The sequence below is a fragment of the Colias eurytheme genome, chromosome 25 (assembly GCF_061535395.1).
Source record: "Colias eurytheme isolate Ceu_HAF_F1 chromosome 25, ilColEury1 Martin Lab GWU primary, whole genome shotgun sequence".
Lineage (NCBI taxonomy): Eukaryota > Metazoa > Arthropoda > Insecta > Lepidoptera > Pieridae > Colias > Colias eurytheme.
Window position 1 is genome coordinate 5950927 of NC_143004.1, and position 144179 is coordinate 6095105.

Sequence of the window (144179 nt, forward strand, 5' to 3'; positions counted from 1 at the left end):
TATGGCTTCTTTGGGGTTATTTTGAATGTAATGTTAATACAATATCAAAGGTGTTGTAAATGAAAGTGAACCTATATTTGGAATATTTAAGGGCAAGTGCGAAATATCTATGTACTTAAATAAAAATGTAGGGGGAATCCGGGAGACTTGCCCAGGTGGGAGAGTTGAACCACTTTCAATAACTTTTTAAATTAGGTGCCAAATTACGCCAAGTGGCAAACAAATGAACGCGCGTAACCCGCCAATCACAAGCAACTCACAATTTTGAGTGATAACAGACGCGTTCGACCGTGAGTTACGAAAAAGTGGTTTCATCGTCGCGGAGTGAATTTTTTTGGCTTTGTTGTTTTAATTGCTATGCACGCATTTATGAAGGTATATATCAAACACCTACGTTATTGCATTACTAGATTATCATATTTTGTCGTACGTTCAGTGTTGTTCTCCAGTTGATAGTGGATTTGTTGGAAAAAATCAAGATATGGCCTTGGGTCGGGTGCGGGAGAGTTGAACCAGTCTGCAGTCGGGAGACTTGAACAATGGTTTAACTCTCCCTTTGCAGTTTGTTTACTATTTAAGTTAGCTTTTGTTTTGTTTAAGAAAGAAAATGCCATTTCAGAATAAGCCTAAGGAAGGTAGTCGTCGCAGGAAACCGTTTAGGTACTAAGTCTAAGATTGAAAGCGCAGTCAGAGAAAAAAGTAAAGAGTGGCAAATCTATTCGTCAAATTGCAATCATGTATGGGATAGGCAAAACCACTTTACGCTATTACCTGTTAGGTGAACAAAAGTTAACACCTTTGCAAGACAAGGGGGGCCAATACAAATGCTCCTGAATTTTCAATGTAAATAAAGAGAAATTGCTCGTTCGTTACTTATTGACCTGCAGTAAAATGCACTATGGTTTAACCATAAAACAAGAAATGCAACTAGCATTCGACTACGCCAAATTCCTCCAAAGTGAATATCCAAGAGGCAAATATTGAAGAAATAGGCAAATAGGCACATATTAATTAATAGTAAGAAATGTCTTTAAATTAGTTTTGTAGATTTATTTAGCAGTAGATACCTCAAATCGAGTATTTAATTAATAAAAAGAAGCGAATGTTATGTTTAGGAGTTGCTCTGAAAACATTTTTCACTAAATTGTTTAGAAGATGATTATGAATAATCTAGTTATTGTTGAATGTGTCTAAATAATACATAACTAATGAATAATATGCTTTATTTGCGTCATTTCCCCTCTCTAAAAAGGTATGGGCAAGTGTCCCGCACCTGATGGGCAAGTGTCCCGCCGGTTGGGGAGACTTGAATCAAAACTCATTTTTCATTACAACTTCGTTTACTATCTTCTCCTTGCAACTTTTATTTTCAGAATAGTATAAAATCTTAGCCAGATAATAAGGCTTCCATATGGTGTAGATCTTAAAGCTCTCCAGGTCACTGATCAGATTTTATAGAGTTTTTAGTAAAAAGCGGTTCAAGTCTCCCGGACTCCCCCTACCTATAGCAACACAAGCAGTGTTGCTAAGATCAAAACTCTAGAAAAGCTGAACCGATTTCGCAATTATTGTTTTTTCCGTTTGTTCTTGTCAGGAAAAGGTTTTTATGAAAGAAAAGTATAAGAAATTTGCAAGCAAAATTACGTGGGTGAAGCCGCGCTGGACAGCTAGTTTCAAATAAAAATGTATTGCGCAAAATGAGTAATTAGCTGTGTATATATGTCGCAGGCAAATTGTATTATTTCGCCGTTTACAAATGCACGGCATTTTGTAAAATGCTGAGGATTTACTTTTTCCAAAATTCTATAAAAAGACGGTCGCGAGCCGACGGAGCCCCAAAAATTGTCATGCACCTACTCAAATATTTTAAAAGTTTCTTCTATCACTTATTGCCACTACTCAGTTACGGGAGCTAACAATTATAGACCAGTGCCAATCCCTTCCAAAATGATAAAAACCTAAAAAAAATCACAGTAGGATGAAACCCGTTAGAAAAGGAGGGGAATATGATAAAAATTAAAGGAAAAATATTTTTCCTCCTTACATTAGTAGGGTAACTAATTCATTCAAAAATTCAAAACACCTTTTCAACCTGGGTTTCATCCTACTGTGATTTTTTTTTTGTTTCAAAAATTATCGGCACTGGTATATTAGGCGTACTCAAAAATAAGGTTTGAAATGTATAGAGTCCTACATGATCCTACATCCCATCATACTAAAATGTTTGAAAACATGTTGAAAGTTGGCGATTTGTAAATATTTTCAGAGTAAGATAAGTAAATAAACATTTAGTAAATAACTACTGTAAAGAACTAAAGATTACTAAAATAAATATCTTTGAATACGTCCACATTCAATGGTTGAAGAGAAATAATTGTATATAAACCATAAATAAATTCCTTTGATCGCTTATCTCGTCTCCACAATAGCGGGGACAGGTGTGAGCTCTATTGTATGCTGATATTTATGTTCTGTATAAATATATAAAGGGTTCGATTGAAAACGCATGAATACTGAAAAATATACTAATCCCGTTTGTTGTGGAATTGTTGCATCTTTATAACATTTCTATGCTTACAAGAAGCAAGCAGCTTACGAATTATTCACTAAGTAACACCTCTTCTTATCTATAGAATAAAAAAATAAAATAAAAATATATTTTTATTATTTTTTTTTTACTTAGCTTAAATATTGTGGCGCTAAGAAAACTCTTTTTTTTGTCCATGTGTAGTTCGAGTTTACGTTACTTTATCAAGTAAGTAACTAAATATTACGGTAGAGATTGTCTAATCTAAAAATGAACGCCCCTCCACTAAACTTAATTGTTTCAATGTGTGAGGACAAATAATTATTGAACCACTTTATATGTGTGCGCGCGTCGATTCTACTGCAAACTTTGACACTCGCGCACTGATTTGTCAACTAATCGGGCGATCAGTTCAGGTGCCTAGCATTGTATGGCGGGGAGAGCGCGCTATGTACGGAATGACACGTCCGTTCTGTCGTGCATCGCGTCATTTATGCACTAGTTGGCCAACTAGTCCTGTCGTTCGGGCATGGACGGGACTGGAGGACTGAACGACCAATGAGGCAGACCAATTTGTGTGTATTGCGTCTATACACGTACTTTGAATGTCAGCGTAAACACAGTGGAGGGGCGTTCATTTTTAGATTAGACAATCTATAATTCACTTTTTACATTCCTTTGTAAAATGACGAAACTTCGTGCTTCGCTTAGCCGAAGCTACATTTAGGTACCTACTGATAGATTCATGGATTGTGAGTAAGCAGTAGGTAGTTTTAATTAATGTGGAACCTTTGTTTTCAGAAACTAGTTAAGATCAAGTTAGTTCGATCAATCAAATTTAAAAATAAAAAATCGACGCAGTTAAATTTTGCTCTACCATCAATTATGTAGGCAATCACTGATGGATTCAGTCTACTTGTAGAGATGCTAAATTAAATAGAGTCTAGATTCAAGCATGTGGGGGACCTAGACCACAGAGATAGAGCAAAATTGTACTCCATATTCCATTATTATCATATTACTATAAGAAGGAAAACAAATACGACAGGAGAGATCCGACCATAAAAAACAAGAGACACACATACATAGTTTGAGTACACAGTTACACACATAATGCGTAGAATCCACATAACAACAGTTTTTATAGGCTAAAGAGATATTTCTCTAGTCATGCGTTGATTCAAAACACGATGTTGAATCGAAAACAATAATAATTTTTATCTTAAAAAAAATAGCGATAAAATGGGTGTGTCAAGTTTAAACGCGTATTATTTTTAAACAAATGATAAGGCACTGTTGTGATTTCACCTAAATAAATTCGTAATCAACACATTTATATTTGCCTAAAATCGTTGTATAGTTAGGTAACTAATATACTGAAATTATTAAATCATTTCATTAATAAGGTAGAGCCTATTGAGGTTAGACATCTATATGGAGAAACGTCAATAATTAAAAAAAAAATGTTTTTTTTTTTAATTATTTTCTTTTTATTTTTTTATATTAAGCGGTTTCTCGTTCTGCATGCTTGTCAATGATAGGTGTTGCAATTTATAATCTAGGTAATGTCCTCGTTTAAAGAAATATCTGCCAATCGTATAAAATTTTCTCTTGGATAATTTCCACTTATGGCCTTCATCCTAAGCACATCTCATTGCTCTACAATCTCTACCGTCTACAAATAGGTATATTTTAATTTTTAAAATAAATGCCAGGACATATTCAAATATAGGTACTACATATATTTTAATATTTTTTCTGTGCGATTTTGAAATAAATCGTGGAAAATACCAAAAAAATATAGAAATAGGTCGCTCCTAAAATAGAACAATATATAGGATTAGTCAGCATTGATCGATATCACAAACAATGCCAAAGAAAAGTGACAGTTTATCAATTATCGTCACTATGTAGCAATCGTCGACCGCATCTCTGAGAACCAGCCAGTATGCTACCGGCTAGTTACCAAAGAACACGTGAATAACATAAAATAAGCAGAGCGTGCCTGATTTCACTGTACGATTGCCAATCTGTGAGTACGACTTTTCATTTGACAATTACTTTTTAACATGGCGTTTGTTTATGTCAAAGTGACATTTGGCGCGAATGTCAAAGGTCACTGGTTATTTTTGTTTTAATTTAACGGTTGTTTATTCGATACTTTAATAAATAAATAATAATGTTGTGGTATCTTCTAAACTTCCTGCTCTATTTTATATGAGTAATAAATAATATCATATTTTATGGGTCCCTCAACTGTATTTTATCAATATGTAAACATCAATAATTTCTGGAATTTTTTAATGGAATTTAGATATATTTTTTCGTAAATAATATACTTAGTTTAACAATTTTTCCATAACCCACATAAAAACTTAAAACATACCTACCAGCAATGCAGTGTTTTTCCCCTCTTATTATTATTCAGAATAAAAAACTTTAAAATAAATCGCTACAATTAATTTTCTATTGATATCAACGCAGACTCTACTTCCTAATGAATATAATCGTATAAATTGGAATTTTACCAATTGCATCACAATTTTCTCAACTGATTGTCTTTTAACGATTTAATAACAATATTTCTAGTATTATTAAATAATTGGTATTTTATAAGAAATCACCACATTGCTTTTAGTAGGTTAATTTAAAGGTAAATGCAATTTGGGGAAAGGAGGTGCACAAAACTCGTTTGTAGGTAAGGGCATTTACGCAAGACCAGCATAAGTAACTTAATTTCAAATATTTGCAACGTAAATTGAAGCTTAAATTGAACCAAATAATTTAAAATCGATAGTATCAATAAATTGAATAGTTTTTGTACAACTAGTATGTAGTACCTAGTACCTACTAATTACTATCTCTGTCATACTATTTCAATACTGCTTTTATAATCCATTATTCCGCAACGCCGTACAAAAATCATGGAGACAAGGGGAAAAAATCTCTACCTTTACTTTCAAATTCTCATCTGCCCTCAGTTGAACAGCTTACAAGTGACGGCATAGTGCTGAATCTTATTATTTTATGCTCTTATATCGTTCTAGATAGGTCACCTGGTTATTCAAATGACCCATAACTTTTTCAACATGGGCCTGAAGTCTAAACTAATTATGTCACTTGACCAGATTTAAATAAAACCAAATTATTTACCTTGTGATTTACCTAGATTCGATTGACCAATTAGGTAGGTACATGTTTAACATTAATAAGATACTTATATAGTTTTAGTAAAGTCTATAACAACAAATTTAAGTCAATCAACGAGACTAAATTCCTGAATTGAGCATTTTAAAAGGTTAATAGTATGTAAATAATTATAATAATCAAAGAAGTTTTACCAGTTCCGTCACTAAATGTCACGTTTGTTATAAAAAATTGTCCATATTAATTCATATTAAACAAATTATTTATACTGGACGCCTTTCACAACTTTGTGATTAACTCTTAGTCAAGTTATATGACATTACTGCAACATTCATCAGCTGTTGTCCTAAATACTGATGTAGTACTATTATTATACTATCTGTGCGATATTATAACTCGTAATCTATCACTACATAGTATAAAACAAAGTCGCTTTCTCTGTCCCTATGTCCCTTTGTATGTAAATATTTAAAACTACGCAACGGATTTTTAAAATAGATAGAGTGATTCAAGAGGAAGAATTAAGTATATTATAGGTTTTAGACACAACGAGCAAAGCCACGGGCGGTTAGCTAGTGTACAATATAATGAATTGAAAGCGTATTTGCATTCAAGTCCTTGGTTCTATCCTTTATATAAATTAGGTCCGTTAATGTACAAGAAAATCATCGAAAAAATCATGCGAATGTTGATAAAAAATGCCTTAGTGATGAACCTTCTCCTTTTTTTGAAGTTGAAACTGGTCATGAGTTTATCATACCATATTTTTGTATCCATCTATGATCAATGCTTCTTAAAAACCACGACGTGTTTATTTGCTCTATTTTAACTAAAAGGCGTGAAAACTTGAAATAAAATTACCTAATCCTACTGCTAACGTATCACGTAACCGTAAAGCATGCTTTTTAAATTCGTCCAGTACATAGTTTCTTTATATAGAGACGAACAGACGTACGAAATAAGTTTGAAATGCAGTTTTTCAATCGAGGTAAATAATAGTGTCAATCAATGTGCAGAATCAATGTGCACAATTATCTAACTACCTACTACATTTTTAGTAGTTATTTTATTACACTCTAAGATTATTTGTAGATATTGATAAAAAACATGGTTTAAATTTAAATTCAGTTCTCGTTCCTCCTCTCATCTTGAATCCTTGATCGAGAGAATTCGATTTTTCGTATAGAATATAAAATACATATAAATAATTATTAGATACCTATAGAAAGTCTAAATATTATTAAAATAAAAAAAATAAAAACACTTTACTGTACACACAGATGAAGTTGACAGAAAGACAATAAAAATCAGCACAAGAGGTTTAGCTACAGTAGGCGTTCTTATCGCTCATGAGCGATTTCTTCCAGACAACCAAGCAAAGGAGAGCTGGGAAGTAGGAGAGTTGGCGTGGTACAATAGTAACAGTTACAGTAAGACGTAACATGTACAAATATTGCACAAAGATAATATAAAATTGTAAAAAGATATTGTAAGTCGTTGGCACTTAGCTCTAATAATAAACAAATGTATTGCAATATGGTCTTTAAGTGAAGCAAAATACATATTATGTTTGACTTAGTTATCTTCCCAAGGACTCAAATCAAACCATATTTCATAAAAACACTAGCCTGTTTACGTTAAACATACGCTAATTAAGACTATTATCAATTATATATTCTGTGCTATTATTAACTTATCAAATTTAATCACTTCCAATACTGACTAATAACGATAGTAAACATGCATCATTCGTATTTTTCCCTTCAATATAATTACCGTTATCCGATAGTTAGATCTAATATACCGCCTTTTGTAAGTATTTATCAAGTTTATTTTGCATAACTTAAATATTCGATAGAATCAGCTGATTAAGTATAGCATATTATTTAAAGATACCTTTTTTTTTATAGTGGGGAAATCTTCCAAAGATACCCACGGCCCCCGGGGAAGGAGCCGTGGGTTATGTCGGATTCTTACCGACTAAAACCCCACTGTGTTCCGTCGAGCCGCTTTAATGATGGGGCCGCGGGTATTTGTTGGAATTCTTCCGCGACATATTATTTAAAGATACCTAACTACCAGGTACATGAATCTGGATTATGTCCTATCTTCTCGTTATTAAATTTCTAGTAGGTATATAGTTAAGCTGCAGTAGGCAATGTTGATGGTATAATATTTTTCAAATTACTCATGTACGAAGAAATCGTATTAGTGACCTGACATTATAAATATACTATGACATTATATATAAGTTATTATGTATTATTACTTATATATTTATTACTAGCTTTCTGCCCGCGGCTTCGCCCGCGTTTTCAAAGAAAAACCCGTTCCCGTAGGATTTCCGGGATAAAACCTATCCTATGTCCTTTCTCGGGTATCAAAATATCTCTATACCGAATTTCATGCAAATTGGTTCAGTAGTTAAGGCGTGATTGAGTAACAGACAGACAGACAGACAGAGTTACTTTCGCATTTATAATAGATATTATTAGTATATTAGTATGGATTTACGACATAATTATTTATAGATTTTATTCAATTTTAAAGCAAAATATACCTACCCAAATGTAATGCATCATCACCATAAAATATGTAAGTAGGTAATCCTCATGGTTTTGCGGGTTGTCTCATGTCTGGCAAAAATCACTTACAGCGATAAGACCGCCCTCTGCACATATTTTAACTTGTATATCGCTCTTCTATACTAATTTTATAAAGAGGAAAACTTTGTTTGATTGTAATGAATAGGCTCATAAACTACTGGACCGATTTAAAAAATTCTTTCACCATTCGAAAGCTACATTATCCACGAGTAATACCTATAGGATGGGTTTTATCCCGGAACTATGCGAGTTTTTCTTTGAAACCGCGGGCGGAGCCGCCGGCGGAAAGCTAGTATTTTATAATCCTGTATTTTTGTGTGCAATAAAGAATTTTTCATGCTTTAACACGTTCAGTGCCACCGACTCGCCCGGAGAGTCCACGTAAATTTTATTCCAGCGCCGTAGACTCGCCCGTCGAGTTCAATGTTTTTGCTATTTTTTTCCAAAATGCATGTGTATTTTCTGGTTAAAATGATACTGAAGACTAAATATACCCTAATCTAAAGAATTACGTGGTGGGCCGGGTGTGCAGACCCAGTTTATAATCGAAAGAAAATAAACTATTCTGCAATGCCTTGAACTCGCTAGACGAGTTCACTGACATAGATTCTCAAACTTTTATTAATGAAATATCTATATGTACGGTTGATACTTTTATTTTCATTTTACCAAAAGTCACATTCACTCGTAAAACAACGGCGGATTGTGTTCTACACCTTTCAGGGGCTCGAATTTGGTGTTATTATATAGGCAAAGGTTACCTTACACGCTACTTTATCACGCAATTGCCGACATTTTAAAACTGTTTTTTAAAATATATTCTTAAAAAGCCCGTATCAAAATGTTTCCGGGTAAAATTGTTTTTTTATTTATTCGAATTGTAAACCTCCTGTTTATAAAAACAATATTAGATATTTAAAATATAACCTCAACAATAACCACTATTTATAAGATTGAGAGCCACTGCATAAATTACGAAACAAACTTACCTTTTCTTTTATCTATAGTGTTTCTTGCCATTTTTATATGTTAAATTACACCGTATGTTAGTTAAACTCTTTTTTATTGCGTTAAACACGTAACATATACTGTCACGGCCACAAAAATAACAAAACATTGTTTTTACCCTAACGCAATGCCACTGAACTCGCCTGGCGAGTGATTCAATTCGTGCTGCAGCGCCGGGGACTCGCCTAGCGAGTCCAACGTAAAATGTAGGCGGCATCCGAGAAAACATCGTGAAAATCGTAGTGGTAATGAAAGTGTTAATTCATTCATTCATATACATACCAAAATCTAAACATCATTTATCGAATTGATTTTTATTCAAGAATATTCTGTGAAATCAAGTCGGAAATGGATTTCAAATACATACATATTAAACATAATGTATAGAGAAAATAAATAGGAAATAATACTTAATTAATAAATGAATGCATAATATTATGAGCAAATACGTGACTAAACAAATTTGTTGTTTATGCAATTACGATAATATCGATAGTAACTCATGTGTCATCAGATTATAAAATAATAATCACGGAAAAATACCAAATGTCATACGACGTAAGGACTCTTTTCTTGTGTGGTGTTTCTCGATGTTAGCCAGAAGGGCTGCTACATCTTAACGCGAACACGTGGGTGAACAGAAGGTTCAACCTGCCACAGAATAATAAAAAACTATAGTAGCTAGCCCTGCCACAGAATAATAAATAGTAGCTAGCCCTGCCACAGAATAATAACTAGAAGCTATACCCTGGTATAAACATGCGCAAGTGCGCCCCCTCTTGACGGTGATCATGAACCTCGGCTGTCGCTTGAGTGAGATCTCTTAAGTTGGCGGGGGGAAATTAATTTTTAGCACTTTTTTTGGCTCTTTAACTGTTCTTCATTGTTCTATCAAAAATTTTTTTGGTAGAACATTTATTACTAGCATTCCACCCGCGGCTTCGCCCCCTTTTAAAGAAAAACCCGCATAGTTCCCGTTCCCGTGGGATTTCCGGGATAAAACCTATCCTAAGTAATCCAAGTAACCTTCTATACGTGTGCTAAATTTCATTGTAATCGGTTCAGTAGTATTTGCGTGAAAGAGTAACAAACATACATCCATCCTCACAATCTTTCGCATTTATTTAGGTACCTATTTATAGGTACCTATTATTATAGGTACCTATTAATTTAGAGATAGGTAATATTATACAAGAAAAGACCGGTAAAGGGTTATAATATATTATCTGTACGTGGTAAAGGCATGTAGCGTAGGCCGTAGCAACCATTACTAGAACCAAAGCATCAAATATTAGGTATGTACTTATGTTTGTTTTTGTATTATTAGTATTATTCTGACCCATTATTTATTTGAGATAATAACAGCGATACGAGCAGCTGTTATTAATTTCTTTAGTGACGTCATTTGATAATAGAACCGCATAATGATCGCATTTTACTTATATTTATATATGTTGTATTCATGTAATGAAATAAGTTCTATAGCAGATAATAATAAATACAGATAAAAAATCTGTTTGACGTCTCAAGGTTTAAAAAATAAAAATACAGGGTGATGAGATGATAATATGTATTAGATACATATTATATTTCGAGCTAAATAAAATATATAAGGAAAAAGAGATCGTGTGTGCTGAGCACACGTGTCAGAAGTGAAACTTCTTTGGCAAGATTTTAAGATACCAAAATCGTCGCCTTACTCCATGATGTGGTATTGCCATGACCTTGAAATTTTACAATTTTTCTCTCAACGCGCAAAAAAACAGATAAACCATTATTTTGTATAGAGAATCTCTTAATTAAATGATGACCTATCAAATAGATTGAATACAATCAATCTTAATACAAGTATTGCGAAAGTAAAACGTCAGAGAGAATGAGATCAAAATAGTTCAGGGTTACATTCGCTCTACAGTACTGCGTAATATAAATCTTGTTGGGTTTCTGTGCCATATATAGGTCGTACAGTTGCTAATATAGGTACAAGATAGGTGTATACTATAGGCACAGCTATAGGTACAGTTATTAGCTGTGCCGCGCGGTTTCAACTTTCACCCTTTGGTGTCTCGCGGACGAACCCGTAGGCAAAAGCCCGTATTGCTTATGTGTTATTCTGGTATATAATCTACATCACTACCAAGTTATATCAAAATCAATTCAATAGTTTTTTTTTCCGTGAAACAGGAATAAACATTAATATATCCTTACAAAATACAAACTTTCATATCCATACTAATATTATAAATGCGAAAGTAACTCTGTCTGTCTGTTACTCAATCACGCCTAAACTACTGAACCAATTTGCATGAAATTTGGTATGGAGATATTTTGATACCCGAGAAAGGACATAGGCTACCTTTTATTGCGAAATAGGTATGTAGTATGTACCACGGTCCACGGGCGAAGCCGGGGCGGACCACTAGTTTACAATAAGAGAGAGATTATACTATAAATTTTGTAGTAGGTATTAGCTGCCCCAGACTACTTCGTCTATTTTACTCTCAAAAGGAAATTTTTTACAACATTTTTCATTGATGCTCCGCTCCTGTTGGTTTTAGGCACTGTAGGCTAATGAAATGTAGATAAAAATATTATTAAAAAATAAGCAGATTTTTTTCAATTCAAACTCAAACTCAAACATTTATTTATTTAATTAGACTTCTTATAGAAGCACTTTTGAAACGTCATTACATATTTTAAAATTTACCACCGATTCGGAAAGCAGTATCTACGGAGAAGAACCGGCAAGAAACTCCACAGTTGCTCTTTTAAATCATGTCAGTTTTACAATTTTACAAAATACATATGTAACATCATATATTATAATAACATGCCAAAGAACTGTCCTGTGGTTTTTACGCGACAACCCTCCATGGGTTTTTATCGTCCATATATTCCTGAATACTGTAGTACGCTCTCTGAACTAGTACATTTTTTATATAAGTTTTAAATTTAGAACTACTAAACTCTTTAATATTAATAACTCTTTAATATTAATAACTTCTTTAATATTCAAACCAGTAGTTCCTGAGATAAGCAGGTACGATGACAAAGCAGATTTAAAAACATAATACATAATAAGAGCAAAGCAGTATCGTGATTCAAAATTGATATAATATTTTTATCTCACATAGTAACGAGAATACCAAACATAATAATATATAGGTAATACATTCAAAATACCTACAATCTACAAAAAAAAATTAAAATATCACATATCTATACTAATATTATAAAGAGGAAAGGTTTCTAATTACCTATGTATGTATGGTTTTCACGCATAAACTATACTAGACCGATTTCAAAAATTCTTTCACCATTAGAAAGCAGCATCTTCACTGAGCAACATATGCTAGGTTTTATCCCGGAAATCCCACGGGAACGGGAACTATGCGGGTTTTTCTTGGAAAACGCGGGCGAGGCCGCAGGCGGAAAGCTAGTACATAATATGAAGTCTTTCCTTGCCTTTCCCATACTTATTCCTAAGTATGTGAATATTAAACATTGAACGGTGAAAGATTTTTAAAATCTGCCTAGTGGTTCCTGAGATTAGCCTGCTCAAACAAACTAGTGACTAGAGAGACTCGCTGTGAGAGCTCTAGCTGTAGAGACTAGAGTAGTCTGTATGTTATTAGTATAGTATATTATACTCATGCCACCTCATGTAGTGTCACAGTTGGTATAGTATATTTTTAAAGTGAGAGAATCCACACAATCTATTCTGCTGAAATAGTTCGTAATCACTGCACCATTTGGCTAAAGCAAAAGTTCTATTAGACCGGGCTCCAAGGAGATGTTCGTTTGCATAAATAGCGGACCTAAATCTGACTTCTGATATATATTGTATAGATCCCAGACATCCTATAGACAGATGTTGCCAACCAGTTTTGTGGTCCCCTTCCCCGCACCCCGGTAATTAAATATGGCATACAAAGAAAAAAATAAACATTTCCAAAACATGCCGTGTGGGGTATCAAATGAAAGAGCTTATTGAGTAGATCACGAATATATAGCATACTATAACATTTCTTACACTTTCTCTAAGATTTTTTAGAAAATTTACGAAAATGGTCCATTTTTGAGTTAACTTTAAACCACTATAGATTGAAAACTCATGAATATATTTTTTAAATTATTATTTTAAATAATTAACAATAGTCCATTGTTTACGATTCAATAGTTCGTACAGTGAAATAGTTGCATGGGGGAGTGGGGGGAGCATTCAAAGATGGCGAGTATATTTTCAAGTTTATGCCAGAAATAAAGGCCTAATACAAAAATATCGGTGTCAGGGCTTAGAATAATTATCTCTGCACTGTCTTTGTGTTTGACTGAATGAAAAATATGGCAGAAAATTCTTGAATCAGCCTCTGTGTGATTAGATTTGGCATAAACTTGAAAATATACTCGCCATCTTTGGATGCTCCCCCCTCTTCCCCATGCAACTATTTCACTGTACGAACTATTGAATCGTAAACAATGGACTATTGTTAATTATTTAAAATAATAATTTAAAAAATATATTCATGAGTTTTCAATCTATAGTGGTTTAAAGTTAACTCAAAAATGGACCATTTTCGTAAATTTTCTAAAAAATCTTAGAGAAAGTGTAAGAAATGTTATAGTATGCTATATATTCGTGATCTACTCAATAAGCTCTTTCATTTGATACCCCACGCGGCATGTTTTGGAAATGTTTATTTTTTTCTTTGTATGCCATATTTAATTACCGGGGTGCGGGGAAGGGGACCACAAAACTGGTTGGCAACATCTGTCTATAGGATGTCTGGGATCTATACAATATATATCAGAAGTCAGATTTAGGTCCGCGATTTATGCAAACGAACATCTCCTTGGAGCCTGCTCTATATAGGTTGATTAAACAATTCGCGATAAAAATATTCAAATTATGAGAAATATTTATTTGACATTACAAATACGATCTCTATTCGCGATTTTTTCATTTATATTGACAAACATTGCTACTAGGTAGTTACGCATCCACCCCCAACCCTCTGTATTAGGTTGAGCAATAGCCTTCCGCTGGCCTCAGCAAGACCACCGGAGAGTTCTTGCAATTTAGCATAAGCATTGCAGTTATTGAAAAACATTTGTTTCGCAATATTGTATCGATGGTACCATGTATGTAATTCTGAGCATTAACATTTGTGACTCCAAATCGTCCACTTGTTATAGTTAAGTAATTAAATAAGTTTAATTTTAATTGTATTTTTATTTCTTTTTAAAAAAGTCAAATCGCTCCCGCAAAGTTTAACTAGGTATACAGTTGTTTATAGTTTATACCTGTTGTTTATACGTATATATTTTGAATAATAATCGACAATTAACTTAAGGTCAAGATATTTTTTATCAATTGTATTTAAGACTTGTTTATTTTGCGGCAAATTTAATTTTAAAGCAATTCAAAAGATAACCGTCGTTAAACGATATATTACATAGAGTTATTGTATTTTTTTTATAAATATCTCATCTTATTAGGTTTGGGTACCTAATAGATATTTACTCATTAATAAATTGTTAAACAAAAATAATAAAAAGTATTTTTAAGTCTGTAATTCGCTCTACAATTTAACTGTATGGACTGGAGCTCACATAAAGTCTCAAAACATAAAACGAAATATATTTCTATCTGTATCAAAAAATATATTGAATACTTAGTTTGAATGTTTAAGAAAAATAATAATCTACTTAAACTTTAAATATAAATAATACTTAAACTTGAAAGCCACACGAGTTTTATTGAAATAAATCAACCAATGTAGACGCCTTTAAAATTAGAGGTATCGAAAAAATTAACTTTATACTTAAAATAACAAATAAAAAACTAAGTAGGTAGGTATATAAAATATAATTTTGTGAAACAAAATTATATTCTAATCTTAGACGTTATTGTTATAAAGATTTAATTATATTATTCAGGTAAATAATATTTAATTTACGTACTTAGGACTGTCACTGTACTCTTCAAATAAGCAAAGAAACAAAACCTTTTTAATCCTTTTTGTTCTTTACTAACAAATGTTGAAATAATCCTGAAAATATATTAATAATTAAACGTTCCCTAATTAAACTTAAATTGTTTCTTTTGTAAAATATATTAATGAAATGAATAATAATATACCTACTTACATAAAATCTATATTCGGATAGGGCTGTCAGATGTGTATTGTGTAAGAGTAATTTTTTACTCATTTTAAAATCATAATATTATTCTCACGAGGACTCACAATTCATACGGTCATTTAACTAGTAATATAGATTTTGGTCAATTTATCTTACATCGGCTGTTTATTCTAATTACATTAGACGCAAATTTTCATGGACATTTAGTCACAGAAAATTTTGTTTCAGCGTCCTAAGTCCTTTAAAAATAAAAAGAATTAAGTATAAATCATAGTTACTTAATAACGTCTTCTTTTTGACAAGACTTTCTAACTAAATTATTATTTTTTCACAGGAAACCATTGAAGGCCAACAACGATCAAGATGGTGTACTTCATTACAAGGATATCGAAAAAGTACGTAAAAATTGTTAAGTAGGGGAGACCGAGGGGTTTTGAAACAAAGGTGAGTTGAAACAGCCCCGATTTCTCGGAACCTAAAACTATTAGCGATCTGGCAACGTCTTTTTTAACCAACTCCCTCCACCAGCTATCGCGTCAGTTCACGCCGGTGGCGTCATTTGTGCAGTTGTGTAGTTCTGAATGACATGTGCCGAAAATCGCAAAAAGTAAGTATTTCATGATTTTTTACGATGCTCGTACTTTAATATTGGTTTTGTTTTTTGGGTTGAGTTATATATGTTTTAAAAACTTATTATCTATAGATTCTTGAAATATACTTGGTAAATTTGATTTCTGTGTATTTACTGCTTGATCGTGATTTGAATAAAAATTGGGAGGTTTTTTCTCACCGAGGTGATTTGAAACAGACTGTTTCAACTCTCCTTGTTTTCAATTTAATATCTGATTATAACAAAAAAGTACGAAGATTATAGGATTTTATTGTTGATTTAATGTGTTTATTTGTTAAAGTATGCCTACTGGAGGAACTAAAACTAAAAAAAGATCAAAACCAGGCTGTGAAACTAAAAAGGTTAAGGTTGTCAAGAAACGAAGATAGAGATGAAGAAGAAGAGGAACCCTGCTGCATTTGCTGTATGGAATCATATTCAAATAATAGATCCAAATAAAAGTGGGCTCAATGTCTGAAATGCCAATTGTGGGTTCATGAAGCTTGTGCTGGTGGAGAACTTTGTCTTTGACATTTTTTAGATTATTGTTCCTTAAATAGTTTATAGGGACCAAGTCCGGAACGAAGTAATTCGCCAGAGAACGAAAGTTACCGACATAGCTCAACGGATTAGCGTGCTGAAGTGGCAGTGGGCCGGTCATATGTGCCGCAGAACGGACAACCGCTGGGGCACACATGTACTAGAGTGGAGACCGCGGCTCGGCAAACGTAGTTTAGCACGCCCTGCTACAAGGTGGAGTGACGACATGATAAGGTGGAGTTGCTGGGCATAACTGGCGTCAACGAGCGAATGACCGGGCTCAATGGCGTGCCATGACTGAGGCCTATGTCCAGCAGTGGACAAACATGGGCTGTTAATGATGATGATGATGATGAAATAGTTTATAGTAGGTACTGATTGTAATACTTTAAAAACGACTGATTATTAACTATTTTATGTCAAAGATTTAGTTTTATAAAAATGTAAAACATTTTGTTGATTCGACTGATTATAATTGATGTTACGCATGTTATTTTTTTTTTAATTTAGGTGTTTATTATTTGTATTAGACCTACTTGACTGATATGTCATTAAAATATTACTTATAAAGGTCGTTGATTACTTGAAAATATAAGTTTTAATTAAAACCTTTGAATTAAATCATCATTTTTATTTTTCAGCTCCTATTACTCCCCAGAATCATAATGTTTCAACTCTCCTCGACCTCTGTTTCATCTTACCTCGGTATGAGGGGAATTGAAACAAGGTGACTTGTTACGATTAAGTCAATTTTTCACCACCATGTATAACGCTAACCGTTTATTTATGCTAACCCTTCGCAAGTGTATAGAATACCCTATCGATTGATACCAGTACCATAAGATTTCTGATAATAGCATGAGTTATATCAAACAAAACGTGAAAATTGTTTCAACTCCCCTCGGTCTCCCCTACCATTTTTAAAATAACGGACAATAATTTATGCTAGAACTCTACCACAATAACGATAAAATACATAGTTATTTTAATGCCACAGTAGAGGTCCGCGCCACGCCGGCGTGCCGCCGCCGAGAGACCCCGGCGCGCCGCCGCCGCCGCCGGGTCACAGTAAAATTGGCGCCGAGTTCAAATTTTGCGCGCGAACCATGTGTCACGCACGCGTTGTTGTCTACAACACGGCAACGTCGCATCGATATAGTAGACAATGTCTACTATATCGATGTACTATATCGATATATCGATTATCCCACCTCAAAGGAAAGCCTCAATGAGAGTCGAAACAAACTTGTGTCTGAGGTCGAGTCTTCTTTCCAAGAAGTCTCGGATTGGGGCGAACCTAATCTTGTCGAGTTCAATCCCCTAAAGACACAGGTTTGCGCGTTCACCGCTAAAAAGACCCCATTTGTCGTAGAACATCGGTTTAAAAGTAATCCCCTTAGTATATCGGAATCCTCGAAGTTGAAATCTCGAGTGACGTTCAATTCCGCAGTCATTTGGAAGCGAAGGCTAAATTAGCCTCGAAAAAACTTGGTGTGCTCAGTAGATCGAGACAGTACTTCAAGCCGGCCCACCGACTTCAGCTGTACAAGGCTCATCTCTGGGCTGGAGCCCCACAGTATCAACTCCTTCCTCTTGACCGCATCCAACGCCGAGCAGCTCGAATTGTCGATGACCGTAGGCTTTCCGATAGGCTCGATCCACTGTCAGTGCGAAGAGACGTTGCGTCTCTCTGTATACTGTACAGAATCTACTATCGGGAGGTGCTCTGAGGAATTGTTCCACCTTTTACCAGCCGCACAGTTCCACCACTGCCTCCACTGGACCACACGCCGTAAAAACCAGTTCCATCCGCACCATCTGGATGGTTGGCGCTCCACCACTGTCCGCTTCACCCGCAACTTCCTTCCGCGTACGGTGAAACTATGGAACGATTTGCCACCTGCGGTGTTCCCGAACAACTACGACATTGGGGCCTTCAAGAAAAGAGCTTATTTGTCCATAAAAGGCCGGCAAAGCACCTGTAACACTTCTAGTGTTACAAGTGTTTATGGGCAGTGGTGACTAGGTACTTAACATCAGGTGGCCCACCTGCTCCTTTGCTTGCTCTGACATAACATTGCCAATAAAATTATTGGCAATGTTTATATAATTATCATGTTCATCACTAAATAGTTAAGCTACTTGATTTTAATAAAAATATTTTTTTTATAAAACTTAAAGAGAGATTTTTCTACTGCCCGCCCACCCCCTAATAACTTTAAAAATAACTAGCCCACGCCGGCGACGCCGCGCCACGCCGGGTGCCGCACCCGGCGCGCCGCCGCTGGGCTTTTGGACTGCGGCGCGGACCTCTATGCCACAGTTTGATCATATTTTCTGAGATTGAAATATTTTTCAAGCCCAGTACTTCTCATAAACATAATTTTAAGAAAGTCTTATTTACAAAACCAAACCTATCAATAACATAATATCTATAAAACAATGGAAACATACATAAAGTCAACGTACACAAAACGTGCAACGTATTATTGTAAACATAATTATATTTATAACGTATGGGTTCAAAGGTCGAGATAGCGCGGAGGCACGGCCGCGAGCCCCTCTTGCATCATTGAGTTATCAGCTGATGCCTGATACTAGTATATAAATATTTTATAACAATATTTGTATACCTAAAACGAATGGATTTTATTGGGTTATGTTTACCAAAGACATATAATATATTAAAGCCTAACGCGCCACAGATAACACAAAACTAGGCAAAAGCTTTCCTAAGCAATGAGGTTAGGGTTTAAAACCGTAATTCTTAGGTAAATTCGAAAAACACTCCTATTTATAGCTGTTAGCTATACAAGTACATACTTACCAACATAATATAATATGTGTACAGTTTTGAATAAAATAACGCTAGTTTTATTTTAATAAAAGGTGTACCTACAGTAATAAAAAGAAGCATTCATGTTTAAATAATAATAGGTAGGTAGGTACTTATAGATTACATATATTTTTGACAAGATGGAAGACTGCAAAAATATTTTGCTTTTAATAAAATTTGCTCGATATCTATTTGTTTAAAAATGATTAAGTATTTGTTTATGAAACCGATAGAAGTAATTTTATTGCCATCAGACCAAAAACACGACCCAAGTTATCAAATATAAACTTACTCCAATTGCTAAATATTGTTTAAATTTGGTAGATATGAATTTTACTGCTAACTAATTTGGTAATAATCCTTGCACCAATCAAATGCTTACAATTTTTGTAAATGCTGTTATTGATATTTCTGCATATTATGTAGATATACCAATTGATTTATTCATTGATTAACGTACTAATTAACGCAATATACGGACAGTATAACCTACTTTACTATATCATTTTCTGATTTTCATGTTATTAGGCCTAAGTGTTTGATATTTTTAATAGGATATTTTTCGTTGCTACGTAATTTTATTTGAATAACAATATTATCAGAATACTGTATCACACCTACCTACTAACTTTTTGTGTACTTAATTTTCCTTTATTTTCTTGTGAATTTTCTCCACATTCCTAATGGGAAAGATATTCTATGTTATAATAGACAAGCAAAAACTCATAACACATAATTTGTTTTACTATAGATATCTGAAATATTAATTCGTTATCACGGATCTTTGACCCCTGTGTCTGGGCATACCCTCTGGTTATTTTCCTCCATCTTTCTCGGTATTGCACGCCTCATAAGCGAAGCGTTGAGGTGGGTACTACTGTCGCTTCGCGCAAAACATCTGATTTTTCAAACTTAAAATGTCTTTATGTATCATACATTGCACTTGTAAGATAATACATACACACACATATTAAGAAAAAACACTATTTTTAACGTTCATGATATTTTTTATGTCATTTTTGTTATTTAAACTAGTTAAAAAACAGTTTAAAAAAGTTCTGTCTTGGACGTCCGTGTGTCTGTATGTGCGGATCCTTTTTCTTGTTAACACGATAGCGACCGAAATACTTTACTAATCGAGTCTTTTTTTTTCTCTTACGCTTGAGTATGCTCAGGAATAGAACCCTTTCATTTTTCAGGGTCTGATTCGATGTGGTTTAATTGTTATTAAATAAACAAAAAAAAACTCGGATGTTTTTTTTTTTTTTTTGAAGTGAATTTTTATATTTTTATTGAAATTGATTCCAGAAGATTACTGGGAACTTTAAAAATTCATTTTGTTACTTTTATTAGTAGGTACGATCCTTATAAGTATTTTAGTGTATTCAACCAACTTAAAAAAGTGTGACTATTTTACAACAATTTGAATATGAATTGTATTATTGTATACCACAATATCGAAGCTTTTTAAGAAATGTATAAAATACTTTTTTAAGAATTATTATCATACATAATATTATGTTACCGGCAATATATTAAAACCGGCATTGTATGCAATTCTTAGTAAATGTATGTTATTCCGAGAAACAGTCGGAATGAAATAAATTAAATTCGTCACATTACCTACTTATATCTTTAAATCTGAACTTTTCCTAAGTAGCAAACACATTTGCAAATGTGGGTGGTTTTGGGGGTAGCTATTAACCAATATGAGGTCAAAACTAAAATCCAAGATGGCGCCGACGAAAATTTGAAATCTTTTCGTCATGGGTGTCATTTTCATGGTTTTTGGGGTAGCTATTAACGAATATGAGGTCAAAACTATAATCCAAGATGGCGCTGATGAAAATTTGACTTTTTTTCGTGATGGGTGTCATTTTCATGGTTTTTGGGGTAGCTATTAACGAATATGAGGTCAAAACTAAAATCCAAGATGGCGCCGACAAAAAATTTACATCTTTTCGTCATGGGTGTCATTTTCATGGTTTTTGGGGTAGCTATTAAACAATATGAGGTCAAAATTAAAATTCAAGATGGCGCCGACGAAAATTTTACATATTTTCGTCATGGGTGTCATTTTCATGGTTATTTTGTTCTCTTACGCTTGAGTATGCTCAGGAATAGAACCCTTTCATTTTTCAGGGTCTGATTCGATGTGGTTTAATTGTTATTAAATAAACAAAAATAATAATTAATAAATAATTATTAAAAAAAAATTATGAGGCGTGCACTTTTGGATTTTCCAAACTATTGTTAATTTATTAACATTTGGATAAACTTGACTCGATATTCTAACAACAGTAACAAAGCATTTTATCTATTTCTATCTTATATTTTGTACACTATTCTCAAAACTAGGTTATGTTATGTACAAGTAATCGAAAAACGATACAATTTTAAATGACGAAACAGGAAAAGAATATACATTTGTATGTTTATCTTAAACGTTTGTTATTTTTTTACAATACAATCTCAGTTTTTCTCCGAATATTCATTTTGCAAATCATTCAACAATTAGAGATAAAGACAATTATTTCTCAAAGCTTTTCAAACCTGTATATATTTGAGATCTAGGATTATTTTGCTTTTCACAATCTTATTGCACGTAATTGTAAATTATATATTGGTAATTATATTGTAAACTAGCTTTCCGCCTGCAGCTTCGCCCGCTTTGTCTAAAACATAATAAATTATATACTAAAACCTTCCTCTTGAATCACACTATCTATTAAAAAAAAACCGCATCAAAATCCGTTACGTAGTTTTAAAGATATAAGCGTACATAGGGACATAGGGACAGAGAAAGCGACTTTGTTTTATACTATGTAGTGATTATTATACTTACGTTTTGTATAGGTAGGTAGGCTTAGTAGTTAGGTATTATTTTATAATAATTATATCTATTAATTTAGCATGTTAAAGAATATTTATCTAAATTTTTTTCTTCATCTTGTTTTCCGAACCTAAATCTAATCTAATATATTTCACAGGAGATATCCTGTGAACTATTGTATCTATTTATATAAGTTTGAACGTAACTACTTATATTGTATACAAATATGAACATGTACTTCTATGAGCATTACTACAAGACAAATCATGCTTTAAAAATGCACAAAGGAACAAAGCTTCCAATAGACTTCTATACAAAATAGGTGAACGTAATCTGACGTGGTCCAAGCCTTCCTGCTCCAGACCAGTTACCCGACCTTGTGTCAACGTGTCAACACAAAGAAATGGTCATAACATTTACGTTAACAAGCTGAAATCTAGAATTATTCATCTGATTAAACACGCTTATATTAGCTTCACCCGTATATCTTTGAATGTAACCGATTTCTTTTGACTCGATTTTGACCGTTTTTAAACGGACAGATCTAATTCAAACTTAATACACTTGTCAAGGATTGAGGGGTTTATTTATAAAGCGTGTTTTTTAGTTTTTAAAGTATATTTATTTTATATTAGAGCGGGCAGCCGAGGTGGTGGCTCGCCTGATGGTTTTAGGGACCACCATGCGTTACCCGCTTAAGGGATATGGGATAAAAGGATAGACATAAAAGGAAAGAAGAAGAAAGGTGGTAGATTCAGGAAAGCGGGCTCCGGTTTGCTTTGATCTCTAATCTTTTTATTGTCAGTAGTAAAATACGTTGAAGAAAAAGGTACCACAATATCAATACCGTTAACCGTACCCAATAGAGGTATCTAATACCTATGCTTTTAATACAAAATAGAGAAATAATAAGGCCAATAGAACTACCTTTCATAATAATGGTCAAACATAATTAAATTAGCGAACGCACTTTAAAAAACTAATTACATACCTCTTTTAACAACAGGTTTCTCTTTTTTTCCGATAAATTGTATGTTATTTAAATATGTATCTTCTGAGATATTCTTTGTTTACAAGAACCCTGTTCCTTTGTTTTAACTCATCCAATATTGTTGGCCTAATGTATTTTTGTTATTTAGATTGCTATAATTTAAGGAATTTTGGAGAAAAGACATATTATCCTTGAAAGGAAGGAGATTTTGTACGAAAATTTATATCGAATTAATTTTATATTATGTTATTTTGCCTTAAGAAAACAATCTCTACAGAGTAACAGTCTTTGTTATTATCCTAGGCTACTGTTATAGGTATTAGGTAAACCACAGACTAATAATAATATACTGTAAACCTAAGCTAGAGCTACCATTGCTGATTTCTATTGATATAGATTGTTACATTTTAACACCAAAATAAACAAAATATAATGAAGCGACATCCGCATCGAAAACTGGTATGTAAATAAGACCTTTATTTAACGATTTATTTATTATTACATTATTGGTATGTAATAACTTGTTTTATAAAAATATTTTGCTGCCCCGCCCCAACCGGTTATTTTAAAAATATGTAGTTGATTACTAAGGCCATTCTCCCATTGTGATACGCACAGGCGATTCAAGTATCCTGCAAGTCTCGGAGACTAGTCTCGCCGCGGAATATCTCACATACATTGTACAGGTAGGGTAGTGTGCGAGCCTACATACAAATGTATGTGAGATACTCCGCGGCGACTAGTCTCCGAGATTTGCAGGATACTTGAATCACCTGTGCGTATCGTAATGGGAGAATGGCCTAATGGTGTCGTGAAAAAGTATCTGAGATACGTAGAGCAATATATAGAGTCAATGTTAAAGTCAACATTGTAGAGAGTAGAACCAATGATAAAAACAAATGAATTTGCGTCAATAGTTATCACTTTTGATCTCCCTGGCTTTTCTAATTATATTAATGTGACACTAGCTGATCCACCAAACTGCGTCTGCTTTTAAAGAGTAAAATTTACTCATATTTTTAAACAGGTAATACTTTTGGCCATCGCGATCGCCATATAAATTATTAGATAATTAAGTGTTCTGTGGTTGTTTTGTAATGTTATATCTAGCAATTAGTCAGTATTCTCTGCCTATTATATATTCGATAATGAATAATCTTGCTCTACAAATGAATCACCTCACACAATAATACCTACTATTTGAATTCGCACTACTTTTTCCTAAGCTAAAACTTAAAAGATTGGCACGCTTACTGATATTGAACAAAAACTCTATTCTTTATAAATATGCGAACTTAAATCGTCTAAAAGATAATACCTATATAAGAAAAGGATTGTTTAGTATCTTAACAAGTCAATAACTGCGTTAAAAACAACCGACTTCAAACTTGCACTTGCAACATTTACAAATACAGACAAAAATGCTCATAAAATAAAAACTATCCGAATAAAATTTTTATGGGACCAATTCGACACCATCCCGCGTCGAACAAAAAAAGAATCACGTAAATCGGTTCAGAAACCACGGAGTAATCGGTGTACATACATAAAAAAAAAACATACCGGCCGAATTGATAACCTCCTCCTTTTTTTTGAAGTCGGTTAATAAATCGGGGTTACTTCACACACAATATACCTAGAAGGAAAGTTCCACCTACGTCCATCATAATCTCTTTGTTGTTTTGAGTTAGAAAATAAAATTTTCCATACAAATTAATATTGATTTGAATACATAATATATTGTAGTAAAATGATAACCCTGATAATTAATAAAATTATTTATTTAAATGTGATGTAGGTAAATCGTAGTAATAACTCGTAGTAGGTAAATTCTACTATAAAATAATAACTTAAGGCATAGTGTGTCCATTTTTAAAATAGTAAAAAATTTCGAATTGTACTATACTATATACCTAGATATTTAAGTAGGTATAGGTATACCTACTTAAATATTTTTTACCTACTTAAACTTAAAATCAAGTTTTATGTTAGAAAATATGTAGAAAATCATCTTCCCAGCTTTATTAAAAACTAGCGGTCCGCCCCGGCTTCGCCCGTGGTACATATTTAAGTTTTCTCTACATAAAAACCATCCTCGTACGTCAAGGAATATAATAAAAAAAGAATTATCGAAATCGGTTCAGCCGTTCACGAGTTATGCGCTTACCAACACATTTTGCGATTCATTTTTATAAATAAGACTAGCGGTCCGCCCCGGCTTCGCCCGTGGTAGGTACATATTTACGTTTTCTCTACATAAAAACCATCCTCGTACTTCAAGGAATATAATAAAAAAAAATATCGAAATCGGTTCAGCCGTTCCCGAGTTATGCGCTTACCAACACATTTTGCGATTCATTTTTATATTATAAGATTTTGAATAAAATAATCATTTGTTTACATTTATTTGAAGGTTTCACATCAACCTTTGGATGCAATAAATACATGACCCTTTGAAGTTTGAACATTCACGTTGTATGACGCAATACAGCCTCCAAAACAAAATGGCTGACGAAATAATCCGCCCTATTTCACTGTCTCAAGTTTTATCATTATAATGCAGTTCATGACTTATGCTGTAATATTTATTAGATTAAAAATGTATAGGTATACTAGCTTTCCGCCCGCGGCTTCGCCCGCGTTTTCAAAGAAAAACCTGTTCCCGTAAGATTTCCGGGATAAAACCTATCGTATGTCCTTTCTCGGGTATCAAAATATCTCTATACCAAACATGCAAATTGGTTCAGTAGTTAAAGGCGTGATTGAGTAACAGACAGACAGAGTTACTTTCGCATTTATAATATTAGTATGAATAGGTATATACCTCATTTTTCGTAATTTATCACGAACTAGCTTACCACCCGCGGCTTCGCCCGCTTTGTCTAAAACCTAATAAATTAGGTAACCTAAAAACTTCCTCTGATCACTCTATTTATTAAAAAACCGCATCAAAATCCGTTGCGTACCATAAAGATAAGGGACATAGGGATTAGGGACAGAGAAAGCGAATTTTGTTTTATACTATGTACCTAATGTATCTAATAATAAATATGTACTACCTATTGGATTTGTTTTAATTCTTTAAACATATGTACGTAAACGTACGAAGAACGTATTAAATAATTGTAGCCACCGTTATCCGAGTCTATTTGTAATGCCTTTTGATTTCGAGGTTATCTATTTTCTTTGACCATAGATTATTTTACTAGTTTCTACTAGAACGATTGAAAGTTATTTACAAATAACGATCATGCATATAAAAATACTAGCTGCTCCGCGCGGTTTCACCCCCGTGGCTCCACTCCTGTTGCCCGTAGCATGATGAAATATAGCCTATTATAACCTTCCTCGATAAATGGGCTATCTAACACCGAAAGAATTTTTCAAATCGAACCAGTAGTTCCCGAGATTAGTGCGTTCAAACAAACAAACAAACAAACAAACAAACTCTTCAGCTTTATAATATTAGTATAGATTAAATAAAGTCTATAAGAAAACAATTAGGGACACTAACTGTAAAACTGACCAAATTAATGCTTTAGTATCCATTATAATATAACAATTTACTCCCTTCTAATGACGTTCTACATTGTCTTGGTTATTATTCTAAAAAACATTTGCGTTACAATCTTATCTTTTTGTTTTTCCTGTAATTGTGAATGCGCATAGTCCATAGAAAACAAAACTGTTAGCGCCTAAACGACAGTCCCGCAATGACGCGATGATGTGACGTCAGCGACACGCCCGCGATTGCAGCCAATCAGAGAGCGCATAGCGCACACTCCTTCGTATAAAGCGCGCGCAAACGTAATTCAATACCATTTAACGTTTGAAAACCTATAATATTAAATGGGTGATAGAATAAAATTCTATAAGTGGTTAATATTTCTATTCAGCTTCAGTAATTTGGATAAAATTTAGTGCTATTTTATTATTTAGATTCGAGTATTACTAGTCAATTTTTTTAATTTTTAATTTATTTTGCGTCCATCTATGAAGATTTTCAAAATGTTGCATTTTAAAACAGTCCCAGAAGACTATATAAGGAAAACAGCAGAGTAAGTAATCTTTTTTTAACACTGTATTTAAATTTAAATAATATTTTTTACTTATACTTACGTCAAATTAAAAATTTAAAATAACCTTTTGAAATCATGTTTAAATTATAACAATAATTTATATTTTATATGTTGTATAGTATAAAAACAAGTGGACAACTGAAATTTACTGAATGCTTATAAAAACTATAACTGTATATACCTACTATAACTGTAAATTTTTCAATACTATTATTTTGTCAATCAAGTATTATTAATTTTCTCTCGTCTACTTCAAGAGTAATTTAAACTTCAATATGTTTTGTAATGTTCAAGTTTTGTTTAGTGCACCATTAATTAATGAAAACACCTTCATAGAGCTGACAAAGGACAATAGCACAATTTCCTTGTATTATTTTATTGATACAAAATGTGTTCCTTTCGGAAACGGGATTTAAACAAATAAATGTACAACGAACTATTTTCTTTCATCATTCGATATCGACATCGACATTCGACTATCTTGTCATACTAGATCCAGCCAGCCAAAATAAATACTTATTTGTTTTTTTTTTTTCAAAGTATACTTAGGGCCGATTTTTCAATGCTTGGATAAAACTTATTCGTCGAATAATGTATAAAACTTATTCGTCGAATAATGTATAAAACTACCATTTTAAAATCGTATTCTAATTGCCCGTATTTGACAGTTTACGTGACATTTTAATATTATCGTGTAATACTTTATTGGACGGATAAGTTTTATCCAAGCATTGAAAAATCGGCCCTTAAGCTTCAAATTACAATTTCATTCCTATCAAATTACGTCATAATTATTGTGTGCAGCTTTGTCATTAAATCGGTTATGATTTCAAGTTCAAAGTCCATCGATAGGTTGTGGAATTATTTAATTAAATTACGACATTGATAAGTATCCGGATTGCAACATGCTCTATTTACCAGTCTAGTCTAGTGTTCCAATTAATTTTATCTGTACCAAGGGTCCAAAGAACATAACATAGATAATAAATAATAATGTCATTGAATTTTAAACTATTGCTCAATAAAAAATAGTAAAATTTTACAGAAATTGCGTTATACCAAAAAATAATTTTATAAAAGTTTGAACAGCATCGAGTAACTACTTTTTACTCTTTTCAAATTAAAAAATACTTAACTAGTTATTACTTAACTATATTTTTTTTATTGGAACATTTTGTTGTGAATATTTTAATTGCTTTAAGTTTAAATTACTTATTTGAGAAAACAATTATCGGATCCGCACTTATTTAAATAAAAAACATCGTTACAGAAATAATTAAAAAAAGATAATTTCTAAAATCGATTTTTACCTTGTTGTGTTTCATTATGGGACTCATTTACACGTGTACCTACTACATTTTTTAAATACCTACCTTAATGTTCATTATTTTATCAGTAATTTTGTTTTTAAATTTAATGTTCATTTGCTTCATAGTAACAAAGACTACAGTACGTAATAATAATTTCATAATACTACTACACGGCAAACAATATAAGGCAAACTTACCAATATCTTTCGGTGACTTATCCTGTTGGACATTCTGTCAGTTCGTTTGCTCACTGCAAGCCAATTAATTTATTCTGCCAGACATTTTGTCAGTTCGTTTGCAGGCTACAACGCCATAATATGACTTATTCTATCAGACATTTTGTCAGCTCGTTTACTTGCAACAGGTGACTTGACTGAAACTGTCAGACATTTTATAAGTTCGTTTGTTTGCTACAGGTTCGCTCAGGTAGCGCTGAATTGCAGTCGCGCTGCACACCAGACCGCTCTACGTGGTAACAAGCTAAGCCCGCAAATCGCAGCTCTTACACCGAAGGTGAGAATATCAATTAATAACCAATTCCAACATAATGTCACGTGAAATTATAGTGAATCTAATAAATAATTACGGATAACTCGGGATAAATAAAAAAACTACTGTTAAAAATTAGTAATTAAATTAATTGGCTAGCATGCTAAAGCAAGATATATAATTTAACTACTTATACAACAGTAGAAAGGAAAAATTGAACATTGGTTTATTTCTGAAAATGCTTTTACCAACTGCTAACTAGTAACTGTATCTTTATAAACCAAGTACATAATTCCTTCTTATGACGGGTCAATCTTAGTAAAGTAAGCTCAAGCCAACTAACCCTAAAATGAAACATTATTAACGAACTCCCATACCCAGGTCCGTGCGTTCATTGAGCGCAGTGCAGCGCTCTGCGAGCCGGAGCACGTGCACGTGTGCGATGGGTCTGAAGCGGAAGCATCAGCATTGCTGCAACTCATGCAAAACCAGGGCACGTTGAAACCGCTGCCCAAGTATGATAACTGGTGAGTGTGGTTACTGGTTGTGACATTAATTTGTTGGAAATATTGTGTATTGACGCTGTACAGTGTACTAATTGTAAAAAGGGACTTATAGTTGGTACCTACGTCGACGATCACGAATATCTTTTTGGGTGTATCTATTTGATTCACATAATTGTGTAAATTGCCTTACAAATTATTATTTTGGCTCAATAATAGGTACTTTTTCCTCTTGAGATACCTAAACTTGGCTTATGCACACGTCATACCTTCTTGTTAAAATAAACTGCCATTTGACTTACGCTGTTAAATATTTTGTTGGCTTTGATACACTCCAGTTACGTTATATTTATTCAACAGACCTTACCCTCTTGTCTAGTTTATTCTTTATCCAAAACATTTATCTAACCCATATTAAACAACATATCTAACAATTACCACCCATTCCAGCTGGCTAGCCCGCACCGACCCAGCGGACGTGGCCCGCGTAGAATCCCGCACGTTCATATGTTCGGAGCGAGAACGTGACGTAGTACCCGCGGCTCGCGCTGGTCAGAAGAGCGCACTTGGCAACTATATAGCGCCAAATGACTATGATAAAGCTGTCACTGAACGGTTCCCGGGATGTATGCGCGGTAAGTTGTATGATATTTCTTTTCTTGTATATACTAACTCCCACGTGACGCTGGCGTGGCTCTGCAGGTCAGCGGAGCGCACTTGGTTACTATATAGCACCTAGTGACTATAAAGTTCCCGGACTGTATGCGCGGTGAGTTATATTTTCTGGCTAGCCCACGTGTGGTGCTGACAGGGCTCTGGTCAGCGGAGCGCGCTTGGTAACTATATAGCGCCAAATGACTATGATAAAGCTGTCACTGAACGGTTCCCGGGATGTATGCGCGGTGAGTTATGTCTTCTGTCTCTCTCTGACTAGCCCACACGTCGCGTCGTGTGGCAACAAAATAGCACCTTATGTCTATGCGGTTCCCGGGCTGTATGCGAGGTGAGTTTTATCTTCTCCTGTATAACTACATGGCTAGTTCACTCGTTGAGTACAGCGGTACGCATTTAGCAACTACATAGCACCTAATGACTATGATAAAGCTGTCACTGAACGGTTCCCGGGATGTATGCGGGGTAAGTTCTATTTTTTTTACTGATATTGTTAAATCTAGCTTTTCAAGCAGGATTCTTTGAAAGAAATGACATTGCGTTTATCCTTTGCTACGGGCTCGGGAACATATAATATGTATAGCGTCTAAGAGCACTAAGTCTGTCTTGTTATAACGATTAGGTACAAGTTTGATTACCTATATCGATAAAACACATAAAATAGATTAGTTACACGGGTTACTAAAAGCGTAGTTAATAAAACGTAAAATAATCTATTAACTATTTTATACTTTCAAGGACCGTGATAACCAACACTTCCTACATTCACGGCTTCCTTCTACGTATTTGTTTACTATTTAAAAATACCAATTACCAATCAATTACATATATATTATTACGTTGTATTAAGATGCTTTTCCTGAAAAACTAATTTACAATTTTTCACTTGAAAAAACATCCTTTTTTTGTTATGAGAATGAGATACTAATACGCATTTCCCCAATTTTTTATCATCATCATCTGCATCTAAGTATGCAATTATTTAGGTAATTTAATAATAATTTTTTTACCAACAGGTCGCACCATGTACGTGATCCCTTTCTCTATGGGTCCGGTTGGGTCTCCTCTATCCAAGATTGGGGTTGAAATAACCGACTCGCCCTATGTCGTGTATTCTATGAGAGTTATGACGAGAATTGGTATGTATATAAAGCACTAATTTAAATTATTGGAATGATTAATTTTGTAGATTTTTGAACAAAATAATTATGAACACCCTGTAGCCTTATATTTGAATTATGTACTTGGAGGCGCATATTATATTGCTCAAGTTATTGAGTTTTAAAGAGCATTTATTAAAAATCTATATAAAAGTTGCATTTTTAACCAACTTCAAAAATTGCAATTCTCAATTCAACTATATTTTTTTTAATTTATACGAAAAAAATTTACACTACTAAAATAAGCTTGTAAGCATAATAAATACTCAAATTAATATACATACAATAATTTATATTTTATACTTACTAAAAATCCTAATTTATCTACAGGTGCGTCAGTACTAGAAGCGCTCCGTAAAGACGAACACTTCGTCCGTTGCCTACACTCCGTGGGACGGTCCCAAACCCCCGGGACCGCCGGCTGGCCCTGCGACCCCGCACGCACTATCATACTGCACCGACCGGCTGACAGTGAAATTGTTAGCTATGGTAGGTTTAAAAAAATTACTGGCTGGGTGTAAAATTTGAATTTAGAATGTTAGGAAATGTAAAAAGATGTTTTTTTTTTAAATAATCGTATCAAATAACAATGACACACTGGCATGTAACAATTATGAATACTAAAGTTAAGAAAAAAAATGTGCAATTTGCAATCGATTTTTGAATTTTGAATCAATGGCGGTAAAATTTTTGTTTCAATATAACTAGGTATGTATTAGTATGAAAAAGTAATACAAATAAACTTTTAGCAAAAGTAGACTTAATTGACAATGTATCAAAGTAAATAATTACTTACAGGTAGTGGCTATGGAGGAAACAGTCTTTTGGGAAAGAAATGTTTCGCTCTTCGTCTGGGATCCGTTCTTGCTAGACGCGAAGGTTGGCTGGCGGAGCACATGCTTGTAAGTTTACAGTCAATATGTTCAAATGACGAACATTTTAAATTTTGAACTCTGTACATTTAAGACATCTATTGAAAAAGGTTATTAATTTCACGTTTAAATGTATAGAAAAACGTATTTAACGGTTTTCTATCAGGTGTTTAATTTTTCAAAACATCTAAGTATTTACTATCATGAGTTGCCAACCTAAAAATATTTTAAATGAACGAGGGAAAATTTAATCACATATTACTACTTCCACGACAAATATTACCGTACAACCAATCTTATGAAAATATTATTCGCAATAAATAATGCTCAGTGATATATTAATAATTATTGTCCTCGGTCAATAATAAATAACTGTGTCATGCCATAAAAATGGCAATTCTACGCCTTTAAATATGTATTTACTTACAGATCGTAGGCATAACCGACCCCCGCGGTCGAAAACGCTACATAGCAGCCGCTTTTCCCTCAGCTTGTGGTAAAACCAACCTCGCGATGATGACCCCAAGCCTCCCCGGTTATAAGGTGGAGTGTGTTGGTGATGATATCGCGTGGATGAAGTTCGATGGTGATGGGGTTTTGAGAGCTATTAACCCGGAGAATGGATTCTTTGGTGTTGCACCTGGTGAGTGTCTATGGTGTAGTGTGTCTATGGTAGTGTCTATGATAGTGTCTATGGTTGTGTCTATGGTGAAGTGTGGATATAGTTTTTGCCGCCGTAAGATTGTACAAACCGTTAGGTTTAAATACAAATCGCAAGATTGCAAGCTGTCGAAAAATTGAGATCCGTATTTTGCTTGCAATTAAACACAATATTTTTCGTAACCATAATGCAAATATTTCTCAGTTACTTATTATGCCGAGAATTATTTGTTTTTTCCAAACATTTGTTAGATTCATCGGCTTTATTTTTCAAACAAAATATATGAACTAGCATTTGTAAATAAAACGTGTCAAAAGTGAAACTTATTTGGCAAGATTCAAAGATACAAAACCGTCGCCTTACTTCATGACGTGACAGTATTGCCATGATGTTGAAATTTTTCTCTAAACGCGCCTAAAGAAGTTTCACTTCAATTGTGATGATGAGAATTATAACAAATATATAATGATGTCTCCAGGCACATCAAGCTCAACCAACCCGATCGCAATGGCATCAGTATTCAAAAACACAGTATTTACGAACGTCGCGGAAACTAAAGATGGCGGCGTGTGGTGGGAAGGCATGGGAACAGCGCCCGAAGGACTTACTGATTGGAAGGGAAAACAATGGGAGAGGAAAGCTCCCGCTGCTCATCCTAATTCTAGGTATAAATACTTGGAAAAAGTCGAAGATACATATTATAAATCGGAAATTTTTTATTGAAGTCGAGATTATCAGGAATTGAAATAACTCCAGAATTCAGTTTAGAATAGTTCAGAATTAGGTTTGAAATACTTCAACTTTTAGCAAACGGTAGCATTGCTTTGCTGTGTAATTCATAATCCTGCTTTTACCCAATTGAGTCAGTATTTTTTAACATTTTTCTGAAGATAGTAAAATATTATAATCAATTCACAATTCGGCCACAATCGTTCTGATTCTTAGCTCTACCTATAAACAGTCCTTGTATATTCCACTCTTTTGCCACTTTTTCTTTAGATTTCCCATATTACATTTCATAAATTATAAATAGCACTGATTATAACTTTTCATCACCAGATTCTGCACACCAGCAGAGAACTGTCCCATAATAGATAGCGAATGGGAAAGCGCGGCTGGTGTTCCGATATCCGCCATTTTGTTGGGAGGGCGAAGGCCTGAAGGAGTCCCCTTGGTAGTAGAAGCTAGAGATTGGGCTCATGGCGTGTTCATGGGTGCTTCTATGAGATCTGAGGCTACTGCTGCTGCTGAACATGCTGTAAGTAGACTTTTTGGGTACATTTAGTACTTACTAGCTTTCCACCCGCGGCTTCGCCCGTGCAGTCAAACAAAAAACCCGCATAGTTCCCGTTCCCGTGGGATTTCCGGAATAAAACCTATCCTATGTCCCAGGGTAAAAAGTAGCCTATGTCCTTTCTCGGGTATCAAAATATATCTATGCCAAATTTCATGCAAATTGGTTCAGTAGTTAAGGCGTGATTGAGTAACAGACAGACAGACATAGTTACTTTCGCATTTATAATATTAGTATGGATTTAGGGCAATTTACTAAGAATGTATTTTGGGTAATGTTGAATGAAACATAAATGAAGAAAAATGTAAACTTTACGATATAAGATCGATAGTACGAAATTCTTTTTTCCATAGCGAAGGGTAAAAATGGTGTTCGATTAAATTTTGCGCATAGGTCAATAGGTCAATCACAAGCTCATGCTACAAGTTTCGATCAAGAAATAAGGTTTTTTACTTACGTGAAAAATGCGTCGTTGTCAAAAGAAAATATAGCTAAGATCCTTGCACTTATAAAACATCTATCATAATTTCATCTCATTAATTTCTTTTTACAAGCTTTCTTAAATAGAGATTAGTTACATGCTCCAAATTTTCGCCATCAATATTTTAATTCCCAATATTTATTCCAGGGTAAAGTAGTAATGCATGATCCTTTCGCAATGCGTCCATTCTTCGGCTACAACTTCGGGGAGTACCTCCGCCATTGGCTATCCATGCCTCAAGCTGGAAGACAGATGCCCAAGATATTCCATGTCAATTGGTTCAGGAAGGATAGCGAGGTAAATATGAAGAATTTATTAATAATGTTGATTGGATCATTATATGAAGTTATCAACATACAGAATGTTCATTGATATTTTTTGTTGTGACCCGATTTTATAAAGTTTTTGCAATTTGTGTTCCCTTTTCTGGTTGTCAGATTAGTGAAAATATGGAGTGATAATTGGTTTGGTACCTTTTCTTTGCTCGACACTATGTAATAATTGTTAACCTAAAAACTATAAAGTAGATATAATATACAGTACCTGCTTATAAATTAATAATGAATGCCAGGCATTTCACATAAGTGCGATTATGATCATTTAACTTAGCTAGACAACACAAAATAAATATAACGAAAAAATTAGTACACACACACAAATACTAATTGTCTTCTACTTTTAAAGCATTTCCCAACAGCATATCACTTCTAATATTTGTATAGCTGTTCCAACCTTTTCTTACAAAATCTCCCAATTTTCAGGGTAAATTCCTCTGGCCAGGATTTGGGGAGAACTCCCGAGTACTCGACTGGGTGTTACGTCGATGTGAAGAAGAAGATTGTCATGTAGAAACACCTCTTGGTTATATTCCTAAAGAAAATGCTTTGAACACTAAGGATTTGGGCAACATTAACATGAAGGAACTGTTCAGTATACCGAAGGAATTTTGGTTGCAAGAGGTTAGTTGCAATATATGAAACATTTATTTTAGAAAGAAAATTGGTAGAATGTAGGTAGGTTCAAGTGAATAAACTAAAAATTAAGCCGATTTTGAAACTTATTTCAATGTTAGAAAGTACAAATTCAATACGGGTCAAGAGGCTTGTCATAAGTCTTAGACTGGTAGAGCATTGTCCAACTAATTAGCTATTCATAATTGTACGAAAACCCAATCCATTTCATAAGAAATAAAATATAGATCAAAAACTAAGAATTTTTTTGCACAATGAACATACTATCGTTTATTAATGTAACGATGTATTAATTGTGTTTCCTTTACATTTCTATTTCTCTCTTATCTATGATTATAGTCATAAAAAACAAAATTGATTAATTTCAGGCTGACGCGATAGGAAAATACTTCAAAGAGGAAGTCGGTGAAGATCTACCAAACGAAATGTGGGACCAACTGATGACTCTAAAGAAAAACATTCAGAATTCATAGATAAATTCAATATACCAAAGACTTGATAAACCATAGTTATTATTAATAAATAATATGCTATGTTAAGACTATTAAATAAACCAGATGCTTCGTATTTTTTTAATAAAATATTGCTATGTTAACGAAATATATTTTTGGACGGATTTTTGAGCTCTGGCAACATCGTGTGTGGATAAACATGGCTGTGTTAATTATTTTTAAGTAAATGTTTAGTTTTTAAGGATTATTTTGTAAGGAATAAAATAAATATTTTTTATTTATGCCTCTCTTTTCTTCATCCTTTTTCCCTTTGTAAAATATCTATTTTTTTCGAGTCCAATACTATTACTAAGTAAACAAAAAATGTAAAAAAAAAATATTTATTTACACTAGTTATTTAAAAATTAAAACAACATTATACTTATTTCATATGCTTAGCAGAGAACACTCGAACACCGTTTTGAGTCGACGCCCGAGCATATTTTGTTAAAAGTGCATTGACATTTAATTTTTCCGTTGCATATGACCTGAAATTAGAAAAAGTAAAATATATATTAGATAAAGTATAAAGAAATATACCTACTGAATTATAATACACTAGCGATCCGCCCCGGCTTCGCCCGTGGTTTAAACTATCGCTACATGTTTAAACTATCATATCTCTCAAGTTGGATCGAACTGCACATGGTGTGCGAATTTTATTATAATCGGCTAAGTGGTTTAGGAGTCCATTGAGGACAAAGTACATTGTGACACGAGATTTATATATATATATATATATATATATATATATTAAGATTGCATAGAAAGACATAGATAAATTTAACAGCATGTTTGGTAACTAATTCTTCCTTTAATATTAACTTACTCTAAGCAACTAAATAGTACGTAATAAATAGTATTATGAGACTTTTTCCTCTTCTCTTGTTCAAAAGAAATAACTTTATATTCAATAAAAATTACAAATAATTTGGAAAATCCAAAAGTGCACGCCTCATAATTTTTTTTTAATAAATATTTATTAATTATTATTTTTGTTTATTTAATAACAATTAAACCACATCGAATCAGACCCTGAAAAATGAAAGGGTTCTATTCCTGAGCATACTCAAGCGTAAGAGAGAAAAGAAAGACTCGATTAGTAAAGTATTTCGGTCGCTATCGTGTTAACAAGAAAAAGGATCCGCACATACAGACACACGGACGTCCAAGACAGAACTTTTTTAAACTGTTTTTTAACTAGTTTAAATAACAAAAATGACATCAAAAATATCATGAACGTTAAAAATAGTGTTTTTTCTTAATATGTGTGTGTATGTATTATCTTACAAGTGCAATGTATGATACATAAAGACATTTTAAGTTTGAAAAATCAGATGTTTTGCGCGAAGTGACAGTAACGCTTCGCTTATGAGGCGTGCAATTAACATCATTTTTCTTGAATTAATAAAACGAACCAAAACCATAAAACATTTAAAAAAAAGAACCCTTTTTTGAAGTCAGTTAAAAATTACGTTACTTACTGAATATACGGAGATATTTCATCAACAGTCCACTTCGCCTTGCTCTGGAACAATATTTTGAATCTCTCGTTGATATCCTCCGGTAGATCACTCTCTACGAACCCCCATATAACTTGGGGAGTACTGCTTCTATCGACTATGGCTATACCAGACAGTAAGGCTTCCTGAAATTATTATTTTTAGTTTTTATTATCAAATTAATGCAAGTTATTACAATATATGAATGAAAATTAATTACAATAGAAGGCGGGATTTGAGCCCGTGTTGTTCGCTTTACCGTGGCAAAGCCAATAATTTCTCGAAGGTATCGGTCAGAATTATATTATGAAACGTTAACTGATTGCGAAAGTTTAAACGGTCAATCCAGACGAAGCCGGGAGGTGCGGCAAGTTTACAAAAGAATATTAATATAGAGCAGTAGGTATCATTATTTAATAATATACAACATTATAAAAGAGAAAGAAAGAAGCTTATTATTAGATCATTTTGAATTTGAAGAGAAATAGATGTTATAGCACCGAATACGTACATTCGTGATCATCCCTTCCGGTACAGAATCCCGCCAAGCTTGCAGAAATTCATGCAAATTGAATTTACCCGCGCTTTTTAACAGAACCCTAGCCAAAAACTGACAGACTTTATCGTCCTTGTATCTGTAATATTGTGTTCCTTCTTCTTCTACAGTTTTATTCGTATAAAAATCGAACATTGCTTCCAGTATAGACTTAGGCACAAGATCCTTCAAACTGTCTAGTGTCCATTCCCTTGATATTTTATCTAAAGGCCACGAATTCTCTTCAATAAGATCTAGCATATAGGATAAAACTCGAAATTCGTAATCAAAATCCAATAATCGATAATAACCATCGATGTTAATAGCTTGTATTCTGATTAATTCCTCTTTTAATTCCGCTCGCGACGCTTGCACTTTATCAAAAATACCCTCAAAGTTTAGCAATTTCGATTTATCCATCGTATATTCAAGTTCCGCACCAGAATACTTCGTAGCTTCTAGAAGTTTCTGTAATTTCAAAAGACGCGGTTTGCAAGGCTTTACTTCGTAATATGTGAAGAAAGTATTAACTATATCCTTCGTAACCAGTTTCCTAGGCGGTCTGCCATCGTCGGAATCTGTTGACTTATTCAAACTTGTGTTGGATCTTTCGAAAGATGAATCTGAATCACCTTCGATGGAATTATTTGCGAGTGTTTCATCTAAACCACTAGCTGCTGCAAATAATAAATCTGGAACTAATAGAAGGCTATTGGACGTTTCTGCTTCCTTAACATCGTATGTTTTGTTATCTGTGCATAGCACTACATTTTCTTCTTCATCACCTATAATTCAACGGAAACGAAATATACTTTATAATCATTGAGATATACATATAGGAGACGACACCGCCTACATCACTTATGTTCCGCTCAACATACGCCACATGACGTATGTTGAGCGGTTTTTTTAATGGTTTTAAAGTGAAACGCATCAAATATGCCTTCGTGTGTGTTACGATATTGCACAAATAATACAAATAATACGGAAATGTGCAAAGGAATAACTTTCATCGGTAAGAACCTAACTAGATAATAATTTTTAAAACTTAGTTAGAGCAAAAAAATGGCGCACAGATTTTGTTCGTGGTGTCTCCTCCATACGTATAGTAATATTATCTCAATGTTTATAATGCATTATTAAAGTCAATTAAGATTTGGGACGAGTAAAAATTAGACAATGTTTACCTTTGAATATTAACTGATTTCCCGCTTCAATTTGTTTCAGTAAATTATCATCTAGAAGCATAAGTCTTAAGTTATCATTTTGTGAACTGGGGTCCGGAAACCTTAGAACTTGAGTTATTTCTGTCAATTCCGATTCATGTAGTTTGGCCGTTTTTATTACTTTACGCACATCTTCTGGCGTTCTTATCTCGCTGTAAAGTGTAACACAAACCATACAATAATCCTTATTACAATAAATAAATTTTCATGGATAACTTGAAATTCAAGTACATATTATATTCAAGTCCTTAGGTTGAAGCAATAGATTTTATTTTATTGCAACACTGGCTGTTTTCCAATTACAGAGCATAATGCGACTCAGTGCCGCACAATGCCGAATTATGCTGATGCTTAATTGGAACGTGAAACGCACCAGCAGGTTGCGCTAAGTTCAGTGTTGAAAAAAAAAATATTCATAGAGTTAGCAATAACCTCATTAATGTGTAAATAAAGTGGTATACATAATAATTGGTTGAAAAATATTTACGGTTATTTTAAGTAATTTGGATTTTGATTATTTCATTAACATTTTTTCAATGTTTGTACCTTCATCCATACTTATATTTATTTTTTTAACACAATTTGAATTAACTTTGATTATTTCGGAAAAAACTACAATGAAACGAAAGCTTTAAAATGTTTTCCAACAATTAATAATTACTAACGATAAATCGATTGCACGCATCAATTCACGCGCATTACTTTTTCTAGTGCTCGATTGTGCGAAGCGTTGCTGTAGTTGGAACATTCAACGTTTAGCATTATGCCGCATAATGCGCTCTAGTGCTGTAATTGGAAAACGGGGACTGATACATTTGCCAAATAAAGATAAAATCTGTCAAAAATGTCATTCGAATTATTCGAATGTCATTTTGACATTACCCTATCCTGATAAATTTCTGCGTGATTCTAAATCACGAACGAACATATTATTTTACCTCGTATAGTGAAAAACTGCGAAAATGTCGTTATTCGGTGATATACTGCCAATAAACAAAAATGAGAACAAGAATAATCAAGCTAGTGCAAATCTCTCCCCATATTTGAACTTCGATCCTAACTATATCCCGAAAATGCAACCAGAGTTCCTTTACCCTGATGAAAGTCATATGGCTTCGACTGCGAGACGATCGAATGTAGCTTTACCAATAATAGGAATGTCCTTCATGTCCGGTTCAGGTATGTACAAATAAGAAGAATTCCTATTACTAATATAACCTCAAAACTTGGAATTTACATAATGTATTTCTTCTATCGATTGTCACTTTATTTTGAATGAATAGAATTGTTTAGAAGTTTGAAATCGATAGTTTATTGATACGTTAATGTTAACAAATAGCAATCATTGAATATTACAAAAGAAGTTATTTAATTTAAAGGATTTTCCTGTCAATAATTAAAAAAAAATATTGTGATATTGTAAACAAAAAAATCTTTGTCTTTATTGATGAAATTAATATTTTTGCTGTTAAAATATAATTCAAAGTTATACATATATTTTTATTATCCATAATTAATTATTATATTTCAGGTTTAGGAGGCATGGTTGGACTTTACAAAGGATTAAGAGCAACAACATTAGCAGGTCAAACAGGCAAAGTGAGAAGAACACAATTAATTAATTATGTTATGAAACAAGGTTTGTACAACTAGAAATTTATAATTTTTTACTTTGTGTAGACTATAGATCATTACATATTAATAATTATGAGATATATGCAATAAGTTTTGACTGAAGAAATACCCTACATTGTTAATTTATTCTTCAAATACACTTCAAAAAGCTTCTTAATTATAAATACTAATATAATCTTTCTCTATCTTTCAGGCACAACAACAGGCTGTACATTAGGTATTTTGGCGTCATTTTACTCGACAATGGCCCTAGGCGTGACATGGATAAGAGACCAAGAGGACACTGCAAACACCTTCATTGCGGCAACTGCAACTGGCGTTCTATACAAGAGCACAGCTGGCCTCCGCTCAATGGGTCTCGGTGCGGCAGCAGGTCTTACGTTAGCAGGGCTTTACACCCTTCTTACAGACAACGACAATATATGGAGTAAAGCAAGATATATAAGAATGTGATTACAGTACTGTAACATGTTATTAATTCTGTAAATAGACTGTTATTTTAAGTTATGTTAATTACACCAAAGGGTCTGGCACGCCATTGGAATCTTATTTGCTCCATGTTACAATGGCTTGTTTAGATTTAGCGTGTTGTTATCCTGTTGCCGGTCATATGTTCCATATCGGAACGGGAAGCACAATTAGTTAATAAAAGAATTTGTTTGGAAAATTGTCTTTATTTTTTTTATTTTACACGGTTACAGTTAGTGATGATGACAATTAATGTTTTGGTTGTTAGTGGTCATGTGTACTGTGTATGCGTGATCTAATTTTGGCACAAGATCAAAATAATTTAATGCAACTGGAATGAAGGAATTTTTTGTCAAACAAAATATTGCACACAAATACACTTCAAAACATGAATTAACCACCAAAATAAAGAGAAATGTGTTATTAATAAAATTGACATTCATTGGGATTCATGTAGTCTTAACTGGTTAAAATTGAAATATACAGTACAAACATTCATTCATTACAACTCTTCTGAAACAATAATATAGATATGTTTAAAGTACAAATTACTTGCAAAAATTGAGCAAGATCACAAAATAAGAAACTATTTACAAATATGTTCTCACATACAAGACTTCACATCATTTTACATTAGTATGTGATGTGAAATTAATAAACTGCATATTCAGTCAAACCTTTGTACTAAAAGTCAAATAAAATTTAGAATGATACAAGTAAACTTAGCATAAGAGAACGATTCAAACTTAATGGCGGCTCAGAACATCGTACGATCTGATGCGCAGAAAACAATTTTAGGTATTAGCAGGAAGTTAAGGGACCTGTGCGCACCCGCACTCGCACCTGCACCTAACTTCCGAACCGCCATTAAGTTTGAATCGAACTATAATAATCATTAAAAATAATTCATAAGCAAGAGGCTGATATTGTCCACAGAATAGTAAATAGTTATATAAAATTTACGCATATATGTATTTACGAGAGTACTTTGTAACTCAAACATAACTTGAACATTGGTTACGTAATTGCAATAGATAACATTATCTAGAAGTGGTTTTCAGTGGAGATGAGACTCCATTTTAATTCAATTGAAAATAAACTCTTAACTTGTAACTCTATCTTAAAGTAGATTTTTGCACATTCAATCATAGCAGTATTTTTTCAATCTAAATGAAAATAATTATGTACTGTGATTTACAAATTATTTTTCAAACTTAGGTTTAAATCAAAATACTTCTCCTAATTTCAAAGCTGTTAACATAAAATTATTAAAAATATCATATTATTATGAACAAATAAAAAAATTATAGAACTACAGCATTACCCAGCAAGCACAAAACACCATTATAACAAACTTATGATAGCACGAGTTCATGTACAAAGCATTATAACCAAATCGTATATCGGCTGTATTTCTTTTATACGACTCTTATAAGTAAAATTTGGGCCCCCCCTTTAGACAGCGTTGAGCTATATAAAGGCAATTTAATAGCATTATAATTATCGTATTAAATCATTAATTAAGTCAGTTATGAGCACATGAATAAACAAATGACATTTTTTGCGACTTCATTACAGTCAATATATAGCTTTTAAAATTACAATCTGTTATTAAAATTTCATAACAATGCTAACTGTTGTAATTCCTTTGTAAAAAAGAAAATCTTATTGATTTTAAAAATATATTGATCTGTTTTTGATCGTGCAACGTTATGTGGACTTGAAATATTTAAATGTGAAAATTAATATTGAATGATGGGTAAGTACCGCCTGTATTTCTGAATGTTTTGAGTGAAATTAGCTGCGCGCATCAGTTTGTCGGGTGAAATATACATGTTATTGAGAAAGAATACACGCGCCCTCGCTAATATACTTTATTAGTATATTTTTTTTTATAAAACATAACCTATTTTTAACAAATATCACAAAATTTAGATTATAGTAATAGTTTTAACAATTAAAGGACCTTATAAAGATATTGGTACAAAATACAAATGATTTCATTCCCTTTCTAGTCAGATCTTAGTAACTTGTATTATTTTTGTAAGATAGGAAAAGGAAAGCAAATGGCGACAAATGAAATTAAAGCTTTAGGCATTTCACGATAGCATAATAGTGCTGTTAATTTTAATATGGTTTGTCACAAAAATTAGAGCTCGTATATAGTGTAATACAAGACACTTATTATGTTCAGCCATATAACAGCACTTGGGAAATATGTTATGATGCTTAAACTCATTATACGTATTAGTGACTGATTTTTATCGAGCTTATCAGGGAACCGTAATTAGTTAGGTACTTGGTATAAAATAAATAAGCCAAGATTTTTAATTAAGCCATTTAAAAAACAAACTTGCTTGTTCTTTTCAGAACCAACATGCCCTGCAAAGTAAAGCGTTTCCCAACATAATATGAAGATGCCGATGAAGAATCTTTTTTTGTTTACTACAATTATTAATAAAATCAGTATACTCGTTTTTAAGTTTTCATTTGAATCCGCCTGTTTTTTAGTTTTATTGAAAGCCTTTTTATCCATTAACGAAATTCAAATTACGATGTTATTATTACTCATAGTTCTAACAATACTTTTATTTCGATCAATATATAGCTATATACTGTAGAGATGAATAGATTTGAAAGAAAACGGAGCAAAAGCAATAATTGTTATAAATTCAATGTTAATATAGGATTAGTATTAAATTAACACAATAATGGACTATTATAAAGCTTTTATTCTTTAAAAAACCAACATACGTTCAAAGGCACTATAAAATAATTTATTTATGCTTATTTAGAGCGTAACGTTATTAAAATTACCAATATAAGATAATAGTATTACTATAAGTTTGAAAGCTGTTTTAGAAGCTGTAATTTAGAATTATCCTACGTTTATTTAAGATTTTTGACATTGTAACAATTTTTTGGTAACCATAATATAACAGTTAGCATTATTTGATGAAGCAAATGCCTTTATAAAGTACTTATATTTGGATAGTGACGATTTAAATAATTAATATAACTTCAAGTCATAATTCTGTATATCTTTTTGGTTAATATACAATTTATGTGCTTGCTGGGTATGAGCATATTTTTATGATTATTACTGACCTTTTGAAGATGATAACAGTACAATTAAAATTTTTATTTCATGGGCAAAAGGTGAAAATTAACTAACTAAAAATAGGTTCCTAGGTGTTCTTGATTCAAATTTAATTATGCATTTACAGAAGTGGACAGACTTATTTATAAAATGAGGATTTATTCACAATATTTTATTATTATTTATTAAAATAGAAAATGCAATGTGTTCTGCAAACAAAAATATACAGGAAATATTATGATACAATTATTTTTGCATTATTAATTATAACTCACACTGGTCAGTAATAAATATATTGTTTCAATTATGTAGGAATTTAAGTACAAATAAACAACATGTGATTAATTTATATTTTATGATAGTTTAAACACTTTATCTATCCACTCCTACAACTGACATACATTTATTCTAAATACATACAGAAGTATAATAGTTGTCTACATATTTTAGACATAGGATTATCCATCATAACTCAAATAAACATTATTTTATTATGTTAAAAAAATAAAGGTTACTTATGGTGCATATTTATATCATTTAAAATGGAATAGCAAAATATTGTATATTGTAGCTTTCATTTATTAAGGAGTTTTATAAGATTATTCTCATTATATACAGTTAATATGTATTATGTATTGTTACTGTGTTCTAAATATTATAAGCAGTGCAATCATATAATAAACTACAGGAAGTTATAATTTCACATATAAATATATATTTGAGGAAGAAGTTGTTTATTTACATATCCTACACATAAAAACAGTTATAATTAAAGAATAATGTATAGATATATTTTATTCTAAAAACCATAGCTTCATATATTTAACTCTACTTCAATTATGTTAATAATTCTTAATTTCAACCTAATAAATATGTTTGAAACAGATCCTCATCTTTTCAATATTGTTTTGATATTTCGTTTCTGTATCTAGCCTCGAGATCATTAATTAGTACTAAATTCTACAATTGATCGTATTTTAAATATATTTTCCAGATTTATAAAATATTCAACAGTTTTTTACAAAATAACCATTAAGGCCAAGTATAACATAATCTTCTTATATATAAAAATGAATCGCAAAATGTGTTGGTAAGCGCATAACTCGAGAACGGCTGAACCGATTTCGATAATTCTTTTTTTATTATATTCCTTGAAGAACGAGGATGGTTCTTATGTAGAGAAAACGTAAACATGTACCACGGGCGAAGCCGGGGCGGACCTCTAGTAATATGTATTTTACTAACAATACATACTTAGTCATTAATATTAGTGGTTCGAAAGAAAAATTTAAATCTTCAGGTCTATGTTACATAATGGGATGACAGTAGGAAGGTATTCACTTACATTAAAAGCAACAATTAGAACTAAAATTTAGATGCTTATGTACATACATCGATAAAACTATATGAGTATCTTAAATATATTTATCTAAATTCAAAATTGCACTGTCCTAACTCTGGCTGGACACAATTATACTCTCAATTATGCACAAGGGACAAATTTCAGGTATGTAAGTTTGAAGTAAAATTTACAGTTGTTGCTGCAACCTCTTAGTTCATGGGTGCAGCAAGTTGTGTGTCACGTTGCTGCATTCAATATAGCTTTCATATCGTCTTCGAGTACACAATTCAAGTCGTCCAACTGCCGCGAAAGCAACATCCTTGTGTTGTCACCCACGGGGGGATTATTTTTTAAAACCTCTCGCAATTTGAGGACCATGTCAACTATTTCCACCTCTTTCTTCCCAATTGACCATTTTTTTAAATCACTACTAGCTAGAGCTTCCAACTGTAAGGCATGTAATTTATTTGTCAAGTCACTATGCCTTTCATGAAACCATGTACTGAAATTTGGTGTCCGGAAAAAGTGCCGATAGAGGCCTATCCAGTCGCCTTTGATACCTGAAGTTAGTTGAGGCCCTGCTTGTTGCAATGAAGCAAAGAAATCTTCAGGATTAAATGGATTTGGCACAGGTGGTGACCTGAATGGAGATATATTCTTCTGCAAGGGCATCAAAGAAGCCATATACCTCTCTAATGGTATCATGAAGCTTTGAGTTAATTCCAATAAATGTCTCTTTACCATCGCTGTTTGAACTTCTGAAGGACGGTCAGTTCTCATTCCATTGTGTAACTTTTTTATTATAGACTTATCCTTCTCCAAAAATGTTTTATATTGAGTGTACACTCCTGGTGCAGTGTCTAAATGTTTAATACTGCCAACTTTCCGTAATTTTGTTTTGATTGATGTTGAGTCACCCAACTTGATGGTATGAGGCCAATGTTGTAATGTCTTTGTAAAGAATGGGTTGGTCACGCCTAATATTACGCAAGGTGGATTAAATTGTTTCCTTGTAAATTCTTTGAATTCACTGTCATGTATTGTGAAATATGGTCTATACTCTGCCGAGTATGGCAATGGTCGAATTAAGTGTGTTAGAGCTTGAACTAAAGCAGAACATTCTGTTGGTGAACTGGCCATAACAACTATTGGTTCTGCTGTAAGAACCAACTCCCAAAGTAGATGTAGATGTGATATAAGACTTGCTAATGCATCAAATACATTAACATCCTGTATGCAGACCATAACATGTGGTATGTTTGAGGAATGAACCTGCTTCACTATATCTGACCTTGTAACTTTACCAGTTTGCTGATTGGGAATGTAAGATTGAAAAACTGTCCCTAAAACTGGCAGAACTATATTTTGACCAGCGTTTAACAAGGGCCATCTATTTATATCATGACATGCTGCTTCCAGACTACTCTCACCATCCTCAAAATGTCTTGGAGCTATCAACTGTATTACTTTATAAAACAAGTTGATAAAAGGCAAGCGCGTAAGTAAAATAATGCTTTTCTGGAAGTAGCCGCGCGGCAAGGTCGGATCTTTAACTTGACGAAAATAAACGAAGCCCCAATAATGCGTCGGATCCGCTCTAAGTGTAGACACACTGTCCTCGTTATATATCAACTGTTGTGAAGTTAATGGAGCACGTGTACGCAATCGAACGTGAAATTGAGTGTCGCCCATGCAGCCCGAGTTGGAATCTGGGAACGCCAAGTAACAAATGTTGCTTTTCTCTTGATCTGACAATTTCACACTCGGCGGGTACACACGTTCCATCGCCTGTCCCAACTCCAAATCAAACGTAACCACACATATACAGTGCAGCCAGTCGGAAAATCTACCCCATTTTGCTTCATATTCTTCATCAGACACTGAAACATCACTGTCGCACCTTTGTATTCCACAAGCCATTGCTAACACTTTCAATGTATGAACATTTTGGACATCACTAACTTAATTAAAACTTTCCACACTTTAATTACACTTTATCGATACTGTTTGTTGAAACAAACATTGTTTTTTCTTCGATATTACGCTAAAAATAGACGAGGTGAATATCTGTCCGCTACACGCTTAACAGCTGTTCCGTCAACATGGCTGCGCGCGCGAAAACAAAAATGAATGCCACTATGAGGAACGTTTGAATGATTTTTCTGAAGAAAATAATCAAAAAATTTAACGAAATTCTTACCCGATATCCATATTTCTTAAAGATGTTATTTACTATAATATTTTGAAGAAGTTATTTCACTTTTTCATCGAAATTCACATTTAAAAAAAACTATCACAATATTTGACTTTGTCAAACAAGGTAACCAAAGAGTATAATTTAAGAAAGGTAAACATTGTCCAAAAAGTTTCATTATCTTTTCAAACAATGCTAGACCTAGATACGGGTCTTTTAATCCGTTTATTGCAAAAAAATTATAATACGAGAGCGATCACGTAATTAATAATTATAATAATATTATATTATGACGATTCACAAGCTATTTACGCCTATTAAATCTTAAATGTATTTTTCTATCTTCGACAAATGATCCTAATCATTACCGCAATTTTAATATACATAATACCTATATTATGTACTAGCGGTCCGCCCCGGCTTCGCCCGTGGTACATATTTACGTTTTCTCTACATAAAAACCATCCTCGTACTTCAAGGAATATAATAAAAAAAGAATTATCGAAATCGGTTCAGCCGTTCTCGAGTTATGCGCTTACCAACACATTTTGCGATTCATTTTTATATATAAGAAGATATTAAAATTGCGGTTTGTTTTCGCAAGTTAATGAAATTTAAAACGTGATATACCTGTCGCAATCAAATTGTATTATTTCGAACGCTCGGTATTTTGTAAAAGGTGTGTATGTTTTGTAAAATTGTAATGTCGAGAATTTGTAATCAGAAATTTTTGGTTTGGTTAGGAGGGTAGTAAGGTGGATTAGGTTAGGTTCGTTGTATTTTTATCTGCACAGAATTAAGAGCCCCGCGAAGCGAGTCTCCGTCGTCTCACAATCGTCTTTTTGTGGACGTTTGGACAAAAGTAAATCCTTGTTTGTAAAGTGACGGACGCCATTTGTAAACGGAAGAAATTGTTTATTGTACAATTTGTCTGCGATGGTCTGCGACATACCTACCGAGTGGTCATTGGTCGAAATGGATATGGCGCGTAAATTAGGAAATCAAAAATGTCATTTGTCAAGAGTCAAGACCGGAGACTGTGACCGGAGATGACCGCATTTGAAACAAATCGTCGTTTTTCCACTGTCTGCTACGGATTTGTGCGAATTTTAAAATCCACATGAGCTAAAGATGGACAGGTTGGTAATCTTAATTGACTCATACTTAAAGAACTAGTAATACGCAGCCTATAGAATTATAATTTCTGAGCTATGTAAGGTCCATGCTGACCAATAATGTGTACTCAGGCCAATAATATGTGTACTCAGAAAAATCACTACTTTATTATTTTTTATTGCGAGGCTGATTGATAATTTAATGATAAATCCTGTTTTAGTTTATGTCAATCTATTATTTACGGCATTATTGCACTATTTTCGGCACATTATTGCACTCTTAACTGGGGCTGGATCTATATAACATAGTGAATACTTACTCATAATCTTTAAATAAAAACAAAATTGTGAGGACATTAGGTATATATTTATTTATAAACGAAAAATAATGTTTGCACATATGCAAATCATGCCAATATGACTGATTGCTTTCTTACTCAATCATTTTAATATTTATACAAAGAATCATAATGGAATGAGTTATTTTCGAATTTATAGCAATAATCTTTATTCATCAGTCACACATCAATATCTATTTATGTTTGAAAAAACAAAATAGAAGACAGGAAATATTTGTTACTTATTTAATTTTGAATAACATATTTGTTTGTTACATAAAAGGACTGGATAACATTGAGGCTTTCTAGACATCATGTAAACAATTGCCAATTTCAATTAAAATTATTTAAGCAATAGGGATCTCATTTATGCGGTCTACAGACTAGAGGTCCTTCTCCTATTATGATTTTATCAAGTCCAGGATCAAATAGCACATACAATTATATAAAAAATACAATCATACTATGTATATCTGAGAACATGTGAAAGATCTTTACATTCTTCATTCATAACTCAATCAATGTACAATAAAATGAAATTAGAAAGGCAAGGCATATTATGAAACAGAGGTGCAAGTGAGATAGTGTGTAGATTTTTTAATCATAAATAATACAGTATCGCTTCATGCAATGGATTTTCTTAAAACATGTGTTAATATTTTATAGTTTCTAATAAAATTAAATGCAAAAATATTAATAAGTACGTAAGAGGAATAAGTTTCCAATTGTATTAGTAATATTGTGAATAAATGAAAAAAATGTTTTGCAATATCGAATTTTATAGTAAAGAAATAATGTATAATGATATTAGTCCGGGATACATCGCCCATTTTTGCAAGTGATTACTATCAAGCTAATTTTTCGTGAGTAGCTTTATTTTGATGAGATGCCCAATAATTTCATGTACGAAACTCTCGATTGTGGTAGCTTACAGAGGTAACAAGGATAAAAATTTTTGATTTGACGGTTCTCAAATATTTATTACGCAATTTGTAGGACAATATGTCTGTTGAATTATATAAGTATTAAATAAGTGAAAATAAAAAAATCAGCTGGTTAGTAATCATTTATGATGACTTCGTTATCGATACACATTGGAAAGGGGGACTCTTTAATCAAACCATAGATTTTGTAGGACAAATATTTTTTCGAATAATTTAGATAATTATCTTGAGATTGAACAAAAAAAAACAATCAGTTAGTAATAAATATTTGAGAACCATCAAATCAAAATATTTTATCCTTGTTTCCTCTGGTAGCTACCACAATCGAGAGTTTTGTGCATGAAATTATTGGGCATCTCATCAAAATAAAGCTACTCACGAAAAATTAGCTTGATAGTAATCACTTGCAAAAATGGGCGATGTATCCCGGACTATATAAGACACTGAACCATCCCACTGAATTTATAAATAATAATAACGACTTATTAGCAACAATATTGACATTAAAATTAAAAATGCATTCACGTAAGCTATATAATTTACTCATTACATAATTTTAAGTATGTTATTTGCACCACAATAAGAAAATAATAATAAATCAGTGCTTGACAAATCACTATTACAACTATACAAAACATATGTAAACACCACGCGGAAATAAGAATGTGTAAATAATGATTTTTAAATAAATGTGCTTTAAAAAAATAAATTTTCTACTTAAAAATACAATTTCAAAATAGCTACAAAGTATAGTCAAAGCATCACACTAGCCTTCAGTACACTAAAACAAGATACATAAGCATTATGCATCTTGCTCACACCAGACATTCTGGTATTTTCGTTTCTCTTTAACGCACTTGAAGATTCAAAAATAGAACCACTTTTTTTTTCTCAAATATGGCAAAGAGTGAAGACTTTGCCAGTATAAAGATAACGATCTCATTATTTAGTGTACTACAATCATTCCTCTATAGTCTATACTTATAATGCTGTGAAATTTCAGTCACACACCACTTTCTGACTTATTTAACGCCAAATATTAAAATTCTATATAGATTTTTTTAAGTATCGAGAAGCATTGGAGCACATATTTAATTAAATATAATACTTTGAAATACATGCACATAAAAGAAAAAAAATAAATGATCATAGTGATGTTTTTTAGATATTCCAACTTTGACTAATGAAATTCATTACAAACTTACATTAATAATTTTATTATAGAACAAAAAAACGTATAAAGAAATTTCTTTAGCGTAATGTACGTAATCAGCATGTAATTAATCTATTCGGACATTAAATTAATGCTTTCCTAACAAAATAATACAGCATAAAGAAAAAATACAGCGAAACTTATTTGATATTCAAAGACACCGAAATCGTCGCCTTACTCCATGACGCGACCTTGAAATTTTACTCTCAACGCGCCTAAAGAAGTTTCACTTCAAAAATAACAAATAATGAAAACCTAATTGGCATACCAATAAAATAATATATATTTTATCCTCATTTCACTGTAAAATAATATGTATGTGACAAGAGGCAATTTTTAATAGATTTTGATGCACTGCCTGACTATGAAAGATTATTTCATTTCAGAGTTTACATTTTGTAAAGCATGTGATAAATATCAATAATTTATATAATAATCACATAATTAAGTGTGGTAGAAATTTTCTGCATAAAACATTTTCAAGTAAGTAGTTGTTTATTCTCTCTGTTCACAGATAATTTATTAGCACTCAAAATTGAAAATACAATATGTAATATCCAGTATGTATTCAAAGACACATTAGATTACATGAAAATCGCAACTAATTAACAGTCCGCGAACAAAATTCGCAAACTACCCTCATTTATATAGCAAATAAAAGTTAGTGCAAACTTGTAAAATAAACACGAAATTAAGTTATTTGCCAGACAGCGAACCTAGATCTCTATAGCTATTGTAAGGTGAAATTATTGTCAACGGTACAGACATGACGCCATAGACAACATCACACCACAAATAATAAACACTGCCACAATCTTGTCTATTGCCAAGTGGAATTGCTAGCTATATTGCTGTTGGGCGGGAACGCGTTTGGAAAACCTTGTCCTAGATTAAGATTGCCGAATTGTTGAGATAACTGTTGCGGTTGATTGAAGAACTGATTTAGAGGCGGGTTTGGTGGAAACACTTGTTGCATTTGCGGTATTTGTTGCGGTATCTGTTGTCCTATTTGTTGTGGTATTTGTTGCGGTATCTGTTGTCCTATTTGCTGTCCCATTTGCTGGGGAATTTGTTGTGGTATTTGTTGACCCATTTGCTGGGGTATTTGTTGACCCATTTGTTGGGGAATTTGTTGTGGTATTTGCTGACCCATTTGTTGAGAAATTTGTTGTGGATACTGCGCGTATTGCCCGCTTAGCGGTTGGAATTGATTCATTTGGTTCCCCTGCATACCGTTCGGCATTTGCATATTATTATACACGGGCGCTTGATACCCGAAGGGATATTGTTGCACAGGTTGCACCGGATTGAACTGGTTAACTAACGGTGTTTGACTATATAACGCTAATATGCTGTCCTTGGTCAATTTGCTCTTTTCTTTCTCCGTGGGCGCGGGTTGTTTAAAGAAATTTTCTTCCTCCGTTTTTAAATCGGGTTTCGTTTCTTGGCTCGCTTGCGGCGGTTTCTCTTGAGGCGCTGAAAAGAAACTTGAGAAGATATCGTCGTTGTTTGTTTGTTTCTGTTCTGGTTTGCTTGTGTCGAGGCCGAGGAGATCTGCTGAACCGTTTGAGGGTTTGCTTGCCTCTGCTTGTATGGTTGGTGTGCTGCGGCCTAGTTTCGGACTGACAGACGATTTTGGTTTAGGTATGCTGGGAATGACGTCCGATTTCTGAAAGGGCAGGATTAACTTTATTGAATTATAGACATTACAAATTACAATATTTTTGAGAGGATATGTTTGAATAAATGTTGTGTTAAAACATAAAATAAGATTAGTTTGAAATTCATTACTTCCATTTCACTCTAATTCGTTCTAGTAGTGAGATAGTTACTTTGGTTTCATTGTTACTTGCTTAGCATGTGGACATGAGTCTTTAAACATAGATAAATTATAAAAGGAAAATAAGTATGTACACTGCTTACATTATATTTTTTGTCGCTGCTAGGTGCTGGCAATGGTCCCAGAGTTGATGTTGCAGCTTTCTTTTTCCTCTTTTGCCTTTCTATTTCTTCATCTATTTCTTTATCCCTGTGAAAATATTAAAAATCGATTACTTACATATTTTATAACAAAATTAAACCACATTTTTACTATTTTGCTAAATTATGATTCATAATTTTTTTTTTGCATGTGTATTTAATCTATGTTTAGTTCATATAATGTCTTTTAACTTCATTACAAGGAATCTTAAATTTAGAAAATTTAGAAAAAAAAAGCTCTATGGCAGCATAATGAACAGTGGGGACGAATTTTAAAATAAATCACTTGGTGCCTAACGAAACGGGGGGATATAACACAGGCTAAAGACGAAAGCAGTTCTATGACCATGCACCTTTTCTTTAAAGTAAGATTACTATAATAATGTTAAATTAAGAAGGTTTGTTGACGCAACCAGCAAGTTGCCTAGAAAATGTATATCCTATTCTAAACACATTTCTTTTTGGCTTATCAAGACGGAATAGAATCAAAATAGAGTTTATATCATATTTATACAGGGTGTCACATATGTAGAGTATTGTAATCAATTAAACAAATAGTTTATCATTCTGCAAAATTATGAAATGAATGAAATTACGTCTCTGCAATTATTCCTAAAACCGTTTACTCACCTACCTGCAGCAGGGGCAATATTGGAATTGGACCCTAAAATGGCTCCTTAATTGTGATGTGTATAGACAGGGGCAATTTAGAGAACATCTGAAATTGCCCCGACCGCCGTGCATCCGAGAATGTTCCAATATTGCCCCTGAGGCAGGTACGTGAGTGAGGCTTTATTTGTGAGAAACAAAACATATTATATACAACAAGAATAATACTTATTATTGATAAAATAAAACACATCATTATAATCTCAAATCATTTATTTACACGTAATTTTACAATATTTTTTAATTCTATGTATTAATACTAGTCAGTACAATTAAAAAGTAGTAGAGAAAATAATGAAAACAAACATTGACACAAAATAAAACATAACTTAAATCCTTTTATATGGAATAACTATGAAAATACTAAAAATGTTTAGATTTTCGAAACAAAATAAAACTAATAACTCAAATTGTCATAATTCGTTTAAATATGAATCAATAATAAAATAACGAAAAAAAAATACGTGTGGCACTCGAGGACTGCCGCGGTAAAGCTATTGCATAGCATCGCATCGCTGTGCCGGTTGGAGTGGGGGGTGTTAAGGATTTTTCGTTACGGAATTTTTACATCCGGTCGCCGCGCTCAAGTCTGAGATAAAAGCTATGCAATAGCTTAAAAACACTGAAAATGTTTTGCTTATCTATAAACAACTTATCACAACTATTAACTATAAAACTAATATCATTATTTACATTAGCATTCCTATTCAACTATTTATCAATTAATTTGTGACTTATTATTATTATATTGTTTCCTTTCTATCTGGAAAGGAAAGAAGAACCATAATGATAACTAAAATTAAATGCTTTAAGAAGGACTGTTTCCTTTAATAAGTAACATAATGGCAGAATACTAAAATCCACCACCCAACACACCAAAGGGTCACCATACTAACAATATATTGCGTGTATTAGAAATATTATTGAGATTTAAATAGCTTTTTTTTTCTTCTTAATAGCATATTAAAAAAAATTCTTCCAAGCAACTGATTGCAATGAAGATACCGATACTTTTAAAAGTATTAAAAAACATTGTACACAATAAAAAACATAATATTATGGCGTGATGGCAAATTCTTGTGTTATATTGCACAATATTTGTAATAAAGCAAATAGCCCTATGCCAAAATTAAATGAAAAGGAAGTGAACCCAGGCACTCTAATATAGCTTAGTTTTGCTTGAGTGAGTGAGATGTCACACACAGAGGCGGCTCGCCCTAAGGAGCGCTGGTGCAGTGAACTCCCATAAATAATTATAATAAAATCATACTCCTTAATTTAATTATTAACATTAATTATTATCTACTATTTAAAATCAATCGTCATCTTTAAAACTACTGTTAATACCAATGAATATATCCATCATTCCATCATCCCATACACCTGTAAATACCTACTGTATTATGCAACGCGCGAAGCGGTGCGCTCACGATTGCGCTCCAATGAAAAAAGATTTAGTACATTTCCTAATACGAAATCCAATAGGAGTGAAAGAGAGGGTTTTGCCAGAGCCCTGCGCGTGAAACAAAAGATTTTCTATGGAAAAGTAGCAAAATTCGGAGCGCCGCACCCGCAAACGTTGCCGGTTCGTTTTTACCGCCCGGCAGGACAGCGATTGCGCGCGAGGTTGCCAGTTACCACTTCTATAATATAAACAAAACACTCGAGTCAACTTCAATGCACGCGCGCGATTCATGCAATTTTCTAATTAAAATTATAAAATACGTGTTGAAATAGCCTGTAGTTATCAGTATTACTTGTGAGTGTTAAAATGAACAATAATTATAATGTGGCGTTCATTAAAAAGTGTGTTAAAACGTTACAAATTCGGCTTGAATGTAAAGCTAATAAGGGACCGCCACGGCCTGAACTTGATCTTACGCAAAAATGTAAGTACGACAAAAACGAAAACATATACGCGTGTGTTTAAATCTGAACAATATGTGAAAACACCGTGGTTGTGTGTTTGTGATGAAAGCAACAAACTATTTTGTTTTCCGTGTCTTTTATTTAAAGCGGGCGCGGCCGGCGGAGGTGAGAGTGCTTGGACTGAAACGGGCGTTGACGACTTAGCTCATCTTTCAATCAAGATGAAAAAACATTCACAATCTCGGTACCATTTGTTGAATGAACTGCAATTGGCGTCTATCGGACGACAAGACATTCGTAAAGCACTAGATTCCGCGTAGGTACCGAAAGTCAATACGCGAGTTCAATGACCGTGTCGATGAAAACAGACATATTTTACGAAGGTTAATAGATTGTGTCGTATTTTGTGGTGCATTTCAAATTGCTTTATGGGGGCATGATGAGTCTTCGGAATCCCTGAATCCCGGAATCTATATAATATATATTTTTTTTAATAAATTGTACTGATTTACACCATGTATTTTCAGTATTTAATTTCAAGTGAACACCCATAAAATTTTGTCACGAGCCGCCTCTGGTCACACACCAACCATCTTGCTTTGAATTAATCAGGTCTGGGACCGCCATGTTGCATAGCCATGTAACTGTAAATAAAATAAGATAATTTTGAGCATTTTTTATGTTTATGTTAGTATTTTTTTGAAAGAATTTATTTACAAAAAAAGTTTTTTAGCTTTAAATATATAAAATAAACTTTTCGCCCCCGGCTTCGCAGAAGTAGCGAAGTCGAAGAAAATTCAAATCAGTATTAAACGTTTCAGCTTAACTTAACCTATCTCTAGACAAAAAAATCATATCATTTATTAGCTCTATTGCGATGTGAAAGAGAGACCAATAAACACAAATTTCACAATTAATCTTGAAAAAAAATGTATGCGTGTACTAGAGTACACACGTAAGAAGTGAAACTTCTTTATGACCTTAAAAATCGAGTATAGCGTAACACAAAAATGTCACGCGTACGGCGTAACGCAAAAATGTCACGCGTACGGCGTAACGCAAAAATGTTACACTAAATTTTTGTCCAACCCCGATAAAGAAGTTTCACTTCAAAAATTACTCTTTACTATGAGAGTAATAAATTACACAAAATATTACCTTTCTATCCGTCCAAGCGAGCTTCTAATATATCGCATCTGCCGACTCACATCCCCAATACTCCTACCAATAACTTCCAACGCCCTACTGCTTCTCAACGCCGCGCTTGCTCTAATTCTAGCCGATTGTACCAGAGCCCTTCTGGCCGATACCCTTGTCATTTCCCTATACCGTTTTGGTGAAGGTGTAGGTTCCGGCGAAGGTTCCGGCGAAGGTTCCGAAGGTTCCAAAGCCCTTCTGGCAGATGCTCTTGTCATTTCCCTATACCGTTTTGGTGAAGGTGTAGGTTCCGGCGAAGGTTCCGAAGGTTCGGGCGAAGTTGGCCTAGGTTCCAGTTTAGGAACTGATTGTAGTGCTGCTAAAAGATACGGGTCCGGTTCGATCGTTTGTACTGTCTCATATACCGGAGTACGTAAAGGTAATAGAGTCAATGTAGGGGTATTCCCTTGCTGTCTAGGGTGTATATGAATCGATACCGAAGATGAATCTTGCATACTGATCGTTGTTGTACTGTCCGAAGGCTGTGAACAAATAAATTTATTAAGAATCTTCTTATAGTATATAAAAATGAATCGCAAAATGTGTTGGTAAGCGCATAACTCGAGAACGGCTGAACCGATTTCGATAATTCTTTTTTTATTATATTCCTTGACTAGCGACCCGCCCCGGCTGCGCACGGGTGCAATGGTGGTCAGCCGGTACCGCCGCAAACGCTACGTCCCGCAATTTTTAAATCTGTAATATCTTCGAAAATATTCACTTAAATCATACGGTTTAGGGCCATATAGATCTATATTAAATGAACAATGTATTCAAGGTATTTAATTGGTTAAGGATTAATGCTGTATTCGTTAAAATCGCTTCGAAAATTAACCATTATTTGTCGTAAAAAGTAAATGACAAAAAAAAGTTATTGTGGGTTATCCATAAGAGATAGACATATACCATCGCGGACTTTTCTGTAGACCTTTTCAAAGTGTACAATACTTAGTACATTATTTTGATAAAACTCGTAGGGTTCAGCCTGCGTTTGCAATGTAAGCGGAAAAAATGTAATTTTTTACAACATCACATTAGAAACCTCAAAAATAACAGTACTTCTCCACTATTTAATGGATGTTATTATACATATAAACCTTCCTCTTGAATCACTCTATCTATTAAAAAAAACCGCATCAAAATCCGTTGCGTAGTTTCAAAGATAAGCGTACAAAGGGACATAAGGACAGGGAAAGCGACTTTGTTTTATACTATGTAGTGAAGTACGAGGATGGTTCTTATGTAGAGAAAACGTAAATATGTACCACGGGCGAAGCCGGGGCGGACCGCTAGTAGTAAGTATAATAAAGAGTGTGTGCCGAGCACACGTGTCAGAAGTGAAATTTCTTTCGAAAATAGAAAAATTGTCACCTTACTCCATGACGTGACGGTATTGAAATGACGCGACCTTGAAATTTTACTCTCAACGCGCCTAAAGAAGATTCACTTCAAAAATAATTAGTGATTAGTGTACTCACTTCTGGGTATGATTCCACTGGGACGTCTGTTGGCCCTTGCGTGTGATCTTCTGCCATTAGTTGGAGAAATTTTAAATCCCTTTCGCTCAAAGATGTGTCGTCCCCTATGTCGTCTCCAGTACGTGTTTGTGACGAGCGTACTACGGATACCCTCTTTTTTAATTTCGCCTTGTAGTCCACCCAGTACTAAAAATAAAACTGTTTTTAATGTTAACTGCCAAACATGTTTCATTTTATAAGCTTTTATAGTGAAAGAAATATTATAACATTCATTTCAATTGTGTTTTTCTCATTAAAGAATCCAACTAGCAACATTTCCATTTAAAAACGAATAAAATAACCAACTATGTAATGAAATCTGACTTACTTTAGACCACTCCCTCCAATCTTTCAGAGCTCCGTCGCCTTGTTCGTTCAACAGGTCTGCGACTTCTTTCCACTTTCGCGTCGCGTATTCCTTCGCTTGAAGGGACCTATTCATGGCGCAAGCTAAGTCTCTATGGGAGTCTAAATATTCCCATAGCAAGTCTAGCTGACGGCCAGATACGCGGCGACGTTTTACACTGTAATATACACACAGAAGCCACTTCAAATTCCGATCCCGTGGGACGTCTTACCAACTTCTGTGATGGTAATAGGTCCAGGGTTTGTTTATCGTAACACATATTTTATCACTCACTATTTTCCGACATTATGAAAAATCGTTTATTACGTTTTAAAAGTATATTTTTTTGTATAGGCAACTAAAAAACCGATAGTTTTAATATTTCACGGGGAAACATCAAACACGAATTTTACACGCCACCTCGTAAAAATATGTTTAATTTCGATGATTTTTTTAATTTTCAAGCAAAACAATTCATACAAGCAACTGATTCAGATTTAAAATACAACTATCGTTGGGTTATATAGAAATTATTAACCAACTTTAACAGTTATGCTTAGATACTGAACTCCGTGCTATGAAGCAAACTTATTGCACTTTGGGCGAAAGAGATGACACTTTATTTGGTGTATAAATAACTCATACTTTTTACATCTACGCCCAAACTATGATATCTTAAAGCGTAGTATTACAAATTACAGTGCTATATAGATCGTCTCCCGCCATCACCTTCGCACATTACCCCCCAGAGCATATTATAAAGCAGAAATAAAGCCAAGTAATTTTGATGTAATACTGAAATAAAACGTTCCTGAACTATGATGTTTTCAAAAGATCGTAATATGCCCCTTTTTCAACAATTAAAATAGTCTTCCTACTGTGATGGTTTTTTAAAAATGGTAGACCACCTGTTCAAAAATTAAAACAATTTTCGTATATATAAGAAAACTCACCAATTGACTTTCGGTAGTGGCGGTGGCACCCACTCCTTGGCGATGTACTTCTTCTGCTCATATTTGGCTCGTATGAACGCCTCTAGCGTGTTGTCGTTCTGCGGCCGACGGAACGAGTCTGGAAGATTTGCCTCATACACCGCGCGGGCGCGGGAATTGCCCATTTGTTGTAGCGATACCTGAAGTTTCAATGTTTCATTGTATTTGGACAAAAATAAATAGAAAATATTAAGTTGACTGACTGACATAATGATCTATCAACGCACTGCCCAAACCTCCAGCGGATCGGGCTGAAATTTGGCAAGCAGGTAGATGTTAGGACATAGGCAAACGCTCCGAAAGGATTTTAATTAATTCTACCACCAAGGGTATAAAATAGGGGACAAGTACCGAGAAAATTTATCTTTTCCAGAAGCTAGTAGAAATTAATATGGAAGAATTATATAGACGTGAAACATTCTTATAAATACAATCATATCATATGAATAAATATATTTTAATACTTGGTTGTAAGTTTGGATGGCTATTATTTTTTCCAATCACGTCAAAACTGATCGGATTTTAATGAAATTTGGTGCAGAGATAGGTTTATTTTCCAAGCGTGTGAAGCTTTCTCTAGATCACAAAAAAATAATAATTATAATAGTTTAAAAAAACTAAAAAACACGCTTTTAGTTAGGTTTTCTATAAAACGCGTGTTTTTTATTTTTTTTTTAACTATTATTTATTTTATCAAATTAGTGTATTGACATCGGTCCTAAATAAATCTACAAAGTTTGAACGAAATCTGGCCGTTTAAAGTGGGTCAAAATCCCGCCCAAAGAAGTCGGTTACAAACTTACAAACATACAGGTGAAGCTAATATAAAGCGTGTAAAAACTAACATTATGAAAGAAATTGGAAGCATTGCTTAGTTTTTCATAAGATGTTTCACACTCATGTTATTGTGTTAATATTCTTTAAAAACAAAGTATGAGGTATGAAATCATAACTTACAAAGTAGGGACGATAAAATAATAAGTTACACTATCTTGGATACCTTACAAAAGCCACACGGAGGTGTGACTAAGTCAAAAATCGAACTTTTAATCGAGCGTGACTAATGTCGCGTGGAACATTTAATATTCTATCTTGGTCATTCTGTAAATATTGTAAATTCGAAATTCTGAACTAAAATTGTATGTTTCTTCTAATAGAGCATGAAAGCAGATTTCACTTTAATAAGTCTGAATTTCACAATTAATTACTATCTGTGGTGCTATTAAATATCAACACGCGTATATTAGCTTCATCTGAATGTTAGTATGTAATCAACTCCTTTAGACTCGAATTTGACTAACTTTAAACAGACAGATTTGATTCAAATTTTGTATGCAGCATAGAGTTTAGTCTGGCGTCAATGGTACACTTGTGATTTAAAAAGTACCTTCCAAGGCAAAAAAGTTTCCGATACATATTAAAATTTGCAAAAAGATTACCTATAGTTTTTGCAATGGAATTGTTATTATAATTGCTTGTAGAATTACAACTTTCGGATCGGAATTTCATTCGTGAATTACTCTACAGGTCTCCGAGTCAATGAATTACTAATCGTAATTGATTACGATCATGAATCAGTCGATTACGCGTGCCGTGGCGAATTTACATGTTAAGTAGGCTATGGTGGCTTTTGTCACGCATTTCTTTCGTATTCTTTAGTATAAAATTTAGATATTTTATGCTATTTACTGAACAAAAGTTATTGCAATTTAATTTTAATATAAAAAAATACAGGCCGAACCTCCTCCTTGTTTTTGAAGTTGGTTAAATGCTATGTTTAATGTAGGAACAGTACCAGTAACAGTACATATGATTTTTTCATTTTCATTTATTCATTTACATTGACTATTGTTTATATTTATGGTATATTACAGTCAACACCTTAAGCACAATGCACAAACTTCATGATTTGTACAAATGTAACTATTTTTGACAGTCAAAAAAAGAAATTACTTACTAAAAAATCTATTTTTATCAATTCACTCAACTAAGTTTCTTACAAAACGAGCAACATAATTCATCGAACTATAATTCTTTCATACTCACAACTTGTTCAGGTGTCCACGAGTCCAGATTGACGCTCTTCACTTTGGAGATGTGAACACCGAGGTTCCGATGGATGCCCGCACATCTGATGCACAGGAATATGCCAAGGTTCCATGACGCCCATCGTGGTCCTATAAAATTTTAATGTTATTAGCAACTACTAATGTTATAAATGTGACAGTTTGTAAGAATGTATTATTCTCTCTTTTATATAAAATCAGCTAATCTGATCAGTATGAAATTAAGTCTGTAGTAACATAAAGGAAACTGCCAGTGAACTGTTTATCAAGAAGAAAACGGCATTGAAACAAATTTAAATTAATATTTACTCAAAAAATTATAAGTTAACAGTTTCTCTTATCTCTTTTCTTATATATAAATTTTCTTAAAAAATAAATACTACCCTTATCCCTGAGGAAAACCATTTATAAATAACTCTTTCCCTTTTCTATGGTTAAAAGCATTCATTTATATACTGCTTTCAGTAATTACAAACAATTGAGAAAATTTGAATACAAAAAAGTTACATAGTGTATGTACACAGCTATATTCACATTTTCAGTCAAAGTATTATATGCTCTTTTATCTTTACAATATTATAGATAATGGAAACATAATAACCCAAAGTAATTCAATATTGCTGACATCACACTTCTTATCTACAAATTTGTGAATGTATACAAACGACTTATTATAATTATTGAAAATTAGTGAAATATACTGTCTGATACATAATGATTGATTATAATAATGTATTACATGAGTTCAAGATTTTTGTGTATCTATTTTTTATGCAAATCAATTTTTTCACAAACATTTAATCACAATTTATTCAGATCTGTTCCAATTTTATTGAATAATTATTCTATTTATAAAAAAATACTGATTGGGTTGAATATAATTTTTAAATAAAATAGCTTATTATCAAATAACAGTTCATCAAGGTAAATTGAGAAAAAAAGTCAATGACTTAACTACTATTCAAATATTTAGTAACTTGAGTAGGTAGGTATCTGTTCAGTTTTTTCAATCAATTTAGCTAAGCAATAATTATTTAATTAAATATGATGTTATTTCGAATCTGGGTTACCACTATTTAACTAGTATAAATATCTAATTAACCTTTAATTATTGCAGTCATTAATAAGTTTAATTATTGCCACAAATCAATGAATGAAATTTGCTTTTCTACATCATCTTACAAGGCCAAGAGATAGCACATTTATTCATAAATTAAGACTCATATACGAAACAATAATTCTCATTCAAAATGATGACTAAATGCTGCTGGAATACCTAAAAGTTCATGGACCTTATAAGCATAACGTAATAAATGTGCTATAATCTAAATAGGTTTTAATATGACCTCTTTGCATACAAAGAAACTGTGTCTTAATCTCGTAGAACCACTTGAAACCCTGAGAGTTTAACGTATAAAAATGAAATAAAAAAAAGAGATTTGCTCACCCTTCGCGTCGCAATCAACACAATATTTGTTATCCTCATCTTTTAGCATTTGCAATAGAATGTTCTGACATCGATCCTGGATTTGTTTGGCTCGATCTTTTTCACTTTTCGAAGTCATTTTATTAGTAAAGCTATTCAATAGAAGAAAAAGGGTGGCCTAGGAATTCTGCTTATTTGTGAAGACAAGACAAGAAGCCATAGCCCATAACGCAAAAGTGACAGCTAGTCAATTTAGAGAGATAGTGATGTGGTAACAAATTGGATGTTAGTCATAGTCATAGACTAATATTCAGTTTAAGTTTCTAATACATCTATTTATTGAAGCTTTAATCATACTTAATTTCATATTACTCTGATTGAAGATTATTATATTCTGTAAATTGAGCTTTTTTCAAGTGAAATTATCTGGATTTTGAATGTTTATTTTAACAGCTGAAAGCTGTCATTTTTCTGTCTATGTCACTTGTCAAATACCGTTTACCTTCTGGCGAAAGTCAAAACACGAAAATGCAATACCTAATGCAATTTTATTTTAAATTCTAGATCTAGATCTAGTTTAGAAACTATACTCAGGAATTATTTTTAATAGTCATTGGAAAGAAAGAACACCTGTGCCTATTGTGATATATTAGAATACTTCGATTTGGATGAAATAGTTATTTGTAGCAAGTGATTGCAATTAATTAAATGTTTTGAAACAACGAAATGGGTAATCAACTTGTGGGAATTGCGCCCTCGCAGATCTATCCTGTGGAGCACTATTTGAGTGATCATGTCGACCTCAATTTTGACCAAAGGTATGTTATATGTGTTTATAACAATGTATTTATTATTTGTTCTCTGCCTTTGTTTTTGCTCTATATTTATCATAGTTCCATAATTGTATTATACCAATGTTAAATACGTTGTCCTTTTTAATACTGTAGTTATGTAGATAGAGTTTGTTATTATTCATTATCCAATTAAACCATTAAAATAAAACATTGACCTTTTTTTATGTTTTAATGCAATAGACCCAAGTCTTATTACCTATTGCTTATAAATTGTAGATGTATTACACATTCAATAAAAAGTTTTTCTAATACAAAACCTAAATCTAAATTAAACAATTTTGGGACTTTCTAAATATTAAATTTATATCACAGATTTTTCATTATAAATTTCATATCCAACCAAAGACTAAACTAGATCATAACAACACACATTTAAATTCTAATGTATGTTTTATTTACAGCCTCGGATCAACTAGGTTTTTCAAAGTGGCCAGAGCTCGCACCAGAGAAGGTTTGGTGGTGGTCAAAGTGTTTGCTATCCATGATCCATCATTACCATTAGCTGAACATAAGGAGAGGATATTGAAAATAAAAGAGCAGCTGGCTTCTGCGTTCAATTGTTTACCGTTTCAGAGGGTCATTGTGAGTAAATTAACCCATTGACCACCGAGCGGCCCGATCGGGCCGAGACACAATAGATTTTCTATTGTGTCTGTGATCCGAGGACTGACGGATTAATGTGTTAAATATAATATGGTGTATATTTTCTCAGAACTCAACACTAAGGAATGTTTTGGTTGCTTTCATGTATAAAGGTGGACTTGATATAGGTTTTTTTGTTCCAAATGAGCTAAAATTTCACCGTTTTAAAACTTTTATACCTATATCAAGTCACTCTGTACATGTACTGTGTGTGTATTTTCTAGAAGAAAAAGATAACATCTAAATGAAATTATTTGTTTTAAAGAGGAAAGATATCATTCTGATTATTATTTGTTATAACAATAAATTTTCATTATAATATGTTCTATGAATTCAAAATTTGTATTCCTAATCTTCTCACATTTTTGTCTCTGTTATGTTCCCTTTTTTTTTTTTTTTTTTTTTTTTTTTTTTTTTTTTTTTTTTTTTTTTTTTTTTTTTTTTTTTTTTTTTTTTTTTTTGATATAACTGCGACCAGGCAATCTGTTTGGTAACAATTGGCCTTTATATTGTTTGGAACTCCGTCCGGGAACATGATATTGTTTCAAGGGGCTCGTCCAACGACTCCACCCTTGTAGTCTAGTGTTATATTTGTTTTAGATTAGAATCTTTTAGCAAGGTTTGTAATGTCCTGTCTTTTTAGCCTGATGTATTGTTGGCCTCCCCCTCCACTTAACGCTTGAGCAAGGTCATTGGTGTGTACTGTTAGCCTTCCCTGATATTTCTGGCTGCTTTCGACAATTTGTTTTCGAACTGTGGCTATACCGAGATCAAGGTACATGTATTTATTTGCAATACATTTGGGGATACCAAGTATTGTTCTGAGAGCCTTAGTCTGGAATCTCTCTAGGATTTCAATGTTGCTATTACTGGCAGAGCCCCAAAGCTGTATGCCATACGTCCAGATTGGCTTTAAGATTGTCTTGTAAATTAGAATTTTACTATTGTCTTTCAATTTTGAGTGGTGACCTATCAGCCAATTTAGGCTACGCAGTTTTCCATCAAGTTGTTTTCTCTTTGTCCATATATGTTTTTGCCATGTCAGTCTTCTGTCTAAGTGCATACCCAAATATCTAACACTATCTTCTTGGGGTATTTCTTTGTTGTTTAAGGTTACCGGCGGGCACGTTTCCTTTCTGAGCGTAAATGTCACATGCGTGGACTTACTCTCATTTGCTTTTATCCTCCATAGTTTTAGCCATGTCTCAATTTCAGTGAGGTGCTCTTGTATCATGAGAGATGCAGTTCCTGGATCCTTATGGATGGATATCACTGCGGTGTCATCGGCATAAGTCGCAATCATTGTTTTGCTGTTCGCGGGGATGTCAGCTGTATAAATAAGGTACAGTATCGGTCCTAGGATGCTGCCCTGTGGGACACCAGATTTTATCTCGTAGAGTTCGGAGAGATCTTCGTTGCATTTCACCTGGTAGCTTCTTTTGGTGAGGTAAGATTTGAGAGTTAAATAAAAGCAGTGAGGGAGCTTCTCTTTCAATTTATATAGAAGACCTTCATGCCACACCTTGTCAAATGCTTGACTTATATCCAAAAAGACAGCAGAGCAATACAATTTGTTTTCAAGACATTTACTTATTATGTCTACGATTCGGTGGACTTGCTCTATTGTTCCGTGGTTTTCACGAAATCCAAACTGATGGTCGGGCAGTACAGTGAGTAGGTGTTCCTTAATTCTGCTGAGTAGTATTCTCTCGAACAGTTTTCCAATAATTGGCAGCAAGCTAATGGGTCTATATGAGGTCGTCTGATGCGGCGGTTTGCCTGGTTTAAGCACCATCACCACTTGTGCTATCTTCCATTGCCCTGGGAAATGTTCGAGTCTTAGAAGAGCATTGAAGATGTTGACAATTTTCATTATTCCTTTAGGTGGAAGATGTTTTAACAAAGTAGCATCGATCATATCATATCCAGGTGCCTTACCTTCTTTGAGGTATCTGATTTCTCTAGCGACTTCCTTTGGACTAGTGCTTTTAAGAGGAAGACACATCTGTTTTGCCAAGCCTAGGTATGTATTCACCTTTGCCGTATGATCAGGATTACTCTCAGGGTGTGGTTGAAAAACAGTGTTTAAGTGTTTTGCAAATGTTTCAGCCTTTTCTTTGTCCGATCTAGCCCACCCTCCGTTGCTGTTGTGGAGAGGGGACATATGAGCTTTAGGGCGTTTTAGGGCTTTAGTTACTTTCCACAATGAATAATCTGTGTCAGCATTGGGGCTTAGATTTGTAATTCGATTTTGGATGTTTTCATTTTCTAGTTGGCTAATGTAAGTTTTCAATTCCTCCGAAAATTTGTTGAAAGCTGTTTTGTCGCTCGGATACCCGCTCCTGTGCCATATTTTTCTAAGTCTGCGGCGTTCTTTGATTTTCTCTTTGATATCTAGTGGATAAGAGTTTTGTTTTGGAGGTTTACCTTTCTGTTTTGAAGTGGCAATATTTGCAGCATTATGAATAGTCATATTGAGTTTTTCTATTTCATTTTCTACTTCATCAGAGGTTTTAAGTTTGCATTTCAGATCCACCAGTGTGTTTATTATTTCTTGGTACTTACGCCAGTTCGTATTTTTACGGTTGTATAACTTAGGTTGTGGTTGCAACAGAGTGATTGTTGAGCTTATGTTTAGGATGACAGGAGTGTGATCTGAAGTGAGGTCGATAGGTGATTCTATTGTGACGTAATTATTATCTATATTTTTTGTAACAAAGAAATCAAGCAAATCAGGTATCCTGTTTCTGTCATTTGGCCAATATGTAGGCTTGCCACCAGATAAGTATTCTAGATTCATTTTTTGTATTGTTTTCATAAGTTGTCTACCTCTTGGGTTATAGACTCTTGAACCCCAGTGAAGATGCTTTGAATTCCAGTCCCCTCCACAGACAAATCTTTTATTCAAAGTCGCAAAGTAGTTGTTGAAGTCTTGTTCAGATATTATATGTTTAGGCGGGCAATAAACGGCTGACAGTACAGTTTCCAATTTATTGTCTTCGATTATTATAGAGGTTGCTTGAATTTTCTCTGTGGAATAGTTCTCAATTGGGTAGTGCTTAATATTATTTTTAACAATAATGGCACTTCCTCCATGGCTGTTTCCAGATGGGTGATTAGTTGCATACATTTTGTAATTGTCAAAAACGGTGTGCGATTTAGAAGTGAACCTTGTCTCAGATATAAGTGCTACGTCAATATATTCTGTTTTTAAAAATAATTCTAATTCTTGACGTCTCTCCGTCAAGCCGTTGGCGTTCCAAGTGACCACTCGGAGGTTTCGAGTCATTTTTTAACAAGGCTGCTGACTAGCTGGACCATGCGATCCATCATTTTGTCTACCATAGTTTCAACCATGGTCATTATTGTCTTTTGCTGTTTGTCAAGCATAGTTTCCATAAGTTTCATGATGTCGTTAAGGTCTGTTGTTTTTTCAAAATGTGTGTCTGTTAATTTTGCCTTGGTAGCCTCTGCATATGTTTTATTAGGATTGGGTACTCTTGAGTACCTGTTATATAAAGTAGGTTGCATATATGTAGAAGTTACGTTTTGTGATGGTGGATTTACTTTTGGCTTTGGTGCACTCTTTAAGATCCGTTCTTTGTATTGCTTGTAGATGCTACAACCTTTGTAGCTAGCCGGGTGTTTCTCTTCACAATTCGCACAAGTAGCTTCGGTGTCTGGTTGTTTAGTACAAGATGAAGTAGGATGATCTTTACCACATTTAACGCAACGGAAAGGTCTATAGCATTGGTTCTTTGAATGGCCAAATCTCTGGCATCTTTTACATTGAAGTATTTCCTTTTTTTTATATGGCGCTTCAATTGTAATTTTCATGTTATTCAAGTATTTTACTTTGAATATATCTTTATTGTTGCTCTTTGGTTCCAGGTCAACATAGAAGGTAGGTAGTGGCTCTTTTGTAGCCCGGTGCCTTACATTCACCACTTGTCTGACTTCATGTCCTATATTTGACAGCTCTTTGGCTATCTGTGCAGTGTCTTCTGATGCATGTAGCCCGCGCACGACAACTCTATATGCTCTCTCGCACTTAAGCTGATAAGTATAGTGAGAGATATTGTTCGCTATAAATTTCTCTCTAATAGTTTTATATACCTGGATGTCTTTGGGCATGATTTTTATAATATGTCCAGATTTCAGGGTGGTTATAGTGTATGAACTATTGTCTACTATTTCATTTAAAACTTCCTTGAGAGATGTAATATTTAGGACACCTGTGACAAAGATAGGCTCAGGTTTAGGAATGTATTCTTTTTCTTCTTTCTTGTTGTCTTCTGAGGTATCTTCATTCAAGATTTCAAAACTATTTTGTGTGGGTACTGCAAAAACGGAAGTATTTTTCAGTTTTTTATTTGTGTCGTTTTGTATTGGGCTAGTTTCTTTTCTTTTATTTCTTTTAGTAGGAATTTGGTCTCTTTGCCAGTCAACCTTATTGTTTATTATTTCTAAGGGGGAGCTTTCTGGCCGAGGCTCTATCAAAGTCTGATTGCTTTGTTCTGAATTAGGTTTGTCTGAAATTTGCTCTTCAGTTATCAGTTTTGCTGGTAAAGAAGAAGTCGAGTTGCTTCTAGTTCGAGTAAACATACTTTTGTGAAAAGTCTGTTGAATCATATTATTTTGGTTTATGCTTTTTTTTTGTTGAATGGTTTCGCTCATTTTGTTCCCACGAGTAGGGTCGATTTATAACCGTCACACTAGGGGTGACGCCCATTCCCCAGTGAAGGCACGTATACAACGTCGTTAGCCGGGTCCGACGAGGTTGGCGCTAGTAGCTTGCCTCCCGCAAGCCATGCATCTTATTGGCGCGTATCCCACCTTAAGATTGGGGTGACTTTTTAAAGAGGTTTTCTACCTCGCAGCCCGGGCGATTAAGCCAAGGCCCCCGATTCCATAGTAAAAGAACTAAGAGTTGCGGGTTGTGAGGGTCATTTCCTACCCTCACTTATTCAAGCTGGTTAAGCTATCATTGTCGGGTTAATTAACCGTCGCCCGATACTCGACGTTGACCTTTTACAGCTGGCTCGGTCACCTCTCAGCCAACCCTCCTCCTTTTGCATACGGGCTTGGGATGTTCCCTTTATTATAATAAAAAAAAACATTTCAGCTAACTGACAAAGCTGGCCTGCTAATAAGAGAATACTGCAAATGCAGTGTTTACGACAGAATGTCCACACGTCCCTTCCTCACTGTGCTCGAAAAGAAATGGATCACATTTCAAGTGCTATATGCGTTACACAGGATGCATAAACTTGGTATTTGTCATGGTGATATTAAGGTATGTGAATATTTTTTTATTAAAAGATAGCAAATAGTAGGATGATTTGTCTGTCAATAAAAAAATAAACTGTTTTAGTGATATTTAGAATAAAATCTATGTCTGATGCATCAATAAATATTCTGTAAAAAAAATGTGTGAGGCTTATTTTACAAGATACACTCTTACCAGATGGAGTCCAATTTCTTCTTGTAAATTTCTAAAAATCTTTTCTTATATCTCAGTCTCACACAGAATATTATAGAGGCAGGTATGATGCAAAATTTACATTTGGACGATCTAATCATGGTTTTGGCCATCTGTCAATTTATCAGCCCACTAGACATTAAGTCTCTCCTGTTTTAAGATTAAGCTTATTAAACCAATTATTTTTCACTTACAGCTCGAAAACATAATGGTAACATCCTGGCTATGGGTATTACTGACAGACATAGCGTCATTCAAGCCAACCTTCCTTCCTGACGATAACCCGGCTGATTTTAGTTATTTCTTCGATACATCTCGTCGACGACTGTGCTATGTCGCTCCGGAGAGATTTGTGCGAGCTCCCGATCCGCATAATAGACAGGCTGTGAGTATATTAAAAAGTTAAAACACACAGAGAAATAAAACACAAGGTCTGTCAATATTATAGATAGATTTTGTAGTATACTTACCATATGTGGTATGGTATATACTTACCACATAATGATTGATTACGTAAAAAAATGTAGAAAAAAAAAACAACAAAGTATAATTTTTTTTAAATGTAAGTACATATTTTTACTGCCCAACTTCATGCATATTGCTTGCAAAAAACTTTTAATAATATTCGTTACTTATTATAATACTAAGACAACTATTTACGACGCATATTTATCTACTTTAGTTTTCCATATACAGTCTGGATGATCCATATGCATTTAATATTATGAAAATATTTTTAGGGCGATGATAAAATGGCGGGATTATTGCTCAGTGAATCGCCTTGTAAAATTGGCGAGCTAGTGCCAAGTATGGATATATTTTCTACAGGGTTAGTATTTTTATGCATTTAAGGGTATTTTTTACTGGTCACTATTAACTATTTAACGGCAAAATATAGAAAAGTTATTATCTACATACATATGCAAATTCATACCTAAAGATAATACAAGAACTCGCATAAGCCTTATTTTCCTCATTTACTGTAGTAGTTAAGCTGTCTCACTATATGAATGTGCCCAACATTTTTTAAGCTATTGCATAGCTTTTATCGCGGGCCTTGAGCGCGGGGACCGAATCCAGAAATTCCGTAACGAAAAAACCTCACGCTCCCCACTCCGACGAGCTCGGAGGTGTGGCTTGAAGGCATGCTATGCAATAGCTTTACCGCGGCAGTCCCGAGTGCCACACGTCTTTTTTTAATATACTCGGTAATCCAGACAGATTTTCATAAAAAATATTTCCTCCTAAATATTCAACCCATATTACAGCTGTGCTCTGCTAGAGCTCTGGAACGAAGGTACGCCCGCGTTAGACCTGCCTGGGCTTCTAGCGTATCGTAATGGAGAAGACCGTCCACCAACAATGACATTACCCGATAATTGCGATAAAGATTTACAGGAATTACTACGGTCTATGACAGAACGGAACCCTAAGGATAGGAAAAGCGCTGAGATTTATTTGGATGAGGCTAGGGGCAAGTGAGTGCTTTTATAGGATCATAAGTAGTTAAAATTTTGTCACCAGAAAAAAAGACGTAGGTTTTTATACAGTGTTTTTCTCTTCTTTTCAAAAACTTGCTATCATTGCTTTCATTTTGTACGTCATATTTTTGTGATTGCCAATAAATATGTTATTAATGTTTATTATTTTACAGAGTTTTAAGATTTGCATGACAAATGTGATAATGTTTATTTGACATCTAAATATTTTACAGAAGTATAAAGTATATAAAATAGAATAATTATCAACCAATAAGTTGTATTGCAGGTTATTCCCAGAATACTTTTATTCGTTTCTACAATCGTACATGCTGATATTCTCAGCGCAACCCATCTTACCCGCGGACGAGAAAATAAGCCGTATCCACCAAGACATAAAGAACATAATTAAAATCTTCACTCAACCCTCCGACGAAAAAAACTATCAGGACCTGGTCGAAGAGACCACAGAGACTCAAAAGGTTGAAATAGACACATTAGCAAAGGAAGAATTTAAAGTAATGACCGTGAATGTGACAGATTTTGAGGAAGAAGTGGAAAAACAGCCAGAAAGGCCTGAAAAAGGCCCAGATAGTGAAGGTTTGATATTGATCACTTCGCTTGTCACGTCGTGTATTAGAGGGTTGCATCATTGTACGTCAAAGTTGCAGTGTTTGGAAATATTACAGCTTTTGTGTGAGAATTCCAGTTCGGAAACTATTTTGGACAGGATATTGCCTTATATTGTGAGTATCTTTTTTAGTTTAGTTCGTTATATTATAACCCAACCACAATATGAAAAAAAGAAAGAAAAAGTAATTATATAATAAAACGAAAACAATACGTGTTTTTTTCGATTTTTCTAAAGCTTTCGATTATGTCGCACACAAAAATTTATAAAAAAAGTTCTTTTATAATCAGACTTGTGAGTTTGTGGAGGAAGGAAGGTGGAATTCCTCCATCGAAAAAGGGAGGATCCTCGACCAGTCTACTCGACTGGCCGGCCGTGAAGGCCCCGATGGATGATGTCGGAAAGTTGTATATATAGCTCTGTAGCGAAAACATTTCGCTTGCGCGATTCAGAGCGAGGTGTCGCTACAGGACTCCCCTCCGAGACCGGAGGTCGTAGTACGAGTTGCCTCGCCAGTGCCAGGTATGTTCCAGTGAGTCGGAACAGGAAGCCGCTAGTTCACGGTGAGTCGGAACTGAGTGCGGTGATGCTGCGTGTAATGCTCCAGTGAGTCGGAGTGTGCAGTGAGGATGGCTGCGGAGCTGACCAAGCATGCGCGATCGCACATGGTAGTGGACAGGACTCCATTTGAAGCCGAGTGCGCTGGCTGGCGGGCGGTGATCGTAAGCGGGGAAGGGATAGGTGAGCATGGACATCATGGATGGACAGAAGGAGTTGTGAACTGTCAGGGGTCACCACTGTGGAGGAAGGAAGGTGGAATTCCTCCATCGAAAAAGGGAGGATCCTCGACCAGTCTACTCGACTGGCCGGCCGTGAAGGCCCCGATGGATGATGTCGGAAAGTTGTATATATAGCTCTGTAGCGAAAACATTTCGCTTGCGCGATTCAGAGCGAGGTGTCGCTACAAGTTTGTTTCTATTTGCTGATTTAGGCGACAGACAACGATCAATTTGTATGTTTGTATTGATTTGGATTGTTGGTATTTCATGTAAAACATAAATATACCTATGTACGTCTGTCACGCCACTACAAATTGAAAAACATATATTAGGTACAGACGTACCTTCCTTTCATCATGCCATTACAAATTGAAGCATGTTCTTTTTTTGAACATAGATATATCTCTCACACGCACCGGAAGCACGCGTCCGTGCTGCCGCAGTGTGGTGCGTGACGCGCTGCGTGTGGTGCGTGCAGGCGCTCCCGGCGCAGGACTGCAACGTGTTCCCGGAGTACATCCTGCCGGAGCTCGCGCCGCGCGCCTCCGACCCGGCGCTGCCGGTGCGCATCGCGTACGCCAACAACATCGGTGAGTGCGTGTGGTGTGTGTAGTCCCCCCCACAGCAGGACTGCAACGTGTTCCCGGAGTACATCCTGCCGGAGCTCGCGCCGCGCGCCTCCGACCCGGCGCTGCCGGTGCGCATCGCGTACGCCAACAACATCGGTGAGTGCGTGTGGTGTGTGTAGCAGTCCTGCTGTGGGGGGACCCACAGCAGGACTGCAACGTGTTCCCGGTAATTTTAACGAAATATTTAATCTCAATATTTATTTCATCTGTCTAGAATACCTATACAGGGTGTCCCACCGTTGGTATACTAAGCTCAAAGGAGGTTATAGTTTTGCATACGCTGAGTACGTAAAAAATACTTTAAAAATTCCAAACGCATTTTTTTTTCAAATAGATTAATTCTTAAAACTCTATGTGTACACCCATAACAAGCAACCCGCCTAACTTTGCCAACTGCACGTGAGCTATCGTTTAAGATTATGTATTCATAGACAAAATGCTCACATTAGCGAAGCGGTATATGCCGGCTGCGCGAAGTTAGAAAAGAAAACATGGATTTTAAGGATAAATTTACCAAAAAAATTTTGACGTAATTTTGTTGTTTAAGTATTTTTTACGTGATCAGTGTATGTAAAACTACAAATCCCTTCGCGCTTAGTATACCGGTAGTGGGACACCCTGTATACTGGTAAATTTTTAAAGAAAATGCAATATGTATATACAATTAAAGTTTAGTATCCGGCTTGAAGGACCAAAAGTGACAGTAGACGTTAGGCACATAAAACCACAGACATGTATCAAGATAGACTAAGCGAGTGTATGTACTTCCCGTGTCCAAACTAAGTTTATGAAACTTACTTGACGCTGGCCTACACTCAGTCCGCGCTTGCAGTTCGCCAAGGAAAGACGTGAAGCTCAATAAAGTAAAATGCCGAATTGCGCCGTTATAAACTGTAGAAACTCCACAGCTGTGAGTGGCCGAGTTAGCAGAGATGTTTCCTTCCACCGGTAAGTAATTTTCTAATCAGAATATGCACTATTTATTTTAAAATCAAATAAAGAATATCTGTGGAAAACGATCGTGACAAACACGGATACCAAATCATACGAAATGATTCGGAATACATTGCGGCTTTTACTTGGCACGGTAAAGATCGCGTCGTATGATAACAAGCAATGAATAGCGTCTTCTCATTTTTCTGTTCTCATTTTTCTGTCCAATTTTGTGGTTAGTGATGTTCATTTGATGCAACAGTTCTCGATTCTAATCGATTTTATAATCGAACAGAAAAATGATAATTTGAAGGAGCAATTTTTCAGAAAAAAAGGCATAGATTTTTTTTGTCATTTAATACGACTTGACCTAGAAATTTTAAGTATTTTAATACAAAGGTACTAAAAATAAATATTATGACATGGACGCCATTAGTTAAAGTGTCATCTTGGGAGTTTTTTAAGAAAACTCCTTATTGCTTAGACTATGTTTGTTTTTTCAGTTTTCCAAGTAACCCGAACATAAAAGAAAAATGGATCGATGCAGCGGAACATAAAGATTGATTGATTGACAGTTTCATTACTTTCTTTCGATGGCCTCTCTAGTGCGTAGTACATGGTAACTCAATGGGCATATGTCAGAAAAAGCTAAAACACATTAGTTTACTTGTTAGAATATTAAAAGGTTTATAACTTTATTTTATCATTCCTCTGTCTATGGTAATTATCATTTTTCTGTCTTGAATCGATTTAGTAATCGATTACGATTCATTTATTTAACTACCTCTTAGACATAGATCTAGTTTGATCTGATTTCTTTCGATTTACTTCGATGGGATAGGACGATACTAGAATCGCCGCGCGAGTGGCGTCCTAATCGATTTAGCGTAAAATGAAATTACCATCACTAAAAAGCGCTCGTGACGTCATAACGCGTCAAGGTCAGTACAAAAAATATGACACGCTTGGTTTTCATACAGATCGCGGTACTTGCGTTGTCTACTTAATATACATGTCTGTGCATAAAACCGACGAAAAACATCAAAACCTCCAATATGTATAACGCAGTGGTCCACATCACTAACCATTGTTCCAAATAAACTATTAGGTTCAAGATATTGATAACAATTAATATCATTTTTATATTTTCCTAACAGCAAAATTAGCAGAAACAGCGGTACGGTTTCTCGACCAAACTCAAAACATGGTGGACAAGGAAGCTGCCAACATCAACTATGAAACCGAATTGTCTGCTCTACATGAAATGGTGAGTCTACTGTAGTTTTATCTATGGTCTTGTCGTATGTAATATAACGTCTTTAAAGTTAAAAAGTGTTTTTCGGTTTTGCGTCCGTCGCGGATGATTTTGTCGTTCAGTGCGATGCGGATCGGGATCGACTGTAACCCTCTCGGTTTGCACATTTGACGCAGCCGCCATGACAACGACAGTACTTTACATCCGCTCCGCGTGACTGTTGTCCGCCGAGCACTGAACAAATACATTAGAACCAAGCACCGTCCGCCCGCGGACATCCGCGGCGCGGAGGAGCGGCGCGGAGCGATTTCGACCGCGCGCGGATAGCTCTCCGCGACGCGGACAGCTCCGCGTCGCTCTGAACGCGCTGTAAGATTTCATACATTTTACCGTCCGTCGCGGACGTCCGCGTAGGTCATCCGCGTCGCACTGAACAGGCCCTTAGAGTTATGCTAATTCTATCCTTATTACTAACAGGATAAAGTTCATATATGAATTGAATTGTTATTTTGCAGTTATATATAATAGATTTTTTGGCCAACGTACGTATTATATTGGTTCGAAATGAAAAGTATTTAATATAACAAGCATAATATATAATTTCTTTCAGGTACGATCCACCGTATCATATCTTCTAACAGATTCCCAAGCAGTGGTGAAAAGGGCTTTAGTTGAAAACGGTATCACCAAACTTTGCGTGTTCTTCGGGAAGCAGAAAGGTTTGATTTCATAATTATACATGTAGTATAGGTACTGCATGTTACTCACTTTCATTTGCTAGAAACTTATTATTTTTGGAAGATAAATAATATTATTTGTAACTGAAAACAAATTCACCAAAAGCTGAAATCATGTTTTCCATAATATTAGGGCCAATAAAAAGGCCTTTATTATATTTTAAATCGTATAACTTTTCCTTTCATTTTAATTCCTCTAGCCTTCGAGTTCCAATCAATTTTTAAATGGTCTTTGACCTACAATTTCCACTCCGGTTTTGCTCTTATCACAGCCAATATCGTAGCCATTTTACAAACTTGTAAACATTATCGAAATTCATTAGACACATCTCTCACCAGATCTAGATAAAATTAATTCTAGAACAATTTAAACTAAAAAAAAGACGGGTTGCACTGGGGGAGTGCCGGCAGAAGTGAAAACTTGATTATTAACGTTGAGCATGTTTGATATCCATCCGTCTTACGCTTTTTCGATCAGGTCACGTGTCCTGACGCGAGTTTAAGATTTTATACCCATTACAGAAAAAGTGGTCAACGCCGCTAAAGAAGTTTTTACTTCAAAAAAAAAATGTGTGCGTGTACACACGTAAGAAGTGAAACTTCTTTATGACCTTATTTTTCAAAAAATAATTTACTATATGCAACTTTACAGAAATACTTCGAATCACACGTGGTAGGGATAAGAAATAGATGGCGCGTAACGGAAAAATGTCACGCGTAACAAAAAAAATGTTACATTAAATTTTTTTCCAACCCCGATAAAGAAGTTTCACTTAAAAAAAATGTTTTTCAGCAAACGACGTGATCCTCTCTCACATGGTGACATTCCTCAATGATAAAGAGGAAGTAGCCCTGCGAGGGTGTTTCTTTGAACGTGTGGTTGGGGTAGCTGCATATGTGGGGCAACATGCTGCACCTATACTCTTGCCTCTGTTGCAACAGGTAAGAAAGATATAGTTAAGCTATTGCATAGCTTCTATCGCGGGCCTTGAGCGCGGGGACTGAATCCAGAAATTCCGTAACGAAAAAACCTCACGCTCCCCACTCCGACGGGCACGGAGGTGTAGCATAAAGACATGTTTTTTTCGTTATATCTGTGAAACTAGCTGTTCCCCGCGGTTTTATACGCATTGCTCCGCTCCTGTTGGTCTTAGCGTAATGATATTTAGCCTATAGGCTTCCTCGATAAATGGGCTATCTAACACCGAAATAATTTTTCAAATCGGACCACCTTTTCTTGAGATTATCGCGTTCAAACAAACAAACTCTTCAGCTTTATAATATTATTTGTATTTTGCAGGGTCTCACGGACCCATCAGAGTGGATAATCGCAAAAGCTATAAGAGCTAGTAGCAGTTTAGCTGAATTAGGACTATTGCCGAAGCAAGCACTGTGTTCGCTTCTGGCTGAAAGCGCTGTATATCTAGCACATCCTAATTTGTGGGTAAGTTTAAATTAATGTTTTAAAAACAAAATATGACCTGTCATTGAAAATGGCTTTCAGCATATTTTAGAATTTTCACTTCAAAGAAGTATAATATGGTTATTGTCCGTTAAAATGGTATTTACCCGTGTTTTTTTGTAATCCACAGTTAAAAAAAATTCAACCAATATAATGAATATTATAAATGAATTCTTGTTCCAGTCTCACAAAACAGAAAGACGACTTATTTTTGTTAGAGAGGATAGTCTAATTAATACTTGATATTTTTATTTGTTTTTATGTTTATAATAATTATTCAAATTTACAGATACGCCATGAAGTATGCGGTCTAGTGGCATGCGTTGCGAATCTGCTAAATCCAATAGATGTGAACTGCAAGATACTGCCGCTAGTGTGGCCGCACCTTAAACATAAACTTATACAGGTAGCATTTCTCTTTTTGTATTATTATTTTTTTTGTATTGTCAATAGTCATATTCTCTATGACTTTGGCGTTTTAATTGAAAATAGAGGGTTGAAAAAAAAAGTTAGGGGATTCGTTTTGTTTTTGATATATTTGCCTTGCTATAAACGGTCTTCGATTTTTTTTTCTAATAAATAATATTACATATTATGTCTTTTAAAAAGTCGAAAAAAGACCTATTTTTTTCTCAAGCTAAATTTGAAAATTATTTCCAATTTATAACCATTTATATGAAAAAGTCTTGAAATTACTAATCAGTCATATTAAATCTAATATACAAATTTTCAGGTAGAAAGAGCTGAGCTACTGCTAGAGAGTCTAGCGGAACCCATCCCTAGGAAAGTTTTAGACGCTGTGTTAAGGCACGGCGATGTCGATAGATTAGTGCAAACATTACGGGAAAGGAAGAACGCTAGATTACGGGTAAGTTATTTTTCTAACTGTTTTTGTCTTTATTCAAAGTAAATTACATATATACTTTATAGCTGCTCCGCGCGGTTTCACCCCCGTGGCTCCACTCCTGTTGCCCGTAGCGTGATGAAATATAGCCTATAACCTTCCTCGATAAATGGGCTATCTAACACCGAAAGAATTTTTCAAATCGCACCAGTAGTTCCCGAGATCAGTGCGTTCAAACAAACAAACAAACTCTTCAGCTTTATAATATTAGTATAGATTAATAATAAACTTTTCTCCTCTTTGTTTTTTGGTCCTTCGAGACAGATTTTTACAGAATTTATCTTCGATTCTCTAACGTGGTCCTCATAATGTTGGAACTTTATACGTTACTAGCTGTGCTCCGCGGTTTTACCCGCAGTGTTCCGCTCCTGTTGGCCTTCCTCGATAAATGGGTTGTCTAACACCGAAAGAATTTTTCAAATCGGACCTCATTTACTTAAAAATTCGTTTTTATGGATCTTTAATCTAACAAGATGAAAATATTTATATTTTTAGGTAAAACAAGGCATGATACCACAATACTCAGAAATGGGACAACAACTCAAGAACTTATTTAGGCGACTAGCATCTGATGGTAAGTTATTACTATATTATGTTTAAATCTTTTTTTTCTTCTAACAATTCCCGACTAAATCTTTAATATTCTATATTTATTTTGAATCTGTGAATTTGTAAAATACTGTTATATTTACAGGTATGACTGAGCATGTAGAAAATCAATTATTAGCAATGAGTGCTCATCTTATTAAAATACAAAGCTCGGCGACACAGGTTAGTTCTACATTATTATTTAAGTCTTAGTGAATCTGTGTGTGCGTATATTTGCGTGTGTGTGCGTGAGTGTGAGTATAACAAGTGTTTAAAAATCTCACATTCAATATTAATATCTTACGATCATTATTTCTATCAAATTGTTAATTTTTAAACTCAATCCAAGATTTTCAAAGATTTTGCCATTGCGTAGTTTTTGCATATGCTTCCATAGATTTTGAATTCGATTTTGGATCTAGATTTTCAATGCTTCATATTAATTGAATAAGAAATTCGTATATAATTTCAGGCGCCCCTATAAATATTTTAAGAATTCACTTATCCAACGTATTGACAATCGAAAATATACTTATTACGTAGTAGTCATGAATTCTTAATATGGTCATTTATTAAAATAAATAATTCCAGCATATAACAGAAGCGCCCGGTCGTCTCATACTATCTCGAAGTGGTTTATCTCGTTCCGTGCAACTCGATACAGGAGTAGGAGACACGCTGGCTAATGTGACTGATAAAATGTACACTTCCACGCAGAATCGGTAAGATTTTTGAAGTGAAACTTCTTTATAGGGGTTGGAAAAAAATTTAGTGTAACATTTTTTCGTTACGCGTGACATTTTTCCGGTACGCGCCATCTTTTTCTTATCCCTACCACGCGTGATTCGACGTATTTCTGTTAAAGTTGCATATATAGTAAATTACTTTTTGAAAAATAAGGTCATAAAGAAGTTTCACGTCTTACGTGTGTACACTAGTACACGCACACATTTTTTTTGTTATAATTAACGTATAAGATGGTAGTTTGGTTAAACGTAAATGTAAAATACTTGCAAATGAAATCGGTAAGGTATATCTTAAAATTTGTGCTAAAAGACGGTAGTTCGGTTAAACAGAAATGCTTGAAAAGTGGACAAGTGTATTTAATGTTTCAACATCTTAATTTATCTTCGCCACCGTCTTGATTTTATAATATGTACAGTATAAATTCTGTAATAACCTATATTTGGTTAAGTTGTACCTTTGGACCGGATTGTGAAGTATTTTGCTTAGTGGACAAGTTACAATAATTTAATGTTTATACTAATTAATATCATACCAGTACCAAGAGGTACTTTTTATTTGTCAACATGGACCTACACATTATATTCTAAATGTAAATGTTATTTACATTTGTTATTTACATTACATTACAATATTTTGTAAATAAACTTAACTCTAGTCCTTCGAGCCGGATTGTAACATTATTTCAATAATCTATTGTAGTGTGTAACGTATCATGTATGTTTTGTATGTGTGCGTCATACTATATAGTCTTAAGGTTCTACAGTTTAAGGGCAGTTGTGCACTTGTAATAGCAGTTGTGAATACATTATTATACACCCTACAGTCTAGTAAAGTGTTTGATTACCACCAAGCCATTGCATGGCGACCCTGCCAGTGCTGCCTCGCGGCAGTACTGAGCTATGGATCATTTTTGAAAAATAATATTTTAAAAGTTAAAATTTAAACAAATAATTTTTATGCGTATTCGCAAATCGCAATGTACCGGATAGAAAATTTATCAATATAATAAAAAAAATCGACGAACGTGAATATGGAAATTAAGAACAGAATTTATTTGACGAAGAAAGTTTTTTTTTTAAACAAAAAAAAAACTATGGAAATTTGGAATATCATCTATTTATGAAAAATTGTGAAATAAAACTGGAGATTTGGAACGAAGCAGCTGGAGCCGGGAGATCAGCCAGTGTGAGTAGCAGACATTTTCCCAAATTGACCAGAATCCCGAATGTCCCGGAAATGACGACGGAATAAAAGTTTAATTTCGTGAAAAAAAAAACTAAAAGTGAAATTTAAAGTTCAAGCAGTGTATGTTACATTAATGTAAGGTAACTAATTATTTTAGTTAAAAGATTTTTTTTTTGTCAAAAACCATTATTATGTTATAATTATTTATTATACATAAATATATATAGCTATGTATAATCAAAGTACTTAGTAACAGATAATTCTATTAGTTCATTGTTTGTTTTATAAAGCGCTACCAAATAGGGAAATGGTATGCAGCGTCTGTAATTTCGTCTCATATTTCGTGCTACCATGTAGGTAACTAGGTAGTCACAATGCATCGTTCTGTGCATTTTATAAAATGTTCGTAATGAAACTTATATTTCAATATTTAAAACATGATTTAAAGACACTAAAGTAAAAGTATATTCTTATTTGATTAAATGAATTACCATGATAAATATCTAATGATATTTGTGAATAATAGACGAAGAGAAAAAGTAAATATTTGTCGTTGTATGAGTACAAAAAAAATTACTCATATTGTTTTTTTTTTATTAGGATATAGACGGAATCTTAGCTTGATCACCTAAGTTTTTCTTTTATATTCCTATAATAATGTGACATTTAATTACTTGAAGAAATAAGAATAAATATTGTATGAAAAATAAAAATAAATTAATATGTAAGCCTGAGAGCTACAATTGAAAAGTGAAATGATATGATTTATTGTTAGAAACAAGGTACACCAGGATACAAGACAGGCACGGAATCCTTGTTAATTCTGATCATGATTAGGTCGAGCTACCACTCGTGAAGATAACTTGGACACATGGTATGAATAAAGGTATAAAATATATGATAATATAATGATGTGTTAAAAGAAATGCCTGAATTAATGTTAATGTTATAAATAAATAAATATATTTCTTGTATCTTGAATTATTGAATATAATAAGATGAATAATATAAGACACGACGTTGTTATTAATTATAAGATTACCCTAAATGAAATTGTGTATCTTGATATTGTTGTACGTATGAGGAAGTACATAAAGAATAAAATATATGAAGAAAATTTAATACAGATAATGAATATTATGTCGTTTCTAAGTATGAAGTGTAGGTAAACTGTAAGCACATAAATAAACGTATTCTATGAGGATATATTGTAAGATTTATTGAAAGATAATTATTATTTTACTCGGATATGACTATTAATTAATTACGGACTGTGACATTTTTAAATACGGATATGACGATAAAATATTTTCTAATATTGTATAATTTTTCCATTATTTTCGTACATGAAAAATTAATTAAAATTATTTGTTGTAATCTATTAGTATTAGTTACTATGTAGTGTGTAAGCCAATGTGTAATCGTGTAGAATGTTCTTTTTTGGAGTTTTAAAAAATAAGTATGTACTTAGTAATAGGTTGAAATTCATGCTATTGTTTTAATGTTAATTTTGATTTTATTTACTCGTTTATATGATAAGTATTAAGATATGTAACCAAAAACGTAGAAAAAATATTTTGCATTATATTCAGCTAAAAAAAATATTAATTACTATTTTTTTATTATTTTCTATGAGGGGAGATGTAGTGTGTAACGTATCATGTATGTTTTGTATGTGTGCGTCATACTATATAGTCTTAAGGTTCTACAGTTTAAGGGCAGTTGTGCACTTGTAATAGCAGTTGTGAATACATTATTATACACCCTACAGTCTACTAAAGTGTTTTATTAACAACATTGCTCATTCGTTTATTAACAAATAATTTTTGTGGATAGGAAACCTCCAAAGCCTGGAATACCACACGAGCCTCATATGAACACGGAATGGCAGCACATGTTCGGCCAGACACATGAAATGGCAGCTGGTAAAGGTAAGTTCAAATAAAAAATTGTATATGCATGTTTGTTCATATTTTATACAGGGTGTCTGCTAAGAAGTTTGATAAATAAACACATGAGTAAATCACAACCGCGCGAATCGGTTGAACTTCTTCAAGCACAAGATGCATGTGTGCGTGGCCTATGGATATAGATATCTTCGTATGATTTGATATAAATCAGTTTAAGCGGGCACTGTCAGTGGAAGCCAATTGTCAATCATGGTTTTAATGGGACGGATAAGTTTTATCCAAGCATTGAAAAATCAGCCCTAAAACTATATAATATATCAGGGCCGGACTCAATAACGCAGTCGGTAGGCACAAGTGCGCTGGGCAATGTGGGCGGGGCCGCGAGTGTGCCCGCGAGCGTCACCGCGTCCGCGCCACAACACTCGCAGATGGGGCACAGCGCTAGTTATGTGCAATGTGAGTAGATTTTACAATAATTTGGCTTAAATGTATTTATCTTGAGATGTGTGATGCTTTAGTACTAGATTCCATTGTGTGTAATATTCGAAAACTCTAATGAATGATTTTTAATTTGAACCTTGTTGTTAAAAAGATCGGTCTTTAGTCACTAGCCTTTTTTAACATAACTAGTTATAAATTATTTTGGTCTGGTTGCAAATAGCTATGTTGTCTTCGTTACGAATAACAAACGCGGTCTATGTGACTGTGAGTACTGTTACAAACCCCGTAAGGCCACATCTCCAAATTATGTCAGAAAAAAGTGTAAAACAAAAAAAAATCTATATCAATAAATACATAAATACATATTCCTTTATCTGAATTGTTTCTATATCAAATTTTTACGAATAACACAGATATAAATTAAAATTATAAAATGAGGGTAGAAGTATAAATTTATCATAAATTCTGGAATTCCAGATAGTATGGCACCCTGTAGAGTTGAACTGCGGAATTTAATAACTCGTACACAGCAGAAGTTTCAGAAGTCTTTAAGGTAAGTTATATTTTTGTAAATTTAATCAGGAACAAGAATGATCAAAAGGCAAGAATGCTAATTATATGGTAATAATTTTCTTAAAACTTGTCTTAAAAATTATTTCTTTCAAGTTTATTAATTAATTCTGAGCAAAATAGTAATGAATGGTAACATAAATGCGGTTAATTGCTAGTTATTAAGTTATTTGTTTATGTTTATAGGAGTCAAGATGCTACGATAGAAAGCAGTGATGAATTAATACCGCCTCCAACATGGCGACCCGGGAATCAATTGCTTGCTTATCTACATGAACATAAGTATGAATTTTTATTATTTCTATGTTAATAAATATAAATATGTTTATTTGAGCTAAACTTAACTTTTAGTCCAGCAATTACTAAAATCAGTTAAAAAAAAGTATTTCAAATCACATATTCATCTAGTTACCTTCCATTCTTAATTGCTTAATAGTTTCTACTAGAAAGTACTGAATCTATTTTCTATTTGGTTTATTTCCCACTTAAAACCTAAAAACTATCGTATATTATAATATCAACAGAGCGCGTGTAAACCAAATGGTGCGACTACCCGCGCACCCGTCGTTCTTCGGCTCTTGTTCAGACGACGGAACTGTGAGATTATGGGACGCGGCTAGATTACAGGGACACGCATATGTTAATAAGTGAGTATAATACAGACACACACACGTATAGGTATATAAACGCACACATGCGCACTAATACATACGCGTACACACACGCACACATACGCACGGATGCGTGCGTGTGTGTACGCGTATGTTTAATACACATGCACACAATATATACACACATACAAAATGTCATCTTATACTCACACATGCGCACTAATACATTCGCGTACACACACGTCATGTCATCTTATATTTATTACTAACTTAAAAGCAACTGTTACATACGTGGAATTATTTTATTCTATCTTATTTGATTAATCTACCCAAATCTATATCACACCACTCAATATATTTAGTCACTTAAAATGTTTATTTTTTTTAAATTGATAATTATTTCTTATGTTGCTCTAATATTGATACTAAACCTCCTTAATTTCATCCACTTATGTACATAAAAACTTTATCATAAAAAATTAAATTATTCAGTATAATTTTAGGTCAAAAGCGATGTACAACCGCAGTGCGGGTCCGGTGATGTCGTTGGCGGCGTGTGAGGGAGGACACTCTTTAGTAGCAGCCACTCAAGAGGGATCTATTTTTGTTCTGAGGTAAGTTAGTTAGGTAAGTAGGTAGGTAGGTAAGTTAGGTAGGTAGGAAGGTAGGTGAGGTAGGTATGCTTTTTATTTTAACTACAATATAATATTAATTAAGGTAAGTTAGTTTTGAAGTAAGGTAGCTAGATGAGGTAGGTGACTATTTATTTCAACATCATGATATTAATGCACGATTACCGCTTTCAAGAAAGCACAATTATTGTGAATAAAGCAAAAAAAAAAGTTGGTTGAAAGATAAACTATACCTACATTTGTTTTTGTTTAGGTAAATTGTATACGTGAAAAGAAACGCCATAGCTAAGTGACGCTACAATATGGTGTCTTTGCCCTTTTAATTGTGTGTATTTTCTTTATAAAAAATAATATGTTTTCGACTCGAAGGACCAAATTTTAGTTGTCATTAATTAATGACTACTATTTATTATGTTTTGTCATTTATTGTTTTCCGACTCAAAGGAAATAGTTCGAAAATAAAATGCCTATTTTTCTTATACTAGGATAGATACAAGCTCGTCCCGTTTTACGGCATACACGTTTTTTATTGTACTTGAAGGACCAAATTTTAAAATGCGTATTACATATATAGTATACTAGTGGTCCGCCCCGGCTTCGCCCGTGGTACATATTTCGCAATAAAAGGTAGCCTATGTCCTTTCTCGGGTATCAAAATATCTCCATACCAAATTTCATGCAAATTGGTTCAGTAGTTTAGGCGCGATTGAGTAACAGACAGACAGACAGAGTTACTTTCGCATTTATAATATTATTAGTATGGATTATTTTGTCAAAACAGGTTAGATACAGGATCATCCCGTATGACGCTGTCTCAATGCCGTCAATTAGAAACGAGCGTGGAAGGTGGATGCGTTTCATGCGCAAGCGCAGGTGGCGTGCACGCTGGCGTGATATCATACGCCACGCTCAATGCTACGATCGTGGGGTGGGATTTGAGGGCGCCTGGTATGTTCTATTATTAGATGAATGAGTAATGTATTTTTGAATTTTTTTCTATTAATTGTGATTTTGAGATTTGCATGCGCCTTGAATATTTCAATTCATTCAAATAGAAAAAATTAAACATTCTTTATTTTATGACTATTTATTATAGATGATTTGTTTTATTTTATTCATTTTTTTTTGTAAAATTTTTCATGATTTTGTGTAAATTTAATTTACATCTAGTCTTCAATCTTAACGTTGTTATAATAACATAACAACGTATATAAATACGTAAGTATGTATATAAATACTTCATCAATATCTAATGTGTGAGATTTTTTTTTAAAGAAAAAAATTCTTTCCAGGTAACGCGTGGAAACTACAAGGCGATTTAAAACAAGGCGTATACACCTGTCTGTACGCGAATAGTGCGGGCTTCCTCGCCGTTGGTACCTCAAGTGGCGCTATATGCGTGTGGGATCTGCGCTTCCAACTGCCCATCACTACTGTTCGACATCCTAATTGTAAGTATTTGGGGGTAGTTAGTAAAACTAAAAATGAAAAGATTTTGAGGGTACTTGGAAATTTTTTTGAAAAAAACTTTCTTTTGTTGCGTGTTGTGGGCCTTCACAATGGGCAGCGTTGGCGAGTAGAAGCAATGATGATAGTGTAGTATTTTTGTGCATACACACATAATGTAATAGTCAAATATTAATAAAAATTTCAGAAAAATTGCTCTACTATTACTTAGGACATTGACATTAAATTTACAACAATTGCTATATTTTATGACACGTCAAATGTTTTTGATAAAGTGTCAAAACAACTAGAAGTTCATGGTTTAGGTAGTATTGTGTAAGGTGGATTTCGGACTTACATAGTAAATAGAAAATTATGTGGTTTTGACCACAAAACAAATAAAAGTAAAGCACAATACTCATATCAATAGAATAACATATGCAAAGAATATGGAGTACTACAGGGTTTTGTACTGAAACCACATCTATTTGTAATTTATATTAATGACTTAATCGATGTCTGATTTTATAACATGAAAATTGAGATAAAAACTAACGCAAATAACGAAATGACTTCTGCCCTTCCTTTGTACCACACGTGGTCATGTGTGCGTTTGAAGCGAAATGTCTATGTCAGTGTCTAAGAGTACCTTTATTTGCCCTTATGCAGTTATGAAACATTTTCAAATTTCACTTTTTTTTAGTATATTTTATGGCATTAAATTGTAATTTTGTGTGCCGATTTTATTTTAAAATGACTGACATTATTATTATTTTTTTTAAAGATGTTTTATTGATAATTTCTTAAACGTTATTTTGTGATAGTTATTTTTTATTGTTCTTAAATCATAACCGTTTTTAAATGCATGTGGTGTTAGCCTATAATTAATTGTTGCACTTGATATGTTAAATTGTATTTTCCTTGTATGTCTATAATTAGTGTTAACAATTGTTGGCTATCCTTTGTAAATAAATAATAAAAATAAATTAAGGTCATCAAATTAATGCTCAGAACGCGCTGTAGCATTTCTTCATTGCCATAACGCTTTGTGAGCATTTACATTAGCTATAACACGAATTTCACTTTGTGGCTCTTATACGTTGACCACAACAGGTTACGAGCTAATTTTTCGTTCAATGGGCAATTTAAGTCCTTTAGAGTAACGTAACACTTAATGATGATGATGATGAGAACATATTTTCCTATCACCAGCTGAACGAATCCGTCGCATAGTCGGTTCCGGTCGCGGGTCATCAGTATGGGCGGTGGGGGGGCGGGACGCGGGTGCGTGGTGCGTGGAAAGTGCGCACCGCACGCATGCGCTGTGGCCAGCTACCGCACCGCACCCACCGCTGCACTATGCGGCACCGGTGAGTTCACACTACACAATACATACTAGTGTTAATGCACACTACACACACTACACACATTGCACATATTGCACACTGCACACTACACTAACTAACACACTGCTCACCCGCCGCTGCACTACGCGGTGACGGTAAGTGCACACTACACACACTACACTATACAGACTAGAAAATATTTAAGTTTACTCATACATCACATATTGCTTCACACGTAATCGCCTTAACGCATACTATACGAATAAAATACGTATTTTTCTCATTAAAAAGTAAACTTTCGTGACTACTTAACAAACACATCAAGTGACTCTATACGACAGCCTTTTTACACTATGAACTATGCTAGTAGTGTTGAAAGATGATCAAGATCCTAAAATGATCGTCTTTTTCATAATTTCGAAGATGGAGTCTAAAGATGATTATAATAATTATAAATGGCGATCAGGGTGTGTAGTGATAGTTGTGATGATAGTATTTACGACTAGATTTCCGCCCGCGGCTTCGCCCGCGTTTTCAAAGGAAAACCCGCATAGTTCCCGTTCCCGTGGGATTTCCGGGATAAAACCTATCCTATGTGTTAATCCAAGTTACCCTCTAAATGTGTGCTAAATTTCATTGTAATCGGTTCAGTAGTTTTTACGTGAAAGAGTAACAAACATCCATACATCCATACTTACAAACTTTCGCCTTTATAATAGTATTTACGATGTTTAATAATGATGAATTCCAATTCTGTAGGCATCTCACTACATATCAGCCGCGTACAGTGGGAGTCGTGATGGTGGACGGTTCCTCATAACAGGCGGGTCGGACCTCCGCCTGCGGCTGTGGGACCTGCGCCAGCCGGAGGACTCGCACGTGTTGGTCCATGCGCCTCACGACCAGCATCATGCGCCCAAGTATAGGTAAGAGGGGGAGTATAGGCAACGATAATATTCTTAAAAAAAAACTGAATCGTCTTTAAATTGACAGAACTAAACCAAATTTATATAGGGCGTGTGGGTGGCACCAGCTTTCAATTATCGATCTTCTAATTCTTCTTTCTATCGAAAATAAAACTTCAGTTGTCTCTCTGCCTTGTACATTTAAAATTCTAACATTTAAAAATATGTTTAGAAATTAAAGACTTTTTAACGGATTTTAAACGCGATTTGTTCATTATATTATTATTTATTTTCCCGACGTTTCGAACACTTTACAGCGAGCGTGGTCACGGGGAGACTGAGATGTTATACGTTTTGAAATGTATAATACTCGCGTAAAATCAAACACTAGAAAATACTATTTAAAAATATATTTATAACTATAAAGCGTCTTAATGCTATAAAACTGAATATACATTTTTTACAGGAGTAGAATAATCGATGGGACGACAGTAATCCAAGAGTGCTGCAAATCAAACCCGTCCACACCTCCCTCTCTCGCTGAAGATAATGTTTATAGAAGTGTAGAGTCAAGGTCCTTCTATCACACCGCACCGATCACGGACATAACACTCGTAGAAGCGAACAAATGTTACTTGGTCAGTTCGTCCGCGGACGGTGTGATAAACGTCTGGAAATAAAGCTCATTGTGATGTACTTTTAATTGTCCAATGTGGATATATGTATATATGTGCAATATATTGTTATTGGTTATTTGGTGTTTTATTTCTGCCCTATAAACTAATTTACGCCAGACAAATTAATTAGGAATTAAATATTTCTAAAGAAAAATTTATATATGTATAAACTGGAAATATTTCTAATACTTTATAATGATAATGATACTCAAAACTCTTGTACATTATTTCACTCAAGTACATACAAGTGCTCCAGCAAAATTAACCGACGTCATACGTATCACGTTTTAAAATAGCGCCATCTATTGGAATTTATCAATTCCAGAGCTATTCAAATGATCCTGTGGGAATGAGATATTTTTCAGCGATAAAAAGTAGCCTATGTATCCCCAAACACAAAACTTACTCAAAATTCTGCACCCGTGCTTGATTTCTTTGAATGCAAGCGTCTGAACCCACCATTATAGTATCCCAAAGCACACGCAAACAACAAAACACAGCAAAGACTTCCCAGTACCACAGAGCAGTACCCAGTACTCCGGTCCGGCGGTCGCCGGAATTACCGAAAGAATACTTATACTCTAAAAAGAGGAATTACCCCAATGCAAATAAAAATTTGCGATGCGATGCAAATTTGTAGTTTTGGGTTCGCACTTAGCCGAAGATCTTTAGTAGTTTTCAGTTCTTACTCAAGGTTGGGATCTTAAAACATATAATTGTTAATTTTCTAGTACCAAAATAGTAATAAGTTGCAATGTCTACAAAATGATGACAACATTATGTTATATATAATCTTTCATTTGTGTTTACTAAAAACTACTTGCACCACTATAACTAGTTACTTTTTTCGATGAAAAAATAACCAGTTAATTTTTCTAAAACTACTGAAGGAAAGGGTAAATGGATGTAATTTGCTTTCATAAATAACATATGAATTAAAAATACAATTTGTTTTTCAATATTTTATTCTCTCTAAAACAATAATTGTAAAATAATTAATCTACTAACTATTCAACAGTCACCTTTGATAAAGTTACAAAAAATATAAATTTCATTAAATGCATTGACAAATAAAATCATTAAGTATCAATTTCATAAAATATAAATTATACAAGCCGATTAAATTCCACATCATGTTGAATCATTGTGATGTTTTCATATCAATACGTCATATAAAATAAAAGGAAATAAACAAATAGGTCAAAGTTTGATAGATTATTATATGATGTTACATAAATAATATTTCTTCATTTTAGCTTTAAGGGGATGTCCAAGTATTAGGTAAGAGCGAGCGCGCACGAGCAACTTTGTCTCCGCAACTATTTTGTCTCTCCACCCATGGGCTAGTATGAAAGTGCGCGTACGTAGCGACGCAACTCCCCATACAAATTGATGGGAGGGACAAAATGGTTGCGGAGACAAAGTTGCTCGTGCGCGCTAGCTCTTATGCAATTTGGGGGTCTCGTAAAACGTTACGATGCGTTAATGGTGTACAGAAAAAAAGACGGGGACTGCCGCGGTAAAGCTATTGCATGCTATGCCTTCAAGCCACACCTCCGAGCCCGTCGGAGTGAGGAGCGTGAGGTTTTTCGTTACGGAATTTCTCTATTCGGTCCCCGCGCTCAAGGCCCGCGATAGAAGCTATGCAATAGCTTAAAAAATGTTACAGTGCGTCACAAGGAGGGAGGGGGGGGGTCAAAAATCTTTGTTATCGTCAAAAAATTGTGTAACGTAATAATTGAATGCTCCCTAACTGAATACCTGTCCTAGGTATATTTATAAAATCTACAACTAACATCTAAAGCTTGTACTTAAAATCAATTTATTTTAAGAGACATCACTTTTGGGGACTTTCTGAAGGAATAGTAAACATTAAAAGTATATACTTTGAGCAGGCAAGACATTCACATACTTTTTAACTTGATATGGATATTTACAAATTTTATTTTTACAATCCACATAAAATTTATAATATATATAGGTAGTATATACTATATATATAGCTACAGAATTTATTAATATGATTATAATAATTATTAATTATGTAGTTAACAATAAAAGTACCAAAAACAATTGCAATTTAGTGCTACTATTACTATTATGTTGCTACAATAATAAAATGTTTTCGTTTTGAATATCCTGGACCATGGAGGAATGAATCTTCCTCTGCAGCATTTCTTGCTTGGATTTCCTATTTTCTTTTCTTATCTAGAATTATGAAAAAGGACTTTTAATCAGTAAATACATACAGGTCATAGTGTAATAAAATACACTTATAAAAATTTCCTAAAATATTGTTTAGCTTCACAAACATACACAGAGGCTAAATATTTCTTTTAAAATGAATTCTATTACTTCATCACATTTCATCATATAGGTGCTGCATGAATCGGAAATTGTATGACAACATAATTTTTGTACATTATAAATTAATTGTTAATTAATAGTTGAATTTTCTGTGTTTCAATAGTTGTCTTTACATTAAAAATGTAGACATACAAACTTAATGTTACTTGTTAGTCTTATTTTATGATTTACTTGTACTGCCATTACTTTTATCATCTGGTACATCTTCTAATAACTTCTGTAGATCGATTCCCGCAAACTTAGGGTCTTTTGCATTAGACGCATACTCCATGAACAAATCTTTTAAGAATTGCAGATCTTTTGATAGCGTTTTGACTTTTTCTTCGAGCATTTGGTTTTCTGCTTTTAATTTGTTGACACGAGTGAATGTTTCTTGTGTACGCTGTTTTGACTTGAATCTACTTTTCTTGACAGCCTGAAATTGAATACAAAGACAATTATTTTACAGAATTATATTGTAATAAAATTAATCGAAATATGCACCACTTGTAGACTTTTTTACTAACTAAAAACAAGTTTTAAATTATTACACATTGAATAAGACTCAATAACAATGATATCCTATAAATAAATAAAAATTTACCTTCACCTTTGGCCTCTAGATACATTTAAGTAAAAATGAGTAGATTTAGCAATAAGGATATAAAGGGGCTACATTTTAGTAGAACCAAAGTATTAGACTACTACTACTAGTTTAACTATAAACTGAAGTTAACTACTTATTAAATACCAGCTGGCAGCAAATAAAAAAGATATTTGGTAAAATATAGATAGCCTTACCTCATTATTTCTATCCCTCTTTTTTCTATAATCGTCATCTTCATCGTCTGCGTCGCTGGGACCTCGTCTCCCGCGTTTAACAGGAGGCATATTGTTGATATCTTGTAATATCATCAAAATAAAGCGAATTCACTTCCTTGGAACCTTCTTGGTATATTTTGCAGCTAAGCTATTTACAACAGTTTTTCGCGTCACTGCTATTCAGTTTTCCTTGAGAGTATGTTGTGCACTGATAATTTCGATAGGCTTACTGTTAACTTTTCATTATAAAAATATTTGTTGTGAAATTCATTTGATGACGCAATTTTTATTTTGCATTGCTGAATGCTGATTGCCCTCGATGTTTTTCCCATGTCAAGTGTCATACTCAATTACTCATGTGTCATTTGTCAAAATATGTTTTCAGTGTTGCCAAGTCAAGTTATACGTCTAATCACAGATCTATGTGCGTCTAATCTTGGTCTAATCTTAATACTATTATAAAGGCGAAAGTTTGTAAGTATGGATGTATGGATGTTTGTTACTCTTTCACGTAAAAACTACCCGATCCGATTACAATGAAATTTAGCACACATATAGAGGATAACTTGGATTAACACATAGGATAGGTTTTATCCCGGAAATCCCACGGGAACGGGAACTATGCGGGTTTTCCTTTGAAAACGCGGGCGAAGCCGCGGGCGGAAATGTAGTCTAAGCATAATCTAAGCTCACATATGCTATTAAATTTTCTGAACTTTCTTATTTTAATATTAATATGATGTACAAGTTTAAAAAGTTCAATAAAAAAAAGATCTTAATTGTAGATTAAAGGAGTTCTATGACTGGATAACCATTTCCGTAACAAACTCGTCCATAAAAAAGCTCCAAATAAATAAAAAAATACGTAAACATGTGATTATCAAATTGGATTTCATTACGTTATTTGTTAATTTAGGTAGATTAATATTTATCATTAAGTAAATGGGATAGGTTTAAATGAGTAGACAACTTGCAACGTCAATTAATATTGTGAAATATTTCGAAACATTCTCGTTGAATTATTCGGCACTGGAACTTTTTATTTTACAAATTATTGAATATTTATATTTTTTTTAAGCAGTGGTGGTTAATATTTCTAATGTGTACAATTTTTTGTAGTAGTATATAGAATAACTTTTTCCTACTCAAGTAGTAGGAAAAAGTATATTGTATGTAGTTAAGCGTGTAGGAATCTTCGGTTTTAGTGTAAGGCCGCCTTTCCATCTGCAAGAAAACTTGCGCAAGAAATGTCCGACAGTCTGTCTGACAGTAACTTGCAAGTCTACTTGCAGGTGGAAACGCGGAATTAGACTTGCAAGCTGCTTTCGGACGGACTGTCGGACATTTCTTGCGGAAGTTTTCTTGCAGATGGAAACGCGGCCTAAGGTGGGAACGGAGAAAATAAAACCAATCTGTATCAGACCAATCAATATATTTCCACTTTATGATAAATCTCTAACAAAGTACGTAAATCTTATTTACACAAATGGAAGCATCCAATGCTAAACAATCTAATACTGTAACGCTAACCATTTCAATTATTACACAATAATATAGAAATAATTCAAATCTACTCGTCTATTATCAATTAAATTCATACATTATGCGTACCTTCTTAAATTACTACATGAACATAGTTATGGTTAACTTTCAATTGTAGAATGTTCTATGAAAATTAGTTTTTATTGGAATTGTTCTGTAAATAGATATTTAATGCATCGTTAGTTACTCATTAAAATATAACTGGAAAGTTGAAAAAACTCTGATGCAATCAATTAAGCCTATAAAGGCAATTCTAGTTTAAATGTTGAAGTCTATTTCTTGACTATGATAAAAAAACATTGAGTTACTATGTACTACGTACTAGAGAGGGCATCGCCACGACACTATTTGTAACACGAGTTAGAGCCAAGCGTCTCAAACATCGCTTATATCTATGACTAACTAGCCGCACCACGCGCGCCCCGCACCGCCGCGATTATCGCACAGATTTTGATCGTGGTGGTATTATTACTCTATACGCAGTAATAATACCTCAATGATAAAAAAAGACATTTGGATTTTATCTATTTAAAATAAACCGTTAATTTTCAAATATCGCTTCTTCGAAAACATACATCCAGGAGACTTATAATTTGGATAATTGGCGCCCTATCACTTAAATAAATATCGACCAGATAAAATTGCTGCACATAATATATACCTAATGTACGGAAATAACAGACAAAACATGACTAAATACCACAAGCAATCGAGCAACCTTATCACAGAATAGACAATAAAACTGCTAAGTCAATGGCAGTCTTTAAAAACTATAAATGCTTGTAGTTATTTAATAGAAAAAAATGCATACTGTAGTGAGTCTCAACTACCTACAAAAGTTTTAATAAAAAAATTAGTGCCTTTTAAATTTACTCGGTAAAACCTGAATTAATTCATTTAACTACCTCTTAACGTAATAACAAACAATCAATTATCACACAAGTCACACAAATACATTATATTTATAATTATAAATACTTAAGTATGTATATAGTAATATTGAAAACAAGTACCTACATATTTCATAATATTACATTGATGAACACCGTTTTCTATTCTTTTAAGAATACAAAGTAATCGATAATGTAAACTACGATGTATATTAATAATTAAAAACAGTTAAAATTTAGTAAAAACGTCATTATTTATTTCGAAATATGAGCAAATTTGAATAAAAACTATTTCAAAATATAATGTACATCGAATATTATTGTAAAGAATCTTTCATAAATCTCTTTGTTAAATATCAATAGCCTTTTCAGAATGAAATGACGCTACAATAATGACAAAAATAATAAAAATATTTATCAATCGTATTTTTATAAAAAAAAATATAGGCGTTAATCGGAATATTTTCTACTGGCAACTTCAATTTCAATGATGATTCTTTTTCAATGAATAAAAATACATAATGATTTTTATTTTATACTTAGACAATGGTATAATGTTAAATACTAAATAATATATTTTTATTGAAAATATTAATTTATATGTTTATAAATTTATAAATAATAGAACCAGCGTCTTTCACGCCAATCCGGAGCGGACGCCTGACCAATTCGGCAATTTTTTCTATTCTTTATAAATTTATAATTACAAAGCATTTGAATGCCCTAAAACCAAATATATCCAATTCAATTAATATGTTCTTTACATTTACATAATATTAATATTATGAACATTGTGGATTTATTTTCAGACTCTACCCTTATATTTCAAATTAATTAAAATTATTGTTTGTTGCGTTATATCGGAAGAAATAATGTAATCTATTTATGAATAATATAATATAATAGCTTCGTTCAATTTCAAAATATTGTCTTGGTACATCGTATTTCGTCAATCCCTTTTGGTTGTTAACAAAAATATTGCTTTAAAATATTCTCTTTCATGCTAATTTTAATTTACACTGTTCACAAATTCGTTAACTTTAAATATATTTACACCGTTTTTACGTAATTCATTGTTGAATTTGGTAATTTGAGTGGTTAAAAAAAATAAAGTCACTAAGTTGGTAATTCTTATGCAAACGAGTCATAATTCAAACCTTTTATAAATTATACTAGTTAATTATTTGGAAAAAAAATTAATAAATAATGAATTTTTAAATTATAAATCATTTCATTAAAATTAAGAATAATCCCTGGAATAAATGCATATTATTACTATAAAAGATTAGAATAAAAGGATAAAAGATAAGAATTATTAACTGTCGAATAATATGTCAACTCTGGTACTATTGATTATTATTATCAATCACAATATAATTTATATTTAGGCAGTAGATGGTCGAAGGTATGTATTTCGTTTGCAAGAGATCCGAATATGACAATTACTCGTATTTTTTATCATATAAACCAAATAACGTGGCGCTTTGAATGACAGTACCTTTAGCTGTTAACATAATAAATGTTTATTAAGCTTGATTTTTCATTGAATTTAATGGAATATATTTGGCACAAAATAAAAAGCTAAATTTGATCCACATTTGTGCTCCCAAATCACAAATTTTACAGTTTACTTACCAAACTAGATTTTAATAGATCTAAAATAGATTCAATTTACAATTTTAGATTAAAGACAAATCCATAACAGGAACATTTTTTAAAATTCTTAATTTTGATAAATGCTTTGTACTGATGTTACTTCTTACTACTTTACTTGAAAATTACAAATCTGAGAAAACATTTATGGCAACATTCTTTTATGTTTTGTTCCAAAATTTCAGTTCAATAAAATAAATAGTAACATCAAGTAAATAATAATGCTATTAATTTATTCCAATATGTAACAATAGAAACCACAAGATAGTTAGACTATCAATTAATATGTATAATTTAAAAGCATTAATCCATGTAGTATTAAGCTCACAACGTGTAAAGGCCTTTTCATACTAGAGCGGTATCCGCTACCGCCGTGGGTAGCGGTATCCCGATGGCACGCGATTATAGTCTTTATAATATACTACGTAAGAGATTTAATAGCGTGCCATCGGGATACCGCTACCCACGGCGGTAGCTGATACCGCTGTAGTTTGAACAGGCCTTAAAGATGATTTTGTTATGATAACAGACTTCCTAACTACCAATTCTTCGAGATAACTTTTTTGAATTTAGAAATTATAATCATGAAAGCTGTCATCGTATTTTTAATTCTAAATCTTCATTAGTAGGTTATGGTTTTTATTTAAAATCACTTTAAAATATTTATTAAATAAAAAAAAAACATTTAAACATGAATTCATAAAAAAATCGTTTCGATTAAAATTTATGCAAATTTACCCAGTTCTCTACATAGAAGTCCCAGATTGACAGCTGTCAAAGTAATAATATTTTTAGACATAATTGCCATCATAAAAAATAAATCAACAATTAATAATATTGACTCCATCCGTAGCGAATAGTAACGTAAGCTCATTTTTGAGCACAGACAATGACACACGTATTTTTAACGTACGAAGAGATCGTTTATCCCTAGATTTAAATGTAAGAACGCCACAATGAAAAACACGATTAAATTTAATTTATTAGCCTACATCTAAATCCGACTAAGCTAATGAACAGGATTTCCTTAATTTAGTAAACAGTCGATAGTATCGCAATGACAAAATTTACATTTAAATATTATCATTTTAAGTCTTATGCCCGCTTCAATAGAATTTTTTGAACAAGTTAATAGATAAATAATTTATATTTTTGTTAGCCTCGTGAATGATTTGTCATAGGTTATAATTTCAGAAATAACATTTTGGTTTAGTATTAAAGTACTCATCAGTAATGTTCGGTAAAATACCATAAATAAACTATAAACATTGCATTGGAAGAAATCACAACATGACAGATGCATTAATGTTGCCAGACGTAAATTCAAAATTGACGTTTCGAACTTTACTTTTTTTTAAATCCATTTTCTTTCTTTTTTTGTCCATAATAATAATTATTCATTGTGGCGGTTGCAAATTTTGCACTTTACGACACTGACACAGCCATTTTATGATTCTAGCGTTTCTTTCAACGACGCTAGGCGGTTCCGTGTTGCGGTAGATTTGTTTCTGCACTCCTGGCCCTTGGACCTGCGAACGAAAATGATTTGATGAGTTTATTATGCTAGTTCATGTTCTTTTTCATTATAAGTATGTTGGATAATGTACTTGAAGTATAATAGAGGGTAAGTTACGGTTTTGAGTCATAAAAAAAAATGTTGTGTGGTTTTATGAAACCACGGTAAAAGTGAAACTGTTCGAACGGTTCCGAACACTGCTTTGTGTAGCGCATGTCGCGTGACGGTCGGCTGCCGAGTAGGTATACCTACTCGGCAGCCGCGATACACGCGACATGCGCTACACAGACCAAAAAGTTTGAGACGATGTAATAAAAGTTTCACTTTAAAATCTAAAAATAAAACTTAGTGAACTTTCTGTAGACGGTAATTGTTTCTTTTGTTAATGTCAATGACTTCATCCTGTAATTTATTTTATAGATAATATTTGTCAGATGTTTAGAAAGATTAATTATTATGGAATAATAATTTGTCAATTAATTGTAATATGATTTAACTTAAATATTGTATTTAATTTAAAATTGAGATAATATTTACATGCCTTAGACTAAGTAAAACATGAAGAACAATTAAAATGTTTTGATATATCTGTACCATGTCTTTAGCCAATAAATATTATTTTTATTTTATTTTAAGAACATCTGCACCAAATGCGCGAACGCGTGGCCAGCGAGACCTTGTCCCCAGCCATAAATCAATTATTATAATAGAAGCACTTACAGTATAATCAGTAGTGGCCAGCTGGTTCGAGTCCACGGTGGACGCGGAGGAGAAGAACACCGGACTGTCCGGGTCGTCGTCCCGGACGAGCGCCTCGTACGTGCGCGCTTCAAGTCCGAGCCGCTCGAAGAACAACTGCAGCCGCGCGGAGTCGGACGACGGGCTGTCCGGTGAGTCCGAGCCCTCGCACGGCGCTGACGCCGGACTGCGGCCGTCCGTGCGTCTGTATCTGGGAATTGATAAGCGGGAAATGGAATTGGGTCTTGAATTTTAGACTTTAAACGCGATTTATTACTAGCTGTGCCCCGCGGTTTCACCCGCATTGCTCCGCTCATGTTGATCTTAGCGTGATGATATATAGCCTATAACCTTCCTCGATAAATATATATCACCTATCTGAAACCGAATGAATTTTTCAAATCGGACCAGTAGTTCCTGAGCTTAGTGCTTTCAAACAAACAAACTCTTCAGGTTTATAATATTAGTTATTAGATAAGACGCACCGTAACCCCGCTCACTGTAAAGTGTGATACTCCGTGTAAAATGGAACACAAGAAAATACTAAATTGGAACGATAAAAGAGCGTGTGTGTCGAGCACACATGTCAGAAGTGAAACTTCTTTGGCAAGATTTAAAGATACCGTCACCTTACTACATGACGTGACTGTATTGCCATGACGCGACCTTGAAATTTACGCAACGCGCCTATATAAGTTTCACTTCAAAAAATCGACAAATAGCAGATAGTATAATAAAATAATTTACATCTGATGGATAGTAACATATAACCCTATACTCTATGGCAAACTAACTGGGCCAAAAATATAATAAAATATAGAAAACACTTTATCGTCGTATATAAAATAATAAACGTATAAAATATAATTAAATTAATCTAATTAATTATATAAGGGCTGATTTTTCAATCGTCGGTTAAAACTTATTCGTCGAATAACGAATTAAATTACCATTTCAAAAATGTATTCTTATTGCCTGCATTTGACAGTTTACATGTGACATTTTATAATTATCGTATAATACTTTATTGGACGGATAAGTTTTAACCAGGGATTGAAAAATCGGCCCTAAATATACCAACCTATCAGATATATCTGATTTGGAGCGCAGTATCGGTCGCGGCCGTCTCTGCTTGTAGCGCAAACATCGCTGACGTTTGAACGTGCCTAGCGGTGACGTCACTTCCTCCGTTTGACAGATCTGGAAAAGATAGATTTGACATGCTTTATTTTTTTTTCTTATATATCTGTGACTTTTGATGTTGCAAGCGCGAAGTATAAATTTAAGTCCACAATGTGGAATTGCCAACTCCCTTATTTTTGGAGTGACAGGACAGGGAATAAATAATAATATTATACAAAAAGCCAACACAACGCTATTATTTATCATAAAGTATAACTCAAATACTCATTAGGATAGGTTACCACATACCAACTTTCAAAGAATAAAGAAATCTTAAGAAATACATAAATACAGTTCAATTGACAACACCTAAGAGCGTATACGCACTATGCGGGTAGCCGCATTGCGGGTAGCCGTCCGGCTGACCGCAAGCACAATTATGTACGTAATATTCATTTCTATGCGCACTGTGCGGTCTGCGGTAGCCGCATCGCATCCTATGTTTGCAGTCCGTTAAAATGTTATTTTATATATTGTCTGCTTATAACTCGAACCTACTTCATCATTATTGTCTATGGAAATAAGAATATTATTTCTTACCTGTGGCGCATTAACGTATTCTTGTTTATCATCTATCCGTGTACGCATACGTACTTCTTGGTACTGCGGCTGTTTGCTCACAACTTCCGTATTTGGCTCTTGGTATCTAATAAATAAAATTTTGTTTTTAAAACGTAGTTTATCAAAAGAAGTTGTCATACACATTGCTAGATACTTACAATTTTGCTTTTACATTATACGTCTAGATAAGTAACTTGTTCTACAATAATATGATACAATTTCAAAATAATAAGAAAACATAATATAAGAACCTAATTTCACTATATGAAAAATAAATTACACTATGGAATTAAATTCTCTATGATTAATATCATAGATAAAATAATAAACTTACCTGGTATATTCCCTTGTCGTGTTATATTCCTTTCTACCAACATTCAAACACTTGAGTGGCGTTTTGTATGAACAGTCGTAGTCCCCGTAGTCGTATAGAGGCGGTTCATCTTGAAATTGGGGTGGTGGTGCGCTTGCCTAGGAAGAAAAAAATATATTTTACTACTAAATAGATATAGTGTATGTATACGTATGCAATCAAAAATTAAAATATTGTTTTAATACTTAAAATATTGTTTTAGTACTTCAACAACTAAAATTATAGCATCTTGTAGATTAAAATAGTAGTTAGGTAAGTATTCTATCTCTTTACGACACTGCGCTTAACTATTCTGTGGCGCTATATAACATGACGTTGCACCACACTTCTCTAACAATTTAGTAAATAAATATTTTTTTCAATTCAATTTTGGAACAATTAATTTGCATGAAAAACTTTAAATAATTTTCAAAATACTGTTATGTTGATCTAGTGTTAAAATACTAAGATGTTACTTCTGAAAACAAAATTACCAACTTGCGCCACTTATAACTCGAACGGCTGTACAGATTTAAAAGATATTTACTTCCCTGGATTTGCCCCTTCTTGTCTTATTATAATAATACCATAATATTACACAAAACACCTATATCACTACACAAATTACCTGAAAGTGTATGCCAACGCGTGGTGGCGGTGCATATAGCGTAGGCGCAGGTGGTTTATGCGGCTCCGGTTCCGCGCCATCTTGGAACTGCGGTGGGGCCGATACGTAGCACTGTTCTAAGGACGTGTCTCGAGCGCGGGAACCGCAGTATATACTGAAAGAGATAATATAGATTATTTAATAGTTTTAAGTGTGGTCGTGAATTTAAATAGGAATTTCATGTAACAGAAAATTATATTGAAAAAGTTGGTACGTGTCGTAGTGTGCGGGCAGCACACTTCGTCCGTGTATATTTATGTCGCTTTTTGTGTAACTTTATCTATGGATATTGGACCGCTCGAGCCACCTGAGTCACGGGCAAATGTGTATGTATACAAGTTACTATCGTGTTCTTGTATGTACGTATATAAATGAATGTTTTTTTTGTTGTCCTGTGTGTGTATAGAAGTTGTTAGTGTAGTTAGATGTATGTACATATGTGTATGTGTGTTTATTCTCACCCGGGGCGGTCGTGCGCGGGCAGTGCGTGCGGCGGCGCGCTGCGCTGCGTGTAGTGCCCGCTCGACCCGCCCGAGTCGCGGGCGAATGACGAGCCACAACGACTTGTACTGTGGCCATAAAACGTTAAATTTATTGAAAATGCTTTATAATGTTTTTTTATTTTGACGTGACAACGTCTTTTTATTCGATAAAGCCGGATGCACGCACGAAAAAACATGACTCATGCGGCGTTACCTCGCTCTGAGGCGTTCCGTAATGCTTGAAGTGCGAGCGAGAGCGCGGAACGAGCGTCAAAGAAGCACAATCGGACGTTGCCACGTTCAACTATCGTCAGTAAACCGACTTTACAGACAACCAAATTTTTTAAAGCTATTGCATAGCTTCTATCGCGGGCCTTGAGCGCGGGGACCGAATACAGAAATTCCGTAACAAAAAACCTCACGCTCCGACGGGCACGGAGGTGTGGCTTGAAGGCATACCATTTTTTTTTATGACAGAGCAAGCAAAGGGGCAGGTGGGCCACCTGATGTTAAGTGGTCACCACCGCCCATAAACACCTGTAACACTTGCATTGTAACCATGCAATAGCAATAATAATTCGGTCACCAATCCAACCAGAACAATCGAATTTATTCTACTCTTTCAGTTTTATATGTCTAAGGGACATCTGCGCGCCATCTATTGAGATAATTGACAACTATCTCAACCAATATATTTTTTATTTTAATCGTACCTATTATATGACTGATAGTTCTCCTCTCCCGGCGAAGGGTGTTCAGAGAAAGCATCGCACGATGATATTAACGATGAATGGTTTGATCTGAAACGTAATAAATTGTTGTAGAAATACAAGAATACTTCAGCAAGAATATATCTTATGAATTAAGCAAATGGTGATTAACATAAAACACAAATTAGAAGAAAAATTAACAATAAAATAATTGTAGAAAGTAAATTATAACGTTAATACTTATTAGCATCACTTATTAAAAAAAAAAACATTTTTTTTTCAAAATCCATCAAATGAATATGCAGATAAAAATATTATACAATAAATAGTTTTCTTTTTCCCTAAGACGGTTTCTATTTTTTTTTTATCAAATTTCCCATAATTAATTCACCAAACTATTTCTACACCTTGTACGTACCTCGTACACTTCGACGAGCAGGATGCAGTTCTGTATGTATATAAAAAAAAGTTTTATTTAACTCCAACACGGTTTCAATGTTTTCTATCAAATTTCCCATAATTTACCATTGAGTTACATGTACTAAGTACTAGAGAGGACATCGCTACTACACTTATTTTAACACGAGTTAGAGTCAATCGTCTCAAACCCAATTTTTATTTGTTACATTGATTGGTTTTAATTGATAAGTTTATTCATATTTTTTAATAAGATAAACAATATTTATTTGTTATATTGATTGGTTTTAATTTATAAGTAATAAGAGGCAGAATATCTACAGTATATGACTCACAACCTCCCCGCGCCGCCACGCTTGTCGCACAGATTTTGTTCATGGTGCCCTCTCTACTAATAATACCTCAATATAATTCACCAAACTATTTCCATACGTACCTCGTACCCTTCGACGAGCACGAAGCAGTTCTGTGGTGCGAGTGTCGCCGGCGTCTCGGCGACCGGCCTATCGACTCCGTTCCAACCACCACGTTTACACTGTAATATATCATTATTAAGTTTATTTTAATTATTATTATTACTAACAGTTGCGTTATCATCACCACTATGATCATAATTGTCATCATCAGCTTTATTTTCATTAACATCACCATCAACAACATTGTTACTATGTATTACCAACAACTTATATTTGTTCCCACTTCAGAAATATAGTCTTGACGGAAGTCGTGTTATTATAGGGATATAATAACAGATAGATAGATAGATATATCTATACTTTAAAAATATTTATATGACATGAAAACACATCGTTTTTATTACTTAGTAGTATAGTATGATAAATGATAATTTTAAAGGGTTAGAGAAGCCATTTAGAAACTACATCAAATTATAAGTAGTTAACAGTGTCATTAACTCTTTCTCGTTTTAATTGTACACTGTATGAACTTTAAGATGTTGTATTAGGTATAAATTTGTAATATAATGTACATATTATAATATAATGTATTAGGTATCTACCATATTTATTAGGTAACTTATTTACTCATAAATCAAAATAACACAAGCAAATAGGCCTGTATACTACTTAATTTTCTCATTATAATAAATTGTACATAAAACTCACTGTTCAGGGTAACCGTGCGCTTGTGCGTGCAAGTCGGGCAATGATTTATGACTGTTTATATTGGTGTTGCCATCCTCCTCGCGCACGCTGGGCTGCGAGTGTGAATTTGATCTGTAAAATATATGCTCATTAGAGAATTATTACCATAATTAAATAAAATTTGTTTAAAATAAAATATCACTATACAAGTTGTGATAAATTACATTTGGCAGGGTACGGATCTGAAAATGCAATTTAATTCTTAAATTTATATGAAGCAATATTTATTAAATTGGAGGTTAGGTGAGATTTAAATACCTTAATAGTTAATTTTATGAAAGTGAATAGATATACCTATAGTGTAAACACACGTGAATTCGTTTACAATAACCGTGAAATTTTGAAATAAATATTATAGCACGGTATAGAATAATGTATGTATTTAAGAGCTAAATTTACAACCGAAACCTATGGATGCATTCTTCTTGGTCTAGAGTTCTAGTCTCTAGAGCCTTTTTTTTTAAGTGGGGAAACCTTTCAAAGATACCCACGCGACGGCCCCCGGGGAAAGATCAAAGAGGCGTAGGTTATGTCGGATTCTTACCGACTAAAACCCCACTGTGTTCCATCGAGCCGCTTTAATGATGGGAGACTAGAGATTTATGCTATTAACTGAAAAACATACTTTTACATGATTTTTTTTTCATAAAACATATAAATTACTTAAAACGATATCTAATTATCTAGTTTCGTATGCAGGTAAAGGTCAAAATCGAAGTAAACATTACAAAAAATGACGCAAAAATGGAACTGGAAAAACCCGTTCGGTCATTTATGTAAAACGTATGGATTTATAACAGAATTCGTTTTACGCTTCATTGAAGACGTTAATTGTCTATTTCGTTACAAACGTTTTATGAAGGCGGAGGTAAAAATGTAAAAAAATGTTTAAAATTAATATATACGTTAAATTAGAGCAATATCAAGTTAATTCAAGTTTGCATATTATTGAGTAAAATACGTGTGGATTAACTAAATATTAATTTTCATGCAAAGGGATATTGTTAAATCTCATGTTTATCTTCAGACATTAATTTTATAAGTTAATGTTAACAAACACATTCACAATTCATAATTTCTTCTTATAATAAAATTATAGTTCTGTTTTGAATTTTGAGGGTAGTTAGAATTTTTTTTATTGTAGATAGGGTAGCGCTCGACCAGGATCTCGCCTGAAGTAATGCTAAGATGTGGTCAGATGACACGCGCTTCCCTGGTAGTTCCCGTTCACTGTACACTTAAAGAAGTATTTTCAACGTGCAGGTTTGAAGCTTTAAAGTACACGAGAACTATCTAAAATTTCGAACAGCGAAGTACTTAATTGTTCTAAAATGAAAAAAGTAAAGGTGCATTGATAAAAACGGGGGAATGCAATGAATAATTATTATCCGAAGAAAAAAAAATCTGCACAAATACTCCATAAAAAAAATGTATGTATTTAAACAAAAAAAATATTCGACATTTTAGCGCGAAATACATCATCTGATTCTATATTTACAGTCTTATCAGTGTCTCGTTATACAAGAAATTACAATCAATGTTTATATTGTAATTATCACTAATCAGTTATCGCTACATAACTATTAAGTTTCTTTATGCGTGTTACAAACATTGTTTCTACTTTCAAGGGCCCACCAAAGGGTTAATAGTACTTCCTGACATACATCGTTAAATTATTATTATTAGGCATATTATGTAGGCAAGGAAAAGGTGGGTTTTCTTTGAGAATTAGTGAGTAATCAACCTTCAACTGAACTGAGGATTTTCGCATTTCATACTAATGTAAATTACTTTAAAAAGTAGAGGTTATTCTAATTAAAACTATACGTAAACTGATTTAAAAAGATAAATTAAATCCTATTATTTTAAAAATAATAGCAGTTAAAGAAATACGTTCACTAGAGATTATTCGAACACTTGTTTTAAAATTAGACAAAAATAACACAGTAACAAAATTTACATCTCTCAACGAAAAATACAAAAGTTAGAAAAACAACCAAATCAATAAATCAACTCAGTAAATAAAACTTTATAAACTAAGCAACTCATAGAAGGAACGAAAAAGTACTTCAATACTAAAACATCAAATAAATCAGTCTGTTGAACGTTGATTGAATAACATTACGCATATTATATAAATCAGATAATGCATTACATTATCTATTAAAATAATTATGTGTCTTCCATCATATGTCTATAATTATCACACATCAACAGACCAAAGTGAAGAAATTATTAGAGCAAGCCGCCATAATATTTGTGAATGTTGCATCAGGGCGGATACGCTCCATTAGGCATCCTCATGCATTTATAATAGCAAAACAATCGTAAAATTTGTTGATAATCACGTGTAAAATACACTAGCTTCTATTCTGAGGTATGCTCGAATGCCTCATGATTAGGAAAGAGAAAAAAGAGATAGCAGAACTTGCTCGAACAGTATGAACCAAATCATTCGTCTTCCATCTATTTCTATAGTATATATTTTGTATTCTTTAGTATCTTTTCTTTCCTGCTCAGTTTAACACCTATTAACTGATACCCATTACCAGAAAAATCATCGTCTATACGTTCAGAATCTGAACTGATAATCCAATAAAAAAACACCCCTCTCAATTGATTGTTTTATTCAAAACGCACGTAGCTTAGCCGGATTAATAATTCAAATCGAACTTTTCACTTAATAAAGGTCTATGATAATGAGGATGTCTGATGCAACCCTTAGCTATTGACGTTACATTCAGCCAAATGCATTCGCGAAATATTCGATATCCGACGGCCTATAAATTAACTGCATTATACAAAATGCAGCTAGTTTGTTTTCGACCATTGTAGCTCGTTCAACATGAAGTACTTTGTGGCGGTCAGTGTCATCTCCTATTTCAGGCATATCTTTAACGAACGGTGGTCTAATGTCTTTTTGTCTTGCAGATAACGTGCCTTCTGGCTCTGTCCGTCCCGTCTAGAGCTACCGGGTATGAAGGCCTCGTGTATGCGCCGGGACATGCTTCTCCTGAATATTATGTGAGTTAGAAATATATCCTGCTATTTAAAGAAAAAATTCGTAGACGTCCTAGGCTAGTAGAATTAAGGAGCTTGTTTCTAAAGACTTAACTTTCAGCAATATAAAATTTGAGAAGGAAAACAGGAATAATGTACGGAAAGTAACTCTAATATTATTGTTACAGTCTTATCCCAGTTACGAGTACGAGTACTCCGTGAGGGACCCACATACCGGTGACAACAAGGCCGTTTGGGAAAAGCGAGACGGCGATGTTGTAGTTGGTAAGATAATTTTTTAGTATACTAAATCTATTCTAATGTGTTTTGTTGGTGTTATAAAGACAGACCGTATAAAAGTAAATAAAAATATTCAATGATCATAAGTGTGATTGAAAACATACATGTACATGGAATCCAATTGTTCAATCGAAAAAGCCTTGTGAAAAATAATGATACCAATCGTACAAGCAAACTAGGCCTGATAATTGTATCCACTTTTCACATCCTTTACCGTTATCATTCTTATCAATTATTTCCAGGTGGCTACTCATTCGTGGAGCCGGGCGGCAGCATTCGCGTGATCGAGTACCGCGCTGACAAATCTGGTTTCACTGCGCCAGTTGTCAAGCGAATCGGCCCTAAAGTACACCCTGGTGGTGCCACCTCAACCACCACTATCTCTAAACCATCATCGCCCATACGAGAATTTGCCCCAGCGCGTATAATATCAGCCCCCGTGATTGCCCCAGCGCCCTTGCCCGCGCCTGTACGAATCCCACTGCCCGCACCTATCCCTGCCCCTGCGCCCTTGCCCGCACCGGTTTATACGCCACTACCCGCTCCCATATATAGGCCGGCGCCCACGCCTGTATACGCATCACTGCCCGCGCCAACCTATACGTCACTGCCCGCGCCCCTACCCGCGCCCATATATAAACCGGCGCCCATACAACTATCTCTACCGTATTACTCCGCGCCCTACATCCCACGACCGAGCATACCCTATTCCGCCTTATCATTCCTATCTGGAGGTCACGGTTTAGGACATGGTTCGATCAATAACTATAACTACGACTTGTACAACTCATTGAACTATCACTAAAGACTAAACAAAACGCGGAAGCTGCTTGACGACACAAAATGCCGCTTACCATTAATTTCGCTATACGTTAGGATATGTTGTGAGTTATATTTTATAAATGTTACTGTAAGATATTTATGTTTTCTAATTTATGACCTTATGGCAGACAATACGGACACGATTAAAGCAAATGCCACCATGTGGTAAAAACATAAGGGTTGTTTTATTTTAATCTTGTTAAGTTTTAAAAATAATGTGAATAATATGCTGAAATACATTTTATAGTCCTGAACAAGAAACAGTGTATTTTATTTCTCAAATAAAATACACATTCCTACAAAAAAAAAGTAGTCATTTGTTTTAAACTTGATCTAAAATATTTTAATATAGAAATATATGATTAGTTGATAATAATAATATAAATTCCCAGAGTTATTTGGCGAATGCAGTATTCAATAAATTATTTCACTAAACAATTCATTTACCAGTCGTTGCAGTCCCAAATACTTGTTAGTTATTCATATGTTTGGCCAAATTATTGCCCAAAATTTATGCAGAATTGTGGTTTCTCAATTCGAATCGGTAAATTGGTGAAGAAATTAAAAACAAGGTTACAACATTCCTAGAGAGATTAATTGTAGAAAATTTTCTAGGACTATTTGTACCTATGTGTTATCAAGTACTTTACATATATTTTCTACAAAATGACTATAGTGGAACCTCCTTATTTTATGAAGTCAGTTATAAAACGTATTTATATTTTCATGATGCAAATATATGTAGTTACAAAATTATAACAATAAAAAACACTTTGCTTCTAAAAAAATCCCCCACTAGGGGATATGGGATTTCACTTTTTTTCAATTAATTAAAATAAATTATATACTAGCATCGGATAATACACATATTTAAACACTTACCTAGTATACCTAGGTGCAGAATGTGCGTATTCAGCAGGCGGGCTGATGGCCCCCAGCTGTTCCCCGCTCGGGGACAGCTCTTCGGGGTTTTGGGGACTCGATTGGGGACTCGCTGGGGAAAAACATGATTTTGAGTATCTATACTGCATACCTAAGTACTTTTACAGTTACCTGTGACCTTAAAAAAATCACAAAAATTTTAGTCCAGAGAAACAAAAGTTAAAGCAAAATCAACCTTATTGACTTCACTTTAGGGTGTATTCAAAAGCAGTAAATTGAAACGGCCTAAACTAGCTATAATTTACTTCGGTGTATAGCTAGGTGGTAGCTATATTATTATTTCAATGATGAATTCACAAGATTTTTTACGATTTATAAAAACATGTCACCCGACTAAAACGATTTTAAAAACGTTATCACGTTAAAAAAATTCTCAAGGAAAACTTTTACCAACAAAAATTCTTAAGCAACATTTTTACCAACAACTACGTAGCGGTGCTTCGAGCAAAATTACCAACCGGTTAGGCAAAAAGACGCGGCCGCGGGTTCGAATCCCGCGTCACAATCGAACTTTTTTCTTTTTTTGACGTGACAAAGTCTTATAATTCGATAAAGCCGGCTGCACGCACGAAAAAACATGACTCATCCGGCGTTAACTCGCTCTGAGGCGTTCCATGTAAGGCTTGAAGTGCAAGCGAGAGCGCGGAACGAGCGACAAAGAAGCACAATCAGACGTTGTCACGTTCAACTATCGTGAGTAAACCGACTTTACAGACAACCAATTTTTTTAAGTGAAAACTTCTTTAGCGGCGTTGAGCACTTTTTCTGTAATGGGTATAAAATCTTAAACTCGCGTCAGGACACGTGACCTGATCGAAAAAGCGTAAGACGGATACCATTCCAAAATATCAAACATGCTCAACGTTGATAATCAAGTTTTCACTTCTGCCGGCACTCCCGGAGTGCAACCCGTCTTTTTTTTTAAACTTACGTATAGAAAACGTATTCTTGATGACCACTTCAGCCCTCTGTCGCGGTATAACGAAGGACTCGGGGAAGAAGACCCTTGCATCAAAGCTGATCGGCCGCTTGTCTTCGTGCCGGTGCTTGGACCCGGAGCCTGAAGACGAGGTTCCCGAGAACGTGCCCGATGTGTGGGAGCGGGGTTCGTATGGGTCCACGCGACGCATGTCCGTGAACGACTTTTGCGCTGTGGATGTAAAGAAAATATGTATAAACAGTAATAAACGTATAAACAGTAATAATATAGTACACTAGCTGCGCTCCGCGGTTTCACCCGCGTGGGTTTGAACGCGCGTTTGTTTGAACGCGCTAATCTCAGGAACTAATAGTCCGATTTGAAAAATTCTTTCGGTGTTACATAGCCCATTTATCGAGGAAGGCTATAGGCTATAATATAGCCAATATATCATCACGCTAAGACCAACAGAAACGGAGCAATGCGGGTGAAACCGCACAGCTAGTGTAAGATAATTGCATATTATTGATGAAGAGCATAGTTACCTGATTTCGAGTTTGGACAAAGATAATTGCTAAATAAATATGATAGAATCATAATAATATTTGTGAGAACAAAAATAATTTCAATAACACTTGAGCTCCTGCATGTTTATTATAATCAAGGGAGAAAATTTTAAACTTCATCATTATTTTGCAGTCGATATTTGTTTCGGTCTCAGACATACCTACTAAACGTATATCTATGTTTTTCTCTACTCTCTGTATCTTTATCTAATTCTAAGTCTGTTTGTCAGAGTAATTATTATAACGTTTATTTCTTTATCTCATCTAGATATCTATTTCATTGAATTATAGTGTTAGTCAGAACCGCATTGGGTTTATCCTGTAAAGGTTATTGATTTATGTAATAATAAATAAATAAATAAATAAATTTCTAAGTATATCTATATCTAAAACTCACAGACAAACGGCGGCGAGTACACATTCTCTCTACTGTCAGCATGTTCGAGCAATCTTCTTAACGTATTTTGGAGCCCTTCGCCCGCGCTCACAGCACGACGACTGCTAATACGGGTTGTTGCATCTGAAACACGTAGATATTATTAAAATCAATGATATCTATGTATATAAAATAAAAATCTATCTATTAAAAAAAAGACGGGTTGCACTGGGGGAGTGCCGGCAGAAGTGAAAACTTGATTATTAACGTTGAGCATGTTTGATATCCATCCGTCTTACGCTTTTTCGATCAGGTCACGTGTCCTGACGCGAGTTTAAGATTTTATACCCATTACAGAAAAAGTGCTCAACGCCGCTAAAGAAGTTTTCACTCCAAAATCAATGATATCTATGTATATAAAATAAACTAACTTTCCGCCCGCGGCTTACCCCGCTTTGTCTAAAACATAATAAATTATATACTAAAACCTTCCTCTTGAATCACTCTATCTATTAAAAAAACCGCATCAAAATCCGTTGCGTAGTTTTAAATATTTAAGCATACATAGGGACAGAGAAAGCGACTTTGTTTTATACTATGTAGTGATTCGTGTTAGTTACACTATTTATAACTCGAGAACGGCTGAACTGATTTGTCTGAAAATTCCGATGCGATGAGATTTGTCTGAAGAACTAGGAGAAGGACATAGGATTTTTATCCATGAAATTTGAAGAATATATAAGAGCCGAACAACTAGTTATAAATAAAAATGTGAAGATAGGTTATTATGGCTAATTAGTTAAAATTTACTTCAGTTTTCTCTTTATCGCTAACGTTAGTTCAATCATGCCGTCCTTTGACGTCTTATCGTGTGTGCGTTATAGAGGCATTTTTGAAGATCGAATGATTCGTTGATAACAAATTTCATACTCATCCAAACATTCTCACAACTATTTAAGTATATCCATACTAATATTATAAATGCGAAAGTAACTCTGTCTGTCTGTCTGTTACTCAATCACGCCTTAACTACTGAACCAATTTGCATGAAATTTGGTATAGAGATATTTTGATACCCGAGAAAGGACATAGGCTAATTTTTACCCCGGGACATAGGATAGGTTTTATTCCGGAAATCCCACGGGAACGGGAACTATGCGGATTTTTCTTTGACTGAGCGGGCGATGCCGCGGGTGGAAAGCTAGTTTTGTATAAAAATAAAATAAAATAACATTTATTTGCCAAAAACATGGTACAGAGAGGTGAGGTATACATACATGGATTACAGCAGGCGTCATTGTTGAGTGTCCCCGAACTGACTAAGTGACACCCTCCGGCTGCTATCGCCTGCCCCAAGCCGCTGCTCACCTGGAAAAACAAAATTATAAAAATATAGGATTGAAGAAAAGTTAAACGTTATTTTAAGCTATTGCATAGCTTCCATCGCGGGCCTTGAGCGCGAGGACCGAATCGATAAATTTCGTAACGAAAAAACCTCACGCTCCCCACTCCGACGGACACGGAGGTGTGGCTTGAAGGCATGGTATGCAATAGCTTTACCGCGGCAGTCCCCGAGTGCCACACGTCCTTTTTTTACAGATTTACAACCAGGAACAATTGGGTCAAATTAAACAAAAAGTCATAGAAAAAACATTTAAGGGGGGAAGTTAAGCACGCCACGATTTTTTTTTAAAGCAGACCAAACCAAGCGATGGATGGCTGATCAGTGGATAGAAAGATTTCATCAGTTTCTTCGATTTCGATTACGATCTACTTCTGCAATAGAAAAAATGTTGCCCTCTTTATTTCTGAAGTAGACTTCCTCTAAAGCACAAACTCACCCTTAAGGGCAGCTCCTGTTTCCTGTCCAGCACGGTCTCTGACTTCACATAGAAAGCTTTCGTCTCCGCCAGCAGTTCCACCGCGGACTTGCGCTTTTGCTGCTGCGGCGCTAGAGACCGGGAAGCCGCCATTTCTTTCTTGCGCGGTAGTTTGAAACTTGCGAACAGGGAGTCCGCTAGACGACGTCTGTGAAAATTTAGATTTGGATAAATATTTATATGTTTGTGCATATTTTTAATGTTTAAGAACACAATAATAAAACTATTTAGAGGAATCTTAACACTATCTTATATGGATCAGACATTACTCATTAATAATAATAAACACTTTATTGCGCACACAAACAAAACAAAATCAAACAAAGTAATATAGAGCGGTACAAATAGGCGGCCTTATCGCTAAGAAGCGATATCTTCCAGGCATTCTCACTGTTTATCGTAGCTTTAATATTAATATGTATCACTTTCAGAAAGACAGGGCAAAAATTGACCAAGAAAAATAAGCAAGTTTTCAAGTACATATTGTGGGTAACCACAGGATATTATTTATATCGAATGTATTAATTATATTGTACCTATACTATATATGTATACGTGAAACCATAATCCTGCAGTTGTAAATATACACTTATGTCTCGGAAATGTAATATAATATCACAGTCTCGGAAATCTTATGTCTCGGAAATGTAATATAATATCATATATAAATGTGAGAAATATGGCATTAGAGGTCCTGCTCTTGAATGGATTCACGATTATTTGTTTCAGAGACAACAGAGTGTTGAAATAAATAAAATAGATAATAACCTAGAGATGACTACGTACAAGTCCCCCTATTTAGCTAATAGTTTCGGAGTGCCACAGGGCAGCATATTGGGGCCTTTATTATTTTTAATTTACATAAATGATCTACCTGACATAATGGACCAAAAGTGTATATTGTTTGCAGACGACATTTCAATAATTTATTCTGACGATCACAAAGAGATTAACTATAACACGACAATTAACAATAATTTAGAATTAGTATTGACATGGTTTAATGATAATAATCTATCTGCGAATATGACTAAAACAAAATTTATTCAATTTTCGAATTATAAAGCTCGACACACACCGCTTAATGTAACGGACAAATTCCATACCATCGAACCAACACATTACATAAAGTTCCTAGGGTTAAATGTAGATCAAAATTGCAACTGGAAAGCTCATTGTGATATGATTACTGGAAAAATAAATAAGTTCGTTTACGCATTAAGAAGATTAAGAAAAACAGTGTCCTTTAATGCTGCGCTTACCGCATATTACGGATACGTTACATCTGTGATACGGTATGGAATTATATTCTGGGGCAACTCGACGGACGTGACAAATGTATTCTTGGCACAGAAGAGGTGCATAAGGGCTTTGTGCAATATTGGTCCCTTAGAATCTTGTCGACCATTATTCAAAAAGCACCATATTTTAACACTCACGGGTTTATACATTTTGGAAATATGTTTATTTGTCAAAAAACACGGTGAACTTTTTAAAAACATGAAAGATAACTCTAGATTGGGACTAAGAGATCCTACACGTCTTATGATGCCTAACTGCCGTTCAGCACTCTACCAAAAGAATGCCAGTGTGATGTGTATAAGGATATTTAACCATATACCAAAGCATATAAGGGAACTGCCAAAAAATCTAATGCACAAAAAATTAAAATCGTGGCTTATAAATCACTGTCTCTATTCCTTAAACGAATTTTTTAGATTATAATTCCCGAATTTTGTAATGGAGAAAATAATAACGTTAAGAATCAATTATATTGTAATAATCAAATTGTACTAATAAATAAAATTGTAATATTGCTGTATTATAATGTATATCTATAATAATAATAACCTAACTTAAATATTTGTATGCCAATTTGTGGGTGAATTGTGTGGATGTGAAATTTATTATATAACAACTTTGTAACCACAATTCTTACAAATAAATTATCATTTCATTTCATTTCATTTCATTTCATTTCATTTCATTTCATTTCATTTCATTTCAGTGCTAGATTCGTCTCGTGCTCTTTCATTTTACTGTTAATTGAACCTACAATCCGCAAAATCAACGTTTTCTTATGCAAATATCTTTGTGTGATACATGCATCAAATTATACGGACACCTCATTTAGTATAACATTGCTCTATAGGCAAATTCTTTGCAACTCACCTCGGTGGAGACTCGAAGGACCTCGAGTACGAGGTATTAGCCGCCGCGCCCTCAAACTTCTTCCTGACCTCCTCGACCTTCGACCAGCCGGACTCCACATTCAGGCGCCTGGCCGGGGCCCGTTGCGCCGCATACTTGGCTAGCTCCTCGCGGGTTCGCTTGACCGAGACCTCAGGTAGCGGGTCCCTGTGCCGGCCGGGCCTCGCGTCGTGACATCGCTCTATGAACTGGCGTCGGCGGAGCGATAGCGTCGCGGATTGCGTGCAATCGTCGTCGTCTAGACACCTGCAAGTTGTTTGTATATTGGTAAGTGTATGGTGTAAATTTGGAGGTAAAATTACGACGATTTCCTCACTTTGTTTCGAACTTCAAAGGACATGCATGCTTTGCATAAATATAACTTTATTTAATGTAAATTTTATAGAGTGAGTAGTCAGTTTTTAATATATTTCTCCTTGATCTCGAAAGCTTTAAAGCACTGTACCTACGTATTGAGAAGAGAAATAACAGACCAATAAAACATGACGAGAAACTTATATTATTACATATTTACGTATGTATGTAAGTATACATTTATCGGACTTTTAAATTAAAACTTTTTTTATATCCATCAGAATTTTACCTAGTTATGAAATATTCCTTCAAATACAAACAACAAAATGCAAACAATAAGCCTACTCAATTCATATACCTAATAATAACAGTTTAACCAATAACCAATTTTCATACTAAAAAGAAAATTCCCAATCAACACTACACTACCGGACGTCCGGATATTTTTTCCCCCGACGCAATTAAAACCCACAGAGCTGCTAAGGGAACCGATATCAGATAACGAGCATACCGGCAAAACGGGATTAACAGGTGAAAGTAAAGTCCGTAACAGGTTAAATGACCATTAGCTAAAGGACATAGATCTAACGTAATATAAACGATCGTTGGGTTGAGAATTAGGCGCTAAAATCTATACTAATATTATAAAGCTGAAGAGTTTGTTTGTTTGTTTGTTTGAACGCGCTAATCTCGGGAACTACTGGTCCGATTTGAAAAATTCTTTCGGTGTTAGATAGCCCATTTATCGAGGAAGTTTATAGGCTATATATCATCACGCTACGACCAACAGGGGTGGAGCCACGGGGGTGAAACCGCGCGGAGCAGCTAGTGTCTAATAACTAATGTATGTGGTGTTTCGTAAATAGCTGTTAGTATTGATATAAATATATCTTGTCTTGCTTAGATTGTAGATTGCAATAAGTTTTATTACACTTATAACTTGTTGTTATGCACAGTGCACACATTCCTTTTTATTTTCAAATGCCTGAACTGTTGCAAAAAAAATATGTACTTATAGAACATAGAGCCGGATTCAAAGCTTCCTGATATGACCTGATTTGCTTTTCTGTCATTTCAATTCTGTAAATAATAATGCGGTAACCATAAGTAGGTACCTACTATCTATAATCTATATTATTTCACATACACTGTTCCTGCTCTATACTTAGATTCCCACCCTTCCCATTACCAAGCCTTGCTCTGTTTATAACACCAATACATGGAAAATATATCTCTTTCCTCTATATTTCAATGCATTCGCCCGCAGGGATGGCATAAATAAGCTACAGGAAAGCTGTCTACGATTGAAATAGTCCACCGTAAGCCAAGCGTGTTTCCTCGTAATATATTTCTGATTACTTCGCAGGGCTAGTTGTAACTTGTAACTGGTGAGTCCGTTTTGCCCTCAATGAGTCTTTTAGATACATTTTACATGATGATATTTATATTTTTGCTGTGGTTATTTTCTGCATAGGGGGTAAAAACTAAAGTGTCGGAAAAACTTGGCAAAGTTCATCATCACTGAAAGTTTTATGAGTTGATTTTATCACAAATTTATAGCGCAAAACGACGAAAAACAAGGTTCCATATATTTAGCCGATTTATTGCCTCAAAATGAGAATCATGTAGCCGTGTTGGAGGAGTATGGTCACTACCATTGTGACACGATAATTTGGAGACGACGAGAAGAAGAAGAGATGTTGGTAGGAATAGTTAGAGGCTAGAGCGGCCGTACACGGACAGCTCAAGCAGTTAACGGCTGAGCGAAGTACACGGACTGCTTGAGCGTTCGGTCGTTGACTGCTCGAGCTGTCGCTAAAAACCGCGCAGTTGACGGCTTGGTCGCGACTGCTTAAGCAGTCCGTTTACGGCGGTGAATGAATGTCTATAGTTACCACCGCGTCAGTAGTCACCGCGCGGTCGCGGCTTCAAGCCGTCGGTCTCAACTGCTTGAAGAGGTCCGTGTACGGCCGCTTTTAGGATTTTTATTTAAATGTTTAGTGATAATATTATGTCGTTAGTGAAATGAACATTATAATACCTAGCCGGCTGCGCGAGGTGTGACCGACAAGGCTGGTAGCAGGAGAGCGCGGCCATGTCGCCGTTTCGGCGCGGACCGGGCGCATCATTCGACTACCGCACACGCACCGCCTCCGCTTCTTACATACACCTGGAATAGATACAAAATTTTATTATTATTTGGTAAAAGCTTTCCATGGGAATGACATGTTACAGTGGAGTAAATACTATGTCACTCCTTAGCCTCGACAATCTCAAACTCGAAACTCATATTTTAAGGAAACCGCAGTTATGATACCTATTTTAAGTCATGCATCAAGCATGACTTAAAATACCATAACTGTGCTCTGTTGGTCTTAGCGTGATGATATATAGGCATATAGCCCATAGCCTTCCTCGATGAATGGGCTATCTAACACCGAAAGAATTTTTCAAATCAGACCAGTAATTCCCGAGATTAGCGCGTTCAAACACAAACACTTCAGTTTTTATAATATTAGTATAGATCACAGAGATAATATGGTATAGTATAAGCTGAAGGAAATTCGCATAGGCTGGATACAAAAAAAGACCGTGTGTGCCGAGCACACGTATTAGAGAGTGAAACTTCTTTGGCAAGATAAAAAAATACCTATCGTCACCTTACTCGCTTGGTGTAAAGTGTGTTTTATACCGCGTTTTAAATCCGTTAAAACATTTAATTTCTAAAATTATCTTGATTCACTACAAGAACAAGGACATAAAATACATATGAAAAATTAGTACAAAACGCAAATGAAAACAAACAGCCATATCACCTAAAAAGTTACTCATTGTATCCAAACATACACATAGCGACGAATTCCATAAAATTAAAATAATTTACTCCAAAACTAGAACAATAGCACATAATGAAAGTGTTTAATGGTCAGGTGTCCCAGATGACCATAGACGGAATGAGTGTGAATAGTATGATTACTTTAAACTGGGACGATATGTTTGATATACGTTGCATTTTTTGTTTTATTTCAATAAAAGAAGAGCCAATGAAAGACGCAATGTAACGTTTTGTTATCTATGTACCTAAATTATCACTGTCTTACCACAAAAAACTTTAGACAGGGTTTAATTTTAAGCGCGGGTTCTCCAGATCCCTGGTTTAAAGTCAGACTGTTTAAATTGTTTTGTGGTAAGACCATTATTGTATAAGTAATAAAGATTTTGTAATCTATCTTTCCGATGAAGATGATAGATTTTTTGTTTGTTCGTGTGGGTAACGCAGACTCGTTAAATTATTTATGTCAAAATTATTTTATCATCAGAGAAGCATATTAACTGAGAAAGCTATTTTTTACCAGGTCAACATCTAGGCATTAGCTACTATTAGATAAGTATTCTGTATCCTAAGGATAAACCGGGAGATGTAGCTAGTGTTAAATATTCAAAGATGTTTGTATTATTGAGTTTCAGATATATTCATAGGCGATATTGAAAGCGATAAACTAAAATCATATAACGGTCATTGACTCATTCGTCTTGATTCGGTAGTTAAACTATCCAATATATTAATGCAAGCATTATGTCATTGCGTTGCATCAATTAATTTCCTATAGGCATAACTCATAAGTATACGTGATCAGGGGCCGTATTATGACCTCTTATTCCCAGTCAGTTTACGCCGTGAATTGAACTGACTGGCAAAAATCATAATATTATGATCGCAATAACCAGCAATAGTTAATTATGATATTATATGAATTTGCCAGTCAGTTCACGGCACTACTAAACTGTCTGGAAATAATATGTCATACATAATAGGCCTCAGTTATTTTATTCCGGATGATATTAAAACAGTTATCGTCGACAGGAATCCAGCTGAAACTAGGATATCCTGGTGTTGCCGTTCTAATGATGGAAGAAATGAAAAGGAATATATTTTATCTGCAATCGCGAGAAAATTCAATAGTCTAATGAAACATCGATAAGTAGAAGCGTATGCAACGATTTTATCTGCTTAATTGTCTTAATTGTTTCCATATTAATGTCATAAAACTGAATAATTTGTTTGTTTTGTTGAACGCGCTAATCTCAGGAACTGCTGGTTAGAATCAAAAATGAATTTTCGATTAGTCCATTTATCGAAGGCTATATTCAATATAATATTGGTCGTCAAATAGAACAATACAATGAAAAAATATTCCTCTAAGCCTTCTCTAAGCAAACTTCCGTTGCGAGACATACGTAGCGTAATACCTACCGTAAGTATTTCCCCCAAACTCAAACCAGAGGACACATATTAAAATTTACTTAGTATTAAAATATAACTGCTGAATCCCGTAATCGGACGCACTCTTACTGTATGTATGTGTGATACAATATTGCGTAACTGTATATATCGGTTTGCAAATAATTGCGTCCTCTGCAGTTAAATGCACTGTTTGCATATCGTGTATTTGCTTGTCTAATATTTGTAGAAGTTTCTAGGACAAATTTTTGTTTGATGTTTGAATATTCTGCCAATAGGCAATAGGTGCAAGTATTGCGCCACTTTTTATAAGTTACAATTACCTATTTGTAATTGAAATTTTGTCTAGTTCATTTTGAAAAATATTAACATTTCTGGCGCCGTATTATAACCTCTTATTTCCAAACAATTTACGCCGTGAATTGAACTGACTGGCAAATTCATATTACGATCGCAATAACCAAATTTTTGGTATGGTATACCTACCTAATATGAATTTGCCAGTCAGTTCAATTCCCGGCGTAAACTGTCTGGAAATAAGAGCTCATAGTACGGCCGCAGGTCATTTTAGGTGAGCATCTAGTATCTACACTAGCGAAATTATATTTACCATATTTTCATTTTTTTCACCACATTAGGTACAATATTGTAAGAAATTTGTTAACTCATATATATTCATATACATTAACAAACCAATGCCTGTGTCAATGCTCTCAAGCTCTCAAGTCTATAAATTCTATCATAAATGACTAAGCACGAGCGAGTGAAACCACATAAAGAAAGTGCACCTCTATAACTTTTTCTCTGTACAACTTGAACTAATTGCATATTATTATGAGAACTTACAACAATACAATGTAACATCGGCGCGTAATAGAAAATTATCTCAGAGTGAACGACCAAGCAGGGGCGGACCGCTAGTTCATAATAAATAATAATGTTTATTTTTACGATTCAACAATTATTGCTTTCACTGAATAATCATTAGTACAGGAAATATAAAACACGCTATTATTAGGAATTCAACTAACTAGGTATTTGTGCATTAAAATACTATTTGTATCAATTATTATAGCTTAATTTTAAGCATTTAAAACTTCCATTTTAATATATTTTTCTCGATTATGGATAAATTATTATATTTGCATAAATAAATCCTGTTTAGAAAAAACCTTTAGAAAAGACTTACAACTGATAACTTGACTCTTTATCTAGTCTTGATTTTAAATTTTAAATTATTGAGAAAGCAACAAATAGTTGCCTAGATTCCTTTGGTTGCTAATGCAAAAATTATAATCTTCTTCTTATATATATATAAAAATGAATCGCAAAATGTGTTGGTAAGCGCATAACTCGAGAACGGCTGAACCGATTTCGATAATTCTTTTTTTATTATATTCCTGGAAGTACAAGGATGGTTTATTTATTTATTTATTTATTTATTTATGACACTTTATTGTACATATAACAGGAATTTAAACTATGAGAATACATAAAATTGGAAAGTGTACAATAGGCGGCCTTATTGCAAAGCAATCTCTTCCAGGCAACCATAAAAATAAAGGACATGTAAGACATTGGTAAAAAGCGAGGGCGCATCAAAAAGATTTAAAAAAAGAAAAGATAACACAAATAATTCATTACTAATTAAAGAATAGATGGTTGTTATGTAGAGAAAACGTAAACATGTACCACGGGCGAAGCCGGGGCGGACCGCTAGTTATTTATAAGGATGGATCTGTTTAAGAAAAAATTAATATACTTATGTTAAAATTGAAAAAAATAGTACCTATCCAAATAACACTAAACAAACATAGATTCTTAAGCCTTGAAAATACTTTCGAATTGATGGCAATTGGGAGTTATGGAGTTACACCTGCTACATAATGTATGCTTTATGTCTAATCTAACTATTGATTCGAATTAGCTGGCTAAAAACATAATGAATAGCTTCTTATAAATCTAATAATCACTTGTCTATGGTGAAAAATTGCTAAAACCATAGAGCTAAAACCATAGAGCAGTTGGTGCTGATCACAGACATATATATATTTTAATGTCTGTGGTGCTGATGATTAAAAAAATTGACGTTCAAATTTCGAACCATTCGATTGTTGTGACGTCAATGGAATGCTTTCTCGATTTTTTAAATTCACTCCCATTAATTATCTAAATAATAAAACACAGGCTATCTTTACAAGTTAAATATTCATGAATATCCATTTTTAAAGCTCTATGAAGATTGAAGAGTCGTGGATTGATGCTGAATCCTTTCATTGCAATACCGAGCTGAAATGGAGGACCGTAAATTTTAAATAAAATGCGTCTGCATTTTTTACCGGTCTGTTTTTTGTCAAAAGCGCTTTGCAAGGATCATTAATGCATAGTTTTAACGTATTTTTATTTATTATTTTTACCCGTATTTATCTGAAAATTTTCAATACAAAATCATAAATGGGTTTAAAGCTATTGAGGTACACATTGTTCTTTAATTCTATTTGTTTTATAATAATAATTATTGAATATAATATACTAATACATATTATAAAGCTTAAGAGTTTGTTTGTTTGAAAGCGCTAATCACAGGAATCTCAGGAAGCAAGGTTCGATTTGAAAAATTCTTCCCGTGTTAGATAGCCCATTAATCGAGGAAGACTATTATAGGCTATAGGTATATCATCACGCTAAGACCAACAAGAGCGGAGCAATGCGGGTAAAACTGCGGGGCACAGTTAGTTCAAAATAACTGGATAGTTGATACCGTTAGGACAGAATCTAAACCTAAATCTTTATCTGTTTTAATCAAAAGATAATATCTATTAATTATTACATACCTATCTGATTCAAATTTAAATGCAAATTGTCAATTTTATTATGATTGTCACCAAGATCCAGTCTTTCGACTTGTCTGCTGGTATCAGTCAAATATAAATTAACTTATATTATAGATATTTTTTTAATAAGTTCATCATTATGATATGCAATTTATTGCTGATTGCATGTGCATTTGTTCATAAAAAATCCAAAGCATCGCATGATACCATAAATAAAGTATAATTTCATAATCCTCGACCTAAGGTTGCTTGGCAGAGACCGCTGTTTTAGCGATAAGACTGCCTTTTTGTGCGTTATATTTGTACCTTACTGTATCGTTTTTCATGTAAATGAAGTGCTTTTTTCATTCCTCTCTATTCATACCTTTTAAAGGACCGTGTTCGTAACTGCATACAATATAGTTACAATTTATAATACCACTAGCTTTCCGCCCGCGGCTTCGCCCGCTTTGTATAAAACCTAATAAATTATATACTAAAACCTTCCTCTTGAATCATTCTCTATCTATTAAAAAAACCGCATCAAAATCCATTGCGAACTTTTAAAGATTTAAGCGTACATAGGGACATAGGGACATAGGGACAGAGAAAGCGACTTTGTTTTATACTATGTAGTGATGATTAAAATAACTGTTCAAATCCAAGTTAACCAAGCTCGCGTGTTGTGATATAACTTGTTAGCACGGAATTGTGCATTTATTTTATAAATTCAATTGACCGTACAATAACGGTTACTCACCCTTGAACTTATTTAAAGCAATTTAATAATTCAAGAGTAGACCACGAGTAGACTGAATAAGTACCTTCTAGCTTTTTAACTTTCTAGGAAAGCGCGACCCTTATCTTCGCTTACAAACAGCCGATATAGTGGTCAAGCGCTTACCTATTGTTCATAAAAAACAAACATACAAAATAAACAGAATAATTGTCTTTTTCGTCATTATCGCATCAGCCCATATTAGTTCCTACTGTAGAGAAATAGGCCGTCTATGAGGGTTTTTGTTACTAACATTAATTTTATAATTGACATTAGTAAATATACACATCAAGGAAATATTTATATAGTCATCGCTAAAAGAAACTAAAATAAAACATTATTATAGAATGTAAATCTAAAACGTACGTGTTCCTTATTTTTATAAATGTGTTTGAAGAATAGTTTGGAACAGATAATCTAACTAATCATTTATCAAAAACAAGTCTAAGTATTAATAATCTATTTCTCGTTATTGAATAAAATATTAAATTTCAAGACCAGACTGATTAGCATTACAGACAATACACTAATTCCATTATCGGTGGTCCCCAACGAATCATAAATCTTATATATAAAAATGAATCGCAAAATGTGTTGGTAAGCGCATAACTCGAGAACGGCTGAATCGATTTCGATAATTCTTTTTTTATTATATTCCTTGAAGTACGAGGATGGTTTTTATGTAGAGAAAACGTAAATATTATGTACCACGGGCGAAGCCGGGGCGGACCGCTAGTGTAAAATAAAACCCATTAATGCTAAGAACAATCGTGCATTCTAAAGCCCATTCATATTCAAAACATGTAATATCGAACAAATAGACAAGAGAGGGGCCGCCATAGATCGTATCTATTATCTATGGGCGTAAGGTCTGTGTCATAGAGTATAGATTCATAGATGAGGTCGAGATTGCCGTTATTTAACGATTCAAAAATCGAATGTACTGTTCGAAATTTAAATGGTTCCGTCTATATAGATCACGGCTGTGATAACTGGATTGATATTTGAATTGAGAACGTTTTCAAACGTTTCAATCCTTTCTTTTCACGTTTTATTTTATCTTAATCTTTTTTATGCATCTTTTACAATAAAGGTAACTGAATAAGTAGGAGATAAAATAATTAGTCTTTTGTGCTAAGGTATACTTAAAGTGGAATATTTTTCATTCGTTCGTTGCATAATAACCAACGTTATTTACTTATTTAAGAAATTTATTAATTGAAAATTTCAAAATCATTCACAATTACCACGTTAAATCAACCACAAGAAACAACCAAAACACTCATCTTTGTTCAACAACATGTATAACTTACGAATTTCAATTACCCAACATAAACATAAATTTGTTGACATTGTGATTGAGGGTAGTTCCATGTATGTAAATCGTAGTTCCCGTACGTCCCTCGTCTAATGAATAAGTTACGAACGTTCTCGTATTCGTAAAGAAGCAGATGAGCTTTCAATAATATATGGTTTACACGCGGTTTTCATTCAGAGGTAGCTATTATTAAAGACTCTATAATATTATAGAGAGATAGATGACTAGGGAACATATCACCATACGTATAGTGTTACTAAAATAAGACAACTTTTAAGATTAAATTTGAACATTTTTTTATTATTATTCTAGGAATATCGCTTGTTTGTTACAATTTAACTAAAAAACTATTCAATCGATCGAATTAAAGAATTTTGAAACCGAGAAACCGAGCAACATAGGCTTTTTAATTTCGGATCAACCTGGGAGAAACCGGCTAGTTTAATGCGCAAAAATATTGTCACTTAGCGCCAAACATTGTTTTACCTAACCTTATGAATTTTTCGATTTTTAATTACAAAAAAGAAATTACAGTCACTCGCTAGTACTTCTTCTTCTTCTCTTAATTAATGGCTCCACCCAATAAAAAGGGACTTCGCATGTCCAGTATATTACTCGCTAGTATTTACAAGGTACAACTTCACGAAGTATAACCATAGATTAGTTGATGCTTATGGTATAGTATTACAGTCCACTACAGAATGCAATAGATAAGCCACACTTGAATTACAATTATTTATGGCAACTATCACTTGTAACATTCACACGCTATCGACCAGCTGTGTCTGGACGATATTCTATATTATGTAGTTCAATAATTTACTATCTATAAATTCCAAATTGATAAACCTAATATTATATGAGTTTATCAATGAATATCGATACTAATAACATAAATAGTGCGTTTGCGGTTTGACTAGATTTGGTACTTTGGCCTCGTTTGTACAGTGGCATTTTCGAATAGAAAATTTAGTAAAATATCAATATTATATCTATACTAATCTATACTAATAATAATATTGTGAAGCTGAAGAGTTTTTTTTGTTTAAACGCGCTAATCTCAGGAACTACTGGTCAAATTTGAAACATTACTTCGGTTTGAGATAGCCATCATGCTTAGACGGAAATAGAACACGTACGGAGGTAGGACATCACGGTAGGACGGTACGGACGGAGCGGAGCAATGCGGGTAAAACCGCGGGGCACAGCTAGTTGAATACTAATACTAAATGCTTAGTAGATTTTTGAACTACCACTGATTTGGAATATAGTTGTGTTGTGTCTAAGCTTTAGGTATACATACTTACTCATAGTTTAAACCTTCATATAAAACGTAAGTATAAAACAAATCACATATTATGTACTATCAAGAGTCAAAGCACTCAATTGAGGCTCATAGAATATCATATTGCAGTTAATATCACGCAACTAGCAATAAATTATGATGAATAATGCATATAAGGAAGCGTAATGTCATTAATCAACTATTTTACAAGCCTATTTGAGTCCATTATTACTGGCGAACTATAAAACGTATTATAATTATAACATAACACTGATGATTTTATTGTAATTACATAAACAATAAGCATAACCAAGGCATAACCTGTCAAATCTATATATCTCTCTTTCTATCATATGGAGATATGAAGATAGAAAGAGATAGCACGAGCATGGTTAAGCAGAAAAATTAAAAACGTTCAAAACAAAGAGTTGTCTGAGTACATATTGCATGGAAGTGCGTCTACATTTACATTTTCGTTCGAAATACAAATTCGAGAAGCCGTTGTACAGTCAGCAGCAAAAGTGAATCTAGCAGTTTTTAATAAATTAAGATTCTTGTATGAATGTAGTTAGTGATACTTGAACAAATTATGCGTTTTAAATCATCGTTTATTAGTGTAAAATGCACCACGTACCTATGGTACTAGTAAAATAAGTAAAGTGTGATGTTTATAAACGTAAACATACGAGTATAAACGTAAACATACGAGTACAATAGTCACAAATACCTAAGTTACACCACATATTATACAGTAGGTACATATACACATTACCAAACATAAACCAATTCAAATAACTCAAACAGTCCATAATTAACAAGTACAACACATTGGTACAAGTGTCCTCTATTTACATGACTCGAACATTTTGTACACACCTGACTCGCATACCAAAGTGACATGGTCTTTGACGCCGTACCGTTGTGAAGAATGCACCTTTACAATATGGTTTTAACGAAATGACGAAATTTACATTTGAAATGATCTATGGTATGGTAGCACAATGTTTCTGAAGGTAAGATTGTAAAGAATAATGACGCATGACGAAGATTTAGTGTTACCTACGTGTATTAGGTATATCATCTAAAACCTAAGACTAAACATACAAAAGTTACTAAAACCATAACTCTATCAACTCTACTCAGAATAACGCACAGACTAAAGAGCCTATGCTCTAGAGGAAGATTATTTTTAATTCCTTATTTTTTTTAATACATTATTTTATAATAACTTTGTAGTACCTACCTACGTGAAGTAGTATATTAAAGTAACTAGTAGTCGTATAAATAAGAATCCTAGAGAAATATGCGGCTCAATCTATTATCTAATACCTATTTAAAAAATTGTGCCTTCCACCACTATGTGTAATGTGGAACATAATATAATAAAACCGGCCAAGTGCGAGTCGGGCTCGCGCACAAAGGGTTCCGTAGCAGCAAATATAATAAATTACAGTTAAATCAACCTATCTCAAAAACTATAAGAGATACTTTGATCAAACCAAAAATCGTTGAAAGAGTTAATTAGCATGCATCACCTCTATTTTTTTTAGAATTTTATACCCCGTAGTTATAAAAATAGAGGGGGGGGGACATACTTTTTACGACTTTGAGAGCTGATATCTCAAAAACCGTTCACTTTAAGAAAAATGTTTTTTAGAAAACTTTATATCATTTTAAAAGACCTTTCCATTGATACCCCACACGGGTATGTACATCGAAAAAAAAAATTTCATCCCTCAGTTACATGTATGGGGGGCCCCACCCCCAATTCTTTTTTTTACTATTTAGTGTCATATTTTTGTAGCGGTTCATACAACACATATTCCCATCAAATTTCATCACTGTAGTACTTATAGTTTCCGAGTAAATCGGCTGTGACAGACGGACAGACGGACAGACGGACAGACGGACATGACGAAACTATAAGGGTTCCGTTTTTGCCATTTTGGCTACGGAACCCTAAAAAGTGTCGTGTAATGAATTACCACAGACTATAAACACGTGCCATCGTCACTCTTTACATTAAAAAAAATTCATGACAGCTTCCTTCTATTCACCTGCCATATATGATCAAGTGCTTAGCAATCGGAAGCGATTCCCTTATTAAACTCGATTGTTACCTGGTAATGGCTTTTGTCATAATGATGGAATTTTAAACACTTGATAGATTAATTCATACGCTCAGTGAATTTGAACTTTGAGTGACACACGAGTTGACATTAAATATACATTTACATTCTGCGATAAAAATTGTTATAAAATTAATCATTCAAATATTATATATATGAGACATTGCAGATAAATATAGGAAAATTTTATGCAAATACATACATATTGGTGAATAGGTAGTACGAATTTCTCAATAGATCAGCATTCTGAGTAAAATCTGTGTTATTATTAATCTAAACAATAATAGGAATTTAGCCAAATTATTCTCAATTAAAATTTAAAACATACAATTACTATATCTGTTTCTTTTACCTTTACCAAATACATCACAACATAGATACCTAATTATTATATTTGTATAGATAAATAATATGTAATATTCTCCTCCCCACTGTACTTTACATCCCAGTACGCATATAAACAGAACAACCACTTAGGTTTTTACTCCGTCATTCGCGGAGATTTTACGCGCAAAGAGACGCTCGTTGCTAATAGCAACCGTCGTCAACGATCGATACCACCATATTGAATTACTTGATTCGTAAACATAATTATATTATGCTATTTACATGTTTATTTCAATATTTTCCATTTGCCGTTCAATGAAGCTTGTTGTTAACAATTTGCAAATTATTGATTCGAGGTAAATTAATTTTTATATATTATGTAGATGATTTCATATTTTATATTATATTAAACCGATTTCTTAGCATTTCGTTACAACGTAAATTTTAATAAAAAGTGCATACCTAGGTTTCCTTTTTGATTGATGGTCAAAGGTCAAATGGACTTCTTTCAGCTTCCACGAACAGCAATAGGTATTTAAACCGACAATAAGGCATCTTTACAGACGTTCTACTTTTAGCTCGTCTAGACACCATCAATACAAAGAGTGATTTATCGAAATTATTAGGACAGAACGAAAAATGGCTAAACAGTTTCTCTAAATATAAATGTAACTCAAAAAGTACATATCGATCTCAACTTTACGAGATATACCTAATCCAGTCCAAAGATTGTTTAAACCTATGCAACAATAATTTTAAAGAAAACAGGATACGGTCAGTTTTTCATAAAATAAAAGAATATTATGCATCAAAATCACGTCAACTTCGAAACGAATCAAATAAGACCACTGCAGTTTATGTCCCATATTCATATCATAGTTCAAATTAATCTAGGGAACATTGCAATTTATTAATAACGACAGGAACAAACAACGTCAATTAATACATGACATTGATGTAGAGTCGAGTCGGAGGTAATAGAGATACCTAACTATAATAAGGAAGAGCATGGGCGTCCAACAAAAGATGCATTAAAAAAAATCAGCATTGGCAATAAGAGAACTTCTTTCAGAAATCAAAACAGATAAGCTTGAATTTCTGCAATAATGCCAAAAGAAGTCAATCATTCTTTTTGAAGAGTTCTTTCCCGTTTACAAAATAAAAGGAATAACACTACACACTTGCAAATTTTTCGTTATATTTAACACACTGTTCATTCAAAAGAAAGCTGTCAAAGCATAAATTTAAAATGTAATAAAATAAAAGTGAGAGAGAATTACGAACAAAGTTTACAAACTATAATTATTGTAATTTAAATATTTATTCAGAAATACACGATTTACTAACAGACCCAAATTGTGTATTCTTTACCACATGATGATCAGTTTGTTTGCCCTCATTTCATAATGAAACAGTTTTGGCAAAAGCTGACTATATTCGTTCGCTAAAAGTTAAAACATGTGTTAGGAAAGAATTCTTAGCGACAATGTGCATAACAACTGGTAGATATTGTCATATGTTTTAATACTTAGCGTGATTGTTTTCTTATTGCAGTTTGTTAAAGAGATTAGTATTATGATGTTTCATATTCCTAATTCCTTTTGCAAATGATAAATTAATACGTATACCAGGACTTCGAAAAACCTGTGTTCCAAAAACAGAACAAGGACAGAAAAAGGACATACCTTACTATTAAGTATTTATTTAACAAGACTTTTGGAAGCATTTTTAAACATTGTTTTAATTTGATTCGAGTCTTACGTGAATAACGGAAGAAATCTACAAAAAAATTAACACACGCTACAAATTATGAAGAATTTATGAGGCGTAACAACATTCGCCAGGTCACCCAGTTAAAAATCATATAAAAACTTATACATATTTGAGAAGTTACGGCCATAGACCACAAGTTAAGTATTGCCAAATCCTCGTTCTAAAATCATTGTAAGTAGGCGATACATGTGGGCTTAGAAACATAATTAGCTTAATGATTTATTTACTAACATCTTATCTGTTCCCAACACTCGACTTCACAATCAGTGGACAGTTGTGTAGGCGTTAAATTATTTTGTCCTTGTTACCTAAATACTGGGTAATTGCATGGTCGAATGTAACGAAACTTATATTTTAATTCTGCTATATAGATGTGGATTTTTTAATGTTGAGATGACCTTTTAAATCATTGATATAGCAGTGAAGTCCCGTGTCTCTTAAGGGGTAAGGGACAGATGCATTGCATAAATATGTTTCACTGATCGATTTCATTCAGCGACAAGTACCTAGGTTCATCAGCGTTCTGTGTCCGGTCAGACCAACATTTTTTTTGTCTCCACCGGGAATTGAATTTAGGATCCCTCGGTTTTACCCTCAAGAGTTAACCATTGTACCAAGGAGACGGTCAAATCATTGATATATAATATGTTCACATAAAAAATTGACAAAAGGTAAAAAGTCGATACCTTTTTCTTATAATGATTGGCCCACATTTTCAACATTTGTTGCAATATCACATGTAGTCAACAACCAAATAAAAGCGTACCAGACACGATTGCTCGCTCAGTTGTTATGATTAGTAACATTATGTAAATACACATAATATATTCAAAACACCATACATATGGTACGTAAAACCTCTGTGGTTCGCGCCATCGCGGTCACTGACACAGCACTAGCAGAAGCGTGTTTTTTTTTTCTTTTATGGCAAGCAGGCGTTCATTTGACAGTTATTGGGAGTAAATGGAGAAATTGCGCCCGCCATTATTTTATTTGAAAATCGAATGCAATGTTAGATGCAAGCATTGCAAGACTTATGAGATGATGTAGGTACCTAATTTTCCTACCTACCTTTCCTTACCTTAACAATAACATTATGCAGTTTATAGGAATTATAATCTTTATTATTTTGTTTCATGTAAAAATTAAATACAAGGTCAATATCTTTTTGTTGAATATCATAAGTTTATCGATTTTTATGTAGGCACAAATTCTCTTTGGGTTGGCATAAAATATTACGAATTATCACGTACTATTTAACGCATAATAAACAAATATTCTTCCGCTTTATATCAATTGTACATACATAGTAGGTAAGCAAATATGTAGTAATGTAATTATGCAGATCCTTACCGATAGAAAAACTGAAGCGTAATCATTGAGATAATATTACTACGTAATACGTATGGAGGAGACACTACGAACAAAATCTGTGCGCCATTTTTTTGCTCTAACTAAGTTTTAAAAATTATTATATAGTTAGGTACTTACCGATGAAAGTTATTCCTTTGCACTTTTCCGTATTATTTGTATTATTTGTGCAATATCGTAACACACACGAAGGCATATTTGATGCGTTTCACTTTAAAACCATTAAAAAAACCGCTCAACATATGCCACATGGCGTATGTTGAGTGGAACATAAGTGATGTAGGCGGTGTCGTCTCCATATTAATATTATCTCAATGAGCGTAATACCGCTTTGTTATTAGAGAAAAAAAACACTTTCTTGTATCGAAACAGAAAGTTAAAAAAGCAATTGAATTTGAATACGCAAATACAATCACGCGCAATGCGCATTATTTATTGTTATATCAATTTACAAGTCATTTTCATTTCTTTGTAATTCTCAAACTGAAAAAAATAATGGTACGATTTTCCTCCTTTCTACGAACATTGATATATTTTTTGTGAGAAAATCGATTAGCGCCTCTCACGTAACGTACGCTTTAACTGTAACGATTCTTATATCGATTATAACGCCCTCAATCGATTTTAAATTACCTAAGGTATCAACTTTCATGAAACACAGTTAATTCTAGCTGCTTAGTACAATTTCTCCGTGTGAGGATTATATTCATTCTCAATACCTATCTAAAGAATAATTATTAATTAACCTACTTGTAATCTACCCAATTCTTTCTAAATATTGGTTGAATCTAAAAAAAAAAATAAGTCGTATTTAGTAGTGGTGCAGTAGTCGATATTAGATAATATTTATTTTTTAGATAATAGGTAGACTGTTATATTTGAAAAAAAAATCTAACGTTAAAATAGCGCACTATTATCACATACTTCGAGATCAAAAACACTGCAACACCACACTATGGTCACTAAAAAAGATAATAAGCAAACAATAAAGTGGGCCACGGCAGTCTTGACACGTTTGACACATGTCAAGGACTGATGACAGTTCTTGTCAATTTTCAATTTGCCGCGCAACATGGATATTCGATGATTTGACCGAATCGGCATTGTTTTAAAATGCTTGATTTATTAAAACTTTTGTTATTATAGGAAAAGCCTCGACCCCATTTTTGTATAAAATGCATTATATTTTATTGTTAATTGAATACGCGTTTCGGATGCTCGTATGTTAAAAATTTAAAATAAACATTTTTTTTTCACTAACCTAGAAAATTTAATGGGATTAATTCCTCTTCGAACAAGACGACTAGATTCGATTAAAAAAGTAGGAACCTACAGTTTTTGTTTCAAAACTTGTCAGACTCAGAAAAGTGAGTTGATAAAACAAACATCAGAAACTTGGTTTTGATTAAAAGTTCTCCTTTACTAGTTTGAGGATCACAAAAAGCCAGACAAATCACTACAAATTTTCGACGTTAAATTCAATACATACACAGTGCAATGACCCCTGCATGTAGGAGGAAATATATTCTATACCGTATAAGTTTCCAGGTGTACTTATTATCTAATCACAGATCGTAATACAGATTTTTATTCATAAACAACCTTATTTTCTTTCTGAGAAACCAATTATTGTTCAACTGCACCGCATGGCGGATGTGGTAACATTTTAAACCGCGCTTTTATGAAAAACTTGATATTTGAAGCTTTAAGATCACAGATTAAATAATGTGAGTTTTTTTTTCAGTAAACCCTAAACTCAAAGACGCTTTTAAACACCAATTTAAAGTTAACTCACGTAAGCTTCAGCTCTTACTTCAATATTTGCTTTACAAAGTTAGGTACATGTGTAAATCTAAATTTAATTTAAAAGGGGTTTGTTAATTGTATACTATACGAAGCATCAGTAATTAATAGTAAATTCGCAAGCTTTCCACGATGTATTGAAAATTAGACTTTATTCCTTATACAGTAAAGCTCTATTTAGAACTATTGTGCCATAACCAAAGATCGAAAATAGCAAGATGTGAGAGGTTGAGCGACTGTCAAGATAAACTGTGAATCACGCGCACTGTTCACGGAGATTTGGACCGTATAGCATGGGAATTAAGTTTAAAATAATTTAACAGTTATTTCGGTAACTGGATGTAAGCTTTTTGCTTTGAATATAAATTACTGGTCGGTACTTCGTGTTTTCTCAATTGTGTTGTTATTTTGGATAGCTTAGAATTCCGATCGATAAAATTGAACAATATTTGTTTATTACATGGACACATTTTCTTTTCCAAATTATTAAACACGAAAAATATGTTCTTATTGTTATGAGAACTGCAAGAGCAGAATACCTGAATAATAATAATATTCAAAGAGTACAGAATATAAGCTAGTTTCTCTTTACATCCAAAGACGGTAATCTAGTTACCTGGCTGGGTAATAAACATCTCTGTAAGCACCAATAACCACGTCCATAGAAACATTGCCTTTCTTTATAAAATAACTTAAAATGAAAAAGGATATAATAGTTTGTAAAGCTTGAAATTGTTAATTGCAAGGTAACATGGATACCTAACATAGACTATTAAAGTGAAACTTTTATTACATCGTCTCAAACTTTTTGGTCTGTGTAGCGCATGTCGCGTGTATCGCGGCTGCCGAGTAGGTATACCTACTCGGCAGCCGACCGTCACGCGACATGCGCTACACAAAGCAGTGTTCGGAACCGTTCGAACAGTTTCACTTTTCCGTGGTTTCATAAAACCACACAACATTTTTCTTCTTATTACCTTACCATAGCAACCGAATATCGTAGATTTTACTTTTTAGGTACACTTAGGGCCGATTTTTCAATCCTTGGTTAAAACTTATCCGTCCAATTCAGTATTTCACGATTAAAATGATACCTATAAACTTTCAAATACGGGCAATTAGAATTAATTTTTTAAATGGTAGAGTCATACGTTATTCGACGAATAAGTTTTAACTTTTAACCAAGGATTGAAAAATCAGCCCCTAAAATACAAAAGTTATTGCCAAATAATATTATATATGATAATATCCTGGATAACTCAATCGGATTAAAATATTACCTATGCAAAGATATGAAAAGCTCTTACATATACCTACGAGCGAGTAACGAATAATATCCTTTCCTGAACAAATCTAGGAAAAAGCTTCGAAATTTTTCATAATACAATATCGAAGTTTTAGTATCCATAACACATCCTTAACGGGCAACTGAACTCCACATTGCAGATGCACACAGCTTTACATGCTTCATTGTGAAACAGACCCTAAGTTATATAAATACCTCCTTACTTTCAGTCTGGCCTTTTGATTACCCGTTAGGCTTGGTTACCGTACCGTAAACTTATGAAATCGTCTACGAGATTGAATATTACACCTTCGCATTATTATGATTAGTGTTGAACATTATTTTCTAGACAATTAACTAAGTTCAAAGCCACTGTGAAACGATTTGAGCAATCTTATGCACTTTTCTGTCATTGCATTTGCTCTCGTAAGTTGCGCAAACAAATTGCTAGTTCCATTTTCATGCTTTTATGGTAGGATAAGTTTTAAACTAAGGATAATATTTATAAAACTATCTTCCCAGTAAATATTGTTATGCCTTACTCTTATCACTTAGGGGTACGAAAAATAGATGTTGGCCGATTATTAGACCGATATGCACACAAAATTTCATAAGAATCGGTCAAGCCGCTTCGCAGGAGTAATACCGCGTCACGAGAATTTTATACATTAGATGTTGGTATAAAATTCTTCTGTAAACATGGTTGGATAACAAACAATAACATCGGATGAACTCTTTCAATGGATACAGTACAGCTTTCTAACTCTTGGCATCATTAAAATAATTAAAAACTACTCCGAATGAAAAGCGTCTCATATAATTTGAAGTACCAGAGGGTGTGTTGGCAATTAATTTATACCCTCAAAACACTTGGCTATACAAAATATACCACCCTTTGCTTACTGTAATTACAAGTACATAATATCTGAGACCCTTCAAGTACAAATCTATGAAATTACATCTGTAGTTCTATGAAATCCTTACGTAAGTTATACCATCGGTAACTAATAACCCTTAGACGTTAATTTAGAAACGCTTTCGAATAAAGCAATAAAAAAATATAGTCTTTTTATATTTTCATTCAGATTGGAGTTTACGGAAAAGTAAGAGCTACATCAAAATTCATCTATTGATAACTTTTTAATACATACTTATAGCACAGCTGATTACTAAATAGTTACATGTTATAGGTTTAAGAATTTCATATCTAAAGTCGGTCTTAAATTTACTCCAAACAAAACTACTCCTTACAAATTTTGAATATGGTACCTATATCATTATCATCATGTAACTCCCACGTAAGGTCTTCGATAAAATATAGTCTCTATTCGTATTAAAAGTCATCAAGTAAGCGAAGTCAGAAATAACAGCTAGTTAATAACATGCCTGTTAGAACACCCATCGGCCCGCATCGGTGACACATGGCGCACAAACAATACAACAATAAAAATATACGCAACGCTTGCGTGTTGTGAGATATGCAGCTTTATTGTTATTTCATGGTTTCCGACTAAAAACCGAGAATCAGTAAAAACTACAGCAACTTTTTTTAACTATCGACCCGAAGGAAAAGTGATTAGTAAGCTAGAATCGATGTAAAATCCAAAGTTTTCATCCATTCAATCATATTGTACTATGTCCGAACTAAAAATATAACTGTTTTCATAATTTACTGAAATAAAGCTATTTATAATGTATCAAATTATGCTTGTTTGGCGCAAATACAAAACGTTATATGCTAGTACATTATATTTGCAAAGATTAAACTTTACAAATAACTAGGTACGTCCTGTTCGCTAGTTACAGTTTTAAAATTCAGGCATGCGGCAACATAATTACACAGTTTTAATATTTTATTTTATTTGCGAAGTATATGCGAGCGCTTTAAAACACAACAATATAAATTATGTTCCAGTATGGTGATGTCTTGTTTTTACTTAGCAATTATGTTACTTTTCAACCGGTTATTTATTTTTATTAGCTTGTCTATGATCATTTTGTATTCTATGGCGAGTCACGAGAATTAGCAACAGACGTGATGAAAGGTGAGTCATGGAAGACATAATGCAAAAAATTGTTTTTGATACGGATCGCATAGCACCGTTTATAATGTAAAATCCATATCAAGCAAAGCGTTTTTATCATTTTCCAATGCATTACGCAACTAATTAATATAACAGTTTACATCCATTGAGATAATATTAATAATGGAGCAGACACCACGAACAAAATCTGTGCGCCAAGATGGCGGCGCGGGGCGCGCGAATGACGGCTAGACAGTCATAGATTATGCGATGTCACTGACTCACCGCTATAGAGGCGACACTTTGTTTCTTTCTGTCTATTTTATTGGGTGCCACTCCTTACATGCACGTTGACTTCAAATTTTCTTTGTACTTACTTAATATTTATTTCAGATATAAACTGACTTTACTACGCGGGGCTAACAATATCTGGCATATAATATAGGATGAGGAGGTTCAATATGGGCTATGGGAAGTTTCATTCCTTACAAATTGAGCCTTTTTTAGAAAAAAAATAAAAGCCGTGTAAAAATTGTGTTTATTTATATTTAGTTCATCATCCTCAGAACATTTTCCCGGCTCAGAAATTGCTTGTATTGTTCCAGTACTATTGTAGCACACCTTCGGCTAAAATAAATATAATAATAATAATGTTAGAGATGGCTAAAATAATATTTTATTTGTTATACAAATCCGTAAAATTTTATTATTATTACTAACATCAATACAAGGAACAGCAGACTTCTTTAGAATACGCCTTCCCGCTTTTGTGGTATATTTATCCTCATCGCGAAAATGCAATGAACAGATGCTAGTTCTATCGGATGGTAACCAGGTTTCTTCACTGCGGTTGTTTTGGACAAATTTTACCCATTTTTCCCTTTCTTCACGACCCAGACATGGAAACCTTGAATAGAAAAAATATTAATCTCTGAACTAGCGGTCCGCCCCGGCTTCGCCCGTGGTACATATTTCGCAATAAAAAGTAGCCTATGTTTTTTCTCTGGGTCTAAATATTGTCTGTGCCAAATTTCATCAAAATCGGTCCAATAGTTTATGAGCCTATTTATTACAATCAAACAAACAAACAAAATTTTTCCTCTTTATAATATTAGTGCAGATAAATAAATAATAATTCAATTATACGTTCAAGTCAGTAGCTTATACAATATCAATTAAAATTGATTAAAATCAATTAACAAAAAAAAATTGGTGATTAAGTAATTGATTTTCATATTTCATGATTTCACCTTTTTTCAATTAACAACCAGTCTATGCTTTTCTAAATATGTAAAATTATTATTTTATACTATAAAAATATACGCCAGCAAATATTACTAACAACACTTATTTCATGCCCAATGTCATATCTTAAATTTTTAATCTATGACAAATGACGCAAAATGTCGGCCGCCAAAAATTTTGTTCTAACTAAGTTTTAAAAATTATTATCTAATTACTTACTGATTGAAAAGTTATTCCTTTGCACTTTTCCGTATTATTTGTATTATTTGAGCAATATCGTAACACACACGTAGGCATATTTGATGCGTTTCACTTTAAAACAAATAAAAAATGAGCGTGACGTTCGCGCCAATGAGCGAGCAAGCGACTGAGTGCAGTTACGCCACATGACGTATGTTGAGTGGAACATAAGTGGTGTAGGCGGTATCGACTCCATATTAATATTATCTCAATGTTTACATCACATAAATGTCACTGGCCATTGCTCCACAAGCGTTTAAATTTAGAACATCAGCCCATAGAGAATGGCGCGAAAAGTTCAAAGGTGCTAAAATGCTAGCCAGTCAAGGACGGCCATCTCGAACCTTCAACAGATGTGACAAGACACGACCGGTGCCCACAATAGTTGCGGTTTGACGGGCTGCGGTCACTGTACCTATATACTATATTCTATCATTACTTGTTGAATAACCGTAAGGTATCAAGTTCATGCAGCGTGTTGTATTACCCTTTCTCGGGATTATGAGATTCAATTATTGGGGCTTCGTGTCATTAAGTTACATACAATCTACTTAAATATGTGATTGCAGATTTATAGATCTTATAAAGTTTATAAATATAAAAATCATACAATTTTGCTAAGAACCTTTTTGTTATGGTGGTATTATTTCCAACAATTTTGCAGTTGTGTGGAGTCTGAGGTACGAAATTTCAATTAAATTGCAGAACGTAAAACGCTGTGGGCCTAAGCCCTAAGGGTGTTAGCTAAGCAAAAGTTTAATTTGAATCCTAACTATCAAATTTTAGAGACAATTTTAAAGACCTCATAATTAATTACTCAATTAGTAAATACTTACTTAGTAGAAAAGAATCTTTACTAAAAAAAAGTTTCGTCTCTTTTATTTCCAAGTTATTTAAACGACAAAGCAGTAATTAGTATAAACGTTAAATAATAATGTTCATAGGGGTTATATGGCAGACATGAGATAACAGTTAACCATAAAGAAAGTATCACATAAAAACCTCATCGCATATTTGTACTCGATGTACGTTATAAACAGTGTATTTATAATAAGTGGGCTATGGGAAAACATAGTATCATTTCACACCATATACTCGGAACAAGTTGTGCTATCAACAGCGGTTTTTACAAATCGTGAATACAATAAGTTTCACCCAGTTACTGGAACTCTGTGCTCTATAGCCACAGATAATATAAATTTCTTATGACGTATCATCAATGGCGGGAATGGATGACATTTTTTTTTTGTTTTTTAAGAATAAACTGTTTATTGCCAGTATTTCTATTACTTAGCATTCATAAATATCAGAATTTTAAATGCTTTTTAAATGTTATAGTCCGGGATACATCGCCCATTTTTGCAAGTGATTACTATCAAGCTAATTTTTCGTGAGTAGCTTTATTTTGATGAGATGCCCAATAATTTCATGTACAAAACTCTCGATTGTGGTAGCTACCAGAGGAAATAAGGATAAAATATTTTGATTTGATGGTTCTCAAATATTAATTACTAACTGAATGTTTTTTTTGTTCTATCTCAAGATAATTATTTAAATTATTCGAAAAAATATTTGTCCTACAAAATCTATGGTTTGATCAAAGAGTCCCCCTTTCCAATGTGTATCGATAACGAAGTCATCATAAATGATTACTAACCAGCTGATTTTTTTATTTTCACTTATTTAATACTTATATAATTCAACAGACATATTGTCCTACAAATTGCGTAATAAATATTTGAGAACCGTCAAATCAAAATTTTTTATCCTTGTTACCTCTGTAAGCTACCACAATCGAGAGTTGCGTACATGAAATTATTGGACATCTCATCAAAATAAAGCTACTCACGAAAAATTAGCTTGATAGTAATCACTTGCAAAAATGGGCGATGTATCCCGGACTATTAGAATTCGATATTCAATTATTCCACGTGCAAATATTACAATGCAACTTGCATTTATCGTAACACTATCTACCGCTGTGACTTCTTAGGAAAAGTCAATGTAGAATATCAAAATATGTATTAAGGCTCATGTCCATAAGGTGTGATAAAAGTACCGTCAGTTTATGAAATTGTTGTTATCCCTTATTTAGGAAAAGGTCGATTTTACAAGCCTATTAATTCCAGTATAGTGGCTCCATTTTGCTTTTTAAAATAACCAAACATGACCTATTATTAATTTTCCAGGTGAGAATTATACCCTCTCGATTCTATAGATCAATATACATATAACGATAATATTTAATTATTTAATACTCTATCTACTATGGTTTTTGGTAATTCTAAGCACTTAAACTAGCCCATATTTCATTTGTGTTCTGCTTCCTAAATCTTATACAGCTACAGCCAAACAAATATTTATAATCTTTCTCTCGAATCAGCACTAGGCTTGCACCATAGACAGGAACATTTATTTCCATAAGACCTTCACGGAACGACGCACTTCATAATCCCTAATAAATGATAAACAAATAACACAATGTTTATCTACATCCGTCGTCCCGAAACTTGAACCGACTTAATAAGAAAAATAAACGCGCCAAGATGTAAATATTAAGAGGAGCCACTTTGATTTACGATTACCTAAATAAACACGCGTTTTATTACTCTCCTTGTGGACGGAGGACTTTGAAATAGTTTTGGTTTTATATCAGAATTCAGAGGGCAATGACTTTGCGCGACTGCGGTATTCTTTTATTTATGAAATGGTTTAAAGTGTATCTATTTGAAGCTAGATAGAATGTTTCTTTGTTTTTAAGCTATTGCATAGCTTCTATCGCGGGCCTTGAGCTCGGGGACCGAATCCAGAAATTCCGTAACGGAAAAACCTCACGCTCCCCACTCCGACCTGCACTGAGGTGTGGCTTGAAGGCATGCTTTGTAATAGCTTTACCGCGGCAGTCCCCGAGTGCCACACGTCTTTTTTTTAATACTTACCGCCTTCGCCTGTGCTGTGAAAAAAATTGATGCAGTAGTTATTGAGTTTATCACGAACAAACAGACAGACTCGGATGTAGTGATATACATATATATTATGTTTCTGATTTTGAAATATCCATATCGGTTCATCATAATGATTGCCATTAACTTATAACGCACGAATATAATATTATAGCGTTACACAAGAGAGTGCTAACATAAAATCGCTCTCTTTTTTAACCGACTTCCAAAAGAGAGGACATTTTCTCAATTCCCCAACATTTTATTACAATTTATTTTATTGTCATAACCTGCTTTGTATGCAATTCAACTTTAAGTATTAGCAATAAAATGAAAACGGCCTTATTTCAAAAAGAGCAAGTGAGAGTTTGCATATGTTTACAAAAAGAAGCAACGCGACGTTCTGAAAGCCAAGTTATTTTAAACGCAATACCCATAAACACAAATTCATGCATACGAGAACGGGCCATTTACTATACCATTAGTACCTAGAACTAAAGTTAAAATTCTCGCTAACTGGGTCACACGGCAGACGCACCACTAATTTTAATAGCTATGACGAAAGCCGAAATGGTAATGAGCAATTTACGAGTACCTCTTTTATAGTCTGTGATCTTTATTTTCGTATAATCTGTTGTTCCAACAATCTATCCGGAGTTGTGCAACGTACAGCGATGCAACGTTAATATTTTGGACTAAAATTATGAACGTACAACGATAACAAGTACCTAAAACGATATTTTTATACTTCCTTGTTCAAACAAATTACTGTGTAAACTTTATTGACACTAGCTGTGCTCCGCGGTTTTACCCGCAGTGCTGTTTGTGGTCTTAGCGAGATGATATATAGCCTATAGCCTTCCTCGATAAATGGGCTATCTAACACCGAAAGAATTTTTCAAATCGTACCAGTAGTTCCCGAGATTAGCGCGTATAGATTACAATAGAGGTTAAGACGTATAATTGCGTCTCCCATTTAGAGATTCAATAAGACGTTCGTTAATAAATCCGCAATGCCCATCCCTTGTGGATGATAATACTCCCAAATACGTATAATAAAACCCGAAAGCTTGCTTCCAATGCGGCGTTATCAGTGGAACTGAACTAGGCCAAGGACACCTTGCGTGAATGGGCAGCTTTATGAATTGGCCGCGCAGCCTTTGCCAAAATTGGTCGTTAGGGAATTTAAAAAATAGGGCACAGCTAAAAAATATTGTGACATTTAAATAATAGATGTGATATATTGTTATAGCAAAGAATACCCTCATTTCACGTTGTTTCTTGTCATAACGATACTTCTCGCTTATCTATTTTCAGATGCTACAGAATTATTAAATAACATGGAAACCCATGTAAATTTATATGAATTTATAATATGGCTTAAGATTACGTACAAAGTAGGTTAATATATGAAAAATGTCGGAATACATTATAAAATTGAGACAAATTCCGTCCGCTACTTGAACAAAATTGATCAGTTTCGTTGAAAGTTACTCTGGTAACGAGAAT

The 144179-nt window shown here is 33.9% G+C and overlaps 9 protein-coding genes across 13 annotated transcripts in view; 4 read left to right on the forward strand and 5 right to left on the reverse strand.

Annotated features, from left to right (window-relative positions):
• The first annotated feature begins 4451 nt into the window (after positions 1 to 4451).
• On the forward strand, positions 4452 to 36464 carry LOC149897678 (phosphoenolpyruvate carboxykinase [GTP]-like). Of its 2 annotated transcripts, XM_090116276.1 has the most exons (14): positions 4452 to 4559; positions 15767 to 15827; positions 29048 to 29144; positions 29502 to 29647; positions 30074 to 30258; positions 31312 to 31434; positions 31786 to 31944; positions 32254 to 32357; positions 32757 to 32970; positions 33467 to 33653; positions 34048 to 34246; positions 34911 to 35060; positions 35525 to 35722; positions 36103 to 36464. In XM_090116276.1, the coding sequence occupies exons 2-14, from the start codon at positions 15796 to 15798 to the stop codon at positions 36205 to 36207; spliced, it is 1899 nt and encodes a 632-aa protein (XP_089972402.1). In that variant the 5' UTR covers positions 4452 to 4559; positions 15767 to 15795; the 3' UTR covers positions 36208 to 36464. The 2 variants fall into 2 exon arrangements, with proteins under 2 accessions (XP_089972402.1, XP_089972401.1); XM_090116275.1 differs by lacking the exons at positions 4452 to 4559; positions 15767 to 15827 and adding an exon at positions 27103 to 27300.
• A 91-nt stretch (positions 36465 to 36555) lies between these two features.
• Positions 36556 to 48363, reverse strand: LOC149897679 (sister chromatid cohesion protein DCC1). Its single transcript, XM_090116205.1, has 5 exons — positions 48234 to 48363; positions 39450 to 39640; positions 38239 to 39047; positions 37710 to 37873; positions 36556 to 36713 (listed from the first exon to the last, which is right to left on the reverse strand). The coding sequence occupies exons 1-5, from the start codon at positions 48242 to 48244 to the stop codon at positions 36608 to 36610; spliced, it is 1281 nt and encodes a 426-aa protein (XP_089972331.1). The 5' UTR covers positions 48245 to 48363; the 3' UTR covers positions 36556 to 36607.
• On the forward strand, positions 40364 to 41790 carry Tim23 (translocase of inner mitochondrial membrane 23). The gene is made up of 3 exons (XM_090116344.1): positions 40364 to 40667; positions 41020 to 41127; positions 41317 to 41790. Exons 1-3 carry the CDS (start codon positions 40451 to 40453, stop codon positions 41574 to 41576), a joined length of 585 nt encoding a protein of 194 aa, XP_089972470.1. The 5' UTR covers positions 40364 to 40450; the 3' UTR covers positions 41577 to 41790.
• Positions 45301 to 48161, reverse strand: LOC149897681 (protein DENND6A). The gene has a single exon (XM_090116204.1). The coding sequence runs from the start codon at positions 47951 to 47953 to the stop codon at positions 46271 to 46273; it is 1683 nt and encodes a 560-aa protein (XP_089972330.1). The 5' UTR covers positions 47954 to 48161; the 3' UTR covers positions 45301 to 46270.
• A 1324-nt stretch (positions 48364 to 49687) lies between the features above and the next one.
• LOC149897682 (stromal membrane-associated protein 2) lies at positions 49688 to 64130 on the reverse strand. Of its 2 annotated transcripts, XM_090116106.1 has the most exons (7): positions 63921 to 64130; positions 62454 to 62584; positions 60369 to 60547; positions 59398 to 59593; positions 59031 to 59216; positions 57514 to 58034; positions 56933 to 56999 (listed from the first exon to the last, which is right to left on the reverse strand). In XM_090116106.1, the coding sequence occupies exons 1-7, from the start codon at positions 64036 to 64038 to the stop codon at positions 56960 to 56962; spliced, it is 1371 nt and encodes a 456-aa protein (XP_089972232.1). In that variant the 5' UTR covers positions 64039 to 64130; the 3' UTR covers positions 56933 to 56959. The 2 variants fall into 2 exon arrangements, with proteins under 2 accessions (XP_089972231.1, XP_089972232.1); XM_090116105.1 differs by lacking the exons at positions 56933 to 56999; positions 57514 to 58034; positions 59031 to 59216; positions 59398 to 59593 and adding exons at positions 49688 to 53506; positions 53761 to 53866.
• Positions 64131 to 64390: 260 nt separating this feature from the next.
• Vps15 (vacuolar protein sorting 15) lies at positions 64391 to 90819 on the forward strand. Its single transcript, XM_090116073.1, has 28 exons — positions 64391 to 64717; positions 65155 to 65335; positions 70521 to 70691; positions 71074 to 71262; positions 71618 to 71706; positions 72146 to 72355; positions 72645 to 73101; positions 74163 to 74355; positions 76485 to 76594; positions 77193 to 77301; positions 78113 to 78261; positions 78620 to 78763; positions 79071 to 79187; positions 79515 to 79649; positions 80181 to 80259; positions 80380 to 80456; positions 80865 to 80995; positions 84042 to 84136; positions 84437 to 84571; positions 85034 to 85109; positions 85313 to 85408; positions 85651 to 85773; positions 86241 to 86351; positions 87151 to 87317; positions 87662 to 87820; positions 89028 to 89185; positions 89921 to 90087; positions 90533 to 90819. The coding sequence occupies exons 1-28, from the start codon at positions 64626 to 64628 to the stop codon at positions 90744 to 90746; spliced, it is 4134 nt and encodes a 1377-aa protein (XP_089972199.1). The 5' UTR covers positions 64391 to 64625; the 3' UTR covers positions 90747 to 90819.
• Positions 90820 to 92821: 2002 nt separating this feature from the next.
• Positions 92822 to 94031, reverse strand: LOC149897684 (CCAAT/enhancer-binding protein gamma-like). 2 transcript variants are annotated; one of them, XM_090116251.1, is made up of 3 exons: positions 93891 to 94031; positions 93297 to 93525; positions 92822 to 92951 (listed from the first exon to the last, which is right to left on the reverse strand). In XM_090116251.1, the coding sequence occupies exons 1-3, from the start codon at positions 94002 to 94004 to the stop codon at positions 92935 to 92937; spliced, it is 360 nt and encodes a 119-aa protein (XP_089972377.1). In that variant the 5' UTR covers positions 94005 to 94031; the 3' UTR covers positions 92822 to 92934. The 2 variants fall into 2 exon arrangements, with proteins under 2 accessions (XP_089972377.1, XP_089972376.1); XM_090116250.1 differs by lacking the exon at positions 92822 to 92951 and having other exon boundaries at positions 93166 to 93525.
• Positions 94032 to 97960: 3929 nt separating this feature from the next.
• LOC149897685 (uncharacterized) overlaps positions 97961 to 144179 on the reverse strand; it is a 51904-nt gene continuing 5685 nt past the window's right edge. Inside the window, exons 2-19 of one of the 2 annotated variants that reach the window (XM_090116064.1) lie at positions 119136 to 119264; positions 116762 to 117046; positions 114551 to 114737; positions 113987 to 114077; positions 112731 to 112853; positions 111780 to 111998; positions 110789 to 110900; positions 105746 to 105856; positions 105058 to 105156; positions 104623 to 104652; positions 104208 to 104294; positions 103474 to 103581; positions 102974 to 103127; positions 102328 to 102464; positions 101973 to 102078; positions 101332 to 101450; positions 100233 to 100461; positions 97961 to 99525 (exon numbers count right to left, since the gene is read on the reverse strand). In XM_090116064.1, coding sequence (XP_089972190.1) covers positions 99394 to 99525; positions 100233 to 100461; positions 101332 to 101450; positions 101973 to 102078; positions 102328 to 102464; positions 102974 to 103127; positions 103474 to 103581; positions 104208 to 104294; positions 104623 to 104652; positions 105058 to 105156; positions 105746 to 105856; positions 110789 to 110900; positions 111780 to 111998; positions 112731 to 112853; positions 113987 to 114077; positions 114551 to 114737; positions 116762 to 117046; positions 119136 to 119191 — 2385 coding nt within the window. In that variant the 5' untranslated portion in view covers positions 119192 to 119264 and the 3' untranslated portion in view covers positions 97961 to 99393. The remainder of the gene's footprint in view (positions 99526 to 100232; positions 100462 to 101331; positions 101451 to 101972; positions 102079 to 102327; positions 102465 to 102973; positions 103128 to 103473; positions 103582 to 104207; positions 104295 to 104622; positions 104653 to 105057; positions 105157 to 105745; positions 105857 to 110788; positions 110901 to 111779; positions 111999 to 112730; positions 112854 to 113986; positions 114078 to 114550; positions 114738 to 116761; positions 117047 to 119135; positions 119265 to 144179) is intronic. The other variant, XM_090116065.1, reaches the window with a different exon arrangement.
• LOC149897686 (cuticle protein 8-like) lies at positions 108422 to 110091 on the forward strand. The gene is made up of 4 exons (XM_090116351.1): positions 108422 to 108647; positions 108716 to 108808; positions 108973 to 109069; positions 109327 to 110091. The coding sequence occupies exons 1-4, from the start codon at positions 108630 to 108632 to the stop codon at positions 109887 to 109889; spliced, it is 771 nt and encodes a 256-aa protein (XP_089972477.1). The 5' UTR covers positions 108422 to 108629; the 3' UTR covers positions 109890 to 110091.

Coding starts and splice junctions, on each gene's coding strand:
- LOC149897678 (XM_090116275.1), top strand. CDS start 27,236: ATGAAGATTTTCAAAATGTTGCATTTTAAAACAGTCCCAGAAGACTAT. Junction 30,259..31,311: donor GTTCCCGGGATGTATGCGCG/GTAAGTTGTATG, acceptor TTTTACCAACAG/GTCGCACCATGTACGTGATC. Junction 31,435..31,785: donor GAGAGTTATGACGAGAATTG/GTATGTATATAA, acceptor ATTTATCTACAG/GTGCGTCAGTACTAGAAGCG.
- Tim23 (XM_090116344.1), top strand. CDS start 40,451: ATGTCGTTATTCGGTGATATACTGCCAATAAACAAAAATGAGAACAAG. Junction 40,668..41,019: donor GTCCTTCATGTCCGGTTCAG/GTATGTACAAAT, acceptor ATTATATTTCAG/GTTTAGGAGGCATGGTTGGA. Junction 41,128..41,316: donor TAATTATGTTATGAAACAAG/GTTTGTACAACT, acceptor TCTATCTTTCAG/GCACAACAACAGGCTGTACA.
- LOC149897681 (XM_090116204.1), bottom strand. CDS start 47,953: ATGGCTTGTGGAATACAAAGGTGCGACAGTGATGTTTCAGTGTCTGAT.
- LOC149897679 (XM_090116205.1), bottom strand. Junction 37,874..38,238: donor CGGAAGGGATGATCACGAAT/GTACGTATTCGG, acceptor TAATAATTTCAG/GAAGCCTTACTGTCTGGTAT. Junction 36,714..37,709: donor GAAATATCTCCGTATATTCA/GTAAGTAACGTA, acceptor TTCTAATTTCAG/GTCATATGCAACGGAAAAAT.
- LOC149897682 (XM_090116105.1), bottom strand. CDS start 64,038: ATGACTTCGAAAAGTGAAAAAGATCGAGCCAAACAAATCCAGGATCGA. Junction 60,548..62,453: donor CGTGGACACCTGAACAAGTT/GTGAGTATGAAA, acceptor TTGAAACTTCAG/GTATCGCTACAACAAATGGG. Junction 53,507..53,760: donor GCAGCGACAAAAAATATAAT/GTAAGCAGTGTA, acceptor CTGCCCTTTCAG/AAATCGGACGTCATTCCCAG.
- Vps15 (XM_090116073.1), top strand. CDS start 64,626: ATGGGTAATCAACTTGTGGGAATTGCGCCCTCGCAGATCTATCCTGTG. Junction 71,263..71,617: donor ATCCGCATAATAGACAGGCT/GTGAGTATATTA, acceptor AAATATTTTTAG/GGCGATGATAAAATGGCGGG. Junction 78,764..79,070: donor TAGCACATCCTAATTTGTGG/GTAAGTTTAAAT, acceptor TCAAATTTACAG/ATACGCCATGAAGTATGCGG.
- LOC149897684 (XM_090116250.1), bottom strand. CDS start 94,004: ATGATATTACAAGATATCAACAATATGCCTCCTGTTAAACGCGGGAGA. Junction 93,526..93,890: donor AGAGGGATAGAAATAATGAG/GTAAGGCTATCT, acceptor ATTCAATTTCAG/GCTGTCAAGAAAAGTAGATT.
- LOC149897686 (XM_090116351.1), top strand. Junction 108,809..108,972: donor ATGCTTCTCCTGAATATTAT/GTGAGTTAGAAA, acceptor TTATTGTTACAG/TCTTATCCCAGTTACGAGTA. Junction 109,070..109,326: donor AGACGGCGATGTTGTAGTTG/GTAAGATAATTT, acceptor AATTATTTCCAG/GTGGCTACTCATTCGTGGAG.